A 144,179-nucleotide genomic window follows, 5' to 3' on the forward strand; every position below is an offset into this window, starting at 1 on the left:
GTTTATAATTACCATGTAAATTCATATTACTTTTTGCCTTAGACTTTAGAAAGAACTTACATTAAACAAGGTTTTTTCTCCCAGCCCTTTGATGTGTCTAATACCTTCCAATGCAATTCAAGTGGCTTCTTGTTTTTAGGTCTCCATAATTATCCCTTCAGAATTGTGTTCACCCCACACTTTTGATCTGACCAATGCTGCTTTACTGTTTAAACTTTTCTATGCTGAGACTCACATGAAGAATCACTCAAGCACCATCAGCTAGGCTACCCCACATTCCTCACATCTGTTTCCTTGATTTGTTCCTAAATAAAGATGTTTCTTTTTTTTTTTGTGAGGAAGACCAGCTCTGAGCTAACATCTATTGCCAATCCTCCTCCTTTTTTTCCCCGAAAGCCCCACTAGATAGTTTATGTCATAGTTGCACATCCTTCTAGGTGCTGTATGTGGGATGCAGCCTCAGCATGGCCAGAGAAGCGGTACATCAGTGCGCGCCCAAGATCCGAACTCAGGCTGCCAGTAGCGCAACGCACACACTTAACCGCTAAGCCACAAGGCCGGCCCAAGATGTTTCTGAAACTAATAATAAATTGTACCAAGTGGTCATTGTATAAAAAGCACTATCACAGATACCTTAAAGAGAACAAATGGAAAAGAATATTCAAATGCTCAGATAGCTTTGCCATCAAATCAGGCATTGAGGGGACCAGGGGGCACTGATCAGAGCAGAATCCTAAGAGAAGAGTTTTAAGTCAATTTCAAGTGAGGTTAAAACTGGGATGAGATAGTATTTTACCAGTTAGCTGAAATCATATGCATTTTCCTGACCTTTGAGAGTTTATTTGCATATAAACTCTACATGTGGGGTAAGAGAGGGCTGATATTGTTTAATTTCTTTTTATTATTCAGCACTTTGTAATAGATGTGGCTATTCACAATTAATAAATATCATAATGTGGAGAGACCCAACTTTCAACTGCCTGACATTATCAATTCTTAGACAAAGCTAGAGTTTTAAAGATCAAATTTCATTCTAGTTACCTGTCAACTATTCCATTTATACCAGAAAGATGCTGAGTTTTAGGAAAATACTTCAAAACACAAATTTTATATGTAATTTCAAAAGCAAAAAATTAGTCAAAAACTGGGTGATAACCCGTTTTGCTACCATATATTAATCTTTAACATGGGAGCAAACATTTTTTGAGAATATAATTCATATTTGCCTGTTTGTATATTGTAGAATGTTAAAGGATTTACAGTTTTAATAGTATTTCAAATACCAGAGAATAAAAAACAGAATTGTATCAGTTTTATGAAATAGTTTTTTAGACATAGCAGATTTTCACAGCATATTACTTGAAAATAAAATAATCAGTTAGTGAGTTTTATGCAATGTGGTTTTATTTTAAACTTGCTCATTCCATAGGAGCATCAATAAAAGCCCTCCACGGGTGGCTGACTCTCTTTCCCTCCACATGAGCACCAGCTGCGCTTGCTTTAAGCATCAGACTCTCAGGCAACACCATAGCCCTCAACTCCGTTTAGTTGAGAAAAGTCGTTATGAGTCGTGTGTTTTTTTCTAGGGGTATGGAGCTCCCAGACTTATTAACTACAGGGAGAGAGTAAGAGTCAGAACACATTCATTAAACTCCAGTGTGCTCAGGTGAGAGGGCAAGTACCTGAACTGACATCTGAAGAAGAACTTAGAGGATGCTTTCTGACTCTGCTTCGTGCCACTGACTAAGCAGTCCTGGACATCCCCCTTATGGCCACGGAATAACACAGCCAGCCTTGATGGACCAGAAATCCTCCTATGTCCATCATTTGTACAGAGCAAACTGGCTTAAGACCTCTTGTTTCCTGCTGCAGTGGTAATTTACAAAGATACAGAACTGCCATCTAGTGACTAAGAAGAAAACAGCAAGGTGCTTTACATGGAAAATGAAATTGTAAGTTTTTTAACAGAGAACAGTGAAGCACTAAAGTTGGTAAAGTTGACACGAAGTTGACACAATGTGGCACAACAAAGTTATAATAAAACTGAAAAACGTGTAGGTGAAGTAATCAGTTGTTCTCTATGCCTCTAAAATATGACGACATTTGACTCATAAATAGTATAATTTAAATATAATAGAATAACTTTGGAAATAAACTTCTCATCTCATCTCATCCAATGATGTTGGCAAGAGCTGGTATTAAATAGCCAGATGGTGAGTGCCCAGGTTGAAGTACCATTTTTATCACAGTGGAGAGAATAGGAGGCATAAAACCCAACAGACTGATGTTCAGATCTTCCCTCTACCCTTGATCAATTTTGTAAACATGGTCTTTTTTATTTTTGTTTTTGTGAGGAAGATCAGCCTTGTGCTAACTTCTGCCAATTCTCATCTTTTTTTGCTAAGGAAGACCGACCCTGGGCTAACATGCGTGCCCATCTTCCTCCTCTTTATACGGGACGCCACCACAGCTTGTCTTGCCAAGCAGTGCATTGGCGCGCGCCCAGGGACAGAACCGGCAAACCTCGGGCTGGCGCAGCGGAGAGCGCGTGCTTAACCGCTCGTGCCACTGGGCAGGCCCCTAAACGTGGTTTCCTTTATCAGTTAATATGAATTATAATAGTTACTTTAAAGGATTACTGTAAGAATTGCATGAGGTAATACAGTAAAGGAACCGGTGTAGAGTGATAGTTAATTCTCCTGCCCTGTCTCTCTTCTATGAAACATACACAAATCATTCAAGGAGAGAACTAGTCTATACAATAAACTTATGACAAAGAGTCAATGGCTCCAGAAGTAAGGGCCACCATTGTTGAGGGCTTAACCTCAACTGCTTCCAAATACTCTTAACTCTCAATTAATTTTATGTGCTTTCGGTCTTCCAGACACTTCACTGGCTACAAGGAAAGCAGAAGGTGTGAAATTTAAATTGATCTATTTCAACCTTGATTGGCCAAGCTGTAATATCAGGTGTTTTAAATCACCTAGTTCATCAGATTTTCTGCTTATTACTATATATTTTACCATCGTTCATGGCCTGAGAAAAATAGAAAATCATTATAATTTTACACACATGAATATATATCTTAACTAGTACAGCTGGAATCTTAATATATAGAGCAATGTTGTACATGTTTTGTCCTTGTTGATAGTACGGAATACTTTTGTCCAGGTTTTCTTTGGCATTATCATATTTAATGAAGAACTCAGTAATATATGCCCTGGAGATAAGGATTTAGAAAAATCTAACATACTATCCTAGTCATGCCTCAAAAAATAATGCTATAAAAATAATGAGAGGATATTTTGAAGGCACTATTTTTCTTAATTATTTCTAACTTTATGTCCCTTTACCTGTTTTTAATCATTCTGCATCTTATTTGCTATTGGCTAATCATCTCACAGTAATTAAATAACCCTCAGCTGAGTCCCCCATGCCTCTTCAAGTGCCCCAGGCTGATGTCGGCCTCATCTCTGACAAAAAGAAGCTGGGAAAACCTGTTTTGTGGCAATATTCTTAAGGATATCTTTACTCTTACAATAATAGCTGTATTTTTGAAAGGCACCAGTGGATTATAAAATCAAGTACTCGACCCATGTCGTATCCTCATTTTCCCTCCAGGGGGAGCACAACTTTCATGTGTAATGCAGGGCTGCTGCTTTATTGTTTTTTCCTTTCAAGATATTACTTGTAAAACATGTCGACGTAAATAATCTATAATCAATCTATAAATCAAAATTGGGGTGAGTTTATTATGAGCCAACTTATGAGGACCATGGCCCAGGGTCTTCCTTCCCTAAAGAAGGAAGGGCACCAAAGAAGTGGAGTGTACAGGGCGGTTATACCATCAAAGAGCATGTATCACATCAGATTGCAATGTCCCTTTCACAATAGCCACAAGATCGCCCTGCCAGATTGCCCTGCCAGAATAGCTATTGATGGACACAGTGGGGAGGGCGTGGCTGGTGTCGGGTCTGTTGTCTCCAGCTGGGTGGTCACAGGATCAGTGCAGCAGTCAAATCCCAGCCTAGGGAGAAATGCTTATCCTTAAGGAAATGCCAAGGAGGGGGAAGTTGCATCCTTGTCTTAAGGGCATTTATTCTTCTCTTTGGGACATGGCAAAGCAGATACACAATGCAGGTGACAGGCCCTTCTGGAAAAACAAACCCAGGCCGAATTAGTTTTACCCCAAATGGCTTCCTCATATGCTCCAATATATCCTATTGCTTGCCATTTATTTATCGTTTTCTCCCTTTTGATCTATAAGTTTTTGATAGAAAGCATTGAATGATCAAAATATTGTCCCTCGGCCCCAGAGTGGTTGCTGCCTGCCCTGGGTCCCTCATGTCCCTCGGTGCCAGGCTTTTATCTCATTTATTTGCCCAGTTGTCCACCTTGGGGGGAATTAATTGGATATAGTGGACAAGAAAAGAGGGGTATATATATTAATAGAGGAAACATTTCATGGGTTTTGGATTAATTTTAGGTTGTTGCACAAACATTGTATATGTGCTTTTTATGAATCCTTGTATTTATGCTATTCACAATTATAGAACAAGTACAGTAACGATGATAATCATTTAACATCTTTGAAAAGATTAGTGTAAAATGAGTTCTTAGGCATAGTCCCTATGAAAAAAGGAAGTTGGTCCAAGGTTATAAGATCAATCGACCACCTCAGCTTTCATTACTCCAGCTTACATGACAGTCTCACAGCACTGAGTATAGAAAACAGCAATTAGTTTAAATATTATGGCTAGTACAAGAATTCCAAGAAGTAATAGAAATAGGAATTGCTATCCAGATCGAAAAAGGGAACCAATACCAGAAGGGAGCCAACCAAACAACTCAAAACCGGGTGCAGGCTCGCTTAAGGCATTCACCTGCTTTTTCATGGGCTTTAGCAGAGCTGACACATTGGAAGACTCGTCAGGTATGGAAACACAGCATTCATTTTGAATGATTGTACATGTACCACCTTGGGATGTAGTTTAAATATCTAAGGCCATTCTATTTTGAAGGACAGTCTTTTTATTAAAGACATTTTAGTATTTAATAAGGCAATTCCTGCTTGACTGTCATTAAGGGCTTCTGTATGTGATGTGACATCATTTATCCCTAAAAAAGGAACAAATATAGCTAGCTGCTCGGTGGTCATACCAGGGGAACACTGAATGAGCTTGCCTGGCCTTAAGCAGAGGAAGGTTGGCAGCAGTTGTCACTGTGAATCCTTCCCTGCATTTAAGGGAAGATTGGGTGCAGTGTTTTAGCCATCAGGCCAGTAGTCAAGGCCAGAGATTTGTTCTATACAACCATGAAGTTATATTAGGAGCCACCCGATAAATGCCTGGACTTTAAGACAAGTCTGTTCCAAATCAAGCACCTTCCTTAAGTATGATAGTATTATGAAAATCTTAAATGTAACAATTATAAAATAGGTATACAGTTTAAGCATAACAAAGGTTTAAATGAGTGGATTTAAGGTTGGGAATACAGTCCTGGTCTGGAGTCTTGGGACAGCTGTCTACAACTGATGTTGTCTTCTTCTCGTCCTGGTTTGGAGATATTCGTATTGGCCAGTTGAAGTCAGCTTTCAGAAATAGGAACTGTAACACGCTTAGATGTAAAAGCCTCTTTTTAAAACAAGAAATGTGAATCCATGAGTCTATGTCTTTTGATTCTGCAGCTCACGAACTGGTTAAAAGTACCTGGTATGGTCTTTTACAATAGGGCTGTAGAGTCTTTTATTTGATGTCTCTTCTGATAAATAAATTTTCTAGGTTATCATCCTTAAGGTCTGGGAGGGCTCTGTAAAAAGAATCGGCTACCGACTTCTCATATATATATATTTTTAAGTGTCTCAATGAGACCTTGGAAGTAATTAAGATATTTTCTTTACGTGAAGTTGATCCATACATTTCTTTATCTAATTGCATAGGCTTTACAGTTATTATCTCAAAAGGAGACAGCCGATGTTTAGCAAAGGGCGTGGATCTAAGATTGAGGAGCGGTAGTGGAAGAGCTTTCAGCCATGAGATGAAATGTTCCTGAAAGCTTTGCCAATTGAGTTTTGAATGTGCCGTTAGTTCTTTCCACCAATCCTGAGGATTGGGAATGTTAAGCACAGTGGAAATGCTGTCTCATTGGCCCAATATTACAAATAGACTAATTATTTGTCCAGTAAAATGAGTTCCCTTGTCACTATGTAACTCAGCAGGAATTCCCCAAACAGGAATTATTCTCTCTAATAGTAATTTACCTACTATTAGAGCCATTGCTCTTCTGCAAGGAAAGGTCTCAACCCAATGTGAGAACATGCAGTCTTTACAAGATATATTTATCCTTGAGATGGTGGCATTTGGACAAAGTCCGATTGCTATACCTCAAAGGGTCCCTTAGTAAAGGGAAAGTGGCCTTGTGATTCATGTAGTAGTGTCCCTAGATGATATTTTGGGCATATAACACAATCAGTATAGCTTTATAAGCTGCTGTGGAGAAGGTTTTTAAAAGCATTGGTCTTCCCACAAAATTATCTTTTCAGGTGCCCAATGGGTTCATTGGTGTATATGCTGGAGCAGTGGCAATTGTGCTCCAATAGGTACTATGGGTTTTTTTACTGGGTGCAAACCACATCTGTGAGGAGGTGTCAAAAACTCCCCCTTTTGACTGCTATATCTGTTTCTCTTCTTCGGTGGCGATTTCTTTCAAGCCTATGGAAAGAAGTCTTTTACTGGGTTAGCAGAGTTAATAGGAATTAGCAGGTGTGGGAGATCAAGATTTGGCCACCCTGAAATATATCTCTTTACCTCGATTGTTTTCTCTGACGGACATTTGACCTCCCCCACTAACTGCCTAAAGAATTTGACATAGTAACTCTTTCCCGCAACAGATCTTCTATCTGATGGCTGTAATATAATGTAAAATAGATGTTACAATAGGAAAGACACCAACAAGCCCATCTTATCAGAAGTTCTGTCTCTCTGGCCACATTGTCTGGATGGCCCTGCCAAGGAGTTGTCAGACAAACATTTACATTTATAAGGGAAATCTCCATTTGTAAAGGTATCTCCCTCTCTGTATTGGGAAGAGGGGGTATGACCTCATTTCTAGAAACTTATCAATGTGGAAGGTGAGGCCTTAAATCTGCATAATAACCTTACTCTTGTTTACAGAGCTTTAGTGATGATCTCCTGTAACTGACACCCCCACCCCCAACATCCTCCTCTGTCTTTATGTAAAGATGGTATTTAAGATCAGAATTTCTGCTATTGTGTTGAGAAACGCATTGTCCCTGGTTTCTCCCATGTGTACATGTTATTATATTTGGTATTATTTTCTCCTGCTAACCTGTCTTGTTAATTATTTGGCCAGCCATAAGAACCTTAAGGGAAAAGGCAGAGGGGGATTCTCCCTCTTCCCCCACACAGGCATTCTCGAGGCTGGACAGCATATCCAGCTTGGTAATATCTTGCTTATCACTTAAGTAAGACCCATCTGTAAACCAAATTAAATAGAATGCAGTCGTGGTCCTTCGCCTTGTAATGTTGGAAGCAAGATGGTAGGGTTAAAATAGTGAGTAATATTTACCTACGCAGTATAACCTAAGAAGTTTTCTCATTTACTTGACAATGCTGCCGTGCAATTTAGCATACTTAACAAGTCTAATTAGTTTAGTATCTCCCTCTTTATAGGAAGAGATCAAATTTGCTTGAGAATTGCCAGGGCCCTTTGAAAATTCTCAAAGAAAAAAGTTATTAGACAGACTTTATTTAGGATATGAATTTTGGGGAGATTTTCAAAAATATAGAAGGGTTTTAAACACTTGGTCAGACAAGATCAAGGAGTTGCTGCTCTTGTCGCAGTGAAACCATGCTTAGTTAACAAACAGCAGTTAAACAGTCAAAAAGACCTTAATAGAGAAACCTCAGTCTTTTGAACATAGGAAATTACCTTAACAAAACAGATTTCTGTTCTTTAGATAAACTTAACTCAAAGGTGAAGAAAAATCTTTTTATGTAATAACCACTATCAAGAGTAGATTAAGAGTAGAATAGGGCCAGCCCTGTGGCTTAGCAGTTGAGTGCGCACGCTCCACTGCTGGCAGCCCTGGTTCGGATCCCAGACGCGCACCGATGCACTGCTTCTCCAGCCATGCTGAGGCCACGTCCCACATACAGCAACTAGAAGGATGTGCAACTATGACGTACAAGTATATACTGGGGCTTTGGGGGAAGAAAAAAAAGAGTAGAATAAAATTATCCTTTTAAAAGGAAGAAGACCAAATTTGAATTTTGTACCAGCTTACTTTTGATATTAAAAATCATTTACTTAATCGGATTTAGTTTAATCTTAGCCAACTTGACCGTGTATAAAACTCCTCAGGGTTTCTCTTCAACAAACCTTCTATAACTTTTTGTTTACATTCAGAATTTGTGCCATGTGCTCTTTTTTTTCCCTTCTAGTACTTTTCAGGGCAAATTTATCTTTCCTAACCCAACAAAAATATTTCCATTTTTCATATCTTCTTAATGAAAACACACATCTTACTCTCCTTGAATACAAACATATTTTTCCTAATTTTTTAGTAGCTTAATCACATATTAGAAATTTTTAACCCTTAGAAACATTAATTTTTAAGTAAAAACTAAGTAAGCAATTATAAAATTTCTTTTACTTTAGCATTTTGTGGCTTGACAAATTTATATGGACACTTTTTATAATTTTGCGAAACATGTTACCTTATAGTACAATCTTCTAAATAAAACACAAGACATGTTTACCAATAGACCCAAAACACCTTTTAGTTTTTCTGTAATAAGCCAAAAGTAGATAAACCTATATTTAGCAATCAATGTCCAATATTTTATCTTATTTGGAAATGACCTAGATACCTAATGAATTTTTTTTTTTCTGAGGAAGATCAGCCCTCAGCTAACTTCCATGCTAATCTTCCTGTTTTTGCTGATGAAGACTGGCCCTGGGCTAACATCTGTGCCTATCTTCCCCCACTTTATATGGGACGCCGCCACAGCATGGCCTGACAAGTGGTGCATCGGGGCGCACCCGGGATCTGAACCCGAGCCACCAGCAGCGGAGCGCGCGCACTTAACCACCAAGCCACGGGGCGGCCCCTCAATAATTATTTAGATTGCCTACAAGACTTTATGAGACATTAGATATTATTAGCCATCATTTACTATTTTTGAGACCAGTTTTGTAATAGAAATAACAGCAATTTATTTGACGAATAAAGGCTGCATATCTGCATCATATCCAGTGCTGAAAACTAACAGCCTTAAATAAGCTTTTATTTACCAAAGATTATTTCATATCACGTTAACTGGAAAAATATTTGGATTTAGAAACAACTTTTGTAAGTGCTTACTTCAAGTTAATTGAATAGACCTCTGGATTTTGACCATAACCTCCGGAGGTAAGATATCACGCACATATAACATACATGTAGAGACACACACATAAAGAAAAGACAAATGCAACAAAGATTTTATAGCCGTTGTTTTAGAAAATTTATTAGCTTCTATCTGCAGAAATCTTCTTAACCTTTTTTTTTTCTTTCAGTCTTAGTCCCCCTGCTGTCTTAGCACTTGGGCAAGTCTCCTGGGTTCAGAGGCCAGGCCGCCCAGCCGGGAACTGTCCAGCAAACTCAATTTCCCGCTTTTCTTTTCTTTTATTTTGCTACAAAGTCTGAACAATTTCTAGGGACTGTGTAGTGGGTCAAGAGTGTACTGCTTGTGAGTGTTTCTCGCTAAAGAAAGGCCGTAATCACTCTCTTACGTGCCTCAGTTTCTTCTGCCCGCAGTCTAGGTACTGCCATGGGGGTTTGGAGCCCGGGTGACCAACCTTCCTGTGTGCGTCCCTGGACGAACCTGTGATTAATTAACATGAATGATAGTGGAGCTCCCTATAGGAAGGACCGTTACAAGTCGTGGTGTTCGCCTCTGACACCCCTGTTGAGATTCTCAGTTGCCTGAGAATTCATGAAAGGTCGGGAGGAACAATGTCCCTTTTCTTCGGAGCTGAACAGATTCAGTCTCTCATTTCTCTATCAAGCAGTTTTGTTCATACTTTATAAACATAATTCTTCCCAATTTTAAGCCATATTAATAAGTCACCCTGCCCCATTCACTCCAAAATTTCCCCCTATGCTCCCCAGGCCTATGAAATTCCCTTTACATTTCTCTTTCCTAGGAATTCCTCCCTAGGTTCCTCTGACCTAGAGAATGTACAAAACACCCCCTTAAGACTGTGGGAGATCAAGATTTGGCCATCCTAAAATATATCTCTTTACCTTGATTGTTTTCTCTGAAGGACATTTGACCTCCCCCACTAACTGCCTAAAGAATTTGACATGGTAGCTCCTTCCTGGAACAGATCTATCATGACGGCTGTAAGGATAATGTAGGATAGAGGTTATAATAGGAAAGGCACCAAGCCTCTTTTATCAAAAACTTTGTCTCTCCTGGACCACATTATCTATAGATGACCCTGAAAAGAATTGTCCTCCTGCCCTCTGAAGTCCCAGGCCACTACCCACCCCCAACACGTTCCTCGCCTTTAGCTGCAATACTTAAGCAAGCAGCTTAGACAGAGGGGCGAGTTGCTCATTTCTGAGTTTCTCCCATGTATAAATGTTATTAAACTTGGTATTATTTTCTCCTGCTAACCTGTCTTGTTAATTATTTGGCCAGCCATAAGAACCTTAAGGAAAAGGGCAGAAGGAGATTCTCCCTTTTCCCCCGACAAGACATCTAGCCTTAAGGCTTGAAAACAGCTTGAATACACTCTGGACCGTCGACTTAAAATAAAGAGGTCTAAGTTTCAGGAGAACTCACTGGGGTCACCTGAAGAATGCAGTAATCTGGAGGACACAATGGGCCCCTATTGGTACCCAATGCCAGTTCAGTGTAGATTCCAGGTGGTCTCTGGTGGGTTTCTCTGAAATCCTGCCATGATTACACCAAGGAATGTCTACGTCGATAATCTGTAACCAATGTACAAATCAAAATTGGGGTGAATTTATTATGAGCCAAGTTTTGAGGACCATGGCCTTGGGCCTTCCTTCCATATGGAAGGAAGGGCACTGAAGAAGTGGGATGTATAGAGCAGTTATGTATCGTCAAAGAGCATGTATCACATAGGATTGTAATGTACCTTTTACAATAGCCACAAGATCACCATGCCAGGTTGCCCTGCCAGAATAGCTATTGATGGACACAACAGGGAACAGGTCTGCTGTCTCCATGGGCATGGCTGGTGTCAGGTCTGTTGTCTGGAGCTGGGTGGCCACAGGATGAGTGCAGCACTATAATCCCACCTTAGGGAGAAATGCTTATCCTTAAGACAATGCCAATGAGGGGGAAGCTGCATCCTTATCTTAAGGGAATTTACTCTTCTCTTTGAGACATGGCAAAGCAGATACACAATGCAGATGGCAGGCCCTTTTGGAAAAACAAACTCAGGCTGAATTAGATTTACCTCAAATGGCTTCCTCATATGCTCCAATATATCCTATTGCTTGCCATTTATTTATCAAGCTCAGGGCGTGTCTTTCAAACAGAAATCATGGAGAATAGCATGAAGTAGTCACTTACCAACAGATGTCACTGTGGCAACAGAATATTAACAAGTGGCCATCAAATATAACCATTTTCCCAAATATTGTATTTCACTGAGTTAATCAAAAAGGGATTCTTCTTTCTTATACTCACAAATCTCAACTCTGAACTTAACACTAGAGGTAGCCAATTTTGAATAAAGACCTTTAACATCAAAGCCAGCCAATAGATCTTGTTAAAGCAAATCCAAACTCGGGAACACTTTGTTTTCAGTCACATGCAAACCCTTTCAAACTCAAGATAAGGTCCCGGTTTTGTGCAGATGGAGAAAAGCTTCTCTTCCTCTTTTTCTATTCAGATAGTGCAGGGAAGAGCCCAAAATATCTCCTGGTGGAACACGAACAGTTCTTTACATTAGAAATGCAGGCAGTGTTTCCTAGCTTCTTTTCTATAGGCCGAGCGAGACCTACTGACCTGCCCAGAGGAGCAAACTTCTGGGCTCCAACAGTAAATAAGACTGTGTGCAGTTTACCACACCAATGAACTACAAAGATGTATCAAGAAATATTTTGAACACCCACCCCTAAGCTCTCAGTTTCCCTCTGTCTAATTCCATGGCTACCTGAACTGAATTCATTCTCCATCCCCATTCCTTTCATGATAGTTTTTATCTCCTTGAATCACCATGTTATAACATCTAAAAGAAATTTATCAAAACACTTTCTTCAAAATAGCTAGCTGAAGTATAAAAGTTGTAGAGGGTCAAGATTTTAAGATGAACGTGATGTACAGAGTAACTGTACTACAAAGTAAAAAGAAAATGAATGAGAACAATAAGAGAAGGAAGAAAAAATTGATAAGGAGAAGGAATATAATAGAGAGTAAAAGTAAGAAAGAGAGAAAAAATAAGAAAGAAGGTGTAGGAAAGAGAAAGAGTCAGGAGAAGCATGAGAAATGGCTAAAAGGGGCACGAGCAGAGGGAAGACACCATGTTCAGAGCAAATGACAAGTCAACTGGCTTCTGAGCCGGGCTCAGGTCTAGAGTCACTGGGCTGCATTTGAGCACTCCACTCAGTTCTAACATCCACAGAATGACCACGCCCCATCCAAACTCTGACGACACTGATTACCAGCGCTGTCCTCTCCCGGGACCTGCTGGAGCTTTGGGAACTGCCTCTGTCAGCAGCTCTGGGACTGACAGAGTCCCCATTAAATATTCATCAACTAGGATGGTGGTTTTGTTCTGAATTACTTTTTTTTTAAATTTTATTTATTTTTTCCCCCAAAGCCACAGTAGATAGTTGTATGTCATAGCTGCACATCCTTCTAGTTGCTGTATGTGGGATGCAGCCTCAGCATGGCCAGAGAAGCCATGCGTCAGTGCATGCCTGGGATCTGAACTGTGATATTTTAAAAAGAATAGGGCCGGCCCCATGGCTTGGCGGTTGGGTGCGTGCTCTCTGCTGCAGGTGGCCCAGGTTCGGATCCCAGGGGCACCCCTATGCACTGCTTTTCCGGCCATGCTGGGGCGGCGTCCCATGTGCAGCAACAGGAAGGATGTGCAGCTGTGACATACAACTATCTACTGGGGCTTTGGTGGAAAAATAAATAAATAAAAATTAAAAAATAAATAAAAAATAAAAAAAAATGAATAGACACGGAAGTAAATGAAAAAGCATGGAAAGTCCACACATAGACCTCTGCAAATACAGACAACTTGATCTTGGTCAAGACAATAAATGCACTCCAACATAAAAAATAATAGTCTTTTAGGTCTTTAGTCTTTTAGTCTCTAGTCATCATCAACCATGGTGATGATACAAAAGGATTACCCTATGGAAATAAATGAACAAAGACACCAACTTTGCACCTTAGACATAAATTTATTCAAAATCACTCATCACCTTAAATATAAAATGCAAAACTGTAAAAATCATACTGGGAAACAGGAGAAAACCTTCATGATTTATAGTTTGATGATTAGTTTTCATATACAAGACAAAAAGCACAATCCATGAAGAAACTAATTGATCAGGTGGACTTGGTTAAATTTAAACTGTCCAATCTGGGAAAGACAGCATTCACAAAGTGGAAATAGAAACTCCTGACTAGGATAATACATTTGTAAAACACATATCTGCAGAAAGACCTGCATGCAAAATATTCAAAGAACCAGTCAAATACTGCAACAAGAAAACAAACTCCCCAAATTAAAATAAATAGACCAAAATATGAATAGACAAGTTACCAAAAATATATATATACATGGAAAATAAGCAAATATAAATTTCTCAACAACAAGAAATTATTGGAAAATAAAATCCATTGTGCATTAAGAAAAAGCAAATTAAAACACCAATGAGATACTCTACTCTTCTAGTAGAATAGCTAAAAACCAAAAACTCACAATACCAATTACTGGTGAGGATGTAGGACAATAGGAAATCTCATTCACTGCTGATGGGAATACACGCAGTACAACCTCTTAAGAAGACATCTTGCTAATTCTTGTGAAGCTAAATATAGTATCACTATACGGTGCACCAATTGCGCCGCAATGTATTTCTCCAACTACTGCGAAAATATACATCCACACACAGACCCCTAAGAACATCTAAAAAGCAGCTTTATTCACAATGGCCAAAACCTAGAAGGAACCAATATGTCCTTTAACAAGTGAATGACAACCAAGCGTGGGACCTTGAGTGAAGACACTTGAGGCACACATGGGCTAAAGGAACAGGGTAAGGAAACACACGAGTTCAGACAGGGGCTAGAGGAACAGTAAATGAAAACACTGGTTATCTAGATAGGCTTCAGGCACAGAGAACGTAGTCAAACACGAGCTGGCATGGGCTGAAGCACAGCGGACAGGCACACTCAGGGATGGAAAGGGATGCAGACACATGGAGTGAGAGAGACATGTAAGGTCTGGTATAAAATGTGGGCACAGGAGATAGAGACACTCGAGGCAAGTATACGCGCTGCAGGTAAGTGAGAGAATGACATTAGTTGTCTGACATGGGTTTTAGAGAGAGGGGATGGAGACTCATATGGGTTGGCAAGGGCTACAGGAACAAGGAATGGAGACTTTTGAGAGGTGGTATGGACAGAGGGGAGAGAAAATCTTGACAAAACAAAAGGGCAGACATGGGCTGCAGTCATATGAGATGGTGACACTCGACACAAGATATGAGCTTCAGGTAGAGGGATGGAGACACACAAAGGCTGGCATGGTTGCAGATCACGGGCTGGAGACGCTATGGGGCAGACATGGCTTGCAGCACAGAATTTAGAAATACACTAGGGAAGACAAGAGATACCAGCTACATCTGTGTGTAGCCTTAAATGAATGTATGAGTATGGAAGAAAGACAGGAAATCCACAATCTCAGCTTCTGTCTCAAGAATTAAAAGAGAATAACACTGGAAAAAATACAGAATGGAAACAATAATAAAGATAAGAATCAATGAAATAGAAAAATACTAAAGAAACAAAGGCTAAAAGTTATTTTTAAAATATTAATAATGTTAATAAACCACTAGCAAAACCGATTAAGGAAAAGAAAAAGAAATGAAACACAGATGACCAGTATCAGAAATCAAATAAGAAGTATTCTCTACAGAGTGCTTAGATCTTAACGAGATACACCATTTTGTGAAATACTTAACACTATGAATTAAACAGCAAAGGTCAAAATTCACTTTATAAAAAATCCATATACTGAAACTGACACACACACAAAAACATAAAATAGGAAAACTTACATATCTACTAAATAAATTGAATTGTTAGATGGTCAAACCATCTAACCAACAAGAACAAGAAACACTTTCCACAAACAAAACTCTAGGTTTGGGATTATTAACTATTCCAGACAATAGAGGGAGGAAGGAAGGAAAGGTTCAGATTCCAGATTAGACTGAACACAAAACTAATATAGATTTTATTCACATTGAATACAGTACAAAGATGATTCTTTACCACACAGGACCTCTGAAGTCATCTTTCCACTATACTACCCAATAAATTGAACCTAGAGAAGAACTGGAGAAAAAAAGCACAAACATTAAATATTTATATATATTTTTTATAATTTTATTTATTTTTTTTTCCCCCAAAGCCCCAGTAGATAGTTGTATGTCATAGCTGCACATCCTTCTAGTTGCTGTATGTGGGACGAGGCCTCAGCATGGCCGGAGAAGCTGTGCGTCGGTGCGTGTCCGGGATCCGAACCCGGGCCACCAGCAGCCGAGCACACGCACTTAACCGCTAAGCCATGGGGCCGGCCTTATTAAATATTTTTAATACAGTAAAGAAACTGAGGTGATCTAAACAGAAGAGGAAAATGCTAATAGGTGACAATTACCATCTTCAATGTATGAGGAAGTCCAGAGAAGGCTAAATTTAAAAAGTGGATATAAAGTAAAAATTATTTAAATAACACACAAAAAAATTTTATTATATGGCAAAGTAATATAGCAGACAATCAACCAAGCAGTAAAAAACCAATTAATTAATGTATATCATTGATTAGAGATATCAGAACTGATTTCTGGAGGTTGTGGAGTGTTCGTCCCTGAAACTTCTCAGAAACCAACATTAAGCCATTTGTCCTGAATAGACTTTAGACCTTCTCCTGCTGGGGCTCAAGACCCCTTCAAGTTTCTTCTTTAATTTTAATCTACTGCTAAATTAAATGAGAGAAGGCATGGTGAAGTTAAATACGTGTGGTCTGGGGGGTTCATTAGAAGAGTGGTAGAGAAACAGTAAACACACCTGGGATGCCATAGGGTTCTGAGAAACAGAGCAATAAGTCTGTAAAGGGCTTGAGACATATTAGGTCCTCAATAAATAACCATTGTTATCACTAATAATTCGTTTCCAATAGTGTAGATAAAAGAAAGTTGGCTATTCTGTCAAAAAAATCTTCCTCAAAAATGTCTTAATTGACTGAAGATTAAATAATCAAAGGTGGCTTTGTTTTTAATATTCTTTCCTAGCCAGTTAGGGGTCGAGGGAAGCAAGCAAAGGATTTGGGCAACACTTAGGAGAGTCATAAACCTTGAACTCAGAGTAATCTTTGCTTTAGCCCCTGAAAATTCAGGAGCCTCTAGATCCAAATGCCAACTCATTGAAGTTGTTTGTGAATCTTGATTAAGATTTTGATAGTTTTGGCTGTCTGTTCAAGCAAAGCATCCTTTGAAACCTAAGGTTTCTAAGCCGGTGGTTCTCAATGTGTAGCTGGTCAGCAGTATCACCTGGGAAATGATCAGAGATGTAAATTCTTGTGTCCGCCATCCTACTGGATCACAAATTCTGGGATGGGCTCAGCATTCTGTGTTGTAGGGAACCTCCACACAGTTCTAATGCACACTGGAGTTCGAGAACCACTGTCTTAGGAGAAGCCAGTCCTAGGTACAACATAGGGTTAGCAAGGATTCCTCTCTCACAAGGGCTTCTCCTGAGGCCCCATGGACAAAATAAGGATTCTTTTTTATGGCCATAGGATGAACTATCGGCTCAACTCCAGGCAGCCTTCTTCAGGAATTTTTCCAACACAACCAGGAGCTCTGAAATTTGGATTCGAAAAAGAAAAAAATATAAAAAATTGGTTCAACGTCCAAGAAATTTTCCTGCTTTAGATTGAGGGTGGAGAAGTAGCTGAAATAGAGAAAATTTTCCCAGAACACTGATCTATCATTTCTTGATGGAAACCACTGAGTTCCTTCAGTGGAACTAAACAATGACCAGGAAGGTTATGGTTAGTCTGATGTGTTAGAGGAGAAAGAAACACAAAGATAAAGAAAAAAAAATAGGAGAAAGGAAGAGTAAGGAAGGGAGATAGAAACAGCGACCATCAGTCAGAGGTGGTGAGAGGAGGGGGAAGGAATAGAAGATGCAGAGGGAGAGAAGCAGGTGCCGCTCGGTAGGAAACACACCTGTTGACACTGTGCACGTGTGGCTTTCATAGAAAGGTGTACGGTTTCTAAAAAGCAAAGAAAATAAAAACAAATCCATCCAATATAGTAACTTGTCCTAAACATTAATTGATCAGCTCTGATCACGCTGATGTCTTCCTTCTCCTTTATTTCATTCCTGTCTCAAAGTCTATGTCCTGCCCTTGTCTAAGGCTTCAGAAACACACCACAATTCAAACTGTCACAAGGTGAACTTTTTAAATCATTTCAACTTCTTCTTCCTTGCCCTTCTGCACAAAATAGATGCCCTACAGTGTTAGCTCACCTTTCGGTGCCTTTCAAAAAATCTTTAAACACTTTATTCTTAACAATACTGTTTTAGATTCACAGAGAATTGAACAGATAGCATGTCGGGGGAGGGAGAGAGTCTCCCTCTGCCCTTTTCCTTAAGGTTCTTATGGCTGGCCCAATAATTAACAAGACAGGTTAGCAGGAGAAAATAATACCAAGTTTAATAACGTGTATACATGGGAGAAACTCAGAAATGAGCAACTCATCCCTCTGTCTAAGCTGCTTGCTTAAGTATCGCAGCTAAAGGCGAGGAGCATGTTGGGGGCGGGTAGTGGCTTGGGACTTCAGAGGGCAGGAAAACAATTCTTTTCAGGGTCATCTATAGATAATGTGGTCAGGGAGACACAGAGTTTTTGATAAAGGAGGCTTGGTACCTTTCCTATTGTAACCTCTATCCTACATTATCTTTACAGCCATCATGATAGAAGATCTGTTCCAGGAAGGAGCCATCATGTCAAATTCTTTAGGCAGTTAGTGGGGGAGGTCAAATGTCCCTCAGAGAAAACAATCAAGGTAAAGAGATATATTTCAGGGTGGCCAAATCTGGATCTCCCACAGTACATAGAGCTCCATACACCCACCGTACTGCCTCTCCCTTCTCTCCCAAGCGCCATCTCCCCTGTTATTAACACCTTGCATTAGTGTGATACGTTTGTTACAATGAATGAACAATATTGAAACATTGTTATTGTTGGGGAAGTGAGAGAGAATCTCCCTCTGCCCTTTTCCTTAAGGTTCTTATGGCTGCCCAAATAATTAACAAGACAGGTTAGCAGGAGAAAATAATACCAAGTTTAATAACATGTATACATGGGAGAAAGCAGGGACACTGCGTTTCTCAACACAATAGCAGAAATTCTCGTCTTAAATACCATGTTCAGCTAATGACAAAGGAGGATGTTGGGGGTGAGGGGAATCAGTTACAGGAGATTACCACTAAAGCACAGTAAACAAGAGGAAGGTTATTATGCAGATTTAAGGGCTCATTTTTCACACTGATAAGTTTCTAGGAATGAGGTCATCCCCCCTCTTCCCAAATACAGAGAGGGAGATACCTTTACAAATGGAGATTTCCCTTGTAAATGTAAATGTCTATCTGGCAACTCCTTACAGGACCATCCAAAGAATGTGGCCAGAGACAGAACTTCTGAGAAGATGGGCTTGTTGGTGCCTTTTCTATTGTAACATCTATTATACATTATATTACAACCATCAGACAGAAGATCTGTTCCAGGAAGGAGTTACTATGTCAAATTCTTTAGGCAGTTAGTGGGGGAGGTCAAATGTCCTCAGAGAAAACAACCAAGGTAAAGAGATAGATTTCAGGGTGGCCAAATCTTGATCTCCCACATTATGAACTACAGTCCCTGGATTAAGGGTCACTCTTTGTGTTGTACAGTTCCATGGGTTTTGACACACATATAGTGACACGTAGCCACCATTATATACAGAACAATCTCACCACCCTAATAATCCTCTGAGCATCAGGTTATCTCTTAGTGGCTTTTTAAAATATTAACAGTTGTCAGAATGACATAAATTTTTACGACGAAAAATGTTCCACAGGTGCTAAGTTTTGTTAGTCTCACTATTATGATCACTATGAGAAATAATGAAAAAAATGAACCCCTATGTAAATAGCAAAAATCACAGAATTTTAAAGATAAAAAAGATCTGGAAGATTAGGAAATCCTACATTCTTCAAGACCCTGCCCTCCAGTCTCTCAGCTTTCTGTGTCATTTATCTGCCGACTCCACTGAGGAGAAAGAAAGAAATCGATAAAGAAAAACAAAGCAAAAAACAAATTTTGGTTCTAAGTAGTCCTCTTGAGCCCGAGTTAATCAAGCATGGATTCTTTTTTACTGCCTATTTGCATCAGGAACATAATTACTAGCTAGAGCCTTATTTGAGAATATTCATTAGAAATGAAAGATGTCATATCTAAGAACAGAATGGAATTCACTGAGGCTTTATTCTTGGGATATTTGTAGGATTAAGTCAGGACATGCTGTGAGAGTGATAAATAAGTTCTATATATTTTTCTTCTCCAAGACCATGGATTTCAGCCACACTTTATACCCATATACTTTGCAACAATGAAAAACAATTAAACACTGACCTTGAATATTTTGCCCTCAGATACATTAGTCTTTAAAATATAAATTGAGCAATTTTATCTAGATGAGTGAAAGATTATGGACACTTCTAGAATGTCACGTTAGGTCCTTTAGAAGTGAAGAATTGACTTTATAAAGCATTTCTATTCCTTCTCGTACCTTGACAATAGTGCTACTGTGACTCTGTTTTAAAGAGGATAATGGCGGGCTTTACTTTGATTTGCACCTTTTTGTTTTTTAAGTACATTTACTTAATATTTCTCAGTCTCTTGAAAACTTTTATCATTAAGCTCAACCTTCATTTAAATCACCAGACCTATTTGATGAAGGCGACGTGAATATTTACTTGCAAACTCCTCAGAAAATTACTAATTTAACCTTACTTCAGATGATCCATTGTAGAACTCAAACTGGATTTCCCAGGCCCCTCAGAACGGCTCATAACTGTGTGTTTGTACATTTATGTGGGAAGATATTATCTAAGGGTAATTGTTCTTCCCAAATGCTTTCTTTACCTCAAACAGCAATACTTACAAAGTTTTAATGAAAATGTGGCCAATTTGGTGAAAACCAAGTGACTTGTTTGTTTTAGCATGCCAAAGAGATTAAGAAAATAAGTATTTTAACTACTGTTATTGATTATAAAAATCAGAAATTAAGAAAACAAACTTCTTTGTCCAAAGACATTTCTGCAAGTGAAATCGTCAGAAAAACTGACAGCTAGCCTCCCATTTAAACCACTCAACCATGAGAAATGTAATATGGTGGGCAAACATGTGAGCGTTGTCACCTGCACGAGTCCCCAACGCTGTGGCCCCATCACGGCCACAGATCAGGGGAAGGAGCCGGCAGAGGGGAGACAGCTGTGCCCTCAACGTCCTTCCTTCCTAGGTCAGAACTCAGTCCCAGCTGCTCGCTGTCTAGTCTTCTGGGGAAGCAGAGAATTCTTCTGGGGACACGACACATCAGGTGTTAAGGATGTCATTGTTCTTTTTTAAACAAATGTTAGATCATGTAACATGCTGCTCAGGACAGGAGGAGCCACCTCAAGGGAAGGCAGATTTTCTCCAGGAGCTGCTGGTCATCCAGGGAGAGCAGAGTCAAGGCCTGCAGAGTGCCAGCCAGCTCCCGCTCCCCTCTCAGGTACACCTTGGTCCCCGCACCCCCATTCCCCTCCGGGTGCTCCCCAGCGTCTCCCACTGTAGTCTTGGAGGCCCGCGCATGCGCAGGACTGGCTCTCAGAGCGGCAGATGGGTTGGCGAGCTGGAGAGCCCCGGGGAACGTGCACTGGAGGCGGGGCCCCAGGTGCGCAGGTGGCTGTCTCTGAGGTTTGTGTAGGGGGATTGGTGGTTTCTGGATCCTTCCTTCATGATTTTCAGCACAGGGGAGCTCTCCTTTCTGCAGTGTGGAGGAGCGCTGGGCAGGAGGCGGCGCTGAGGTAGGCGGTGGGCGGCGGTCTCGGCGTGGAGATCTCCACTGCAGATGGCGGGAGGGCGGTCGGGGGGTCGGCGGATGGGGTCAGGGGACTGGGCTGCTGGCGGGCTGCCCCAGGCGGGGGAGCCCAACTCTGTACCTTTGAGGAGCAGAGGAGCGCCGCCTGGCCGGCGGGTCCCTCTGCCTTGGCGGGGCCCCACCCCGGCGGGGCCTCCTGCCCACCCAGCGGAGGTGCAGGGGGCGGCAAGGAGTCGCCTGCCCTCTGCGCCAGCCCTTGAGTTCGTGCCCCCCGGGGCCCGTCTAGGCCAGGTCTCGACATCCCGGGGTGAACACTTTCCTTCAGAAGATGGACTGTGGTCAGCGCTCCTCTGCCTGACTCCGCTCAGGCTATTGGGCTCCTCATTGCGTTCTTGAAACAAATAAGCGTTCCTGCTTCCTTGGGACCACCTTCAGAGAAAAGCCTAATCCCATTAATGGTTTCTGATAATTGACTCTATATTTGCAAGGGGAACTTTGAAGCCTGTGAATTGTTGTAAACTGCATTTAATGAAAGGAGCTTTAAACAGTCTTTGGTGCAAATTATGTAGCTTCCTAATAATAACTCACCTTCTGTTAGCATAGACTGATGACTGATCAATTGATGATTGACATAATGTGTATGGAATTTTGGTTTCAGTGGAAAGGTTTTTCTTGGCAGTTGGTGCTAAAATTAAAATCGGATAAGGAGGAGGTTTTTAGAAGTAGTATGTAGTGTGTGTTTTGTCTCCATACTCATTTAGAATTGTAAGAATTTAGATTTGGAAAGCTCATAGAGCAAGAATTTTCGAATTTTGATTTGACTGTGTCGGGGGAACAGGTGGGATATCCCTCTGCCCTTTTCCTTAAGGTTCTTCTGGCTGGCCAAATAATTAACAAGACAGGTTAGCAGGAGAAAATAATACCAAGTTTAATAACATGTATACATGGGAGAAAGCAGGGACACTGTGTTTCTCAACACAATAGCAGAAATTCTCGTCTTAAATAGCATGTTCAGCCAATGACAAAGGAGGATGTTGGGGGTGGGGGAGTCAGTTACAGGAGATTACCACTAAAGCACAGTAAACAAGAGGAAGGTTATTATGCAGATTTAAGGCCTCACCTTTCACATTGATAAGCCTCTAGAAATGAGGCCATCCCCCCCTCTTCCCAAAACAGAGAGGGAGATACCTTTACAAATGGAGATTTCCCTTATAAATGTAAATGATTGTCTGGCAACTTCTTGCAGGGCCATCCAGAGAAGGTGGCCAGAGAGACAGAACTTCCGATAAGATGGGCTTGTTGGTGACTTTCCTATTGTAACATTTATCCTACATTATCTTTACAGCCATCATGATAGATCTGTGCCAGGAAGGAGTTAGCATGTCAAATACTTTAGGCAGTTAGTGGGGGAGGTCAAATGTCCCTAGAGAAAACAACCAAGGTAAAGAGATAGATTTCAGGGTGGCCAAATCTTGATCTCCCACAACTGAGAGGGTGAAAGGTTAAAAGGCCAAATACGGTAGGATTTCATTTATATGATATTCTAGAAAAGATAAACCATAGGGAAAGACAACAGATCGTTAGTTGCCATTAGTTCTAATATTTAGTTAATCATTTAGTTTAATAGTTTAATTATTAGTTTTAATATTTCTGATGAAAAAAATACATTTTATTGATAGCATCCTAATTATACTTTTGGATGATACCAGAATTTAACAACCTATGAAATTCTGCAGGAGGAACAAATGACATGTTGGTTATTGGTGTCTTTGAAGTGTAAGTATTGTTGGTAATGAATTTAAATAAGCATTTTTGGATTGTGAACTACTGATTTTTTTACTAGATCCTGTTGGACATGGCGTATTACAAGTTTCAAAATGCTCTTTAAATTACTGTAGCAGGCTGAAGCTATTAAATTGTAATGTAAGATCTTTATAGATGAAACAGGCAAAAATACAAAAAGCCATTTATCTTTTTATCTTTGTTAAAAAATGAAGTAAATCTTACCATATACATGAATGACTTCTGGCTAGACAGACCTGAACTTGACAAGACGGACTCACTAGTATGGTGAATTTGTTTTGGAATGTTAAAGTGGGAGAGGACATATGTTTTTCCTGAGGGTGACCCAAGTTAATATGGTAGGTTTTGCTGTTTATACGCTCTTTCTGAGTTACCATCTTGATTAAACAGCTTGTCATAGACGTACCAAGAAATTTGTGCCATTTTATGTATCAATTTTTTTTTAATAATTTTATTTATTTATTTTTCCCCCAAAGCCCCAGTAGATAGTTGTATGTCATAGTTGCACATCCTTCTATTTGCTGTATGTGGGACACGGCCTCAGTATGGCCAGAGAAGCGATGCGTCAGTGCGCGCCCGGGATCCGAACCCAGGCCGCCAGCAGCAGAGTGCGCGCACTTAACTGCTAAGCCACGGGGCCGGCCCTATGTATCAATATTTTAAGATATCCTATTTCCCTGATAGTTTCTAATTTCAGAGTGTCTGGGAAAAACAGTTTCTGAACATAGGTACTTTGGAATATAATTTTTGATAGTTGACTTATTGAAGCATAGAATTGTGGAGTTGGAAATAATTTTAGTGGTTGTAGAGCCTAACCTCTTCATTTTCCAGTAAATGAAAAGTGAGGTTTCTCAAGTTAAGTCATCCATAGTCTGACTGCTACTTAGTGGCAGAGTTGGAACTATATGCTCAGATGCTTGTCTCCAGATTCCTAGTACAGTGTTGTCTGTGCTACGTACTATTAAGTAGACAAACCAGTGAGTTACCTTCCCAGATCATATACGTAGCCAGCAGGGTTGATTCTTTCCCATATGCATTTTTTCCTTTCTTTTTTAAATAACTACTAACCACAATTAATTCATTCCCATACCATGTTTAATAACTATACTTGTGTGTGTCTCCTCGAGCACATGTGGATTCCCTAGAATGGACACCTGCCTGTGAGTGGATTGCTGGGCCAGAGGCTGATGTGCATCTGCAACTTGACGAGCTGCAGCCAAATCATCCTCTGAAGTTTTAACAATTTCCATTCTCGCCCACAGTGTCTGAGTCATCCTTTCCCTGAGAATTGTCAGGTCAGCATTGTCAGATTTTTAAAGTTTTGCCAATCTGATGACTGAGAAATGATGTATTTGTTTTCCTCTTTGTACAACTGTTTTGACAAATGCATAGAGCTGTGCCACTACCAAAATTGAGATACAGAAAAGTTCCAGCACCCAGAACTCCCTTCAGCTGCTCTTTTGTAGTCAACTCTTCCCCCACGCTTAACCCCTGGCAACTAATGATCTGTTGTCTTTCCCTATGGTTTGTCTTTTCTAGACTATCATATAAATGGAATCCTACAGTGTTTGGCCTTTTGAGTCTGGATTCTTTCATGCAGCACAATACATTCACTTTAGTGTTCATCCATGTTGTTGCCTGTATCAGCAGTTCCTTCTGTTTTATTGGTGAATGTAGTATCTATTGTGTGAATGTACCACAGTTTATCCATCCACCAGTTGAAGGACATTTGAGTTATTTTCAGTTTTGTCTTTTTTGACTATGAATAAAGCTGCTATAAATCTTTGCAAACAAGTTTTTGTGTGAACGTTAGTCTTCTTCTCTTGGGTAAGCACCTAGAAGTGGAATTGCTGGGTCACATGGTATGTGTATGTTTAACTTTATTTTAAAAACTGTTTGTGGTAGCAAAGTCATGGCCCACAAAGATGTCCTAATCCCTGGAACCTGGGAATACATTAGTTTACTTGGCAAAGGTGAATTAAGTTTGCAGATGGAATTTAGGTTGCTAATCAACTGACTTTAAAATAGGGAGATGATCCTGGATTATCCAGGTGGGCCCAGTGCATCACAAAGGCCCTTAAAAGGGAAAGAACAGCAGGCGAGTAGAAAAAAGATGCCACAAGGGAAGCAAGGCCAGAGGGATGCCTAGTTCTTGGTCTTGAGGGTGGAGGAGGGGGGCCATAGGCTAAGGAATGTGGTTGTCTCTAGAAGCTTGAAAAGGCTCGGAAATGGATTAACCTTTAGAGTCCCCCCAAGAGAACGTAGCTCTGCCAACACTTTGATTTTAGTCCAAGGAGACCCGTGTCAGACTGTTAACCTACAGAACTGTAAAACAAATCTGAGCTGTTTTAAGCCATGAAATTTGTGCTAATTTGTTACAGCAGCATAACAAACTCCACTTGAAAGCTGTTTTACAAAGAGGCTGAACCACTTTGTGTTCCTACCAGCAATGTAGGAGTGTTCCAGTGACTTTCCATCCTCATTAACACTTGGTATGGTCAACATTTTTAATTTTAGACATTCTAATATGTACATAGCAGTATCTTAATGTGGTTTTCATGTGCATTTTTCTCATGATTAATGACGTTGAACATCTTTTCATGTGCTTATTTGTCATCTGTTTATCTTCTTTGGTGAAGTGTCCAAATCTGTGCCCATTTTAAACTTGGATTTTTTTATTGCTGAGTTTTGAGAGTTCTTTATAGTCCTGTCAGATATGTGATTTGCAAAGGTCTTCTCCCAGTCTGTGGCGTGCCTTCTCCATCCTCTCACCAGTGTCTTTGGAAGGTCTGTGTAACGTAACTCGAGAGGCTCCACATGACCTTATTGTCCTTCGTTGGGAAACAGTGAGGTTGGATCACCTGAGTCCAATCAGATGTTGATCAGACTTGGGGCTGGGTCTCACTTTTAGTAAACCCAGCCCTTCCGCTTTCCCCCTGTTCCTGTTTGCTCTGCTCCCCTCCCCCGCACAGGCGTCTGGTTCTAAGTCTGGTAGATCTCTGTCTCCTCGGGTTTGGGAGCCCACAGAAAATACAGCTACGCCTTTCAGACATTTCAGTACAGCTCTGCAGCCTCCTACCTTACATCGCCTCACAATATGGCACATTCCCTGAAGGTCAGACTAGCAGTATGTTTGACTTAGGCCACTTCCACCACTTCTGGAGGTTTCACTTTGCTTTATGGAAACTTTTGGCCTAGTTCCCCAGATTCCTGTGTGGCACCAAAACTTAGCACAGGTGCTGTGAGGAAGAGCAGTTGTGTGTCTGAAAGCCCTCAGGTTTCCTCTGCCACACCAATCCTGCAGAATCACTACAAGTTTGTCTAGTTTCTCTTTTCCCTAGCCGAGGCTCTGACTGAGCAAGCCAGATCCTCAGCAGGCACCCAGAATCAGAAAATGCTTGTTTGGGAAAGAAAGGTAAAAATCCTTGCTCACATAAAAGAGTTTTTCTTCTTTCTGGAATTTTAGTTGGTTGGTTCTGAAGTTCTCTGATGCTCTAAAAATATATCTATAATTTATCTGTCTATGCCCAGTTTTGCAGCAAGAGTGCTTTCCTGTCCTAGTCTACTCTAAAACAGAAGTTCCCTTGTCATTAGTTTTTAACTCCATCTGTCATACATTGTCAATATTATTATTGTTTCATAAAGTCATGCTTTCAATGATTTATTCAGATGTTTACCCTTTTTTATCCTCATGATCCATTTTTACATCTTAGCATTTCTTCTATCAATTTTTTGTTAAAGTACATTCATTTTACTTTTTAATTTTTTTCCTTGAGTAATATTAGCTCTGTGCTAACCTCTGTGCCAGTCTTCCTCTATTTTTGTATGTGGGTCACCACCATGTCATGGCTGATGAGTGGTGTAGGTCCACCCCTAGGATCTGAACCCATGAACCCACGCCTTGGAAGCAGAGCGTGCTGAACTTAAACCACTACACCGGGTGGCTGGCCCCCTTAAAGTACATTCTTTAAAAGATCCTTAATGAGCATTTGTTGGTGGTAATACTCTTAGTAAATGTTTGCATAAAAATATCTTTAATTCACCCCAGTTCTTGAGATATGGTTTGATTGGGTACACACTGAAAGTTATTTTCTCTCTGTACCTTGAAGATTTAATCCAACTCTCTCTTGCCTTCCATTGTTAAGAAATGTATCATAGGTCTAAATGTAAGTCTCTGTAAGTGTTCTGTCCCTCTGTGGGGCTTTGAATATCTTCTTTTGTATTTGGTGTTCTTTGGTTTCCCTGGATGGATCTGACTCTAAATTTTTTTTTTAAGTTATGCTTGAGATGTGTTCACCTGCCTGAATCTAGAATAGAAGTCTTTTATTAATTCTGGAAATTTCTTTTTTGTGTGTGTGAGGAAGATTAGCCCTGAGCTAACATCCATGCTAGTCCTCCTCTTTTTGCTGAGGAAGACTGGCTCTGAGCTAACACCTATTGCCAATCCTCCTCCTTTTTTTGTTTGCCCCAGTAGATAGTTGTATGTCATAGTTGCACATCCTTCTAGTTGCTGTATGTGGGACGCCACCTCAGCATGGCCGGAGAAGCAGTGCGTTGGTGCTTACCTGAGATCCGAACCCGGGCCATCAGCAGTGGAGCGCGCGCACCTAACTGCTAAGCCCCGGAGCTGGCCCTGGAAATTTCTATTATGTCTGAATATTCCTTTAAATCATATATATATTTATATTATTTGTGAATAGCTTCTGTTGGACTATGAATGTCCTTTTTGTTGTGTCTTAGAGGAGGAGAGTTCAATAGGGGAAGCTCACTCCGCCATGATGTTGATGTTACTCTCTTCTATATATTTATATTATGTAATTCAAGTATATGTACATATACTTATTTATACACATTCAATATATATTCATTATATATATTATTTAATTCAATATATTATATTATTCAATATAATGATTTATATTATCCAAAAAATGTACATATCTTATTTCTATATATGATCCTGTACTTGACCAAGCTCAAGCCAGGCTCCATTGAGCCCTCTTCTTGACTAGGCCTCAATCTTGTCCTATAATAACTACAGCCTCTCAGCACAAACGGTTTCACACCCCTACACGCATTATAAGACTTAAACACTGACACAGTTTCTAACAGCTCAAATCCACATCCCTAGGATGACCCCTGCCCCCTTAAAGAGTGTCGGCCTGAGAAAGCTCAAGGCAGCCAAAAGATTTGACTGTTTGTTCTGGCCAACACTCAATCATTGGCCTCTGACATCCATTTCTTAGAGCATTTACCCAAAAGTGCTTACAATTGTGAATGTTTCCTCTGTCCTTTTGAGTTTTATGTGTCTCTAATAACCAAGGAATGCATTTCTCAAGGTCCTGAGAGCCATTACTTGAGATGAGGATAGGGTGTCTGTCTCCCAGACTCTGTGAGAGGAGAAAAGTGAAACTTTGATCATTTCCAACCAGCAGACACAACTGGCCAGATTACACTGCACTGACCAACACTCTGTAACTTTTCCCTCCCTGACTCTACTGAGCCCCTGCTCACCCCTCTGCCTGCTCCCTCATTCTCCCTTTCAAATGCCCAGTCACCTCTGTACAAATCAAACTGAGTTCAGTTCACCCTGTTCCCTCTTCCCTATTGCAGTGGTATATTACTGATTAAAATCTGTCCTGACCACTTTCACTAGAGCCTGGTTTTGCATATATTCTACATTTAACACACATATAGATAATCTCAGGCATATGCATATATATGCATATACCAACATAACCATGGGCCCTCCAGGACCAGTTCAACTGACCCCATCTTATCAACAGATTAGTTAAGAGTTTTCTTTCAGGAACTGAGACCCCTAGTCCAGTTCAGGCCAGTTGACACCACCAACCCATCAGCTACACCTGCGCAAATGCTCGATAAATGACATTTTTGACATCAAGGAGTTAAAAGCTCCATCTTCAGATCATCGTAACACTGCCAATTTCTGAACACACATCCGATGAAGAGCCACAAAGCTTGACTTTGCTTGTGCAGATCATCAATTACTTCACTTCTCCTTACTTCCAATCATGTACTGCCACATGTCAGACGGCCCTGCCCTTCATCCCATAAATTGTGCTCCAAGCCCTGGATCGGGGAGACAGATCTGAGACAGACACATGGCCCCTGTCTCCTTGCAGATAAATCTCACAAAAATAAAGCTACAATTCTTTTCCCAAAAGCTGATGCCAGAATAACTGGTTTTTTAAATGTGCATTGGGCAAGAGAACCCCAATATTGTGCAGTAACATCAATACATATATATATACACTTAATGGATGTTTTATCTTCTTTTTTTTTTTCCTTTGCTGAGGAGGATTCACCCTGAGCTAACATCTGTGCCAGTCTTCCTCTATTTTGTATGTGGGTTGCCACCACAGCCTGGCCACTGATGAGTGGTGTAGGTCCACACCCAGGAATGGAGCCTGGGCTGCTGAAGTAGAGTTCTCTGAGCTTAACCACTAGGCCATGGGACCGGCCCATGTCTAATTGTTTTGAAGATGTTACTATATATGCAATTGAAGTTTCACTATGATCTCTGGATTTCCTTGCTACTCCTTTAGTCCTTCACTTCAGTGTATGTGTTTCTTGCTCCATTTTTCATGCTAGAGGATTTTCTCAAATATCAAGTGGTCCTTGGCTACCTGTTCATATTTCTGTGATGGGAAGAAAACAGCTGAGTAGGATCTCTGTGGGCCTGATGGGGCCTGTGAATGTCTGGACTCAATGTTTCTTCAGGGGTGTTGAGTGTTGAACTAGTAACAGGCAAACAATGTTGGTGCCCATGCTGATCTGTAACAACATACTTATTCCACACATTCCCACAATGACAGACATCCTCTGAACACATGGAAATGCTGACAACACACCCACACACACATGCACACTATTTGTAAATGACCATCAGCATTCAGACTGTAAACTACACCTGATAATGCACACTGATACTCAGAACATACACACAAACTCACACACTTACAGACCACTCACTGTCTCAGAGCCCACAGTGACTTGAACTCTCTAAACACACACAGATATCAACAAAACACACCTTCACATAGATGCCATAATAGCTGTGCACCCTGTGACCACACAGAATTGCTGAACACACACACATCCATACAACAAGGAGCATGGCCGTGCATGTGTGGGCTTGATCAGGAAGTTTTTCACACCTCAGCATCAACATGGACACCCCAGGGCGAGAGGGAGAGGCAGAGGGCACAGGGACAAAATGTCAGGAGCAGTCAGGAGGCACTTGCATAAAGCAAATATGATACCTGAAAAGCTGGTTGCTAAATGACATATGACTCAAGGGTAGGAGGACCCAAGAGGATCTGAAATGGTACAAAAGAAGTGACTGATACAAACCCATCACAAGATATTTAAATGTAAGGAACAGTGATATTTTAAAAGGCACTGAGGAGAGTCCATCAAAGCTTAGATATAATTCCAAACAATGAATGACATGGAATTCTGGCCAAAGAACAGCCATTATTGCTGTTAAAATTCCTATTTAAATGTTTCTTATAAAATTATAGAAATACTCATTGAAAAATGACAAATGCTCATTGGTTTAAAACATTTCAGGGTAAAATTACTGCAGCTTCCACTTTTATTGAGTAGCTTTCCTGGGGCAGCTAGAAAAGCTGTACAATGCACACAGAACAGCTGTATGAAGGGTCTTAGAACATCCCGTGCAGACAGGACTTGGGGGTCTACAATCTCTGAGACGAGGGAAGCAGAAGATTGTGAGCACCAGCTCCACGTGGCTTCTCTCTTAAGGCATTTGCTATTTCAACAGTGAGAGAAGAGAGTCTGAGCAGAAAGAGGAGGAAAAATGAACTGAAATTTCATTCCAGCCAAGTCCAGTAACTTCTGCTTCCAGTCAGATGTGGTAAAGTCAGAGCAACAATTAAACGTTGATTTAATAAATACTGTAAGTTTGAAAACACCAAAGGGATGTGGAAGCAAACAGGACTAGATGAAATAAAATTTCAAAAAGGAAAGAGCATTTTTAGGTGAGACTGCCACACATGCCCTCATCCAGGGGAATTTGCTTAATCTGGACTCTGATAATCAGACCTGTCTTACCAGAAAACAATTGTAAATACAATCTGTCATAATTGATCTATGTTAGCTTTTTAATATCACAAGCTTTGTTTGGCTGTTAATTTTTATTGCCTCCACTAGAAGATTCTGTAAAGGGAAAGACATTGTATCATTTGCCACATGATCTCCAGAACATTCTTCAGTTGGGGCTGTATGACTTTTATAAATATGTGTTAATTGTTGGTTTCATGAATGCTATGGACTGAATGTCTACGTAATCCAATTTCATACGTTAAAATCTTAATCCCTGAAGTGATTGTATTTGGAAGTGGGGCCTTTGGGAGTTAATTAGCTTAGATGAGGCCATGAGTGTGAAGCCCCCATGATGGGATTAGTGCCCTTATAGGGAGATGGAAGGCCAGAGCTCTCTCTGCTAGATGAGAGTAGAGCAAGATGTTGTCCTTCTGCAAAACAGGAAGAGAGCTCTCACCAAAAACAAATCAGCTTGAACCTAGATCTTGAACATCCCAGTCTTCAGAACTGTGAGGAATGCACTTCTGTTGTTAAAAGTGCCCAGTCTACAGATGGCCCGGCGGTGCAGTGGCTAAGTGTGGGTGCTCCGCTATGGTGGCCCAAGGGTTTGCAGGTTCAGATCCTGGGCACACACTGATGCACAGCTTGTCAAGCCATGTTCTGGCTGCGTCCCATATAAAAAGTATAGGAAGATGGGCACAGATGTTAGCCCAGGGCCAATCTTCCTCAGCAAAAAAGAGGAGGATTGGCATCAGATGTTAGCTCAGGGCTGATGTTCCTCACACACACAAAAGGAACCCCAAAAGTGCCCAGTCTAGGGGCCTGCCCACAGCCTACTGGTTAAGTTCAGTGAGCTCCTCTTGGTAGCATGGGTTCAGTTCCTGGACACAGACCTATACCACTCATCAGCAGCCATGCTGTGGGGGTGACCCACACACAAAATAAAGGAAGACAGGCATGGATGTTAGCTCATGGTGAATCTTCCTCAGCAAAAAAAATAAATAAAGTACCCAGTCTATGGTATTATCGTTACGACATCCCATACAGACTAGGACACTAAGTGTGTGAATAAGTTCGTTTAGATTGACGATCCTTCTTCTACATGACACATTATTGCCAATGATCCCTAAATTGGTGTGAGTCAAATTCCCCTTAAGGATCATAAAGACGTTAGGGCCCTTCTCCCTAGTTGTGCACATATTGCTACACATGAAAACATGTTGCATCATGTGTTTTATCGACACCTTAGTCTTACACCTCATCCCATTGGCCTTCAGCGAACTTCAGTGTTACAGCCAGTGCTTTGGGCAATAAAAGAAAGTCCCTGGACTGAAGAGGGGTCGGTATCCATCGTGCAGCTCCTGTCCTCTGCCCAGTCAGCTCCAGCGCAGGGTAAATTTACAAGATGGGCTTTCCTCCAGGCAGCTCTGTGTTTCTCCCAGCCTGTTCTCATTTAGGATGATCTCACCAGGAGCAATGAGTGTAAATTTGGAGGGAAGAGCTACAGAAGGCATCTGCCAGGGGAAATTCTTTGTGGTTACATGGTCTAGAATATGGACACCTGGCTGCTCTAAGGTGTCTTGAAAATGGAAACCTTCTCACGTCTGTAATATCATTCCATGTCCTCTTTCCCCTCCATCTCTCTGTTCTTGGTGGAAAAATTCCCTTGGCAACGACAATAAAAAAATGAAAGTAGGGAATGGCCCATTTCCAGTCTCAGAATTCTGTGAAATTTTACTGCCTATCCCCAGTCTCCCAGGACTGACACCCTTTTTACTCTTTTAAGATTAGATTATATTTTAATCTCCTTTAATCAAAGTTTTCTCTCATCCTTGTTATGTATATACATGTTCTAATACATAATATTGAAAACATTATTTTTGGCCCTACAATTTCCAGATTCATTCATAGTTGTTTTCTGATGGATGCATGACTTTGTAATTATGTTTATAACTCCATTAACTATAGAAATTGACTAAATGATGAGTAGTAATGTACTAATACAGGAAAATGGCCCATTTTTATTCAACATAAAGTTTCATGTTTTCATCAAGACAAATACACGAATACTTAATTGTTCAGCAAAAACTCTTCCTGTGTACATGTAAGCAATTATAAATCTATTGAAGTTGGTTTACCTTGTCGATTATTCCTTATTTCTGAGTTGTGCATTCAGCATTTCCATGAACACTTTAGAGTCCTGCATCTTTATCCTACCATTTTAAATACTAGGTCATTGACAAAAGTCCACATTACTTGTTCTGTTGTGTGCTAATGGGTCCTTTGTAGGCAGTTTTCCTGGGTACGTGTTCCAGTGTGAACTCCAGCTGATGGCCTTGTGACACTGATGTAAATACTGTTGTCTCCACAGATCATGGGGCCAATGATGTGTGGTCCTTTACGGAGCCATATATAACCTAATACTTTTCATTCAATTAGTGTAAGGCATGCTATGGAAAGTAGATTGGGGACAATTAATAAAAGATGATTGATTATGAACATGCTGTTAGGGAGAAAAATTGAACCTCTGGCTATACAGGTTTACGTTTCATTCAATTAATCAGCCAGCCTAACAAACCCCGTTCATTGCCAGGGCTATATACATATATATATTAGATTAAGATTATATCATCTATTAGTTTGAAAGTGCTTTTGTAAAGTACGCCTTGTTTCTCTTGCCCTTTCTTACTGGGAGAAATACGGAATAGATAGAAACTGACTGGATTACTCTGGTCTGAACTCAGATCACATAGGACTTGAATCATTCAACAAATGAGACATTAACAGTGGCTACACCACTGGGATTTCCTGATCCAACATCGCAGTCATACACCTTATTGTGGATATGGACTCTAGAATAGGATTGTGCTGTTATCCCGAGGCTAATTTGTTCTGTTGATCAATATTTTGGATCAATAAGTGATGAAATATTTTGACTAGTTGGTCTAATCACTCAGAGGTTATTTTCTTCTCTGAGGTCACCCTAACCAAAATTGTTAGTCCATTTAAGATTTGTTATCCCTTGATTTGGCTTACCTTTTTTTTTTTTTGAATTAATTGAAGCTCCACAGGGTCTTCTCATCTTATTTTGTCATTCCCGCCTCTTCAGGGAAAGGTCAATTTCACTGATTAAAAGTAAAAGAGAGTAAAACCCTCGAGTGGCCGTTCATACAAGTCCTCATTTAGACAACAAATGATGATGCTGCCTTTGCAGGGTCCAGTCACTGCAGCCTTTACACCGTGTCACTGGGCAAGCAGTGCCTGTAACACCAGAAATGCCACAGGAGATGCTTTTGGTAAACAGGTGGGGGTTGTGTTTGCCGAGTTTCTTTTACTTTTTTAAATCTTTCCTTGAATGCCTACCTGTGTTGGGTTAACAATTAATGTAATAAATAATTATTGGGTTGAATTTATTTTATTGTTAACTTTTGGTGATTATCTGTTCTGATATAAGATTATGCAAGGAGAAATAATTCTTGTTGCTTATAGTAACAGTACTACTTCTATGAATTAATAGATTAATGGTAGTATTAGATTAGGAGTTAGTTTCTGTGATTGAAATTAAGATAAGTATATTGTTGAACCTGAAGGCTTTCTTAATTGGTGTCTGAATTTAGGCCAACTAGGGTATTGTTTGTACTCCCCCTCTAAGGAAGGTTGTAGCCTGTATCTAAAAGGCTGTACCTCTTTAGGGCTGGGTCTGGAGGAGGGAGGAGTCTGGACAAGTGTGGAGCTGGCTCTGGCCCAGAGGGATGAGCAAGAGACACAGGGCACCTGCTGCCACACACAGCCGCAGCAGACATCACCAATCAGTCACGCCATGCTTGGCTGCAGAGCCCAGAGAGCCCCCCAGTGCTCAACAATGTGCACACGGAAGCCACTCCTGGGCAGAGCAGGGGACTGTGATGAACCCATTTGCCGACCCAGCTCCCCTAAGACGTGCTCCAGGCCTCCTTTCCCCACTTACTCCGCCAGCTCCTCACTGTCCTCGGGACTCAGGCCTTCAAGGCCCGCCAGCAGGCTGCTCCAGCTCTTCTCCTTCCTTACCACCGCCTCCCCTCTCTGCTCCCACTCTAGTTCCAGGGCAAGTTACCTGTGGCTCCTGAGTGCTGCTCCTTGGCCTGGAAGGGCCTTCATTCACCCCATCCACCCTGTGCACTCCTACTTATCCTTCAAGACTCGACTCCAGTGATGCCTCCTCGGGAAGCCCTCCCTGACGCTCCATCTCCCCAGGCCTGCTCTGGGCCACCACTCTGCCTCCTGCCCACATCCATCACTGTTGAGAACCTTGCTGGGCCCCCTTGTCTGGTCTCCACATCCAGCCCAGCCCCTCAGGATGGGAGGAAATGCTTAGGTTCAGGACAATGGAGCAGATTCCTGGACTGTGGTGACACTGCCCACCCCAGGAGAGGTCATTCTTTGGGGCACTTCCAACTTGGACCCAATGCAGCTCAGGGGGAGCCAGGACACAGGGAGGCTGGCTCTGGGCCCAGCAGGTCACAGGCTCAGCCTAGGGAAAAGGCACAGGTGCCACACAGAGGGGCTCAGGACAAAACTCCAAGTCGACAATACCCTTGCTAAGGGCAGCAGGGTCCAAAGGCAGCTGCACAGGCCACAGGAGGTGCTGGCGAGCTTTTCCTCTGCTCAGAGAGTCCCAGGGCTGGATAGAAGGAACTCAGGAGGCCCATCTGAGGTGGAGGTCACCTCGGGGGCATGCAAGCAGAAGCTGAGGGTGCCAAACAAGTGGAATCTGAAGAGGTGACCCTCAAACCCCTTGCGGCTCTAACGTCTCTGAGTTGGAAGTCAGTCCCCTCAGTCACAGCCTCTAGCTGCCCCCTCACAGGGCTGTGTCTCTCAAACACCGCTCCCAAGGAGAGTGGAGGCTGAGGGTGAAGGCAAACTCCTACCCATGAGAACCGCTGTGATCACGGCCTCCCGCAAGGGGCCAAGGATGATGAGCAAGGGACAGAGGGACTGACTCACACGACTTCCCCTCAGATGCAGAACATGCTTGTGATTCACCAGGCCAATCAGTATCTGTCCTCATTCTCCAGTCCTCTCTCCCCAAATGGACCTGTCACTGTTTACTATGACATCCACAGACACAGCAAGGGCATCTGGGAAGAACCATGTGTACATCTGGAGAGAAGGGAACTGTGAAAACCAGTAATATCTGCATCTATTTGTGCAGGTACCAACATCTACATACAGCTGTCATGTTCCTCCAGCAGCCCTAGAATACTCCGCAATCACACGTGCCGGTTTTTGGCACAAGGTAGACAAACCAACTGGTGGTGTCCTCGAATGCCACCACTGCTGGGGCCTACCTTGAGGTTGGGGGGAGGCAGAGTGCCATGCCCCATCTCACAAAAGTCTGGCTGGTGTCCAGGTGGGTCTCATAGCCTTTGATGATCATCCACTCCATGGCTATGTTTTCCTGGATGCTCTCTGTCTCGTTTACTTTATTGTGCATTATCCTGTGGGGACAGAAAATAAGTCAGAGACAGGCTGCACCCACCTCTCAGGGAGAAGGGAATGCCAGGCCTCTGGCCAGACCTAGGAAGAAGGCCTGGCACCCAGGATGCTCAGGTGGAGACTGTGGTCACGGATGGGGAAAGAGCATGCCTATTGAATACCTGCTGTGCTGGGCACTCTATGGGCATGAGCTCACATCACCCTTCTGACAGCCCAAGGAGACAGGTGTTCTTATTTCAGAGAGAAGGAAATAGAGATTAATAGCTAGAAAGCAGGTCTGATCTAAAAGTCTGGACCACGTGGAACAGAGACGGCAAAACTGAGAGGAGGACGGGAGTACAGGAAAAAACTTTTCTTCATTACTCTGTCCCCCACACCACTACTGGTCTTATCTCCATCCATCGAACTCTACCCACCCATCCTGCCTCAGGGCCTTTGCAGTTACTCTTTCCACCCCTCCCCCAATGCACTTTATACAGTTGCTTCCTTAATGTTCGGGCCCTGGAATGTCTTAGTTTTGGAGCACCTGGCAATCGTGCTGGCTCATGGAAAGACTGACTCCCGTAGGCTCCAGCACGTCTGGGGGGGAGCAGAACACACCTTGCCCCTTAATCTGAGAATAAGGACAACTTTCCTATTTGTCCTGTTCTGGCTGCCGCAACACTCCTCCTCCAGGAGGTGGCGCCATTTAACTGCTTTTTAAAAATAGCATTGGTGGGAAAAGAGGCCTGTGAGTTGCCAACTTTGCTAAGAGCCTTGGTGGGTTTTCAGGAGTCTTAGGATGTTAGTAATTTTGTGGGGAGGAGCGTCTGGAAAAAGTACCTCACCTACTCCAAGAAAAGCACAAAACCTCTTATTTGTCTGCTGATGCCTCAAATTCTACAACCACGACCAGATCACCAAGAGGGCTGGTTAATGTGTGTGGTAGTAGACACTGTCCAATTTAACCCTCCCAGCAATGAGAGATGACACTGGTCGAGCTGGATCCGTGATTAATGAACTCAGCATGACGAGCAATTACTGGACCCCTCTGACCCTCAGTTTGCTCACCTGTAGAAGGTCATAGTGAGGATGGAAGAGAACACTGATGGTGCTCAGGGCAAGCTACCCCAGGAAGCACCACTCTGGTATGCGGATTATTTCGAGCTGAAGACAATAAGGACTCAGAGAACTCAGGAAGAATATTTGAGTTTCCCCTCCCAAACTGCCTAAAGAATTTAAAACAAAAGATCTGTTTCAGGAAGGAGTTATTATCATGACTGCTATAAAGATAATGTAGGATAGAGGTTACAATAGAAAAGTCACCAACAAGCCCATCTTATCGTAAGTTCTGTCTCTCTGGCCACATTCTCTGGATGGCCCTGCGAGGAGTTGCCAGACAATCATTTACAAGGGAAGTCTCCATTTGTAAAGGTATCTCCCTCTCTGTATTGGGAAGAGGGGGGATGACGTCATTTCTATAAACTTATCAATGTGGAAGGTGAGGCCTTAAAACTGCATAATAAACCTTACTCTTGTTTACAGTGCTTTAGTGATAATCTCCTGTAACTGACACCCCCACCCCCAACATCCTCCTTGTCTTTGGTTGAACATGGTATTTAAGACAAGAATTTCTGCTATTGTGTTGAGAAACGCAGTGTCCCTGCTTTCTCCCATGTATACATGTTATTAAACTTGGTATTATTTTCTCCTGCTAACCTGTCTTGTTAATTATTTGGCCAGCCTTAAGAACCTTAAGGAAAAGGGCAGAGGGAGATTCTCCCTCTTCCCCCGACAACACATTTCACGTGCTGACCTCAGGCCCAGCACACACGGCAGGTGCTTGAATAAATGGCAGTGATCACTGTTGCTATTATCACTGGTTTCAAAGTTGTTATTATAAAACTATTATCATCCGTTTTTTTCTGGTTATCAGATTGGGGCATGGAGATGGGGTCTCTTCCTTAGGAGCCTCAGGCCGTCGCTCCCAGCAATGCTCTCAGCAACCCAGGCCCTAGCCCTCTTCTCGAGTGGCACCTTTCAAAGATATGCTAGTTCCCTGGATATGGACTCATATTTGGAAGTTAGCAAAAGTAAGCAGAACCATTTCTTTTGAAGAGGGTGGGGATTTTGCTGAGGAGGGCTGTATTTGCTACAAACATGGGGGCGATCCCAGAGTAGCAACACTAGTTTCACTGTTAGACAAGTGCCAGCTGCAGCTGCTCAGGACTCCTGCCAGCCCCGGCTGGGGTTTGTGCTGAGAGCCACACCGTCCACGCAGCTAGGGAGGAGTTCCCTGGGCCGCAGGCTCCCAGGGGAACTGGAAGTGACAACCTGGGTTACATTGAGCCCAAGAGATGAGGTTCAGGAGAAAAAGCGGGACAAAGGCCAGAGGTAGGAGAGAGCCAGCCCCAGGGGAGGAGTGTTTCTGAGCACAGCCAGGGAGGGTTTGTTATCTGATGGCTTCCTGCTGGGCTGGGAGCTTTCCTCAGTCCCCGGAGGGAGAGAGGAGGATGAAAGGGCTGCTGTCAGGCCCATAGGAAAACTCTCTTCTGTGCCAGTAGGGCTGTGTTCAGGCCAGGTACAGGTGATCAGGTGGGACAAAGGACGAGTAGGCTGCGGGAAATGGGATCAGGATCTTAGAATAAATGCCTTGGCACCCATGTGCCTTCCTCACCCCTGCCCGCACCAGGACAGGGCATCCGGCAGGGATGAGGAGCCTCGCTGGTGTCCCAAGTCTTCTCCTTGGGGAAGTGTGCAGGATTTGGCTACTTGCGGCACGAGAGGACTGGGGTCCCCACCCCACAATGGTTTCTGTTAGTCTACAATCACGCTCTGATTACATCTGCTCCCTGAATGAACCTCCACTCCGGGGCCTGTGCCCTGCCCTGGTCCAACCTGGTCCTCCCTCTGCCCAGCTGGGATCCGTGGCCCTACTGGCTGCCTCTTGCTGGACTCGGGAAGCCATTTAGGGCACTGAGTGGTTGGCAGAGCTGGGGACAGCACCTCACACGCTGCAGACCGACCGTCCTTTGCAGCTTCTGGCAGCCCATCACTGAGTACAAGGCTGCTCATCATCTCTTGGCCTCCATAAGGTGCAGAGCCCAGGGCCTAGCTCCTGGTGCGCATCTCGTTCCTGCCTAAACTCACTCCTCTGGTTATCTCACCAGTCTTGTGACTATAATACCATCTCCGAGCTGATGGCTCCCGAATGGCTCGCTCCCTTACACTCCAGACTCAAATGCCCTCCTCCCTTCTTGTCCTCTCCACCACTGTTGTCCATCTCAAGTTCAACACGCCCCCAGTTAAGCTCCAATGAAACAAGAAAGATTCCCCCTCCACACCTGCCCCTCCTGCACCTTTCTCCATCCCGGTTAGCAGCAACTCTAACCTTCTGCTTGCTCAGCCAAAAACTCTGGAATCGCCCTTGACTCCCATCTTCTCTCTCCCCACATCTAATGCATCAAAAACTCCTGTTGGTTCCATCTTCAAAACACACCCCGAATCTGAACCTCCTCCTCACCTTCATACCACCGCCTGGTGCAGGCCACTGTCAGCTGCTGCCTGGGCTGTTGTAGGCACCTCCTCCCTGGTCCCCCTGCTTCTGCCCCCACAGAGGAAGGTTTCCCCCTGGGCTTTGGAGACTGGAAGAGGGGCAGCGGAGGTGTCTTGACCAGAGGGCTGGGGCCTCTGACACTGGACAAGTCACGGGCTTGTCCACTCGTGACACTGCCTGCTGTTGACTGCAGTCTTGGGCTCATGAAGGCCCATCACCCAGGCTCCCCTCTGGGGCTCCTATACCACAGGTTGTGAGACACTGGCACTGGAGAACAGAGGAAGTTGGCAGAGTGCCTGTGAGTCCCTGGGCCGATCCCCATCCTGGCAGATGGGCCCACGTGAGTGCCCAGGGCCCTTCCTCGAACCACAACTGTGCCAGGGACAGCACACCACCCACACCATCCCACCAACTGCCCCCTGGGCTTCAGCTGTGAACTCAGATTGCTCCTGGGACCCTGCTTCCAGGTGGGGCAGGCTGGGGGTCCCCCAAACACCACCTCCTGGGATCCTAAAATGAACATGAGATTTACCATCTGGGGCTCAGCAAACTCCCGCTGGGGAGCATCCTCAGCCCTGGCCTGTCCACTGGCGGGGGCACCCGGGAGGCGAGCTCACCCAGACAACCCCCCAGTTTAGCCCTGGCGTCGTCCAGGCTGTTGGCTGGATGTGCATGTGAAAAGTGGGCCAGGAGCTCGTGCAGTGTCAGAATGTGCCTGGGAATCTGCAGGAGGGAGAGGCAGGGGGAGAGGGACAGAGGTAAGGATGAGGAAGGAGAGAGACTGTGATGACGCAAGTCAGAGAAAGCAGCAAGGTAGAGAGGGAGAGAGAAAGCAGATGGAGGATGGTTCTCTGAACTCCCAGCACTCCCATGAGCAGGGCTGAGGACGGACACCCATAGCACTTCTGATCTCAGACTCTAATGTGGAGACTTTTCCAGGGTCTTGTCTAGGGCAAGAGCCCAGAGCTTGAGGCTCTAAGCCAGCAAGAGGAAGGGCCTGGAGGTGGGCTCAGGACCAGGAGCTCCCCCTCGCCTTCCCACACTGCCTGCTCTGTGGAGCTGGACAGGCCTGCGGTCCTCTAGGTCAGGGGCTGGCTTTAACCCCATTCTCCAGGCAGCCCAGAGCTGGGGCCTGTTAGGGCTTGGGCTCTCCCAGCCATGGCCCCCTGGTGCCCCCAGGTGTGGCTTACTCCCAGATGTGGCCCTCACTGTCATGGCCCCCAGTGGGCTCCCCATGCATTTGTCCTCAAGGACAGGGCTAAATGCCAGCTGGAACATGGGGTCAGTGAGGAAGGCCTCCAAAACTCTCTCCTTGCAGTCAGTTTGGCCTCATAGTGCTTCAGCAGCTTGTCAGTCACTGTTCTGCTTGCAGTTGGCCAGGGTCTGCAGGCTGTACTGGTGGCTGGATACTAGCTCCTGATAGAAATTGAACACGGGCAGCAGGATGGCCAACAGGTCTGCTCGGTGAGATGCCCCACAAACCCTCGGTCACCCAGCCCCACCCACGGAGGTCAAGGCCAGGCTCAGACCTCCCACGCAGAGACCCCCTTGCCTTTGGGGATGACTCTGGCACCACTGCCCTATCCAGGGCCAGATAGGTGGCCCTAGGCATTGGGACCACATCAGAGTCACAGATCTTTATAGAGATGGGGCTCCGTCTACTCTGACACCTGTGTATTGGAAGGCCGGAGAGGGCTGTTGTGGGTGCTGTGGTGTGCCCCACTGCCTGAAGGGTCTGAAGGGCCACCCAGCTCCGGAGTTTTGGGGGTTCAGCTGAGGCCTCTGTGGTAACTGAATTGCAGCTCCACATCCCCCTCAGCACTGGCTCCCCCAAGAGGCCTCCCAGAGTGCCCCACCAGTGACAGAAGTGACCCATCCGTGGTCATAAGGTGAATCAGTAGCTGGCCTGGAACCAGCTCTCTTGAGTCCCCCATTCCAGGGCTTCTCCCCACATGACATGCCCTCTCGGGTCATGTCCCCTCAGCTCTCTGTCCCTTTATCTGTGTGTCCCTGTCCTTCCATGCCTCCCCAGGTTCAGCAAGGTGGGTCTGTTGCTGGCCCGCTCTGTCCCAACCTTCTGGATACACAATACCCTGCCTTCCAGCCCCTGAAAGCCCAGCCAATCTCCCCAAACCTGCCCTTCAATACTTGATTGGCAGGGATGAACCCACTGAAACCTCTGCTTATAAACTCCATTAAAAAAGAAATACGTGCTTCCTTTGCAATAAACTCTTAAGTGGGAGCTCTTACACTACCCAAGGGACAGCACCTTCAATGACGCAACTACAGGAAGTGCAGACCTTTTCCTTCTAGGGAGTCTTCTCATTGTGACCTTGGGGAAAAGCGGGGCTCTCTGACTTAGGAAAGTGAACAATAAAAGGGTCACACTCAGTGTGGGAGAGGAGCGATGCAGGGGTCCTGCTGTGCAGCCCTCGGGGCCATCAGGACGGTGCAGCCAGCTCGGAGAGCAGTGACGCAGGGTGGACGGAGTGGGAGCCTTGACCGTGCTTCTACCTTTTCTTTGTCATTCTACTTTTGGAAACCTGTCCCAAGGAGACGCTCTCTCATATGAACATTTCAGATGCAGAGATGAGTGTTTCTAGTGGTTGCGACAACTGTAAGAGCCAATGATGGGAGATGGCTGCATGGATGAGGGCATGCTCACAGGTACTGGAGCATCATACAGCCATCAAAAAGCATGTGCTAATCTTAAGTAAAAAAAAAAAACACATCAATATTCAAATTCAATATTCATATGTGTGACATTATGTAAATCAAATGGGGGGGAAATCCCAAGATCTGTGTATAGAAAAAAGTTTGAGGAAAACACATCAATGTGTTTACAGTGGTTATCTTTGAGAAGGAGAGCTATGGTTGATATAGCTTTTAACATTTTCTGCTTTTCTAGATAGTCGAATTTTCTCAAATGTGTTCATATATATTATTTTTAAAAGGGAAAATAGATAAGAAATTAAAAATATCTCTTCCTAGAAAAACAGCTTTTGCCAACTTGTCTTTCCTCTTCTGCTCCCTCTGAGGGATTATGTGAGTTTTTAAGGGGCTACTGTTACAGTCGGGGAGGATGGAAGTGCCGCCAGCCTGCAGGAGTGGGCCTTGGAGAGGGACTTCTCAGGTGGTGGCTGGGGAACTCTGCCAGGGCTGGCTGCTCACCCAGGCCCCAGTGGGCCAGCTGGAGATGCAGGTCTTCAGGCCTTGGTAAAGATGTGGTGCAAACGCACGATGGCCTCACTGACAGAGGAAGCACAGTGTAAGCTCCGGCCATGGAGTTCCTGCCCCTCAAAGGGCCTCTGCCCCCAAGTCCCAGCAGAGCTGAGGGGCCCAGGGAGAGGGCAGGGGCTGCCACCGTCCGTGGGACTCTAGCAGCAAACACCTTTCTCAAGTGACACCTTATGTGAAAACCTCATCAGAGGGATAGACTATGTAACTTGTGGGGCCCAGTGCAGAGCAAATATGCAGGATCCCTTCTTTAAAAAATGACAAAATTTCAAGATGGTGACAGCAGAGCTCTACACCAAACACAGGCTTTTCTAAACATGGGTCACACTCCCCAGAAGCCGGCAGAGGATGGGAGCTGCTCTCGCTGCCAGCCTTCCTGGAACCCTCAGTGCCCACCTGCTGGGGTGACCCTAAAGGATCTTAGAGGAACTCAGGGCTCTAGAGAATTCAGAGGAAATGCCACTGATGATGTGAAAAAGAGCTAAGGCTTGAGACCCACTCAGAGCAGGCTCAAATCCGCCTTATGCTGCTTCTCAGCTGTGTGACCTCCAGCAAGATGCCTAACATCTCTTAACCTCAGGTCTTTCCTGGAGAATCTGAAGGTGAAATGAGGTCACTCCTGCAAGTAATGGGACAATTTGAGGGCCTGATGCAGAGAAGGTGCTCAGTAAATGCTAGCTCTCCACAACCCCATTTTGAGGGAAAACAGAAAAGCAAAAACACCCAGATTCTCCCATGCAAGTGCCCTGTCACCACCTAAAGAGCACTGGGGAACATGCCTTCTCACTAGCAGCTTAGCACCAGGCTGAGTAGTGGCCCTCTGAGCACCCCTGGCAGCCACATTTGCCGTGGCTCCCCTCCCAGCATCCTCCTCCCCACCCATGCTCCCCAGCCAGCCAGCTCCAGAACACAGCCTGAGTCTCCTCTCCAGGGTGAGCTGTAAGGATGCCAGAGAGACTTCTGCTACTTCCTGCAGCCCCCTCCCCTCCCAACTGTTCCTCCTCTGCCTCTGCTCATCACCCCCATCTCCTACCACCCTGGAGAACTGGGAACTTCCCCAGTGTGTCTGGGGTTTGAGCTGAACAGCAGAGGGGATGCCATAGGGACTCTGTCATACACCCCATTTGTGGACAGGAAAACAGGCCCAGAGAGAAAGTGTGAACCCCCCTGGGAGTCAGGGCAGCCCCAGCCTAGGAGCCTGTCCTCATCTCCCTGCAGTGGTTTCTGTCTTTCTCTGCCACATCAGATGCCCCTCCCTGGTCCCATTGTCCACGTGTGCTCTCTGCTCCCTCCTCTGTGATGACCCAGCACTTTGGCTGTTGGAGGCCCCTGGTGTTGTCCTCCTCGGGGAGCTGTCACAGGGGGCTGTCCCCTCTCCCAGCAGTGTGTTGCCTGAGGGCAAACCCCCACCCTGGGGTCTCACTCCCTCAGTACAACAAGAGCAGGAGTGGAAGGTGCTGAATGGGTGCAGAGACATCCCTGAGCTGTGTGGCAGACGTTCAAAGATAGTAGCTTAGGAAATCACAAACACGCCACAGAGCCAGCTCTGCTCCCTTTTCAGGGCACGTGGCTTTGTCCCCTCAAGGCCACTTGCTGAACCGCTGGATGAATGGGCTCTGACAACTGAGTGAATGGAGCACTTTGAAAGCAAAATGGGACAGTTATCCGCTCTCCACTTCTGGGTTGCTAAAACTGCCCCGGCCTGTGCTTGAAGAGCTGCTGAAAATATCTAATGGAGAAATATGCATTGCTGATGCAGGCTTTTCTATTTTTTCCATTCTCTGAGACCCTTGGCACATGAAAAAATGGCGGTTCTTGGATCTGAACTCTAAAGAGCTAAGGGACTCACACACAGGCTCGTGGAGAGCTCAGAGACACGTGAATACCCAGTCAGCACCCTTACTGTCCTGATGTCATCACCCTAATGCCAGTCTGCTGTCTTTGCCAGTTCTGGTATCTGCACGTGGTATCCTTTTCTCTTTAGGCTGGAGGGATGTGTGTGTGTGTGTGTGTGTGTGTAAGACTAGTCTGTATGTAAAACTGATGGCGCCCTTCTCAGATACGTCTACAAGACATCTACTCCCCAGGGACAAGAGCAAAAACCAGATGCCGTCAGGTCAGGCACTCTGCTCCCTGCATAGGCAACACTGGCAGTCTGGGAATCTGATTTAAGGATCGGGCCAGGTTGGCAAAGCTCTGGAAAGCTGTGAGCCTGGGGACCCTGCAGAAGCCTTGGACCACGGCCCAACTCTGCTACAAACCAGTGTCAGGATGGTGGCAGGAGCCCCAGCCCCACTGAGATCGCAGAGGCCTCCTTTCCCTTATCCTGCAGGTCCCTTCAGGGGATGCATTTGCTTTGGATCTGGGTTTGCTTGGCTGACATCAGGGCCTGCTCAGCTGACCCTTGTCAACGATGTCCATGGAGAGTTTGGAATTTGGCTTACACCCCAACTCGCCAGCTAGAGTCCAGCTCTGTCTGCCCAACTGGGTCAATGCCTGGTGTCTCAGCTGAGCCCTGCCCACTTTCCATCCCACAGTCTGACCTTCTTGGCCCATCAGAGGCAAACCCTCATTTGTCACACTCCTTAGCAGCACTGCTCATCGGCTCCTGCCACACCCCAGTCCCCTCTCTGGAGACAGTGTCTTTAATCCAGAATGCATTTAGTCAGTGCAGTCATTGGTGGAGGAATTAGTCCTGGGTTTTTCTCTTTTGTTAGCAAAGTTTTGCTAAAGATCTCTGTACTTCTTGCTTTTCAAACAGCTGCCACACAACTCAGTTCTCTCTCCTTCCTCCATTCCCTCTGGCCTCTTCCAAGCCTAAGAGATACCCATCTCTGTCTCCCTTTGTGCCAATCCTGTCAGCATGTCCTGATGGAGTCTCTGTGGTAGGCACCATGCTGGGCACGGGTGAGACACAGCCAGAGGTGGATAAGTCAGATCCCTTCCCTGGAGGAGCTTCCAGCCTAAGAAGAGGGTCAGATACCCACAGAGGTAACTTATACTCCAACAAGGTGCACACCTCCTGCAGTGGGAGGGTCTCACCATGGAAGCCACAAGCGCTACCCAGAGGCGTTGCAGGACAAAACAGGAGCCCAACTCCGCTGGTCCCGTGGTGTAGCAGTTAAGTGCACGAGCTCCGCTGCTGGCGGCCCGGGTTCGGATCCCGGGCCTGCACCGATGCACCTCATGTCAGGCCATGTTGTGGTGTCATCCCATATAAAAGTGGAGGAACACGGGCACAGATGTTAACCCAGGGCCAGTCTTCCTCAGCAAAAGGAGGAGGATTGGCATGGATTTTAGCTCAGGGCTTATCTTCCTCACAAAGAAAAAAAGGAGCCCAGCAAGTGTGTTATAGAATGGAAGGAATTGGAGCAGAGGGGATGGTGTGAACAAAGATGCAGAGTATGACAGGGTGTTGAGTGCAGGACAGCAGGGTTGGGGATGGCAGGAGGAACATGGGAAATAGGACTCAAGGCACAGAGTGGGCCCTGCAGAGGGGCTGACTGGGGAGGGGTCAGGGCGGCCCTCTCCATGTCAAAGTTGGTTTGCAAACCTGATTCCATGGCTACAGTTTTACCTTAAACCCTGAACTAAAGATCTCTGCAGTTTCTTGCAGAGTCAGGCTTGCAGGATTCTGAGTGCTACCAAGTCAGTAAAATATCACCACCATCTCTAAACTCCTACCCTGCCCTTTAGAGCTGCCTGAGCCATCCCAACTTACTTCCAATCATAAATGGGAGAAAAATAGCTATTAAATCAATGAAATGGTGCCAAACTGAAGATTCTAGAAGAGGGGAGGATTCTTCTCAGAGGAGGATGCTCCCTTTGTTTTAGATGGTCCTTGGAGCTTTTTGGTTACAAAAGATAAGGCCCAAGAGGGCTGTTTAGATGGAAAAGAAGAGACTAAGCAGAGCTGGATAGTTTTGCTTAATAAATTTTGTGCAGACTTTTGTTTGAGTATGCTCTCCCGTTACCTCTAGGGAGACATGGCTGTGGGTGGGGGCTCCAGGGATGGAGAGTATACATGGAGTAGAGACAGGGCCAATGTCCTTGATGTGTGACCTGTCCACAGCCCGCTTAGAAGGGCCTAATGCCTGGTTTCAGGCTCTGTTGTTGTTGCCTTGAAATTCTTAAGAGCCTTGCATTTTCATTTTGCACTGGACCCAGCAAAGTATTTAGCTGGTCCTGAAGAAAGTGTATACAAGGGTATATTGGTAAAGGATTAATGACCAGCTCTCTAAAAAAAAAATCTGATTGGTAGCACTGGCTGATTTCCATGGTGTAAACATTCCAACCTTGGCCCATTTTAAGCTACCAAAGGGTGAATAACAAGCTTGAAAGAGTCTTGAAAATTTCACAACAAACTTGCAAATTGGTATAAGCCAGCTCCAACACATCACTGGACGGGGGCGAGAGTCTTGGCAGATAAAGAGAATATGAACACCCCCACCACCAACAAAATGGCGTTGGAAGCATGTGGAGAGAGGCCAGTGTGAGGAGAGGAGGTCAGCAAGAAATCCGTGTAACAGGAAAGGCTGAGTGACCGAAGGGCAAGGATGTCTTCTATTCACCTTTAAGCCATTTTCTGTTTCAGTACTGCAAACTGTACAGTACAGTACTTCTACTGTATCTAAGCCTTTCAGAAAGTCTGGTCTATACTTGGCTGGTGTCAGGGGCTTGGGGACTGAAAGAGGAGCCAGTTGGGTGTCATTAGGTCTTTCCTGGATACTCTGGTTGTCCTCCTGGGACAGGGCAGGACTGTACTTCCCAAGCCCCTGAAGTTGAGTGTGTTCAAGTGACTCACTTTGTCCAATGAAATGTGAGCAGTGCTGTCAGGCACCATTTGCCACGTTGCTTCCCCTGCCATGGGACTGGTGAATTTCCTGATTGTGGGAGACCCATCAGCCTGTGACCCTGACTCTGAGTGAGAATGTTGTGGAGTGGAACCCACAATGGACACACAGTGTGAGAGAAAAAGCAATCTTTGTTGTTTTAAGCCACTGAGACTTGGGGGCTGTTTGTAATTGCAGCAGAATCTAGCTCCACCTGATGGACACAAGGAGTGCCCATACGGGGGTAAGGAGCAGTCAAGACCGAGTGAAGACAGCCACTGTGAGAAGTGATACAAGAAGCCAAGAGAGCAGAATTAGAAGCCAGACGTGGCCATGAAAATGGGAGACCCTGAAAATCCTCAGGAATAAGTGGGATGGGGCTTGAGGAATTTTTCTGGCTATCAGGTGGACCATGAGAGCTTGAGGTCATCCAGGTGACACAGTGGTTCCCGAACATGCACCTTTTATCTGGCTCGTCTCCCCAGCAAGGAAGGAATAAGTTGTGGGGCAGGCACAGGCCAAGCAGCTACAGCCAGGAGACCCAAGGTTAAGCCTGGATTCCAGCGCTGGAAGTGACCTTGGAGTGACCTTGGATAAGTCCTCCCTCTTCTGTGGACCTCTGAGTTCTCAGATCCCTCCCAGCTCTGACTTTCTAAGACACTCTATCTTTGTCACGGGCGTCACTCATCACTTACTTGGCTTCTCAGTGCCTCCTGCCTACCTGATGGCCTACTTCCTGGGAAATGGGCTCTGTTTCACCCCCCTAAAGCCCCTCCAGAGCACACAGGTGTCCTCTGCCCTGCAGGATGTGGATGTGTGTGTGTGAGTGAGAGTGAGTGAGAGTGAGAGACAGTGAGAGACAGTGAGAGAGAGAGACTACAGCCAGAATGCTTTACCAAGCTGATCTTTCAGTCTTCTTAAAGAAATCCTTTGCCCTGGAGAGTAATGCACTCAGTTGAAAACGTTGCTCCAAATTCCCACCAAACAGGCCTCTGCTGCCACACTGACAAACACACACACACACACACTTTCACTCAAAACTGACCAGTTTTGTGCTCCCCAGCACCAGAGAGGGCCCTGCCTTTTGCACCCACCCCTTCTCTGGCCTACCAACCCCTGAAACCTTTCAAGGCCATATGCGACATGAACCCACACCTTCTTTGGCCATAAAATGACTCATTTTCTAGCTGGGTTCACACCGCAAACTCTGTTATGGCACCAATCACACTCTACCCCAATCAGACCTTAAGGGTAGAATCTTCCATCTCTTTACTGCCTGCCACAGAGCCTGATGCCCATTCATTCATCAAGCCCCTACAGAGTACCTACTATGTGTGAGGCAGAAGGGACAGAGTGATAAAGGACACCCCTGCTTTCAAGGAGGTCTCACCAGGCCGGGTTGGGAACAGACACCCAAGGACCTGGCTCTGACATGGCATGCTGAGGGTGGGAAAGCCGTGGGAGCAGGGGGCAAGGAGAACATTCTGGGATGAGAGTCCCCAGGAGGAGGCATTCGAGCTTGGTAGGATCCCACCAGGCAGGGAAGCGTGGGGGTGGCAGGGGCACTCCAAACAGAAGCCCCAGCATGTGCAAAGGCCAAGATGTGCACAGCTCATGACCAGGGAGCACTGGCTGGATCCCCAAGTGATGAGGGAAGAGGAGCCTGGGGAAGAGGATGAGGCAGTGGTCAGCTGATCTTAGGCAGTTAGTGAATGAGTGAGTGAGTGAATGAATGACACCCGACACCCTTGATCATGAAGCCACTAACCTGGTGCTGGTCCCTAGACCTATTCCCTGGTCCCTAACAAGGACTCAGCTTGGTTTCAGGGATATGTGTAGGGCTAGGATAGATCTCAGAGTGAACCAGATGGTTTAGACTCGGGACAAGCCCCCATCCCAGGAGTGACATGGGAAGAGGCTATGAGTAGAGTGGCAAGACTAGCAAGTAGACAAGGAGACGTGGGTTCTAGTCCTGGCTCTGCCACCTCCCAGCTGTGTGAGCTTGGGCAGATGACTTGAGTTCTCTTAGCCCCCTTCCTCATTCAATCCTATGATTATAGCTATGGGGACTGACTAAGGAAGCATGTCTGACAGTGCCTGGTGCAGGATAGAGGAGGTATGTGGAATCTGAAACTTTTGTTCAACCTCAAGTTCCGAGCTGACGTGACCATCAGTTCAGAGCTTGGCAGCGGCACCATAAGGTGGAATTGGCAACTTCAGATCTTTGAACATTCCAGGCAGAGCTGGCTTCAAAGTCATGTGATGGGGTCCTATGCTCAGAAGGCCCCATGCTTGGGGCTTCAAGTTCCGCAGTTGCAACCTTGTAGTTCTTAACCATTTCTCTTTTAATTTGTTTTCATGAGTAACATCTGATGGAACAATGGAGCATACCCCAGGGGCTTGGAGCCTCAGCACCCATGTGTTCCTGCCTCCTGCTGCCTCACTGGGATGGTCTCTCAGCTGCTTGCTCCACACACGTTGGCACCCCAGAACCCATGACCTCCTCTACCCTCTCTCTGGGAGCAAATGGGTCTAGTCAGCAAGGAAAACTCACATCCCTCCGTGAGTCACCCTCAACCCTCTTCAGGAGCCTCGGTGTAGGTGCAGTAAGAGTGGGTGCAGTGCAATCCCGATGGTGTCTCAGGGCAGGGTGAGGGACAATGCCTGGGCACTAGGTGGGTGACTCAGCAGGGACATCTTGCCCACCCCTCATCTAGGTACCAAGTGTATCATGGCACAGAGGTTAGAGGAGGTTGGAGGTTGAAATTGGGGGGTCGCCTGTCTGCCATGGGTGGGTTGGTGGGCTGTGAGAAGGGGAGGTCGACTTCCCCGACTCCACCCAGGGCCTTGCATTTTTCCCTTGCCTCAGGCCCTACAAATCATGCAGCCGACCCTCGTTAGAATCTATGTTTCCATTTTCCCGTCCTCAGCTCAGAGTCCACGGTCCTCGTGTGATGTGGCCAAATGGCTCTGAACATCTGGTGAACATGCTTGGATCTCTGGGGGACAAGAAGGCAGTGTCCTTCTTGAGGGGGGAGAGGCAATCCCATCATTCGGTGCTGGGGTAGACAGCTGGTGAGGGGCGTCTAAGGGACAGAGAGCCAGCGCCTCCCAAGCTTTAATGTAAATGGCAATCGACTGGGCTGTTGTGAAAGTGCAGATTCTGATTCCAGAGGTCTGGGCAGGGCCTGAGATTCTGCATTTCTAACATGCTCTTGCTTCATGGACCACATTTTGAGTAGTGAAGTTCTAGAAGGCTTAACTTAGCAACAGCATGGCCTCCAGACCAATGAGCCTGGAGCCGGTGAGCCCCTGTAGGAGCTCTTATGACAGGCAGAGGGAACGACTGCTTGGAACTGAGCCACGAGCCCACACTATGATGACATACCAGGGACTCTGTGTCCCCGGACTCTTCAGCTGATAATGTGGGGATGCTTACTCAATGTGGTCATCAGCAGAGTAAATAAAAACTCGCCCATAAATAACCTCACTCAATCCTCACACCCTTGTCAGGCAAGTATAAAAAGGCTGTTTTATAGATGAAGGAATGGACGCATAGAGGATGGGGGGGGCGCACTCCAAGTTGCAACTGTCAAGTTGCAACTGTCAAGTGGCAGATCTGAACTCAGATCTGACTAAGGCCCTTCCCACTCTGCCAGCATCACTAAATTTACTTTTGGAGACTGGCTTAGTTGTGGCTGGAAGCTGGTCCCCGCTGCCGGTCATGTGCCCCCCCCGATCCTGCTGAAGCCTGGAGTGTGGGGTGTTGGGCCTGTGCCCTGGGCACCCCGGCCACCCTCTTCTGCACCCCTCGTCAGCAGTCACTTCTGCCTTCAGCCACTCGATATTGATCTCCCCATTCTCGATCTGCTGCCGTAGCTGCTTGGCCACTGTCTTCTCGTCTCCACGATCTGCAGCAGGTGCAGGTACTTCTGCATCAGTGCTTCCTGCTCCCTGACCAGGGTCTGGGAGCTGTGGACAGACAGACGTGGTAAGACACTGCCTTCTTGTCCCCCAGAGATCCAAGAAGAAGTGGGGCTCCCCCACTGACTGCAATTAGAAGATCCTGACTCCCAGACATGGTGCACAGGGACTTGACCTGGCTGCTGTGCTGTTACTGACTGCTCTGGCCCCTTCTCCAACTCCTGTCTCACACTCTGACCTCTGGTTCCTCTAACTGATCCTGTTCTCTCCCCTCCCCCTCCAATCCACCCCCCGGGCCTTTGTACAGGCTCGCTCTCTCGTTAGGGGTAATGTATCCGGTGACTTTAACTTAGAGTCAATGCTCAAATGGAACAACAAAGCCTGGATGACAGCACATCTGTTTAGTACATCGTTCACTGAATATTTTGAACTCACTGTTGAGACCTACCGCCCAGAGAAAGAGATTCCTTTCAAAATATGACTGCTCACTGGCAAGTGCTGTGCTTGCCATGGAGAGACTGATGCTGGTGTGTGTGCCCCTCCACACACACACAGAAGTTAGCAAAAGTCTTATGACTCACATAATAGACGTCTCTGAGGAGAGCAGGGCCAAAATCACAAGCAGCTCTGAAATGGCTTGAGGGAGCAAGGAAAGAAGCCAGGCCTGGGTTTTTATCGTGGTTGGAGGTTTTAAAGAAAAAATACTCAATGACACTTGTCGAAAATGGTAAGGCATATTTTATTCAGAACCACTGCAATATGTAGAGACCATTGTGATGGGATTCACAGCTGGGGAGAAATGAGATTGGGCTCGACTTTGAATGCAGCATGGGCAAGTGAGCATTCACGGCCAGGCAGCATGGTGGGGGTCAGGAGATGGAAAATTACTAAGAGAAAAAACAAGTGTTGGGGTTTCTAGCTAACCTGACCTAATAGGATTATTACCGAAGCCAGGCCAGAGTTATCAGACACCACCTGAGGGATGGTGGGGGACGTGGAGGAGCCCAAGCAGATCTCGAGGGTGATCAGATCTACGGGTGTGGGTTCTGCTTAAACTGACTTAGCAAGGTTCTTACTAAAACTTGATTTTACAAGGAAGTGCACAGACAAACCTAGGAAAAGGTTCAGAATCCTGACTAAAGTTTGGTCAAAGCAAGAAATCTTTGCCAGGGTTGAGACCAGGGCGAGAGTTCTGCACACATACAGGGGCTTGTGTGGTTGGATCCGAAGCCAATGCCAGAGAAAGGAGACTCTGGACTTGCTCTTCAGCTTGTCCAGGTGTGGACATGAGGGGAAGAGGGAGAGGAGAGGTGTAAGCTGTCAGCACACATCAAAAAGTGCGGAGTCTGACTGCTCATTACAAGGACAAACATGCAAAGAAAAGCATGCATTCGCAATGGCTTGTTTTTATATAAAGAAACACTAACAGAAGCTCAAGAACGATCAGAACTGTGCACTGGGGGTGGCTGGAGTAAGTGCTGCCAGTTTGCTGTCCTGTAGGCCACGGGGACCAGTTCCACATCCCATAGAGTGTTGCCCAGAGCTCTACCCTCGTGGTGGTCCCACTCAGGGGTGGTGAGGAGGGGGACGGAGCCTGGCGGTGCAACAGCCTGAGGCCTGAGATGGTGTTCGCTGTGCGGCCACGATCTGCTCCCATTGGCCAGGCAACGAGGAGAAACCACCGTCTCCTTCCACAGGTAACTGGCCGCCACTGCCCAGTCAGCCCCCCATGAGGTCCAGCCCGAGGTGGGCAGCACTTTGTGCTCGGGGCCTGTCCAGCAGGTGAGTCAGCGCTGGGTGCTGTGTAGCTGTGGTCTGCGCCACCGTCTCTGCTCGGGGCACCTCGGGCCACCATGGCCACCCCACAGCCACCAGCGTCCACCTTATGGCCTCCACCACCCTCTCACCCCCACCCTGCAGCCACCCTGCTCTCCACTGATTTGGGCTAGTGCCAACAATGTCAAGTAACAGGATAGTCTGGAAACGCTCTTCCTTAGGTCACTATCTTCTTGGATTAGCTGTGACTTTTCTGCTCTTTTGATGGCAGGGAGCCTGCCTTGATCTCTGCAATCAGGAATGTGGCTGAGCAAATGCAGCTTGTAACTGCTGGATGGATACACCTCCCAGATGCTCTGTTGCTAGAAGGTTCCTGGCAGTGCAGGGAAAGGTGGCTCTGCAGGTGGAGGTGAGTGCTGGAGAGGTGTCTGACAGCATCCTGGGCAGAGCAGGTCAAGGCCCACTCCTCATGGGAAGGCTGACCCTGTGGACTTGGACTCAGACAGTATCCTGGGAGAAGCAGGATTCAGCCCACTCCTCAAGGGGAGACTTACACTTGGGACTCTGCATCTGACAGCATCCTAGGTGGAGCAGGGCGAGGCCCACTCCTCACGGGGAGGCTGACCCTGCAGACTGGGCATCTGACAGCATCCTGGGGGAGCAGGGCACAGTCCACTCCTCATAGGGAGGCTGACCATGTGGACTTGGATTCTGCATCTGACAGCATCCTGGGTGGAGGAGGGCAAGGCCCACTCCTCACCGGGAGGCTTACCTCGGGGACTCGGTGAAGGGGCTCCTCTCTACACATCGTCATTGGGCTCCTACAGCAGGGTGAGGGGTTTGCTTTCCCCCTGGCCTGGCTCCCTTCATGAGGGCTTCTGGAATTCAGCTAGTTCAATGAGTCCTTACCTGCGGACTCCACACTAGAGGTCCCAGAACAGTGCGCTGAAGACATTCTACTTTGAAAACCTCCTGGCAGATCATTTTGTTTCATGTTGCAGGTTGTTATTGAATTTTGAAAGACCTGAATGCCACTTGTTGTCTGTAGTCTTATTGAAGGTTTACAGTGGTTTGTTCTAATTCGGAAGTTGTTACAATCTATCCAAAGAACTAGTAACATGAGCTTGTTTCAGAGGTCAGCCACCCTGCTTTCTTGACGGTTTCCTGCAGAGCCTGTGTCCCAAAAGTTTTGTTACTGTTTTTGAGAATGAGGCAAAGCCCTGCAGAGAAGGTGGCTCTTGGCATGTGTCATGGTCTAATGTGGTCTGGGGGCAAATGAGGTAGGGGTCCTTTGGTAAATAGTCACAAAGCATTGAGAAAGGTTAGAAAGTCATGTGGCTTGGAACTCCCTGAGGACCTAGTATCCACCTGGTCTGGTCCACAGTGGCCTCAGGGGGGTTAGATGACCTCAAGTGGAACAGAAAGCCCTCGGGACAGACCCTCCCCCAACCCCCCACGTGCAGTTTGGTCTAAATAGATATTTTACCTTAATGAGGAGAAGAGATTATGAAGTGTCTTGGTCAGTACCTTGCAGGGGCGGGTTGATTTGTACAGGAAGCAGCTTTCCTCCTTGTAGTGGGAGGACAGGAGTAATACAGATCCACAGCTCTTGGGGCTGACCTCCCCTTGGCGGTGGTCTCGCATCCTCAGCTGCTTGAGCAGAGCTGGGGCCAGGCGCCCTGCTGGGTGCCTGGGAGGCTCTGCTGGCCAACACCTGGCCTGGCTTTGAAATAGGGGGAGCAACCCTCCCCGTTTTAGCACCCAAAGTCTTGTATCCTAGGGACAGCAGGAGGATTGGGCAGCCATGAGCTTCTAAGAACTATTTCTGAGGCTTCTTGAAGCCTTTCCTGTTGTCTTGATGCCATCCTGTGTTATCTGCCAGAACGTCTGTGTCCCTACAGGGCACTTACCACAGCCTGGGAGGAGGTCCTCACCTTCCTTCCTTCTCTGCCCTACAGACGGTCACCTCCTTAAGTTAGACAGTGGGTCTTTCATGTTTCTATTCCAGTAATAAGTTGCAAGCAGGTGTTCCTTAAATCTTTACTAAAGGTTTAAATGGGCAAAGTGGCTACAGGTGTGGGTGTTCCCAAAAACACTTGTTTTGCTTTTATAGCTGATTATTTTAGGGGGAAACATTTAATTCTTTCTTTCTAATTATTTTTTCATTTATCCTTGCAGGCTCCACAAAATGGGCTCAAAACATCTGGTCCAGTGGTTAAAAGCTGTTCACAGGGGTGACTGGACCCCACTATGCATTCTTTCGTCTGTAGTGAATATTTCACCAAAAACAGCTCTAGGAAAGGCTGGAGGATCAGTACTATGTGCTCAAGCCATGGCCATGCCCTCCATCTTCCACCTGACCGAGAAGTGGGGGCTGAAGGCCACGGCCGCCCCAGGAGAAATGACACTAGGAAGGCCACCGGGGGCCTGAGGAACATGCGCGTGAAGCAGATGGGAAAGGAGTTTCAGGTTCATTGTGGTCCTTGAGGGAAAAGCTGAGGGCCCAGCCGTGGTCCCACAAGTGGAAGTAACCCGCTCTGCAGGGTGAACACGCACCCAGTGCCGCCCAGGAAGCTGCCAGTCAGGATTGGGCGCAGTCTCTGGAAGGAACTCCAGGAGACAGTGTGGCCTCCACGGCATTAGGCAGCCAAGGAGATGCAAACACGTCTGCTGTAGATGCTGGTGATGAGACCCCCTCTTCTCAGCCAGGGCCTGCTGGGTAAGAGTGGCATTTCCGTGGATGACTTTATCCCTCAGGATCGGGGCGTGCAGATTTATTGGCTGGCTTCCTTCTTACAGTTTCTTCTCAGAGCACACTCAAGAGAGGCCATCTGTCCCTTGAGAGGCTGTTGACCAAAAGAGGCTGAAGAAGGATGTGGAGCCCAGTTGCAGCGGGACCAGCCTGGGGCCTGATGAGAGCTTGGCCCAGAGCCCCCAAGTTCATCATTCACAATGATGCCTCAGAAACCCTCCCAGAGCCCCTCCACCCTCCGACGGATGTCACCCTGAAGCCAGCCGCAGAAGCTGTGCGGGGCGAGCACAGCAACACCAGCCCCACGTCCCTCAGCTGAGTCATCCTGTCAGCATTGGGGGCCCAAGATCTCCTCGACTGCTGCACTCCTACTGCTTCTGCTCCTGGGGGAACAGGAGCACGGGTGCTGCCTGCGGGAGCAGGTGGAGAAGGACAGCGAGCTGAAGAGGGGCAGCTGCCGACAGCCAGGTGCACACGCTGCAGGAGGAACTGGACGAGCTGAAGGGAGGGGCTCCCTGCCTTAGCAGACTGCTGCCCCCCGCCGAGGTCAGTCCCGGTGCTCAGGGCTCCCCCACTGCCTGCTCACCATGAGGGGTTTCCTGCTCCGCAGCAGACGGCCCCTGAGCACTTCTGTGTGCAGCATGCCTGCTGCTGTCTTGGGAGAAGGCTCTGCTGGTAGCCGCCCCTCGCAGACAGGGAGCCCAGGTTGCAGAGCTCACCCCGCTCGCTCTAGGGCGCTCGAGAGGCAGCGGTAGTTGTCAGGGTTTAGCAGGTGAGGAAGGAGGCATTGCAGGTCTGCTGGGAAAGCCAGACCTACGCAATGAATGGTTCCTGGATGGTTGGTTTTCCACTTGAACAGGAGAAAATCAGCTTCTGTTGCATCCCTCAAACAAATGTAAATTCCAATGAGTTAGGATCTAAATGTGAAATAAAATCGACATAGTAACTATTAGAATAGTTACAGGAGACTCTTAAAGTCATGGGGGGTTCTTTCCCTTCATGTTTTAATGAATATCCTTGAACTGAAGTCATTTTGAACATTTTAATAATTTCTTTAAAATTTGAAACATCTTTTTGAGTAGAATACATTCTCTTTTGTAAAAATTAAAACACTCCAGAAATATACAAGCTAACAAGTGGTAAAAACTCCTATTTCTCACATACCTCCCAACTTTTATTCCTTGTTGGTAGTAAAATTTGGTGTGTAATCTCCTAGACTATTTCCTGTGCTTTACATACATATTTCTCTACCTGTACAAATAGGTTGGAATATTGTTGGTGTGTTTATTGGCTACATTTCTGATTTTCCTGCTCTTTTACAGTTTAGTCCTTGTAAACATTGGTTTCTCGATATTCCTTATGTATTGAGGGTACCATCTTTTGCCTGTTATACACCCATGGAGAACATTTCCCTACCACATTGTTCATTTAATCTGGATCAGTGCTTGTCTTCCCAGATGTCAGTAACACTTCAGGAGGGAAACGGCTCTATATGACAGGCTGTTCAGGACCTCCCGGACCCCCAGGGCAACAACCATTAAGAAAACACAAAGCAAGAAACAAACCCATTCTGCGTGTTTCCAGATGCATCCCGAGGGAAGGACAGCTCCAGTTGAGGACCGCTGATGTCCTGGTCAGAGTTATCCCCTATGTTCTCCTATCACGTTAAAGCTGTTTCTGTAGTTTCTTGTACCTGATGGTACAGTTTGGTGCCTTTGTCTGTTCTTCTTGGTCAGATTGCGCAAGGTTTCTCACTGGTACAGGTCTTTCCAGACAGTTAGCCCTTGACTCCATTGCTCAGGTCTACATCGTTGTTCCTGTCTTGTGAATCCTCACTTCATTCTGCTGATGTTGGTTTTATTGTGATGTTGTTCTGGCTCCTGGAGGGAAGTGCTCAGCTTCTTCGTGTACAGTTGATATTCCCTGATACCTGCAGTGGAGGCTGTGTCCCTTCTTCTGTTCCTTTGTCCCCACGCCATAGATTTGTCTCATGCTCCTCTCATTGCTATTCATTTCTAAAGAGGTTGTCCTGTCTGTCTGGATTCCCTCTTTAACCTGAGAGATTTAGAAGGGTTTGGATAGATTTTCAAGTGGATAGGTTGGGGGAGGGGAGCCAATATTTTGTGATTATTTTTTACTTTTATTGTTTTAAGGTCCGGTAATATGGTCACATAGATTTCTGCTTTTTGGACTCTTTAGAGATTTCACTGTGACTTAGCACACAGTCCATTGTGGTGACTGTTTCATTGTGGTTTGAGAAGAATGTTTCCTCTCCACTAGTTGCTTATGTTGTTGTCCCTTGGGCTGAGTCTAGATCTAGCTTTTTTGTGTTCATCATCAGATCTGTTTCCTAACTTACTGTATCACTTGACTTGTGGATTTCTAAGAGAGGTAAGGTAGGTTTCCCTGTGATTCTTGAGGTGCCTGTGTCTTCTTGTTTGTCCAGTTTTGCTTTATGTTTCAAGACCATATTGTTAGGTGTATAAGTGTTCCTGACAGTTATCAACACAGAGAACCCCTTTTTGTCCCATTTAAAGTCTTATTTCTTTATCTCCTTATTTTCAACCATATTATATACCTTTATTTTATAACGATATTTTAACTCAACTTGAGAGCCTTCATCTTTTTATAGAGCAATTTGATCCATTTACAATTGTGATTATCAATAAATTGGAATTTGAGTCTACCATTTAATTTAATTTTTAATTTGTTAGGCTTTCTCATGATTTTTCTATTCTTCTAGTGGGTGTCTTTCAGCTTTTAGGAACAACGATTTCTGCCTCTCTTTCTGTAAATGCTTAGAATCGATCAGTTCCTGTGTTCTACACTCCCAACTCATCACCTTCCACTCCCCAGCTCGAGACTGTCTGATCTTACTTAGTTCTATGTTCTTATTTTCCCCATCAAGCAACGATGGTTATATGCAAGTAGACGTTTTATTGGTTACTTTGTTCACTACTATTTATTGTTGCCAAATTTTTCCTCCTTTTGGAAATATTTGATGCTATTTTGGAACTCATATGACAGTAAAATTTTGAAAGGAATCGAGTCTGAAATACTTCTTAGGTGCTGACACTGGGGAGCCAGCGCCTAACCTCTTAAAGTTGCATCAGTGTGTCTGCAGAGTCAGGATGAGGTCAGAGATGTTTAAAACCATGGAATTGAATGAGGTCTCCTGGAGACACTGCAGCTGTAGAAGGGATGAGGGCCCAGCCTAGGAGCAGGCAGTGTTTACAGAGGTGCAGCTGAAGAGGGTCCAGGAAAGGAGACTGAAAGGTTGGAGCATGGAGTCGCAGGAGCCACGAGGGGAAAAGGGTATTGCAGAAAGGAGGGGTGCTCTGCTGGGTGGGATACAGCTCTGATCAGAATGGAGAAAAGATGGCTGGACTTGGCCACATGGGATCACTGGTGACCTTAGTCTCCTTGAGAGGGTGGGAATGAAGCTGGGTCTAGAGTGGGTGAAGGGGGGCCATGGGAGGGCAGTAGGGATGAGACACTTTACTTAAGAGGTTTAGCCATGAAGGGGAGTCAGGAAAGTGGACGGTAGCCAAAAAGGAGCATGCGTCCAAGGGAGAGTTTTGTTTGTAAGGTGGAGATGAGCTAACAGTTGCTGCAGGTAGGACCGGATGGAGAGGAGGAGCCTGAGGGTCAGGGAGGAGCGTGCTGGGCCCTGAGGAGATGCAGGGCTGGGCTTCACCGCCTGGGGAGGTGCAGAGAACAAGAGGACAGATGTGCTGGTGGAAAGAGCACCCTGTGCCTCTCTTCCTGTGTTCCTGGAGTGTGATGTGGGCAGTGGCTGGGAGTGGAGGGGCAATGCAGGAGGTGTTAGGTGAGCGGCAGGGGGAGGAGGGGGAGAGGGAGAGGGCGCTCTGGCTTGGTTTCCATGGCCCACCAGGAGCTCCCCACTGGGGTCCCCGGTCACCAGCTGCTGTCTCTCTTTGATGTCTTCCTCAAAATGTCAGCTCTCTTGATGGTTCTCAGGGCTATTATGAATTTGTTCAACAATCAAAGAATCTTTGGGTCATTTTTTAGGGATTTTATGTCAAGGGGGCTCTACATGTGTTTATTCAGTCTATCATCTTTACCCAATACCTTTGTTTTTGGACCGATTCTGTACAACAGAACAGCTGGGCCAGGGGCCTGCAAGTTCCAGGGTTTGAGAGGTTTGCCCTCTCAAGCCGGTGATGATTGACCTTCTCACAGGACGTGGTACACTGTCCCTGAGCCCGCTCTAACTGTGAGTGTCACAACGTTGTAAATCCTCTGGCAGTTCTGTCAGGGCCCATCGTTGGCATTTCTGTGACCAGCGAGGGCGAACATTTTTCCGTGTTCATTATCTGTCATTTCCCTGACTGTGCTGTCCCCTGCCTTGCTCACTGAGCTCTGAACCTTCCTGGTGGAACCAGGACGTTCACTCTCTATCCAGTGTGATTGCACATTCCCTCAGTGTACCCCTTGAGTACTTGCTTCAAAAATATGTTTTCTTCACAGTCTTTGATTCTTTGTACATATAATCTAGATTTAACCTGGAGCTTTAAAAATGTTTTATTGTGGAAAAACTTTAACATACACAAATTAAACCGAAAAGTGTGATAGCCCCCCATGTCTCTATTATCCAGCTTCAACACATTAATATTCTGATATTCTTGTTTCCTCCATATTTCTACCCACTCCCTACCTTCCATTGATTAATTTTTAATTAATAGATTGTTTTTAGGAAAGTTTTAGATGGACAGAGAAATTCAGCAGACAGTGCAAAGCGTTTCTCCCTCCTCCCCTACAGTTTCCCCTACTGTTAACATCTTGCATGACCACCTGTGTTAGTGCGGTTCATTCCTTACAAGTGAGGAGCTGATGCTGCTACAGTGTTCGTAACCAAGTCAGTGGTTTACATTAGGGTTCACTGTCTCACTGTCACGTACTTGGATTTTGACAAATGCATAATCTCATGTATCCACCATGACAGAGCCTACAGAAGAATTGGATTGCCCTAAATTCCCTGTGCTCTGCCTCTTCATCCCTTGCCTTCCAACTCCTGGCAACACTGATCTTTATACTGTTTCTATGGTTTTGCCTTGTCTAGAATTTCGTGTGATTGGAATATATGAAAACTATGGAACAGAGTATATAACCTTCTCCAGTTGGGTTCTTTCACTTAACAATATGTATTTAAAAGTCCACTATGTCTTTTTGTGCCTTGATAGCTAATTTCTTTTTTTTTTCTTTTTGTATATTGAGTTAAAATATACATAACAAAAAGCGTGACATCTTAACCATTTGTAAGTGTATACTTCAGTGGCGTGAAATACATTTACGCTGTTGCACAGTCATCGCCACCATTCATCCCCATTACTCTTATAAATCTGAAACTCTATACCTATTAAAGAGTAAGTCTCCCTTCTCCCCTCCCCCAGCCCTTGGCAGCCACCATTCCACTTTCCGTCTCTGTTATTTTGACTAATCTCAGTTCCTCGTGTTAGTGGAATCATACAGTATTTTTCTTTTTGTGACTGGCTTATTTCTGTTAGCATAATGTCCCCAAGGTTAATACACATGTAGCATATTGCAGAATTTGCTTCCTTTGTAATGCTGAATAATATTCTGTTGTATGGATATACTACATTTTGTGTATCCATTCATGTGTCAGTGGACACTGGGGTTGTTTCCACGTTTTAGCTATTGTGAATAATACTGCTATAAACATGGGTGTACAAATATCTCTTCAAGGCTCTGCTTTCAGATCTTTTGGGTGTATATCCAGAAGTGGAATTGCTGGATCATGTGATAATTCTATGTTCAATTTTTTGAGGAACATTCATACTGTTTTCCATAGCGGCTGCACCATTTTACATTCCTATCAACAGTGTACACGGATTCCCATTTCACCGCATCCTGTCCAACACATGTTGTTTTCTGTCTTTCCTGTAGCACTCATCTTAGTGGGTGTGAGGTGGTGTCTCATTGTGGTTTTGATTTGCATTTCCCTAATGATTAGTGGTGTTGAGCGTCTTTTCATGTGCTTATATGCCATTCATAAGTCTTTGGAGAACTGTCTCTTCAAGTCCTTTGCCCATATTTGAATTGGCTTGTTTTTTAGTTGTTCAGTTTTAAGACATCTCTGTATATTCCGGATACCAGTCTCTTGTCAGAAATATGATTTGCAAATATTTTCTCCCACTCTGTGTGTTGCCTTTTTACTCTATGCACAGTGCCTCTTGATGTACCAACTTATAAAATTTTCGTGGAGTCCAATTTGTCCGTTGTTTTTCTTTCGTTACCTGTGCCTTTGGTGTCATATCCAAGAAATCATTTGCAAGTCCGGTGTCATAAAGATTTTGTCCTGTTTTCTTCTAAGAGTTTTCTTATTTTAGGTCTTACATTTATATCCTTGAGTTAATTTTTGTATATGGTGTTGGATGAGGGTACAAGTTCATTCTTTTGCATGCAGATATCCAGTTTTCCCAGTACCATTTGTTGACAAGAAACCTTTCTCCATTGCACTATCTTGGCACCCTTGTCAAAAATCACTTGACCATATATGTGAGGGTTTGTTTCTGGGCTAGCTATTCTATGCCATTGGTCTCTATGTCTGCCTTTATGCCAATACCATACTGTTGATTACTGTGGCTTTGTAGTAAGTTTTGAAATCAGGAAGTGTGAGTCCTCCAGTTTTGTTCTTCTTTTTCAGGATTGTTTTGGCTATTCTGAGTCCCTTGAGATTCCATGTGAAATTTAGGACGGGTTTTTCTATTTCTGCAAAAAACATCATTAGGATTTGGATAGGGATTACATTGAATCGGTAGACTGCTTTGGGTAATATTGACACTTTAACAATACTAAACCTTCCAATCCATGAATATGGGATATCTGTCCATTTATGTATGTCTTCTTTAATTTCTTTCTGAAATGTTTCGTAGTTTTTATGGTGCAAGCCTTTCACCTCCTTGGTTAAGTTAATTCCTAAGCACGTTATTCTTTCTGATATAAATCAATTGTTTTTGTAATTTCCTTTTCAGAGAGCTCCTGGTTCATGTATAGAAATGCAACTGATTTTTGTGTATTGACTTTGTATCCTGCTACTTTCGTGAATTCTCTGTTAGATCAAATGGCTTTTTGTGGAGTCTTTCCGATTTTCTACATATGAGATGATATCATCGTCAAACAGAGATCGTTTTACTTCTTTCTTTCCAATTTGGATGACTTTTATTTATTTATTTTTATTGCCTCGTGGTTCTGGCTTGAACTTCAGTACTGTGTTGAATAGAAGTGGTGAAAGTGGGCATCCTTGCCTTGTTCCTGATCTTAGCGCTTTCAGGAAAAGCTTTCAGTCTTCCATCACTGAGTTTTGTGTTTGCTGTGTGTTTTTCCTCCTATTCCTTGTTTCTCGAGTGTTTTATCATGAAAGGGTGTTGAATTTTGTCAACAGGTTTTTGTCCATCAATCGTGATGGTCCTGTTTTTTCCCCTTCATTTTCTTGATGTTGCATATTACATTGATCGATTTTTGTGTGTTAATCTACCCTTGTATATCAGGAATAAATTTCACTTGGTGGTAGTGTATAATTCTTTTAATACGCTGTTGAATTCAATTTGTTAGTATTTTGTTGAGGATTTTTGTATCTATGTTCATCAGGGGTAATGGGCTGTAATTTTATTTTCTTTTAGTGTCCTTGTCTAGTGTTGGTATCAGGGTAATTCTGGCGTCGTAAAATGAGTTTGGAAGTATTCTCTCTTTTTCAATATTTGACAGAGTGTAAGAAGGCTTCTTTTTAAAACTTCTTTATATGTATGGTAGAATTCACCACTGCAGTCATATGGTCCTGGGTTTTAATTTGTTGAGAGATTTTTTTTTTTTATATTTCTTGAAATATTAGTGACATATAACACATGTAAGTTTTAGGTATTCAAGATGATGATTTGTGAAAGAATTACCACAATACAGTGAGTTAGCACCTCCATTCCCTCACATAATTAACTTGTTTTTTCTAGTGATCACTTTTAAGATCTACTCTCTTAACAACTTTCAAGTCTATAATATATTATTGTTAATTATGGTCACCATGTTGTACATTAGATCCCCAAAGCTTATTCATTTTACAGCTAGAAATTTGTGCACTTTGACTTACCTCTCCCCGTTTCCCCCAAGCCCAAGGTCCTGGCAAACACCATTCTAGCCTCTATTCCTTTGAGTTGGGCTTTTTTAGATTTCACATATGGGTGAGAATATATAGTATTTGTCTTTGTCTGTCTGACTTATATCACTTAGCGTAATGCCTCAAGTTCCATCTGTGTTGTTACAAAATGCAGGATTTCATTCTCTTGCATGGCTAAATAATATTCCATTATATATTTCATGTATATATACATATGTCTGACATTTTCTTTATCTATTTATCCATTGATGGACACATGGATTGTGTCCACGTCCTCAGTTTGTGAATAATGCTGAAATGAACATAGGGGTGCAGATATCTCTTCAGAATAGTGACTTCATTTCCTTTGCATATACAAGCAGAAGGGGAATTGCTCATTTATATAGTATTTCTATTTTTATTTTTTTGAGAAAATTCCAAATTTTTTCCATAGTGACTGTAGGAATTTACATTCATACCAACAGTGCACAGTGTTCTCTTTTCTACACAGCCTCGTTAACACTTGTTGTCTGTTGTCTCTTTGAAAATAACCATTCTAGCAGATGTGAGGTGATATCTCATTGTAGTTTTGATTTTATTTCCCTGATGATGAGTGATTACGAGCATCTTCTCATGTACCTGTTAACCATTTTTATGTCTTCTTTGGAAAAATATCTATTCAGGTCTTTTGACAATTTTCATATTGTTTTGTTGGTTTCTTTGCTGTTGAGTTGTAAGAGTTTCTTATATACTGTGGATATTAACCCCTTAATTTGCCAATTATTTTATTTGCTGTGCAGAAGATTTTTAGATTGATGTCATCCCACTTGTTAAGTTTTACATTTGTTGTTTGCACTTTTGATGTTATATCCAAGAAAATCATTGTCAAGATGAGGTTCTTGGGGCTGTTTTCTCTATATTTTCTTCTAGTTGTTTTATATTTAGTGTCTTGCATTTAAGTCTTTAATTCAATTTGGGATTACTTTTATTTATTTATTTTTTATTTATTTATTTATTTATTTATTTTTCCCCCAAAGCCCCAGTAGATAGTTGTGTCATAGCTGCACAGAGAAATCCTTCTAGTTTCTGTATGTGGGACACAGCCTCAGCATGGCCAGAGAAGCGGTGCGTCAGTGCGGGCCAGGGATCCGAACCCGGGACGCCAGCAGCGGAGCTCATGCACTTAACCGCTAAGCCACGGGGCCGGCCCTGGGATTACTTTTAGAGTGTTGTAAAATAGGGGTGCAATTTCAGTTTTCTGCATGTGGTTATCCAGTTTTCCCAACACCAGTTATTGTAGAAACTATCTGTTCCCCATGGAGTCTTCTTAGCTGACTCATCAACTTTTAGCAAAGTGTATGTGTGTGGTTTTATTTCTGGGCCTTTGATTCTGTTCTAATGGTCTATGTGTCTCTTTTTACACCTGTATCATTACCGTTTTTATTACTATAGATTTGTAATAAAATTTGAAATCAGGAATGTGATGCCTTCAACTTTCTTTCTCAGGGTTGTTTTGGTTATTGGAGGTCTTTTGTGGATCCATATGAATATTAGGATTGTTTGTCCCATTTCTGTGAAAAATGTCATGGGAATTTTACCAGGAATTGCATTGAATCTTGAGATGGCATTGGGTAGCATGGACATTTTAACAATATTAATTCTTCTGATCCATGAACATAAGATATCTTTTCATTTCTCTGTGTCTTTGATTTCTTTCATCAATGTCTTATAGTTGTCAGTGTCTAGATCTTTCACCTTCTTGGTTAAATTTATTTATGAGTATTTTACTGTTTTTGATGCTATTGTAAATAGGATTTTTTTCTTTATATCTTTTTTAGATAGTTCATTGTGAGTGTACAGAAAGGCGACAGATTTCTACATGTTGATTTTGTCTCCTGCAGCTTGAGTGAATTCGTTTATTAGTCCTAAAAGTTTGGGGGGGAGTCCTTACGTATTTCTCTATATAAAATCATATCATCTGCAAACAGAGACCACTTTGATTCTTCATTTCCAATTTAGATGTATTTTATTTCTTTTCGTTGCCAAATGTCTCTGGGTGAGACTTGCAGCAGTATGTTGAAGAGTGGTGTTGAGACTGGCCACCCTTGTCTTGTTCTTTGTCTTAGCAAGAAAGCTTTCAACCTTTCACTGTTCAATATGATGTTAGCTGTGGGTTTTGTCATGTAAACCTTTTATTATGTTCAGGTATGTTCTTTCTGTAACCCTTTATTAAGAATTTTTATCATGAATGGCTGTTGAATTTTGTCAAACTGCTTTTTCTGCATCGATTGAGATTATTTTGTGATTTTTATCTTTCATTCTATTAATGTGGTGTATCACATTCATTGATTTGCATCATGTTGAACTTGATCATGTTGTTTGATCCTTTTTTTGAGTTCAGATAGTTTTGTTATAATGTGTCTTGGAGAAGAAAGTTTTAGTTTGAAATTTTAGGTTGACAGATTGGCTTCAGGACCTTGGATGTGTAAATCTCTCTCCAGATTTGGGAAGGTGTCAGCTGCTATTTTGTTTAAGTAAACACTCTTTTCCTTTATCCCTGTCTTCTCCTCTGGTACTTTAATAATGCTTATCTATTTCTTTTCATGGTATCCCATAATTCACACTGCCTTTCCCCATTCCTATCCATTCCCATTTTTCTTTTTGCTTCTTTGACTGGATGATTACAAATGACACATCTCCTTGTTCACTAATTATTTCTTGTTATAGTTGAATCTGATCTAGAAGCTCTCTATTGAATTCTTCAGTTCAGTCATTGTGTTCTTCAACTCTAGGATTTCTGTTTGTTTTTCCTTAATGATTTCTGTTTCTATAGTGAATTTCTCACTTGTTCATGCACTGTTTCCTTATTTCATTTAGTAGTCTATCTATGTTTCCTTAGAGTTTTATGAATTTCTCAAAGAGGGTTGTTCTGAAGTCTTTGTCACATAGTTCCTATATCTCCATTGCTTGGTCAGTCATTGGAGTTTTATTCTTTTTCTTTGGGGGTGTGATGGGTTTTTGATTATTCATGATCCTTGTGGCCTTCCATTGGTGTCTGCAAATTTGAGGAAGTAGGCACCTCTTCCACTCTTTACAGACTGGCTTTAGCAAACCAAAGCCTTCACAGTCATCCCATCTAGGGGTCCTGTGTAGGCCATCTGGTAGTGTCCAGGTGCAGGCTTGCTGCTGGAGTCCTTGGGCAGCCTGGTACTGGGGTGAGTGGAAAGCTTGGGTCTATGGTATTGTGTCTGGCCCTGGGCACAGCTGGGACCCTGAGTTCATGAGTAGCCCCACTGGAGCCTGGTTTGGCAGGTCCTCAATGAGAGCCTGCAGCCACAGGAGTCATCCAGGGCCATGAGAGTTCGCCAGTGCTGGGATGAGCTGAGAGCCTTGGTTCATGGGAGACTGCAAGAAGCCTGGCACCACGAGAGACAGCTTGTGCTGTGGTAGGCCAGATGTCTGGATTCCTGGGAGCCTGCTGGGATCCTGGGGCCACAGGAGCTGCCTGAGGCTGCAGAAGCCAGCAGGCACTGGGTCAAGATGGAAGCCTGGGTTCATGGGAACCTGCCGGTGCCTGGTGCCATGGGAGCTGCCTGGGGCCGCCTGAGTCAGCAAGCACCTGGGTAAACTGGGGGCCTGATTTTGTGGGAGCCTGCCAGGGGCCTGGTTCCATGAGAGCTGTCTATGGATCCTGGAACTGGCAGGTGGTGTGGTGAGCCATGGGCCTGAGTTCCCCAGCAGCTCTTGGGGAGCCTAGTGCCATGGAGTCTACCTGGGGTTGCTGGAGCCAGCAAGTGCTGGAGTGACTTGGGGTCTTGGGGGTGTGGGAGCCTACTGGGTGCCCTGGTACAAAAGCTGCCTGTGGCTGAGTGTTGCCTGTGGCTGCCTGGAGTACGCAGGAACTTGGGTGAGCCAGCATCTGGATTCACCAGAGCCCACCAGGAGCCTGGTGCCAAGGACACCACTTGTGGTCACAAGAGCCACCTTGGGCTGTTTAAGATGGCAGCCCCTAGGCTGAGATGGGGCCCTGGGTTCCCAGGAGCCTGGTGGGAGCCTGGTGTCAAGGATGCTGCTTGAGGCCACCAGAGCTGGCATGCTGCAGGGTGAGCCAGGGGCCTGGATTTGCAGAAACTTACAGGGAGCCAGCTAGGTCCACGGGAGTCAGCCTGGCATTGGGGCAGGCTGGCTAAGGTCAGGCAGAGTGGAGAAGTCCCTTCTCGTTGGGAGGTATTTGATTACTGATTCAGTCTGCTTATTTGTTACTGATCTGTTCAAGATTTCTATTTCTTCATGATTCAGCTTTCATAGGTTGTTTCTAGGAATTTATCTATTTTGTCTAGGTTACCCAATTTATGAGTGTACACTAGTTCAGAATAGTCTCTTCTGATCTTTTTCTTTCTGAAGCATCAGTTGTAATGCTTCCTTTTTCATTTCTGATTTAGTTTGAGTCATCTATCTTTGTTTTCCTAGATATTTTATCTAAAGGTTTCTCAATTTTATTTTTTCCAAAACTCTACTTTTACTTTTATTGATCTTCCATACTGTCTTTCAATTTTTTTCCACTCGCCTCTTGGTGACTTCCGTCCTTCTGCTAACTTTGGGTTTCATTTTTTTCTTTTGTTAATGCTGTGTGTTGTAAGTCAGGTTGTTTCTTTGACATCTTTCTTCTCTTATAATGTACAAGTTTATCACTATAAACTGTCCTCTTACTACTACTTTTTCTGCATCCTAGAAGTTTTGGTGTGTTTATTGTTTCTTTCTTTCTTTCTTTCTTTCTTTTTTTTTTTTTTGCTGAGGAAGATTGGCCCTGTGCTCACATCTGCCAATCCTCTTTTATTTTATTTTATTTTTTTTTGCTGAGGAAGACTGGCCCTGGGCTAACATCCGTGCCCATCTTCCTGCACTTTATATGGGACGCTGCCACAGCATAGCTTGCCAAGCGGTGCGTCGGTGCACACCCGGGATCTGAGCTGACGAACCACGGGCCGCCACAGTGGAGCACACACACTTAACCACTTGCGCCACCGGACCGGCCCCTATTGTTTCTTTTTGTATGTTTTGAGCTATTTTCTAATTTCCCTTTTGATTTTTTCTTTGATCTACCTTTTTTGTGTGTGAGGAAGATCAGCCCTGAGCTAACATCCATGCCAATCCTCCTCTTTTTGCTGAGGAAGACCGGCCCAGAGCTATCATCCTTGCCCATCTTCCTCCACTTTATGTGAGATGCCACGACAACATGTCCTGACAAGCATGCATCGGTGCGTGCCCAGGATCCGAACCCGGGCCACCAGCAGCGAAGCACATGCACTTAACCACTACAGCACCTGTCAGCCCCCGATCTACTTTTAAGTTTAAGAGTTTTTGTTGAACTTCCACGTATTATGAATGTTCCAGTTTTCCTTCTGTTATTGACTTCTGGTTTCATGCCACTGTGTTTAGAAAAGTTACCTGGTATTATTTCAGTCTTCTTAATCTTGTTAAGACTTGTTTTGTGACCTAACACGTGATCTGTTCTGGAAAATAGTCTGTGTGCCCATGAGAAGAGTGTGCATTTTGTTGCTGTCCAGTAAAATGTTCTGTGTGTGTCTGATAGCTCCATTTAGTATTTAATGTTTTCATGTCTGCTATTTCCTGTTTTCTGTCTGGATATTCTATCCATTGTTAAAAGTGGGTCTTTGATGTCTCCTACTATTTGCAACTTATATAAGTGAGAATGCTCTTATTTTGAGAATATATAAAGATCTCTTAGAACTCAATTATAAAAGACAAGTCAATGAAACGGGGTAAGCAACTGGAATAGGAAATACATAGATGGCCAATAAGCACAAGATAGTTGCTCAGTATCATTAATTATTAGGAAAATGCAAATTCAAAGCATAATGTGATACTATTTCATGCTCAAAATGAAGGCTATATTCAACATAATGGAAAATAACAAGTGTTGGTAAAGATGTGGAGAAAGGGAAACCCACATACATTACTGGTGGGAAAGTAAAATGATGCAGCCACTGCAGAAAACAACTTGGCATTTTCTAAAATCTTAAACCTAGAATTACCATTGACCTGGAGAGGCCCATGGTAGATATGTCCAAAAGAGCAAACTTGCCCATAGACATTCAAAGCAACAGTGTTCACAATGGTCCAAAAGTGGAACAAACCCAAATTTCTATCCAGTTATCACTGCATAAACCAAATGTGGCCTATTCATAATATAGGATATTATAAGCCATAAAAAGGAATTAAGTACTGCTACATACTAGGCCATGGGTGAACCTTGAAACATGTGTGCTCACTGAAGCCATCCACAAAGGCAATAGATAACATGATGCCATTTGAATGAACTGTCCAGAATAGGGAAATCCATAGGGGGAGAAAACAGATGAGTTGTTTCCATGGGTTTGGGTTAGCAGAAAATAGAGTGTGAATGAGTATGGGTTTGTTTGGGGGTGTTGAAAATGTTCTGGAATTAAATAGTGGTGATAGCCACACGACATAATCATTGTGCTAAAAGCCGCACAAATGTATACTTTGAAATGCTTAAAACGGTGTATTCTACGTTAAGCAGATTTTCCTCATAAAAATTTTGAATTTTTTAAGTTAATCAGGGTATTGGTTAATTTTAAGTTGGTTAGTATATTTAATAAGTGTAATTAATGGAGTTATTAGGAGTATGGCAGGTTGTAGCCAAGAGAGTGAACATCCGACGAGGGCTATAGTAAGAAATCCTATGATTATACAAGCAACAATCTAAAATCCAGTCCATTTCCATTGTCCACAACATGGAGAGACCAGCCATGAAAATAGGTCAGTGATCTCGGGGGCCTTTGGTATCTATTCAAAGATTTGGGTAATATTATGCAATATTTTAACCTCTTGGGCCATTTGGTGGAGGTAGGTTTGAACTTCTCTGTTGATGTACACTCAGCAAGTGGTTCTAGGAAAGGCACCAACCCCTCCTCCCTTGGCCAGTATAGACAGTCTAGGGCCAGGCCATTTTCTAAAACCATTTAGGCGAGAGACTCATGAGACTGTTGTTCAAGGGCTAGGATATGTTCTTATGGAGTTGTTGTCCATGTTGTGTTAAGGTTGTTGATACCTCTTAGTTGCCTCAGTTTCCTGATTTTGTGTGGGTAGGGCCACCACACCTGTGCCCAGTCCAGTCAGTCAATCCTAGTAGAACTGAACACCCAGTGCTATAGGACTGACATTGTTTCTATGGGTTGATGGTAGCTAGTCAGAGCAGGAAACTCAAAGGACCTGCGACCTGAGAGAAGCAGGCTGAGAGAGAGACAATAATGCATTGCACAATATAGTCTGGAGAAAGCTGTTCACGGGGTTGGGGAAGAGAGAAGCTCACTGGATGAGAGCCTTGTGATATCAGCCCACAGTAAAACCCAAAAGTGGATGCTCCTGGTGTGAAATATTCCTTAGGTGTCTTGAGGTAAAACCAGTAATTTGCATTCACTGGTTACCTGTGCTATATGATTTCAGAGGTTATGGTTAAAGTGTTTGTGGGCCAAGAGCTGTCTGGGCCTGGGCACAAAATCACCAAGGTGGCCTCAAAGGCTGCCCCAAAATGACCCCTCAAGGAGCAGTTGGGGCAGAAAGTGCGGGGATAATTTTGAAGGAAGCCTGGGGCAAAGATGTTGTTGTTCGATGGAGTTGGCTACTAGTGAGTGTCTCCGCAGGGTAAGCCCTTCATCTGGGGTACAGTAGGTGATTGGAGGCCAAGTGACAGACCCTGTGACTCCTGATTCCCAGTGCACGGGCAGCCCTCTCAGCCCACTGGACATAAATGGTGATGGTGTTTGTGAAGCATCTTGATGGCTGTATGGAAGGTATAGGGGACGTGTGGTGGGAGATGCCATGATAGTGTCGGGAGGAGCTGTGTGTGAGATTACGGTGTTGAAGGGGAAGGATTGGAGGCAGGTGCAGTGGGTGTGTGACCAACAATGGTCAGTGAAAGGACAGCTGGGGTGTAACTGGGGAAATCAAGGACCAACAGAAGTCATGTGTTTAAAACAAGACACCAGGGCCTGCCCAGTGGCTTAGCGGTTAAGTGCGCATGCTCCGCTACTGGGGGCCCAGGGTCGGATCCTGGGTGCGCACTGACTGGCACACCCAGTCCTTGCAAATTTCCCACATGCATTTTACATGCATTTTCTCTTCTGTTGATGGTCGATGAGTTCTAAGGAAATGGTGAAGGCACAGTGAGGAGGAATTGTGGGTTTCTGCACGACTACCTCTAGGAGTGCCGCCCCCTCAACCTGAACAACCACCCGGCACTACTAGAAATGAAAGACATCCCATCACCATGGATTGGAAGACTCCTTATTGTGACGATGTCAACATTATCCAAAGAGATCAACAAATCCAGTGCAGTCCTTACCAAAATCCCAAGGACGTTTTGTGTTGAAATAGAAAAAAACCCATCCTAAAATTCTTATGGAATCTCAAGTAAGCCCAGATACCAAAAATAATCTTGAAAGAAGGTACTAAGTTGGAGGACTGATTCTTCCTGATTGAAAACTTACTACAAATCTACAGTACCAAAACTGCATTGTCATAGCATAAAGACAGCCATATTGAGCAATGGAAACAGAATTGAGAGCCCAGAAATTAACCCTCACTCATGTGATCAAACGATGTTTGACAAGGGTGCCAAGATTATTCAAAGGGGAAAAGCCCTTTCAACAAGTTGTGCTGGAAAATGTGGATATTTACATGCAAAAGAATCAACTTGGACCCTTACCTAACACCATATACAAAGCTTAATTCCCAATAGATCAAAGACCTAAATGTAAGAGCTAAAACTATAATACTCTTAGAAGAAAACATAAGACAAAACTTTACAAGATAGGATTTGGTAATGATTTCGAGGATATGACCCCCAAGGAGCAGCCAATAAAATAAGAAAATACACACGCTGGACTTCATGGATATTAAAAAGTTTTGTATCTCAAAAGACATTATCAGCAGTAAAAGCACAACTCACAGGATGGGCGACCATATTTGCAAACCATGTGTCTGACAAGGGCTTAATATCCAGAATAGATAGAGAACTCCTAAACTCAACAACAAAAATCAAACAACCCAAATCAAATTTGAACAAAGTACATGAGTAGACGTTTCCTCAAAGAAGATCTGCAAATAACCAATAAGCATATGAAAAGACGCTCATCATCACTAATCATTAGGGAAATGCAAATCAGAAACACAGTGAGAGACCACCTCACATTCATCGATCAAAAAAAAAAAAAAAAAAGATGGCATCCAAAAAAAGAAGAAGAAGAAAAAGAATAGAACCAGTGTTGGTCAAGATGTGGAGAAGTTGGAACCCTTGTGCACTGTCTTGGGAAGATAAAATATATAGTTGCTGTAGAAATCAGTATAGCAATTCCTAAAAAAAAATTAAAAATATAATTATATAGGACCCAGCAATTTCAATTCTGGGTATATACGCCCCCAAAGAGTTGAAAGCATATTCTTCAAAACGTATTTCAACACCCATATTCATAGCATCAGTATTCATAATAGGTAGAACATAGAAGCCACCCAAGTATCATAACCGAGGAAGGGCTCGCTGCCCAATGCACCCCTTAAGCCAACCATGAGATACCGCTCTTGTAGAAGGGAAAAAGCTTTATTACGAGGTTGGCCAGCAGGGAGACAGGAACCAAAGGTTAAATCCTTCTCCCCAATGGGCAGTTGAAAGGGCTTTTTAAGGACAAAGGAGTGGGTGCGGGAGGTTGGAGGCAGTCCTACGCATTTTGCGCAAGTAGATTTTCATGTTCTGTCATACATCCCACGTTCAAAAGGCGGTGTCCTTAACATGATTGGCAGCTGAGTTCTTGGTCCCCTACGTCATCCTCCAGTCACTTGACTCAAACAGCAGTGATGGTTTGAGTCTTGCCAGCCGTCTTGTGGTCTCACTGGTTCAAACCAGTTGAAACTTGCTCAAGGAGGAAAAAAGGAGTTTCTGAAAAAGAACTCATGGCCCAAGACTAGATCCTTAGTAAATATGTGGAACGTGGCTTAAGAAAGTAGTCTCCAGGGGACCGTTGATAAAAATCTGGTTGGGGCCCCATTTTATTTTGGGCTTGGTTTTGGGCCCGGCTAGGCTATCTGTCCAGGGATGTATGGATATGCAAAATGTGGAATATACATAAAATGGCATATTATTCATCCTTAACAAAGGAAGGAAAGTCTAAGATATGGCACACCATGGGTGAACCTTCAGGATATTACTCTAAATGAAATAAGCCAGTCACAAAAATACAACCTTGTGTGATTTCCCTTCTATGAGGTTGCTGAAATCGCTAGATTCAGAGAGACTGAAAGTAGAATGGTGTTTGCCAGGGGCTGGGAGGAGGAGGAATGAGGGGTTATTCATGAATGGGTATAGAGTTTCAGTTTTGTAGGATGAAAAGACTTCTAAAGATGGATCGTGGTGATGATTGCACAGCAATATTAATGTCTTCAATACACTTAAAACATACTTAATGTATCTATGGGGCCTGATGACTTGTCCTGGCTGAGCACACGCTTGTGCTGTTGCACATCTTACCCCTCACTGTGCAGTTGGGAAACTAGCCCAGAAAGAGGCAAGTACTGGCCCAGACCACGGGAGGTAGTCCGGGTCCCAAAGACTAGACAGAGCTCCAGCTTCCTTGGCCAAGGCTCCGCCCCTTCCCTCAGGTCTCCTTTGGCAATGAGAGGCATTAAGATCTTAGAGGATTGCTGCCCACCCCTCTCCATATGAGATCATTTTCCTCTCCTCATCATAGCATGTGCATAGGCACCCCCACTCACACTGAATTCTCATGTGGGGGCCATGGAGGTGCAGTCAAGAAAGAGCTGACCCGGAGGAAGTGACAAGAGGCAGGAGGGAGAGAGATGGGAGGCAGCTCTCCCAGGGGACCATGGCATTCGTTCTCCTAGATACATGCCCAGGGACCCAGAGATGGGCAGAGGAATCCCTAAGGTTCCTAGGTTTCTGCCTATCTGTCTGTTCCAGACCCATCCTTGGCCCAGCCTGGGGAGCACAGGACTGGGATCCTGCAGTCCACCTCTGTGGGCACCCAGAACTGTGATGAGTCCATCCTCCCCTTGTGTAGGCATTGGGAACAGGAGAGAATACCTCAGTGAGGGTCCTTCTGTATAAAACGGAGTGCATCCAGCAGGTGACTCCAAGTGTTCCATGCACTCGCAATGTGTCTGTTGGACTAGGTTCTCTGTTGATGACCTACTGTGCTCTGAAATGTTGAGAAGATGCTTTCCACCCACTTGAGATCATTTAGAACTGAGGAGACATGGGGGCATAGGTGGATGAGAACTGGGGATAAGGAAGAAGATGCCAGAGCACTGGACACCAAGTCTAGAGATGAGGGAGAAGACCAGTTCTTGTTGGATCCTCGGGGTCCTCATCTGGAGGCAGGGGGAGTCATTGTCCTGGTTGAGGTTGGATGCCTCAGGAACGAAGAAGACGCCTGGTGGGGGGCAGCAAGATGGGGAGAAAGGTAGGCTCCCAAGATTCACCCCACTCTCTCGAAGCCGACAGGTCCTGCTCCTTTACCTCTGGGACCCTGGAGAGCCTCTGCCTTGAGGACATCTGAAGAATGGTTCCTTTCTGTTTGGTGGAGTTTTGGTGAGGGCTGCAGTGCTAGTGCTGGCTACCAGGGGGCGGGCAGCCTCTTGTGTCAGTGGTGGCAAGTTAGATTTTCTTTTTATTTTTTTCAGTTGTATTGAGATATACTTGATATACAGCACTATGCAAGTTAACATTGCTGTGTGGTACATTTGAAAGTTGCTAAGAAAGTAGATCCTAAAACTTCTCATCACCAGGAAAAAATCGTTTATGTTTCCTTGGTGATTGATGTTAACTAAACTTATTTTGGTAACCATTACATAATATACATATACATCAAGTCCTTTCCTTCTCCTGTAAACCCGGAATTTACACGGTGTCCACTGAACTTTTCTTGACCTCCTGGAGCAGAGAAGAGTCAAGCAGAGGTCTTTCTGGCTGTCCCTCTGCCTCAGAAACAACTTGTACCTCCTATTTCTAGTGTTCATCTCCACAATCACACTTGGTCAGAAGCAGGGAGAGGGGTGCAAGATCTTCCCATGTACTCATTCAGCAGCTGTGCACTGAGCACTCACCCTGTGCCAGGTGCCCTGGTGGGCCAAAGTGCAGGATGAAAATGACCAAGTGGTCCCTGCCTGCCAGGAGCTCACAGCCTAGAGGGGAAATGGACAAAAGCAAAAACAGGAGCAAGAAAAGAGCAAGTGCTGTAGAGAAACACATCAAGGGGCCGTGAGGGAGGGCTGGGCATCACTGCGTAGGAGGGTCTGAAAGGCCTCACTGGGGTGACGTTTTCTGGGACCAGAATGACAACAGGGAGCCAGCCCTTCAGGGGTCTGAGAGCAGTGTGTCAGGGAGATGGCACCACTGGTCCTGAGTCTCACAGGCAGAAGTGAGTTTGGCCAGAGGAGGTTAGAAATGTGGCCAGTGCAGCTGGAGGGAGGCTGGGAGGAGAGAACAGGAGCTGGGGTGGAAGGTAGGGCCAGGGCCTGGTAGGCTGTGTCAGTTACCTTTCCCTCTCTGACTTTATTGCCCCTAACCTTGCATTTCAAAACTACAAATGTTGACTATCTCACAATTTGTGTGGATCAGCAATCAGGCACGTTTCAGCTTGGTGCCTCTGCCTCAGTGAGTTGAACAGGTTGGTGCTGTGGCCTCAACTGAGGCTCAACTGGGGGAGGACTAGCCCCAAAGTTCACTCTCAGACTTCAAGGTTCAGTTTGGACTGAGAGTTTAAGTTTCTTTCTGTCTGTTGGCCTGGGCACACCCGTGCTTTTCTCCTCTATAGGCCTCCACATTGGGCAGTCCCAAAACACTGGTATTTGATTCCTCAGTTACAAGGATTTGACAGAGAGAGAGAGAGAGATGAAACATGAAAGACGGAGTAAGAGGAAGTGAGAGACTTGTGTAGTTAAAATTTAGACAAGACATCCCATCACTTTGGCTGTTATTATGTTCAGAAACCAGTTACTAACTACTTAGTGGTTCCACGGGGATGGCTATACCATGGGTGGGGCTTACTGGGTACCACTGTGGAGGCTGCCCACCTCATAGGCCAAGATGAGGCACTTGGGTCTCATTCTCCATAAAACAGTAAACAATTGAATGGTTTAATGCCACAGGATGGCAGTATCTAAATTTCCATTAGTTTCAACCCCCTCATGATGCTGACCTGAAAGTGAGGCCAAATTGGGAGTGACTGTTCCAATATCACATTGCTAGAACCCAAGCCTGTTTTGAGTGGTGTTCTGTGCTACCTGTCACCCCTTCTTGTTATTCTTCCATCTCTAATTTTCTGCCTTATGTACATGTGACACCAGCCCACAGGGGTAATAGATATTATCTCATATACACCAGGTGAGGTCCCTAGGAAATAGATTCTAGCCTGATCCCCCTGGTGTAGGTTTGGAGACTGGGGAGGACCTGAGAGGCACAGGGATTATCCCAGGATGAAGAACTGGTAAGTTAAAGGATGTCTGCATTCATCTCTGTCTCCTCAAAGCAAGGACCTGAGTTAGGTTTCTAGGGAGCTGGGGCTAGGGCTGTGTAGGCTCCTTGTGTACAGTTCAGGAAGTGACATGAGAGAGGAGGGTGAGCAGCCCGGGCTCAGGGGGCAGCTCTGGAGAAATCTGATTGAGGTAAGGGGTCCAGGTATAGGAATCTTGAAAAATGACCCCATCTCCTTGGCCCTAGGCCTCAACAGATCTTTGAACTCTGGTAACCAGGCACCCACAGTCCCACATCCAGCTCACTTGACGGGAGACAGTCAAGAGGCAAAAATGTTTTGTTGTTGTATCCCAACTTTTGCAGGATCTGGGCTCAAAAAAGCCCAGAAAAAGAATCTTTGATTGTTGCCTACATTGGCTCAGCCCTCATCCCTGACGCCTCTGGGTGTCTGACAGGAGGCAGTGAAGGGTAACATGGGGCAGCCCAGGAAAGGTTAGTGCAGACCAGGACACAACGGTGATCCCACCTGATCAACCCCAAAATCCAGGCCCCTCATCGTGTGTTTGTGTGTGTTTGTGTGTCTGTGTGGTGTGGGGAAGGCAGGGTATGTGGGGCAGGCCATTCCTGGGCAGGAGCTGGTTGTTAGGTGTCGGAAGTCTGGTGGGTCTGTCATGCTCATACCCAGTCATGGCTGGCAGCATGAGAAGGTGAGCTGCTCAACTCGTATGTTATTGAGCCCTAGAGGTTTCATCTCCTTCCCTTCCTGACCAGAGTTCTTTGCCAGGATGCCCTCTGTGCCTGAACTGAGGAGCAGAATTTCTCTTGGGGGTTGACCACAGTGGCAGTGTGCAGGCAGCCCCTGATTCCCTCTGGCCCAGCTCCCAGGCAGTCTTTGCAGAACTCCACTCAGGAGGTCATCGAGTAGCTGCCCAATGGTTTCAAGTCCACCAACTCACTAGACAAGGGGCAGGTGCATGAGGCCACCCACACCATCCAGTGCTGCTCTAAGATGAGAACAGGAGCAGAGGGCCTCCACACTCAGGACCTTGAGATGATGGGGTTGGACCAGAACTAGGGTGGGACCAGTCAGGGGCTGTCTCTTTTTCAAGCTAAAGGGGATGTACATGCAGGAAACCTTGCCTGATTCAGAGCTGAGCTGCTGTGACCCTCTTTCCTTTGACTGGTGTGAGCTTCTGGAGGCCACTGAGGCAGAGCCAGAGGGTAAGGGGGACTGCAGGCTGGCTATTCCTGGAAAGGAAGTGGGATCTTTCCTGTATTTAGAAGGACACATGGAAAGTCAGCTATGTGAGTGAACCTTTCTCTTTATCCCGCTCCAGCGCCAGGTGCAGAGCTTCAGCCAGCAGCAGAAGCAGAGCAGTGGGCAGTGGTGGAGGTAGAGCTGGCTCCAGCTCCGTTGACACCACCCTCTCTAGCACTGGAGCCAGTGTCCCCTCCATCAGCAGTGTTGGAGCTGGAGCAAGGGCCGACATCGGCTGCAGCAGGAGTGGGAGCTGCTGAGCTGGAGTCACCTGGACCATCATTTCTAGTGGGAAGTCCATCTCCACCTGTGGCTAAGAAGCATGAGAAGAAGCCCAACCTACGGCCTTCCCTCCTAAGCTGGTGGTGGAGCAGTTGACCGTGATGGATGCGGTGAGCAGCTGGGCTCTCAGGGTGGGTGGGGTAGGCCTTCACTCTGCCATCATTGCCCCAGACCTCATCCAGTCTCCTATGATCTGGGCCCGAATCCTGGCTCCACCCCTTACCAACCATACGACCTGGGCAACTTTCTGAACCCCCAAACATTTGCTGTCCACCTGCAGAGGGTAGAGGTGGACACTAACAGGACCTGCTGCACAGAGTGGTTGTGCCGGCTCCATGAGGTAGAAGAGACGGAAGGGTGAGCAGGGCCTGGCACGTCAGTGGGGGAGGGGAACTCACTGTGTGCAGCCAGGTCCCTGATGGCCCAACCGTCTGCTCAGGAGGCTCAACAGCCTCAGGATTTATTAGATACCTGATGTGTACTTCACTATGAGGGAGACAGACAAGGCCCGTGGTTGTAGCTGCCACAGGGGAATGTGCATCAGAATGGGGAGTGGGACCAGAGGGGGGATCATGTTGTTGGAAGATGCCCCCTTGGGATGAGCCAAGCTGAGCCACCATCTGGAGCTTGGAGTTAGCCAGGACGGGATGGATGCAAATGCCCCTCTCCCTTCCCTGCCAGTATTGGGTCCTGGGTCATCTTCTGCTGGGTGCCTGCAGTGACAGAGAAGAAAAGCCAGGGACTCGAACGAGGCTCAGGCCACATCATGAGCTTCCTGAGCTCCAGCTCTAAATTGTGACCCCTGTGTGGGACTTTGTGGGCTGTGGACACAGAGCTAGGGTGTGGCAATGCTGGGTGACACTCCCCCTGTTCCCCAGGAGCCCTTCCAGAAGGTGGTGCCCTCTCAGTGTCTGGGCTCCACCTGGGGCAAGAGGAACAAGCCCGGCAATGAGCACCTGGCACACACCGTCCGGGCCAATATCGACCACTTCAGAAGGATGGCCAACCTCGTCATCACCACCTGCCTCGGGGTCCCGAGCATGATGTCCCAGGACAGGGCGAGGGTGGTGTAGCGCTGGATCCAGGTGGCCCAGGTGTGCTGTGGCAGGCCCAGTGGAGCCCCTCTCTGGAGCCTTAGGAACTGCCTCCACCTTTATCAGCTCCCAGGATTGCAGTTGTGGTCTAAGCCCCTGCAAGTCCCTAGGTCCTTCCTGCCAGGAGCACGCTGATCTTGACTCCAGGTCCCAGTGCGGGGATGGTCACTTCCTACGTGGCTCCCTCCTTGGGTTGAGCTAAAATCCTCCTCCTTGTGAGTGTTACACTTTGGGTCCTAAATGTGCCCTTCTGGGGCTCCCTGAACATCTGTCTAATCCAGGAGGGGAGATTTAAATAGAAGGGGACTGAAGCTAGAGCAGGCAGGGCTCCTGCGCCCCACCTCACAGCTCATTCTCTTCCCTTCCCCAGGAGTTCGAGATCCTGAAGAACTTCTCCTCGCCCCGCACTGTCATCTCTGCTCTGCAGAAAACATCCATATGCCACTTGAAGAACACATGGGGGAAGTTTCCTGGTGGGTAGTGCCCCTCTCCATAGGAGGACCAGGGTGGATGGGGGATCTCCTGAATATCTGCCATTGACCCCTCAGTCAGGTGGGAACTCCTGGGAGGCAGCAAATGATGGGGACAGGGCCTGGGCCTCAGCGGTGGGTCTCTAAGTCTCCCGGTGTCCTTAGTGCACCAGTTCTGCTTCAGGACTCGGTTTCCCTAAATGCCAGGTACTGGAGTGAGCCACATTGGAGATTTTCAAGTGTTTATAGCAACAGAACTCTATGCCCAGTTGAAACTCAAAGTGATCAAAAGAGAGCTGCTCTGTATAGCTGGGGAATGGAGACCCCAGTGACCAACAGGAGAGCCCCCTCCCAGTCCCACGAGACCTTAGCGCTCAGAGGAGCCCAGTGAGAGCACTCCTCCAGGCAGTTTGAATCTCTCAGGTTGTCAAAGAAAAGGATATGCACTTAGACCCCTCACATTATCCCTAAATTTATCCTTCCCTCTTTCCCTTCCCCTCAGGGAGAGCTCTGAAAAATTTAAGGAGAGCTATAACCAAGACGTGTCCTTGAACAGAGAACTGATGACCAAGGTAGAGTGGAGGCTGGGGGTCTGGAAAGAGAGGAGGGGCCAGGGGGGGAGGGGGACTGAGCAAGCTGTGGTTTTGATAATTTCTCACTTGAACTTTCTCTGAAACGTTCCCGTCTATCTTGTCCAGATTAACAAGCAGAGGGATCTGTTCTGCCCATGGGCAGGTGGGGTGCCATTTTTGGGCAGGAGGCCTTGGTCATGGGACACAGTGGTGTTGGCTGGGCTGTTCCAGGACGAGTTGCCGAGCTGGCGCCATCAGCAGGTCTCTGGCTTCCACTCATGTCCATCCTGCTGGATATAGCTTCTTCCAGGCTGTTGGGTGGTTGGGTGGGTTTATCCCTCAGCCTAAACCTGTCCTCAAGAAGCCAGGCCCCTGCTGCTCCTTCTATCTTCACCATGTCTCCAAGGGGAGGGCACACTGCCTGCCCCAGGGACGGGCACAGCTAGGGATTCCCCTGGCCCAGGTGGACAAACAGGCTGCTCATCCTTGGATCTGAACAGCTGGACCAGAGACAGATGTGTGTGCATTGTGGGACTCCCCCCTGGACCCCTAGAGCAGTCACTCGAGTCAACCACAGGAGTCTCACCTGAGTGCCTGGTTGGCAATGATATAGGCCCCAGGTGGCTTATGAGTAGCGTCTAGGCAACTGGTGGACTCTTAGTGGATCCTGCTGAAAGGACATTAGGAGCTTCATGTAAATGGGGAAGCAAAGCATCCTGTCACCCCCTTCCCTGTTGATCAGAGGTGGCACCTTGTGGGTCCAGTTCCTGAGTGGATAAAGAAAGAGTTCAGTGCAGGCGAATATCCTGAGTGGTTCTTTGGAGAGGAGAAGGGTTTGGCATTGCCTCTGTCCGGCATGGGGGCCAGACACTCCATGGGACTGGGGCAGGCAGGAGCCACTCAACAACCAGACTCCCAAGACACCCCATCCTCTCCATCCACGGCTCGGCCCAGGGCCAAGCTTTGAGAGCTCAGGGGACAGGACTGTTGTCAGCGGTGGGGCTGGAGGTTAGGGAAGGATGTTGGAACAGGGCCTCTGGCTGAGAGGGGCAAGCGGCCTCTCCTCTGTTGGCCCTTCAGCAACTCAATGCCCCTGTTTGGGCCTCTGTCTCCCCATCAGGGAAATGGAGGTATGGTGATTGTGTGGTGATTGTGTGGTGCAGGCCTCACATGGGGGTGATGATGTAAGAGGGAGGAAAAGAATGTGGGAGCTTTCTGCCTGCTCCACCTGGAGGGGTGAGGGCCAGAACAATGATGACAGTCATGCGACAGTGAGTCATCAGGAGAACCTGTGGGGTAGCTGGAGTTCTCACGCTTCCTAGATGAGGAAACAGGCTCGGGGAGGCCAGGCCAAAAGCCCGAGCTCACACCCAGAGTGAGAGTTGGAGCTGGGCTTGTTCTGGAATCACAAGACCTTGCAGGGTGGAGTGGCATTGATTCCAGTTCACTCGAGTCAGATGTTCAGGGTCAGAGGCCAGTGGTGCTCGAGAGAAATGGGGTGAGGGGAGTATGGTCTCGCTGACACTGTCCTCGACTCTGGCAGGACTGGCCCTCCACGTTTGCCCCCCGGAGAGCAACCCCCAGAGAGTGCAGGAGAAGCAGCAGCAGCAGCAGGTGAGTGTGCCTGTGGGGGAGGGGCTCTGCCTTCCCAGCCGGAGGCCTCAAATCAAGAGAGGAGGCCCCTTCCTCCTGGTGCCACAGTGTCTGAATCCCCCAGTAGAAGTGACCAGGAGGGGGGCCTGGAAGAGCTGGTGCAGGATGGGTTGTTGTGGGGAGGGCCAGGGACCGCATACCCTGTGATTTGCCTGAAGCGGCCCTGGGAGGTGAGGAGGAGGAGTGTGGTGTTCTTGGGGTGTGAAGGGAGGAAGAATTGAGGGGAGGCTGCTAAGGGTCCTAGGCTGCTCCCGGTGGGAACCCTGGGGTGGGCCAGGAGGCTGAGGGTGAGGACTTTTCAGGGGAGGGTCTGCAGGGGGCCGACTTGAGAGCAAGGGCTCATCCCACCCGCACCCCGATGTCACAGGGTGTTGTCCCCTATCTTGGCACTTTCCTCGGTGACCTGCAGATGCTGCACCTGGAGATGGGTGATTATCTCGAAGTGGATGAATCTGAGGACCAGGCAGGAAGGACCAGGATCCTGAGCCTGGGGATGCGTGAGCCCCCGAACTGAGCTCTGAGCTCTCAGCACTTGGCACATCTCCTCTCATGAGAGCCTCACAGCCGCCCCTGGGAGCTGGGGCATCAGGCCCATCTTAGGGATGAGTGAACAGAGGCTCCGCCTGAAACATCCATTCTCGTTCCTCAGGCTGGGAAAGCTCAGAGCTGCCTGATGGCACAGCTGCGTGAGGTTTTATCTGAGCTGGACTCTGCCTGTCCCTCCCATGCTGCCCGTGGAGGGAGAGAGAAGTTGGGACCCCCAAGTCAGGCAGCACATAAGTGGCTGAGCAGTCCCCTCTGCCTGAGGCCTCAGCCTCCAAGTCTGTCATCAGAGAGGGTTGTGCTGCCAGGTCCCTCAGCCTCCCCCCATGTCCTACTACTCTGGAGCCCAGAGCCCATCCTAGGTCCAAGTCCTGTTTTCTCTGCATGCCCCGCCCCCTCTGGGAACCTGGCAGTAGTGCCACATGAGAAGGGCAGGGCATAGGGGGCTAGTCAGCCTAGGGGGCTTTGTCTGATGGACTCTGGCTGTCTGCCTTCCAGGGGAATGAGATCAACCTTGAGAAGAGGACTGAGAAGCAGCTGTGGCACTCCCTGCAGGGGAGGGGAAGGAGGTGGAAATCAGAAACCCTCTGGGGAGAACAGTTTCTGGCTCCACCCCTTGTATCTTACATTGAGTGGAAGATTTTGGTAGAAGTCGAGACCCATCCAGTTGGTGCGTGGGTTGAGGGGAGGATGGCATCAAGGATATCTTCCTGGAGGAGGGGCTGATTATTCCCATTCTGAGAACAGGTAGATCCTGGATGGAACAGGAGGGAAGGAGCGTTCCCAGGACTGGTCCTCTGCCCCAGTCCTCACCCACCACAAGGCCCCTGCAGCATCCCCCACCCAGGCCCTGTCTGCATCCTCTCCTTCCCTCTGGTCCCAGGAATACCGAGTCATGAGGGAGATCCTGCTGCTCCAGGTTACTGCAAAGAATTATAACAAGACCCCAAGGAGTGATTTGGGGCCTGGTTCCAGGACATGGAGCTGCTCAACTAGAATGAGTGAGGCCGGGCAGGAGTTGGGTGAGGGCAGGGGTGGATTCTCCCTGTTGGCCAGTCCAGAGAGCCTGTCTCAGTGGCCCCCTGGTCAGCCCCAGGCCTTATGGCATGGCGACCTCTGGGACACCCAGACCCCAACTGCTGAGGTTTCTTTTGACCAAATTTTAGGAACTTTTAGTTTTCTAGTTGAATCTCTGGAATTGCATCAGCTCTAAGTGGGGAAACCAATGTAAAAAGATCAAAACATGCATGTGGAGAGGACAAGGCCCGAGGAAGATCATTTGAAAATGGACTAAAGGCAGACAGGACTTTCCCTCCTGAGACCCCTCTAGGGGCTCCGTGTTCACCCCTAACCTAGATTTGAATCCTGCTGGGATCCCTGTACAGGACTCTGAATTCCTTTTCCTGCTTGATTTGTATCCAGGAGGAACGATTTCTGATGCAGCTTTTAAGGCTACTGCTGGGCCTCGTTCCATAAACATGACTGCTCCCTGTGAACTAGGATTCTCAGCACCCCTGCCTTCCTTATGCAATTCCCTTTAGGGCAGAAATTCCCTAGAAGGCCCCCAGCCTCCTCCCTGGCTTGGCCTGATGGATCCCGAGTGAGCTCTGCTTTGCCAGGATAAGGGACCATAATCCTGGCCAGTCAGTGACCCCACATTGTCCCTTGCTGTCCAAGGTGAATTCTGAGCTCGTGTCCTTCTGAGGTCCAAGGTCTTGGGCAATCCTCCAGTTTACACACTCAGTGTTGGTGTTCTGAACTCGTCCAAATGGGGTAATTGGGCCCAAGTCATTAAAGTGTGTCACCCCTGGGTGGCTGTGTTTTTTTCCCCAGTCTTGTGCTGTGGTTACATTACAAGCAGCTGCTGGGGTGTGAACCCTGTTTGGAGCTTTGAAAGATGAGGCATGACAGGGGTGTTGGGAGGTCCAGCAAGGAATGCCACGGAACTGATGATCCATGGTGGTGCATGAACACAGCCTTACCAATTAAAATACTGAAATGTTCCCCATCTGGTGGTGAATAGACACTGCTCTGATCTCACACCAAGAACCCGACCCATGACTAGCAGCTTTCAAAGGGTTACCAAGTGGCATTTTGAACCTCTTCCCTTGGGAACACCCTGTAAGACAAGGGACAGATGAATCGCTTGGCACTTGTGTGTTATTGCCTCCTTTCTGATGGCTGCAAGTGTCACTGAGACACACAGGCTGGACTCTGCCAGGGAAGCCTTCTCAGGACAGCCAGAAGCTGAGGATGAATTCTGGTTCCCGGCATCCCAGGCCCTTCCTGACATGGCACAGCCACCCAGGAAAGTGATTTGGTAATGGAAAGACTGGGAAGGCCGTACTTTCCCTCCAAAGAGAAAGAGAAGTGCCAGCAGTGAAAGCTTGATCCCTCAAATAGACAATGAAATCCCAACAAGCAGTGGGTTCTTGTCAGATTACTGATGCTGAAAAGGCCTCTTTTGATAATAGCACGATCCCCCAGCTGCCATGTCCATCTTCATGAATCAAATTTCCAACACATATGGATCTAAAAAACTGAGGGAAATCTGGTATTTCCTTAGATGCAACAGTGAATTAGCATGCAACAAAGAACATAAAAATGGAGACCTAGAAGTAAATACCTAATTTGAGTACATAGGCATCAAAGTGCTTTTGAAACAATATTTTGGAATCTATTGGAATATTACACAAAAAGAATAATCCACTTTTAGTACGTTTTACTGTGACTGTGAGGGGAAAAACTGAATCATCCCGTGACGTTGGTAACTCGCTGCTGACTTGAAAGTAAAAATAAATGATGTACATAGTAAAAGAAAATGAGAGAACAGCATGAAAAAAGAAGATCTTTCTCTCCTCACCTGAAACTCAACCTCTCACCTCAGAAAGAAACCGCTGTCTATATTTTCTATGTCACACAGCAGAGTTTAATAAAAGAAACGTATTGGTATGTTTTAAAGTTTCAAGAGCTCAAAGCAAGGAAGCATTAGGGACGCACCCATGAGACCTCACTGAGGTGCCTGCTCCATTTCATCTGCTGTCAGGACGTCCTTCTTGGCCCTTCATTTTCTCTGCCTCGCTAGCAAGTCTGTCCGCCATCAGTGCTACCACCAGTCTCTCTCTTGTGCTCCTCACTGCCCTTTCCTCCTTCCTGATACCTTCCACAGTCACCAGAAATTGTTGGCAGTGAAGCTGTGGAATGCCCAGATCAGCTCCTGGAATCATCTCTGTCAAATCTGAAGACCGGCAGGAGTGGGCATGGGACCTGGAGTGCAGACCGCCTGCGAGCACACCTGGCAGGGATTCACCTGTGTGACTAGGTGCAAGTTTTTGCAATGCTTTGGCAAGATTGAAAGGACTTACAAGTTGTCCTGCACTGCTGCAGGCCTGGAGTCCTTGCGGTCTCTCGGGCCAGCAGACCTTGTGGGGCCGGTCCAAGGTGTCCTCCCAGAGACCCGTCACTGCTAGGATGGGATGGGATTCTAGTAACCCATCCCTTGACTATGTCACTGGACATCCTAAAAGGGATGGAGGTGCTTAAACCAGGCTTTGGTTTGGACTGGTTCCCACAGTCACGCTGCTTCCTCTGTGAAGACATGACTATCATCCTTCTTTTCCTCTTACCCTACAAAAATAAATCATGAAACTGGGTCAAATGACAAAGGAAGCCTGCCATTTTAGGACAATTATCATGGCTGTTTTGTACTTCCACCCTCCCTCTATCCTCTGGGGATCTGACCCGTGTCCTGGGATGTCATCAGGCAGATTTGCATCAAGAACAGAAAGCTCCAGGTCAAAACTCAAGGCTACTCCAGATCATTTCTCTCCCTCCATCCTGTTAACACCCTCTCCTTGTTTGAGTGTGTTTCTATTCCTTTCTTGTCCTTGTCACTCTCAACTGTACAAGTCCTGGCACTCCCTCTCAGGACAGTCGGTCCCCAATCTTTTACTAAATCCCAAATCCCACCATTTCTGTGTTTTCTGACTACTCATTTGCTTAATCCATTGACCACTCGGTGTTCATAGAAGTCAAATCAATAGTGACATTGTCAACCAGCCTTTGTTAGCGACTTACTCCCACATCCCAGATGTTCACATAATCCAAATGGTTATGTTCAAAGTAAATAATTCAGAAAACATATTCACTCACCACAAATTCCTGATATCTAATACTTTTATTCAAACACTCTACAGTGGATACCTGTCCCTCAAGATCAGAAGTAATGCCAGATCACCGATCCTCACCTTAATTTCCTCCTACCCCTATCAATCCTGGATTCCATGGACTATGAACTCAATAATTTCCTTGGAATAATAAAAAATTCCTTACCACTTAGTTATGTTGTAAACCTCCAAACCCAGAAGATCCCGATTATCTGCCATGCCGCAGCTACTGCTGGTCTTATAACAAGCTGAAGAAAAAGCAGGAAACATGATCTTTTGGTACCACTGTAATTACAAAACCATCTGCATCAACTGGGAAGCACTCATAATGCCTGAAAATTTTGTTCTCTTTTTTTTGTGTTGGGTCAATAACAAAAAGAAAATTCAATTAAAAAATGGACAAGGGACCAGAATAGACTTTTTCCAGTGAAGACATACAAGTGGCCAATAGGTGTATGAAAAGGTGTTTGGCATCACTAATCAGGGAATGCAAATCAAAACCACAATGAGCTATCACTTCACACCTGTTAAGATGGCGATTATCAAAAAAACTAAAGGTGGCAAATGTTGGTGAGGATGTGGAGAAAAGAAACCCTTGTGGGAATGTAAACTAGTACAGCCATTATGGAAAACAGTATGGAGCTTCCTCCAAAAATGAAAACTAACATATGATCCAGCAATCCCACTTCTAGTATATACCCACAGCAATTGAAATCAGGGTCTCAGCGAGATACCTGCTCTCTAATGTTCATTGCAGCTAATTTACAATAGCCAAGACACTGAAGTAACCTAAATGTCACTGACGGATGAAAGGATAAAGAAATGGAATATTAGTCAACCTTGAAAAAAAGCAATTCCTGCCATTTTTGACAACATGGATGGACCTGGTAGACATTATGCTAAGTGAAATAAGGCAGACAGAGAAAGGCAAATACTTATATGTGGAATCTAAAATAGTTAAACGCATACAAGCAGAGATTAGAATGGTGGTTGCCAGGGGATGGGAGGATGGAGAATTTGGGATTTGACGGTCAAAGGATACAAAGTTTCAGTTATCAAGATAAATAAGTTCTGGAGGTGTAGGCTACGGCATAGTGCCTACAGGTAACAAGACTGTACTGCATACATCACATTTGCTAATACAGTAGATATTAAGAGTTCTTACCACAGAATAATAGTAATAAAGGAGGTGAGAGAAAACTTTGGGAATTGCTGGATATGTTTGTGGCCTTGATGGTGGTGACAGTCTCAAGGGTGTATAATTATGTCCAAATTCATCAAGCTGTATATGAAAAAGTATGACATCATCGTTGATTCTTCTGCATCTTGAAATATGCCAAGTTCTCATCACATGAGAATATTTTGTAACTATATATGGGGACAGATGTTAACTGGACTTATTGTGCTGATCATTTCAACATATATTCAAACATTGAATCATTAAGTTGTACCTCTGAAACTAATATAATGTTGTATGTCAACTTTACCTCAATTAAAAAAACACAACAGACAAAATGATTTGAATATTGTAAATGAGTTCAGTGAATCCCTGAAACTGCCCCATTCCCATATGGGAGTTACAGGAAGCAGAGAGGATGAAATAAGATGGAAGAAAGTTGTACAAAACACTATTCAAATTAAAATCATTTGAGTTGCTATCAGCTCCTTGTGGCAGAGTTCTGTGAGCCCTGATCTTCTTTCACATTTATCTTGGAAAAGTATACTTTCAGACCCAACCCATGATAGTTCATCATTTGCTCTAATACGAAAATCTCAACTTAATAAATAAAACCAAAAGCATCCCTTATGTATGAATAAAGTTAGTGAACTTTACAGAGAAAAGAGCATATTTGCACAATCTCAATAAAGGAAACAGAAGAACTGAATGATGATCGAGTCTCAGTCAAGCTTATCTTTGAAAGCCAGTGAAACCAGGATATCTTTTCAAGGATGTGTGTAGAGCTGTCAGCCTTGGAAGATAGAAATAGTGGCCTCCTCTGGAACAAAGGGCAGGCTTGCTTACTGCCCAATATAATAGAAATAACACCCCTCCCTGGGGCAAAGGTCAGCAGACTTCCTGTCCATTATCAAAGATTTGAGTTCCTTAAGCTCTGAGCTCTTGCAACCCTCTGCATGTCAGCTGGCTCACTGTGTATCACCCTGTAGGAAGTGGGATTTAGTGAACCAGTGCAAATGCTGATACTCAGGCCACTGGTATTGCTGTGTCGTTAAGTCCTTTGTCTCTGACCCGTGGGTCTAGTTTCTTTTGCCAGCATCTATAAGACTATGGTAGGCTGACTTATTAGCTTGCAGGTAAGGTAAAATATCATACCTTTCACGGTTCCTGACAAGCCCTTAATGTAACCAATACTCTTAGGAACAGAGAGCTATCCAGAACAATATGTATGGATATTCTTCATTGAAGACTTCATACAACCAAAACTTTAATAAGTCTCTCTGATCTCTTATTTCTACCCCAAGTAGAAGGAGAGGCACCAAACTATTACAGACCTAGGGCTTGTGCAAGCCACCTGGAGACCTAGTGACCAGAAACTTCCCATGGGGAGCAAAGACAGATGGGCATATTTCCAAAATGGACCCATATGCCTCCTTATCATCCAAAAGACAGTACATTATCTTAATTTATGATGATTTCATTCATTAAAATCTTGTGATGGGCCAAAGATACATATCTAAGAGGAGTGAGACACATGGCAGTTGTAAGCAGATTAACACATTTGGTGAATATCAAACTCTGAACTAAACTTAGTGTTCTAATCAATTATAAGGTACGACAAATTTAATTAGGTCAATTAAATGATATTTAATGGTATGCCTGATTATTACTCTGCAATAATGAACAAGAAACTCATGTAAATAACTATAATTGGTCTTACTTTAAAATATGATAGTCAAGACTGTTTGAGATAAGCTGGAGAGAAGGAAGGGGGGAAATAGATAAAAGTTAGCTGCTCTGAAACCACTCTCAAGACCCCTGGATCTACATGTAACCCAGGAGATCGAGGCAGATGGCTGTGTGCCTAGATCCTCCTGCACTGTGGTTCTCAGGGATGTCACGGGGGTGAAGCAGCTTCCTGAATCGTGTTTACACATCCATGTGTACAATACCCCTGACCATGGGGATGAAACACCATTCAATCATCCCTTACACCCCTCTAATTAACAATTAGATTTCAGAATCGTTGTATCATTACATGATAATTTATTCTTCAAACCTGTAGGATGCCGAGCTAAAAGAAAATCAAATTTCAATGGCTTCTTTTCTTTGAAGGACCAAGATGTTCTTTCACACTTGGAATCCGGATTAGAGGATAAATCCATCAAATCAATGGAAACAAGTTAAGAAATGGACAGAGGGATATTTCATTCATATATACACAGTTTGCACTGTGGCAAAAATAGAGTTATATTTTAAAAAATTAGAATTTTTTGAAATTTTAGAGATTTTAAAGACTTTGTTCTGCTTATACTCCCTTTGGTTTACCAAATCAAACTCACTCTTTAATGGGCATCTAGCATTGAGTGCTAATAACAGCAGCTTTTTTAAATTCTTATTTTTCCCAGGTCAAACACCAAGGGTAGAGGTCTTCAAGAGATCAAGTCTAATCTACCTACGGGTGTGGCAGGCTTACCTATGGATGTTCAAGCCAGACATTGCCAGAAGAACTACATCTCTTCACCCATAGGTGAGTTTTTACTAGTAATCACAGAAACTTAAGGATATCAAAGGAAATTTTTTATTAAGAACCCAAGTTATAGATTCCTCTCTTAGGTTCATTACTTTGAATTTTTGACTCAAATCATATATATCAATTGGACCATGTTCAATTCTATGATCTTTAGAAGATGCAGCCTACGGCTGAAGAGAAACAGATACAACACCAATATCTTATCCTGTCTAGCCAAACTGAGAGCCCCTGGAGTCAGAAGTTTTCAAGAAAAGAAAAAGTCATCCGTCTTTGGAAGAGAGACAGTAGAGGCTACTCAAACATTCAACTTTAAATTGTTAACATGACTTGTTAGAATGTGATGGAGCACACCTTCTAAGTTTCATGATTTTTCTCCACAATATTGAGATGGATGACCTTGAAGTCCAGTTTCCCCATAAATGTATTTATTCAATGATAAAATTAATTTCCCTATAATTACCATGAAAATCTTATGTCATAGTCTCTGACTAAAAGGAAACAAAGCAAATTGAGCAGTTGAATAGCAGTGTAATTAATTCCACACAAGGATCTTACGGCAGCATTATGTATAATAGTGAAACTGGATGTAATCCCATTTCTATCAAAGAAGAAGTAAACAGATTATGGTATTCCTGTTCTTTGGAATACCTCTAAAACATCTAACATGGTAAGTTAGAATGATGTGCACTGATAAGGGGAGATGTCTTTGATATATGATTTGGGAAACAGCAAATAGCAAAACGATGTAGTTATGTAATTTATGTTAAAAAACTTTATGTGTATTTATAAATTCATAGGAAATTTCCAGAAGAATAAACCCCACCCTGTTAACAGTAGTGGCTTCTGAGTAGGGGAGTGAGTTTTCAGGGAAGGGGATGAAAGGGGTGGGTTTCACTTTATACAGATCTGTGTACTGTGACTTTTTTTACAATATGTATTTCTTTCATAATTAGAAAAATGAATGATGTGACCATTTGGTGCAGGACAGCAGCATTATGTTCACCAGTCTCTGTACTGTATGTTACTGCACAGCACGGACTGTAGGAAAAAGCCCAGAGGAGCAATGAAGACAAAGAAGACGCGACACCTGCAAAAAGTCAGTGAAGTATTTCTACACAACAAACCTTCCAGGTGAGTGACGGTCAGTATCTTCCACTGCTCCAGCTCTCGCAAGAAACCTAGTACCTTCCCAGGGTAAGCTGGAGGACCACGGCCCACTAGTCCACTCCCCGCCCAGGGCCTGTTTGTGCAGGGTGACTGCCATCAAGCAGACAATGGACTCAGGATGGGGCCTGTGTCTTTGGGGAGGCTGGTAGAGAGGCACAAAGTCGAACACCAGCTAAGGGCACACACCTGAGAGGTGGAGTTCCAGGTGGAGACTCAAAATGTACCAAGACACTGCATGAAGGAAGCTACTCCACCTCCCTGAGCCTCAGTGTCACCCCCTGTAAAATGGGAATCACAGGCTTACTTCACAGAGCTGTTGGGGAAGATACATAAAAGTGCCTGTTACAGTCAGTGTCCACATTATTAACAAAGTCGTCTCCAACTTCAGAATAATCGATGAAAAGAGTAATGTTGATGAGACCAAAGACGAGATACCCAGCTTCATAACAGCCCCAGCAGCATGAGAATGAGAGGAGCTCCGAGTAAGCAGGGTTCTTCACAGCTCCACTGGAGAGGATGAACATGGGCTACACCAGGATAAGTCGCTGTTGTACAGTGACTCGTGTAGTGAGGGTGGGTCCCTAAAGACACTGTGAAATACAGTTACACACAGTGGCTCCTAGGAAACAACTAAAAGCAATCAACGCAGCAGATAGGAATAGGAAGGCGGCGAGCAGAGGAGGGTCAGAGCCACAAAATCTGAAGGAAGACACTGAACCACAAGAGCCCAGCTCTGTCAACAGCTGCTGTGGTTGCACCAGGAGATCAAACGTCTGAGACAGCCATTGTGGGGACTGCTGGGAGCACAGTGGTCACTGCGGCCACACCCCAACAGCAGTGCATCGGAGCACACACACCCTGAGATTTTCCTCTCCATTAATCCTAGTTTTAAGATGATGAGGGCCGGCCCCGTGGCTTAGCAGTTAAGTGCTCACGCTCCTCTGCTGGTGGCCCAGGTTCGGATCCTGGGCGCGCACCAACACACTGCTTCTCCAGCCATGCTGAGGCCGCGTCCCACATACAGCAACTAGAAGGATGTGCAGCTATGACATACAACTATCCACTGGGGCTTTGGGGGGAAAATAAATAAATAAATAAAATCTTTAAAAAAAAAAAGGGCCAGCCCCATGGCTTAGCGGTTGGGTGCGCGCACTCTGCTGCTGGCAGCCCGGGTTCGGATCCCGGGCACGCACCGCTTCTCCAGCCATGCTGAGGCCGCGTCCCACATACAGCAGCTAGAAGGATGTGCAGCTATGACAGACAACTATCTACTGGGGCTTTGGGGGGAAAAAAATAAATAAATAAAATCTAAAAAAAAAAATAAGATGATGAATATCCTCATGTTACAATGTCTCTTTCCAACCCTTGTGGACGAGTGTAATCAGAACCCCCTGAAGAAGGCACAGGCCAGAATAGGATGGAACACTGGGGGCTGAGGGAGTGGCGCTGCACCTGACCACACAGACTATCACCCGGGCCTATTGAACACGAGAGAAGAACCCAAGGATGTGGTCTAATGAGAATTCCCCGTCTTGCCACATTCAGAGACACTACAGAGTTTCTCTTCCGTTCTTTACAAAAATGTCAAAGAATTCATGCGTCATTAATTCATAAAGAGGCAAATTCTTGACAAAGTGACAGAGTCCAGATTCCATGACCAGGTTTTTCAGTTGTTTTGATAATATCCCACATTCAGGAATCAGAAATGTAACCTATTGGGATGTGTAATATAAACAAGGACTTTTTTTGATGTAGATCAACGCCCAGATTTTTAGAGATGACATAAATCATGAAAGCTGCTAACCATTCCTCCACAGGTTTCAATAAGACTTTTAAGTTAATTTACCAATCTCAGGAAAAAAGAATTTGGCAATTCAAGTTTTTTGTTTCTGCATTCAAGCGTACAGTACAGACAAGAGAATGAGCAGAAAAAAATTAACAAGAAGGTCTTGTGCCTGCCCGGTGGCTTAGCGGTTAAGTGTGCACGCTCTGCTATTGGTGGCCCGGGTTCGGATCCGGGCACACACCGATGCACCGCTTGTCCGGCCATGCTGAGGCCACGTCCCACATACAGCAACTAGAAGGATGTGCAACTATGACATACAACTATCTACTGGGGCTTTGGGGAAAAAAAAGGAGGAGGATTGGCAATAGATGTTAGCCCAGAGCCGGTCTTCCTCAGCAAAAAGAGGAAGATTAGCATGGATGTTAACTCAGGGCTGATCTTCCTCAAAAAACAAAGAAAAAAACAAGGTCTTGGTTGCATTTCATCTTTTGCAAATAAGCAGGATATTTTATGCTCTGTTCCTTTCACTACTCTAAACAATTTTTAAAGAATATGGTACATCTGACAATCCCTGGGTGTGTTTATCCTGGAACCTTGCCAGAATCCAAAGCAGAGATGTTAAAGCTGATGGGTTTCAAATGCTGCCCAAGTGCTGTCTACCTTGAACATCCCTCTCCCAAAGCTGGACCACCAGTCTCTTCCTGAGGGATCAGAGTCGTCACCCGTGTCCCTGAGAGACTGGCCACTCAGGCCTGAGCTGAGATTAGGCTATCAATCTAAATGGCAAAATGCTTAAGCTATTTTCATCTTAAGGATGCTGTTTCAGAGGCCCCTGCACTGGAAGGTGTTGGTGAAAATGTTCTATTAGATACTTGCCTGGGAATTGGGTTGTTCTCCGATGCTCTTGGCGGATCCTGGGGAAACCAATGATTAACCTCATGGATGCCTCAACTTCCAAATCTGCGAAAAAGTCAAGCAACAGCCACTGTTACCACCCTGCAAAGCTCTTAAGTTGTGCTTGCAAGAGGGGCCACAAGGGCGAATTTCTCCCAAAAGCTGATGAAATGATGGCACTTTGGCTGCAGAAGGCAGAGGGCAGCAGGCAGAGGAAAGTTTCTGGGATGTCAAACTAGTTCCCATAAGCACTTTAGAGAAGCACCTGGCCCTGGACTATGTAGGAGGCTGTGGCAAGACCCACAGACATGCAGGTGGGAGGAGGAATCAAGCAACGGAGGGAGGCGGTGTGGAATAGACGTGAGTCCGGCTTCAATTTTGGACAAAAGCAGTTGCACGATGCAGGCCCGTGGTTGCCCATGCAGCCGCCACACCCTCCTAACTCCTTGGTTCCTCTCATCCTGTCACATCCCTCTGAGACTGAGTCCACATGGAGCATGTGCAAGACCACAGTGCAGAGCACACCTCCTTACTCCTCCCCTCAGGACTAGGCACTGCCCCGTGCCCAGAGCATCCCGGGAGTTGTAGTCCTGTAGTCCTGCAAGCTCCCAGCCGGGAGCGGTTGAGAAACAAAAGCTCCCAGCATGCACTGCTAGGGGCCCCAATTCCCTCCTTGTCCCTCCACCCCTGGGCCCCACTCCTCTCCTTGTCCACCCCACCCTCTGTCATGCCTCTTCTCTCTACCATGCCCACCCTCCATGCCCTGCCCACCGCCTGGAGTATGCGCAGTGTGGTTGGGCTGCATCCCTTGAGGCCGGTACTCAGGTAGGGGTGGGGCTCACCAGCCTGGCTGTTGTTGAGGATGCTTGCAGCCCTCCTTGAAGCTCCCTGGCCAGTATTTGAAATGTAAATTCAATATCTAAAATGGAAATACCAGGTGACTGGGATCCTGGAATTTGCCTTTTCAAGGCCACTTGTCCTACTATCCCCTCCATCCCTCCAGGCTGCCATGATCCTCCCTCTGGACCCTGTGGTCAGGGTCGCTGCAGAGATCCTCCCTTTGGACCCCGCCTGCCTGAAGGGCCCATACCTTGGTCAGGCATCTTAGAAGGACTGCCGTGAGCCATGTCATAAAAAGGAGAAAACATCACATTGGACAGCCCCAATTCCTGCATATACAGACGGGAAACTTAGGTGCACTGGTAAGTGACTCCTAAGCCACTTCAGGGGACCACACGCACGCCCCTTCTCCAACGCTGCACACAGGCTTGTTCACTGGACTTCCTTATCCCAGTGTGGACCTCGTGGCCTCATTAACACAGGCAACAGCACTGAAACTTCCCGTTGGTCCTTCCCACAATGTCAGGGAAGTTTTTGTAGGAAGGTAATATTCAATTTCTGCTCTACTATAGGGCTGGGTCCTTGACAACCAGTTTTAATATCCCTTTTTAAATATAACCTCAGAATCACAAAATAATTAAGCAAAATAATTTGTTGCTGTTGGGGGTTATGGTGATAACTCTCTGAAGTTATTTTTCCATTTAGCTACTCTGACTCCAAATACTACAGCACCACATGCTTCTCAGACTGGTGGATGCACAGCTCCTCTTCTTTGCAGAGAGGATGCACAACAGCAGAATATCCGTGGCCCGACTTTCTGGAGCATCAGTATTACTACAAGATTTAGAAAAAGCAAAGTTAGGTCATTTCCAAGGTAAGGAATTAAAAACTTAAAACTAAGATGAGGTGGGAAAGTCATATACCATTAATAGTTGTCAGTAATCTGTGCCTGAAATGTCAGACTGTCTCTGAGAAAGAACTCTGAGACCCTATTTCCCATTGTTTTAAATAGAAAAAATTAGAAGGCATAGCAAATCTATCGAAAAATCCTACCAATTACCTAAGTCACGATATGACACTTAGACATAAGTTATGAACATCATTGCTCCTTGTTTTCTTCCTCATTCAACCCAGTCCCACAGGTCTTGAGTGATTGCTGTGAACACTGCACTGTGCTAGATGTCAAGGCCTTGGTGAGCATCATTATGGGGGTGGACGTTGATGGAAAAAGATTGCATCATAAAAACTCAAAGCCATGCCACTTGCCAAATTGAGGCAAAAATGGAAAGACCTAGGGCACCAAGGAAGGGTGAGGGCATTAATAGATACTTGGGAGTATTAAAATCCATCTAATGGTGTCATGAGTGAATGTGTTCCACTTTAAAACAAAACTCAGCTGTTGTTCTCAGATATTGAGTTTATCTTTGTGCAAATATGCAGGATTTAAAGTGTTTATTGATGTATAACATGCATACAGAAATATATGCAGAGGTCATCCGTGTAAACCTCAAAAAATTATTACAAAGTCAACACACTTGTGTGACCAAGAACTAGCACCAGCTTCATTCAGGCCCCGACAATCCCTTTCTCCCTCCTTCCTCCCCAAAGGTAACCAATATCTTACCAGCAAACACTGTATATCGAGTTTGTCTTCTTATACAAGTGTTTTATTACAGGAAAATTTAAACAATATACAAAATAAACAAAATAGCATAGTAGGCCCATCACCCAACTTCAACAACTATTAATCATCTGCCATTTTTGTGTTATCCAGACTCCATCCCATTCTCACCTCAGTTTATTATTCTTTTAGTCCTTTTTGTGTGTGGGGGGAGGTAAGATGTACACACACTGAAAGGCACAAATCTCAATCGTACAGTTTTAGCAAATAAACATGCCCATATAACCTTCACCCCTTTAAGAATAATGTATTTCCTTCACCCCCAGAAAACTCCTTCCTGTTCCTTCCCAGGCAATTTTTTCCTTCCCCTGAGGCAACCACTGTTCTGTTTTTTTCACCATAGGTTCATCTTGGCAGAAATCAGCCCACATGTATTGTTTTCTGTCTAGCTTGCATCCCTCGGCACGAGGTAGATGAGACTCACCCAGCACGTGTGTGTCAGCGTTTGCTCCTCAGCACGGCTGAGGGCATTCTGCTCTGTGGGTGCCCCGAAGTGGGCTCGTCTTCCTCCTGGGGACGTGCAGATCATCTCCTGTGAACATTCTTGTACAAACCCTTTTTGTATGCTGTTTAATTCCTTTATTAGCATTTAAGTGACACATCTTTGCAGTTTTTAGTGGTTGATCCAGATTACAATATGCATCTTTAACATATCACAGCCTACCTAGACTTAATAGTGCACCAGTTTAATCAATGTAAAATATGGAAGCCTTGCTACAGAACAGTTCCATTTACCTCTGTCTGTCCTTTGTGCTATTGTTGTCATAAATTTTACATCTACCCATGTTATAAATCCCACAATACAGTGTTATGATTTTTCTTTAAATAGTCATAGGTCTTTTAAAGAAATTAAGAGAAAAATGTTAAGTATTGGGAGGGAAATGCTTCGAGGATCTGCAAATGTACTGTTTCTTCTCTAAGTTTCACTCACAGTTTTTGCATTCATCAGTCAGTCTTGCCCACAGTAATTATTACTGTGGTGTTCTAGTGGCGATTTTCTATTTCATGCTATCCAGCCGCGTTTATTATTTGGAATTCTGTGAGGAAGATTCCCCCCTCCCTCTCCCTGCCTTCTTCCTGTCTTTCTCTCTTTCTTCCCACCCCCTTTTTTTCTTTCTTCCTTTCTTATTTAATCTTCTTTATATCAGTATAGACTCATGGATATTTATTTTATTCTCTGGGTAATAATCCAATGCTACCATTATTTATTTTGTTGCTCCCAGTTTTCCAGCTTGAGCCGTTGGGAAGTCTTTAAGAGTGATTCCTTTTGGTTTTTTTTTTAAAGATTTTATTTATTTATTTTTTCCCCACAAAGCCCCAGTAGATAGTTGTATGTCATAGCTGCACATCTTTCTAGTTGCTGTATGTGGGACGTGGCCTCAGCATGGTCAGAGAAGTGGTGCGCGCTGGGGACCAAACCCAGGCTGCCAGCAGCGGAGCACGCTCACTTAACCGCTAAGCCACAGGGCCAGCCCAGATTGATTCCTTTTGACACATCTCATCATTTTCTGTGGTTTTTTTTGAAAGCACTTTCCTACTTTCTGGCACTATAAGAAGCTCCAGGCTCATATTGTATTTCCCATCCCCAGATTTGAATTAGCCATTTCTCCAAGAAAACCTGGTTCTTTTTATTGAAGAATGATATTTAGAAACCAAAATGTGGGAGCTAGGTGTGACCATTGATACGAGGGTGTCACTGCTTCTAGACCCTCTCAGCAGAGCTTGGAAATGTATGTATGAATGTAAACTCAGGTATACACATCTACCTATCGATATATCAATCTATCAATCTATCTATCTATCTGGATAGATATATTAAAAGAGACATGGATTCATACTGATACTTCCAACTCCAATCCAGCACCGCAGAGTTTATTCCAGCATTCTCCTTTTGTTTATTTGTAACTTCTTTCACCAACAGTGAGAAACTTAACTCCAGTTATCTACAATATATTTACTAATGTGTCAACTAGTTTCAGAATCGCTAATCCATACCCTTATGAAAAACAAATTTACCACCTAGAGTACAGTGTTTTTGTACAGTACTTTAGTTTTACAGTATCCCATCAAAACACTGTCTTCCAAAGTTACTTCGGTCAGGACCTTTCATCCCCACCCCTTCTGTGTGGTTATGTCACATGCTTGTAATACAGTGAGGTACATTTGTCACTGCATTCCATCTGAGTTCCCCAGCATCCTGATTGATTTTTAAAATTTGCAGAGTAAAATTCACTCTATGCGGTGTACAGTTGTATGGGTTTTGACAACTTTACGGTCATGTATCCATGTCCACGGTACCATACAGAGCTGTTTCTTTCACTCCCAACATTCTCTCATACTGTCTCTTTGTAGTCAACCCCTTCCCCCACTCCATTCCTTGGCAACCACTGATCATTTTCCATCCCTGTAATGCTGTCTTTTCTAGAAAGTCATGTAAATGGAATCATATACTATATAGCCTTTTGAATCTGGCTTCCTTCACTTAGAGATATGCATCCAAGATTAATCCTTGTTGTTGTGTGAATCAAGAGTTTATCCTTTTTATTGCCAAGTAGTATTCTAATGTACTGATGCACCACAGTTTCTTTCTCCATTCACCTGATGAAGGACATTTAGTTTGTTGCCGGCTTTTCACAATTATGAATAAAATGGCTATGAAGATTCATGCAAAGAGTTTTGTTTAAACATTAGTTTTCAATTTGCTTCAGTAAATCTCTAGGAGTGGGATATCTGAGTCATATAATAAGTGTATGTTTAACTTTATAAGAACCTGTTAACTGTTTTCCGAATGCAACTATCATGTAGCATTCCCAGTTCTAGTTGCTCCTAGTCCTCACCAGCACTCTGTAGTTGCAAATTTATTTTTTATTTTAGCCACCTAATAGGTGTGTGGTATCTTATTGTGGCTTCTGCTTCCTTTTTGAAAGTGAGTTCTGCTAAATATAAAATCCTGTGTTGACTTTTGGGTTTTCTTTCTGCACTTGAGAGATGTCATTTTGTTGTTGATTTGTCTCTTTTGTTTTTGATAATATATCATCCATCATTCACATTATTTCTCCCTGTATGTAATGTCTTCCCCTGTACATATGTATTTCCCTGACTGCTTTCAAGATTTTCTTTTTATCTTTAGATTTTAGCAGCTTGACTAACATGTGCCTAGGTATGGTTTTATTTTGTATTTTATTTTGTGTGTTTCCTGACTTTCTTGGATCTAAAATTTTAGATTTTTCACCAAATTTTGGAAGTTTTATGCTATTACTCATTGATTTGCCTTTCTGCTTCATTTAATTTTTTGTCTCTCCCCTGTCTGATGGGGACTCACTCATCTCACAGGTCTTAAGGCTGTCTTCATTTTTCTCAAAACTTTTATGTTCTTGTCTTCAGACTGGAGAATTTCTATTGCTCTGTATTCATGTTTCTTCTACTGTTTCTAATCTACCAGTAAACTCAAAAATATTTTCTGTATTTCATCTTCCTATTTGGTTCTTTTTTGTAATTTCCATTTCTCTGCTGAGTTTCTACATCTGTTCATTCATTATGAGAATATTTTTCTTTACCACCATGATCATCTTTATAAAAGCTGTTTTCTCATCCTTGTCTGCTAATTGCAACACCTTGGGAATAGTTTCTACTGCCCACTTTGGTCGTATGTGGATTATATTTTCCTATTTCTTCAAATCTCATGATTTTTAAAATTATGTACTAGAAACCATGGATGATAGTTATAGAGACTCTGGATTCTATTGTGTCCCTGTGAAGAGTGTTGTTATTTTTCTAGCAGAGAGTTAACTTGGCTGGACTGAAACTCCAATCCTATCTCCTTTACAATGGGCATAGCTGAAATCCTCATTCAGTTCTTTCATCTTTCAACTGCTGTTTTTACACTACGCCCTCTGGGGCGTACCCTGTAGGTGTGTTGTTCAAAGATCTGCCAATTTGCTGTGTGTGTCGGGGGCAGACTTTCATACATATTTTAAGATTTTCCTCTTTGTGGTTCCCTCCCTTCCAGAATTTCTCCCCTAACTTTCCGGCTACTCTGCCAGCCCCAAAATACATCCTCTAACATTACAAGTAATACTATAGTTTTTCCCGTCTGGGCCATGTACAGATTTTGGAATGCTTTGAGGCAAAAGACTCAAGCTTGCAAATATCTCCTGGTAAAATTCCCATGATTCAAGGGAAGACTGCTTGCCTTTGGAAGAGATTTTTGCATACATACATATACACATTTATTATATGTGTATTACATATAGATAGATGATTCTATATAAATATATATAATATTTCATGCAGATTTTATCATTGTTATCTGTGAGAGTGTTAGTTCAACAAGCTACTCCACTAGTACTGGAAGCTAGACCTCGGTTTTGTTTCTTTTTTGCATTTTATATAAATGGAATTATAAAATATATAGCCTTTTGAATATAATTTCTTTTATTCAGCATTATGGTTGTGATATTCATCCATGCTATTGCATGTAGCTAGTGTTAGTTCATTTGTTGAAAATAATTAATGTTGTTAGATGGTCATAAAATATGCATAACATGAAATTGACCACTTTATCCATTTTTAAGTGTACAGTTCAGTGACATTCAGTACATTCACATAACTGTGTAGTGATAACCTCTAACCATCCACAGATCTATTTCCACCTTGCACTGAAACTCTGTGCCCATTAAGCAACAACTCCCTGTTGTCCCTCCCTCTTGACCCTGGGAACCACCATTCTCCTTTCTATTCCTATGAATTTGACTACTCTAAGTACCTTATATGAGTGGAATCATGCAGTATTTTTCCTTTTGTGTCTGGCTTTACTTCACTTAGCATAAAGTCCTCACGGTTCATCCATGTCATAACATGTGTCAGAATTCCATCCTTTTTAAGGGTGAATGGTATTCCACTGTGTTTTACACAACAATTTTTGTCAACTCATCCATTTATGGACACCTGGCCTGCTTCCAGCTTCTGCTTATTTTGAATAATGCTGTTAAGAACACGGGTGTACGTATATGTCTTTATATATGCGTTCAGTTCTTTTGGGTTTATACCCATATATGGTGTTCTGAGATTCATTTTTTCACATGTGGGAGGGTTCCCCACACCTCCAACAAGCAATTCTGGGAATGCCAGATGGTTGTAAGATAATTCAACTCAATTTGATGCTGTCAACCCAGAGATACATCAGATTCCACAGTTTAAGGGCTCAGTCCTATAAGACTGCACACCCACCCAACCTCACCTCTACTTCAGATGCCAGTTACAAGCCCAGGCTTTTACCTGTACTTCTGACTGAGTGACTGTAAACCAGAGATTCCCACAACATCCTCCTTGGGTTTGATTAATTTGCTAGAGTGGCTCACAAAACTCAGAGAAACATTTACTAGATCACCAGTTTATTATAAAAGGATATAACTCAAGAACAGCCTGATGGAAGTGGTGCATAGGGAAAGGTATGTGAGAAGGGGCACAGAGCTTTCATGCCATCTCCAGGTGCACCACTCTCCAAGCACTCCTTGTCATTGCCAATCTGGAAGCTCTCTGAAACTCATTCTATTGGGATTTTTATGGAGGCTCCCTCACGTAGGCATGATCAATTATTAACTCAGTTTCTAGCCTCTCTCCCCTCTCTGGAGGATAAGGGATAGGACTAAAAATTCCAAGCTTCTAATCGGGGCTTGGTCTTTCTGGTGACCAGCCCCCATCCAGGAGCCATCCAGGAGCCCACCCAGAGTTGCCTCAATAGAAGAAATGATTCTCCTAGTGTTCTTATCACTTAGGAAATTACAAGGGTTTTAGGAGCTCTGTGTCAGGGATGGGGTCAAAGACAAATATTAGAACAAGAGATGCTCCTAGTGTTCTTATCATTTAGGAAATTACAAGGATTTTAGGAGCTCTGTGCCAGGAACTGGAGACAGAGATCCATAAATATATTTTCTGTTATTTCAGAACCCATAGGTAGAATTTCTAGATCATATGGTAATTCTATTTTTCATTTTTGAAGGAACTGCCATACTGTTTTCCACAGTTTTATATTCTCACCATCCAAGCACAAGGGTTCCAATTTTTCAAAATCCTTGCCAACACTTGTTATTTTCTGATTTTGTGATAATAAAACTATTCTAATGTGTGTGAAGAGGTATCTCAATGTGGTTTTATTTTGCATTATCCTGATACTTAGTGATGTTGAGCATCTTTTCACGTGTTTACTGGCCATTTTATGTCTTTGGAGAAATGTCTATTCAAGTCCTTTGTGCATTTTTAAATTGGGTTGTTTTTTTATTGTTGAGTTGTGGGAGTTCTTTATATATTCTAGATATTAATCCCTTATCAGATATGTGATTTGCAAATATTTTCAACCATTCTGTGGGTTGCCTTTTTACTTTGTTAATAGTATCTTGTGATACAGAAAACTTTTGCATTTTGATGAAGTCCAATTTGTTGTTTTTTTTTTGTTGCTTATGTCTTTGGTGTCAGATGAAAGAAATCATTGTTGGCAATGGCATTTGGACCCAATGACATGCAGCTTTTACTCTGTGTTTTCTTCTAAGGATTTTATAGCTTCAGCTCTAATATTAGATCTTTGATCCATTTTGAGTTAATTTTTGTATACGGTGTAAGGTAAGGGTCCAATCTCATTCTTTTGCATGTGGTCATCTAGTTTTCCCATCACTATTTGTTGAAAAACTTATCCTTTCTCCAATGAATGGTCTTTGCACCCTTGTCAAAAATCATTTGACCATATATGCAAAGGTTTATTTCTGGGCTCTCTATACTATTTCATTAGTATATTGTGTGTATTTATGCCAGTACCACACTGTTTTGATTACTTTGTAGTAAGTTTTGAAATCAGGAAGTGTGACTTCTCTAAATTGTTCTTCTTTTTCTACATTCTTTTTGCTATTTAGGGTCCCTTGAGAGTCCATATGAATTTTAGGATAGATTTTTCTATTTGTGCAAAAAACATCATTGGAATTTTTACCTCCTTGAGTAAGTTGATTCTTAAGTATTTTTCTCTTTTTGATGATATTGTAAATAAAAATGTAAAGTTTTTAAATTTCTTTTTCAGATTACTTATTATTAATGTATAGAAGAACAACTAATTTTTTCATGTTGATTTTGTGTTCCACTACTCTGCAGAATTTATCAGTTCTAAAAATTTTTTTGTGGAATTTTTAGGGGTTTCAACATATAAGATATTATTTGTAAACAAATATAATATTACTTCTTCCTTTCCAATTTGGATGCTATTGCTTTCTTTTTCTTGCCTAATTGCTTTGGCTAGAACATCTAATACCATGTTGAATAGAAATGGTGACAGTGGGCATTCTTGCCTTTTTCCTGATCTTAGAAGAAAAGCTTTCAGTCTTTCTCCCTTGAATACGATGTTCTCCGTGTATTTCTATATCTGGCTTTTATTATGTTGAAGTAGCTTCCTTTTACTCTAAGACTTTTCTAGTGTTTTTAACATGAAAACATGTTTAGTTTTGTCAAGTCTTTTTCTGCATCCATTGAGATGATCCTGTGTTTTTTTCCCTCATTCTGTTAATGTGCTTTATTACATTGATTCATTTTCATATATTGAAACATCCTTGTATTCCAGAAATAAATCCCACTTAAAATGATGTATAATCCTTTTAATATGCTGCTGAATCTGGTTAGTTATTATTTTATTGAGGATTTTTGTATCAATATTCATCAAAGATACTGACTTGTAGTTTTCTTTTCTCTTAGTGTCTTTGGCTTTCATATCAGGGTAGTGCTAACTCCATAGGATGACTTTAGAAGTATTCTCTCCTCTTCAACTTTTTGAAAGAGTTTGAAAAGAATTGGTGGTAGTTAATTAAAAAAAGGCTTTGGGCACACAAATAAATTCAGCATAAAATAAATACAAATAAATATTTTTTTAAAATGTGAAAAAGACTTTTTCTTAAAAAAAATAAAAATTAAGCAAGTACATCCCTTATCACTTTATTTCTAAAAGGGTTTTTTAACCTAATAGTAAGCAGAAACAAATAGTTAAAATTAAAATGACTCAAGTCTTAATTTCCTTCATTGCAAATTTTCTGACAGAAGTATATGGTGCCATCATGTATGACATCTTTTATGAAAAAGTGGTCATTTTTTGTGGTATTTGAGAATATTATGAATTTCCCCAGTGGCCTTTGACAATACTATGATATGCAAAGTTATCGTTTCAACATTTATGTCTTATTATTGTCTTTACCAAATTAACAAATTCTGTCAGGTGCTAATTAATCAACTACTTTTCATATGATTCAGGTTCTCCGCCACCAACTTCCATAACCATCAGGATATTCTACAACTTCTGCAAGAGTAACAATTTTACCTTACACTGTATTTGTCTCATGTGGTTTAAAACATCCAGAAATCATTGATAAACTGACCCTGCCCAAACTAAAGCATGGTGAGTTATAAAAGATGGTCGCTGTTAAGTGGGGAGGGATTGCAGGTTGAACTTAATTTTATAAGTGGTCAATTTATTACAATATATTGTTCTATTATCTATTTCACTTCTTTTTTAAAAAAAGTGATATTTGAGGGCACTTAGATAATAAAAAGTTGAGAAGATAACGAACTGATGTACTCTGTAAGCTTGAAATGTTTTCAAGCATAAGATACAATAAGAACTAAAACTAAGAAGTGGCAGAGGAAATAGAGATAAGAGGATGAAATTGCAAAACAGAATCTATAATAATATCTCAATGGCTAGCGCTGTGGTGCCAAGAAGGTGGTGAAGTCAAAGAATTCGTAAAGATGATAATAGACTGCAAAGAAAAAAGACTGAAATTTTTGTAGAGAGAATTTTTACAGCGATATTACAGATAGAGAACAGGGAAGAGAAGTTGGAGTGAGAGACTATCTTCTTAAATTACTTCCACTGTAGAGAACAAAAAACCAATTTGCTGAAATCTGTATTCCCTTCTATGACCCGGTGGAAGATGAAGATTTGGCCACCCTGAAAGCTATCTCTTTACCTTGGCTGTTTTCTCTGAGGGCATTTGACCTCCCCCACTAACTGCCTAAAGAATTTAAAACAAAACATCTGTTTCAGGAAGGAGTTATTATCATGATGGCTGTAAATATAATGTACAATAGATGTTACAATAGAAAAGACACCAACAAGCCCATCTTATCAGAAGTTCTGTCTCTGACCATATTCTTTGGATGGCCCTGCAAGGAGTTGCCAGAGAGACATTTACATTTATAAGGGAAATCTCCATTTGTAAAGGTATCTGCCTCTCTGAATTGGGAAGAGGGGGAATGACCTCATTTCTAGAAACTTATCAATGTAAAAGGTGAGGCCTTAAATCTGCATAATAACCTCACTCTTGTTTACTGTGCTTTAGTGGTAATCTCCTGTAACTGACTCCCCCCACCCCCAACATCTTCCTTTGTCATTGGCTGAACATGATATTTAAGATGAGAATTCTGCTATTGTGTTGAGAAACGCAGTGTCCTTGCTTTCTCCCATGCATACATGTTATTAAACTTGGTATTATTTTCTCCTTCTAACCTGTCTTGTTAATTATTTGGCCAGCCATAAGAACCTTAAGGAAAAGGGCAGAGGGAGATTCTCCCTCTATCCCGACAACACTATCTTTACGTGCAAAATCTCAGCCCTGAATGAATGTCACATTCCTCCTTTTGCATCCCCGGGGAACAGGGCAAATAAGCTCATCTGAAACCTCAGCTGCCCAGCCTGTGAAATAAGGCTGGCCATCCATTCTCACAGAGGAGCCAACTGGAGGTAGGATTTTTGCTTCTGAATTCAGCTAAACATCTTCAAAGAATTTTATCTGCCCTTCCTTATCCAGGGCTATCCGTGAAGGGCTGGCTGGCTTTTAGAGAAGACCAATTCACAGTCAGCTGAGACATTTTCTGTTGGGCTCTCTAGAGAAGGCTGTGGGGTTTGTCAGTAAGAGTCTATATCTATATGGGTTATATATTTTTATTTTATTCAGAGATTTATGAAGAAATTTACATGGTAAGTATTACTTATTATCAAGAAAAATGGTTGTGTATTCTCTGGTCATTTAAGCAAAATCCTCCTTTCAGGGTCCACCCATAGACAAAGCCCAGATTTAATCTCTGTGGGAGATCAAGATTTGGCCACCCTGAAATCTGTCTCTTTACCTTGGTTGTTTTCTCTAGGGACATTTGACCTCCCCCACTAACTGCCTAAAGAATTTGACATGGTGGCTCCTTCCTAGAACAGATCTATCATGACTGCTATAAAGATAATGTAGGATAGAGGTTACAATAGAAAAGGCACCAACAAGCCCATCTTATCGGGAGTTCTGTCTCTCTGGCCACATTCTTTGGATGTCCCTGCAAGGAGTTGCCAGACAATCATTTACAAGGGAAGTCTCCATTTGTAAAGGTATCTCCCTCTCTGTATTGGGAAGAGAGGGGGATGAGCTCATTTCTAGTGACTTATCAATGTGGAAGGTGAGGCCTTGAGCTACGTTACAAACCTTACTCTTGTTTACTGTGCTTTAGTGTTCATTTCCTGTAACTGACTCCCCCCACCCCCAAAATCCTCCTTTGTCATTGGCTGAAAATGGTATTTAAGACGAGAATTTCTGCTATTGTGTTGAGAAACGCAGTGTCCCTGCTTTCTCCCATGTATACATGTTATTAAACTTGGTATTATTTTCTCCTGCTAACCTGTCTTGTTGATTATTTGGCCAGCCAGAAGAACCTTAAGGGAAAGGGCAGAGGGAGATTCTCCCTCTTCCCCCGACAGTTTTGGCGTAGTCGCCAGGAGCCACACTGGCTGGCAAGTTGCCTTCTCTGGCTAGAAGACCTGCCTTCTCCCTGGACTACTGCAGATGGTGAGATACGGGAACGCCTGACAAAAGCCAGCAAAAGGTAAGACTTCTTACCACGTCAGCCTCCCGGAATCTCTATCTGCGGAGTCCGGCGGAAGGAAATGGTGAGAATTTTTTCTCTCTAAATTTAGATTGGCAGGAGAAAATATTTGGGAAACTAGTTTCTTGGGCTTTTAGTGACTCTTGGTTTAAATTTGGTAGAGTACTCTTGGTTTTGATCTTGATCACTTTTCCTCCCAGAGTAATCTCTGTCTTGTTCTGTGTCCTGAGAAAACTTGGCTTTGTGACCAGTGAGAATCTTCTCCTTGGTCTCCACCATACGGAAGGTGCATTTACCGGGGTGCACCTCGGTGGCCAGTAAAGTAGACTGGGGTTCCGAACTGTCTCTTTGTCTGGCTGTGCCAAGCTCTCAGGGGAATTTGTTATAAAGGGCCCAGTCCATAAGGGCTTTTGTCGTCTTTACCTTCGTTGCTTGTTAGTGCTGGAAAAATCCCATTCCAGTATCGCCTGCCCGGTGTCACAGATTAGCGGGTCTGTGACTGGAGGCGTCCCACACTATTGTGGGAGATTGGAGACACCATCCTTACCGCCTGTGCAACGAAGGTCTTTACTTTCTCTGAATATCTTTGGGAGTGAATTCTGTGGATCACGGGGGCTACATCATCTGCGCCCTCACCAGGGACTCCTCTTTGCGTCCATGGTAGATTTATTCTAAGCGTGGAAAGTTACCTCCGGGTCTTTCCTTAAAAAGGCTTATTGGTTCGAGTCACTATTGGAATAAATATACAAATGAAGATCCTACTCGTCAATGGCCAGACGATGGATCCTTTGAATTGGAAAAACTTCTAAATTGGGGGAAAAAAAATGTTTTGAGAGCTCTCACATAATTAGTTATTTGGTACCTAAGAAAAGGCCAAAAAAAAAGGAAGGGAAATATTTGACTGGCCTTAAGACATTGACTCAGGTTACAATTGAATTGAGAACATGTAAAAGTGTAAGTGTTGATAAGATTATAAAGGTTGGAATGTTTGAGCTAATTTTACATAAAGGTTACATCAACTTTGCCTGAGTATGTTTTAAAATGTCTGACTGGGAATGCTTCCATTGTCCAAAATTAGAAGACCAAGACCTATTGATAAAAATCTTAATGATAACTATGTTTAAAGGTATAAGAGGTGATAAAATTTACATGAAATTTTGTAGGAAAAAACTGATGTTATTTCTATTACAGAACTGGTTAACAAAAATAGTAATTTAAATGATGGCTAATTTTATCTGAAGTCTTATGAAGTCTTATAGGCAATCTAAATAATTATTGGGAACAAGAAAATAGTTGTGAAAAAGATAAATGTTGGATGAACTATAACAATAATTATGTGTTATGGTGGTTAGAGCTTCCAAACTCTTTTTGGTGACTTTTAGAGTTTTGCTAAAATTTATGATAAAAAATTCTCTGAGTATCATCATTTCCAAATAAGATAAGATATTAGACATTGATTGCTAAATGTACGTTTGTCTACTTTTGGCTTTTCATTACAGGAAAACTAAAAGGTGTTTTGGGTCTATTGGTAAACATGTGTTTTATTAAAAGATTGTACTATAAAGTAACATGTTTCTAGAAGTTATGAAGTGTTTATAAATTTTCCAAGCCACAAGATACTAATGTAAAAAAAAGTTTATAATTGTTTAGTTTTTACTTACAAATTAAGGTTTCTAAAGGTTAAAATTTCTAATTAATATATGTGATTGAAGCTACTAAATATTAAGAAAAATATGTCTGTGTACAAGGAAAGTAAGATGTATAAAGAAGGTGCAAAGAATGGAAATATTTTGTTTGGTTAAGAAAGATAAATTTGTCCTCAAGTACTAGAAGGGAAAAGAAAGACATGGGACAAATTCTAGATGTAAAAAGAAAGTTATAGAAGGTTTGTGGAAGAGGAATTCTGGAAAAGGAGTTTTTGTATGGTCAAGTTGGCTAAGATTGAAATGAATTTAATTAAGTAAATGAGTTTTAATAGCAGAAGTAAGCTGGTGCAAAATTGAAATTTCTCGTAAAAAGATAATTTGCTTAAACTTGATAAAGAGGTTATAAAAGATTTGTCTTTACCTTTGAGTAAGTCTACCTAAAAAAAAAAAAAAAAAAACCTGTTAAAATAATTTCCTACGTTCAAAAGACTGAGGTCTCGCTATTAAGGCTTTTTGGACTGTTAATGTTCTGTTTGCTTTGATTGTTTATATTTTTGACAAGCTCCACCAAAATTCATATCTTAAAATGTCTTTTTTTCTTTGAGAATTTTCAAAGGGCCCTGAAACTTTTCAAAGAAATTTGCTCTCTTCCTATAAGGAGGAAGATACTAAACTTATTAGGCTTATTCAGTGTGTTAAATTACATAGAAAACATTGTCAGACAAGTGAAGATAAAATCTTCTTAGGTGGTATTATGTGGGCAAATGTTATTGATATAGGTGTTTTAAAATTGTATAACAGGAGTGACGTCAGCATCATGGCGGAGTGAGCTTTCCCGTGAATTCTTCCCCCACAAAATACAACAAAAGTAACAGCCACAGACCAACAACGGAATCCCAGACAGTCAAAAGCTGGAGCGGAGGGATCCACACTGCCGCACATCTGAGAGCGGAACGTGCTGGGCCCCCGGAGGAAGTGGGGAGAGGTAAGGAGAACTCCGCTCCCTCCCCATCAGATCAGCGATCCGGTCCGCGCGGCTCCCAGAGAGGGGGGAGGGGCGGCCCTCGGCGGGAAACTGTAGCTCTTCGGGCGCTCTCAGCCAGTGGGAAACTCCCGCACAGAGGGCTCAGAGGAGCCACAGGGCTACCATCAACATCTGAGCAACCCAGAGAGCGGATAAAGAGGGGCAAACGAGAAGCCTCCCACGTCAGGGACCCAGAGGGCAAAAGAGAGAGCTCCCCCCTCCCCGCAACCCGGAGTCTGCAGCTCGACCAGATCTAGCGGTCCGAGGCAGACCTGAATAAACTGGACTGGACCCGTGGATCGCAGTGGGGAAAAGAAACAAAACAAAACAAAACAAAACTGCGGATCGCAGCAGAAAAACTGGGGCAGAGCGCAGGGGGCTTAGACTACACAGCCCTTTACCACCACACAGTGGCGGCAGGTGGAAATTGCAACCAGAGACTTCCAGGATGAGGAAAATCAAAACCAACACAGGAACCACAATGCAAAAATATATGAAATCACCAGACCAGAAACAAAATGACAAGCACCCAGAAATCAACCCCGAAGACACAGAAATCCATAAACTAAATGACAGAGATTTCAAAATAGCTATCATAAAAACACTCAACGAAATACGAGACAACACAGACAAACAATTAAATGAGATTAGGAGTTTCTTCACAAAAGAGATTGAAATCATAAAGAAAAACCTATCAGGGCTGATGGAGATGAAGAACACAATGGAGGAGATAAAGGAGAATCTGGAATCTTTAAAGAACAGAGCTGACAATATGGAGGAAAGAATTAGTACTTTAGAGGATAGGAATACAGATATACTCCAGATGGAAGAAGAGAGAGAACTAAGACTAAAAAGAAATGAAGAAAGACTCCGAGAAATATCGGACTCTATTAGAAAATGTAACATAAGAATTATAGGTATTCCTGAGGGAGAGGAGAGGGAAAGAGGAACAGAGAGCCTATTCAAGGAAATAATAGCTGAAAATTTCCCAAATCTGGGGAAGGAGCAGGAAATACCAGTAAGCGAAGCCAACAGGACGCCTATATATATTAACAGACAAAGGCCTTCACCACGACACCTAGTGGTAAGGCTAACCAGGGTCAACGACAAAGAAACAATATTAAGGGCAGCTAGACAAAAACAAAAAATAACGTACAAAGGAACTCCCATCAGGCTCTCAGCGGATTTCTCAACAGAAACTTTTCAGGCTAGAAGAGACTGGAATGACATATTCAAAATACTAAAAGACAAAAACTTTCAGCCAAGAATACTCTATCCAGCAAAAATATCCTTCAAATATGATGGAGAAATAGTAACTCTCCCAGATAAACAAAAGCTAAGGGAGTTCATGGCCACGAGACCGCCACTACAAGAAATACTCAAGAAGGCCCTCAGGCCTGAAAACAAGAAGAGAAAGGGAACACAAAGCTTGGAGTAAGGAGAAAAGTAGGTAGACAAAATCAGAGAAATAGTAGATCTTTACCGGAATAGGTTAGCAACCACTTAAATACTAAACTCAAAGATCAAAGGAAGAAATTCACCAAAAATAAATTTAACCTCATCACTGTAAACACACAGCCACAACACAAGATAGAATAAGGTATAACAAGAGCAACTTAGAAGGGGAAGAGGAAAGTGACTGAATTGACTTAGTATAAGGAAATAGGAGGCTATCAGATAATGGACTATCTCATACAGAAGATTTTTCGCCCAAACCTCAAGGTAACCACTAAACAAATAATCAAATTAAAACCACATATGATAAACAAAGAGAAAACTAGAAGAATCATAAGACAGAACAACCAAACTGAATTGGCAGTCCAAAACAAATGGGACAAGAAACAAAGGAAATGCAAAAGAACCAGAAAATAAGTGACAAAACAGCAACATTCAACCCTCATATTTCAATAATTACCCTAAATGTAAATGGATTGAACTCTCCAATCAAAAGATACAGAGTGGCAGGATGGATTAAAAAGCAAGACCCAACAATATGCTGCCTTCAGGAAACACATCTTAGCACTAAAGACAAGCACAGGCTCAGAGTGAAAGGATGGAAGACAATACTCCAAGCTAATGGCAAACAAAAGAAAGCAGGTGTTGCCATACTCATATCAGACAAAGTAGACTTCAAGATAAAACAGGTTAAGAAAGACAAAGAAGGGAAATATATAATGATAAAAGGGACACTCCATCAAGAAGACATATCACTTATAAATATATATGCACCCAACATAGGAGCACCAATGTACATAAAACAACTATTAACAAACCTAAAAGGAGAAATCAACAACAACACAATAATAGTAGGGGATCTTAACACCCCACTTACAGCAATGGATAGATCATCCAGACAAAAAGTTAATAAAGAAATATTAGACTTAAATGAGAAACTGGACGAGATGGACCTAGTAGACATATACAGAGCACTCCACCCAAAAACAGCTGACTACACATTCTTCTCAAGCGCGCATGGAACATTCTCTAGGATAGACCATATGTTGGGAAACAAAGCAAGCCTCAATAAATTTAAGAAGATTGAAATCATAACAAGCATCTTTTCAGACCATAAGGCTATGAAACTGGAAATGAACCATGAAAAAAAAACTGGGAAAGTGACAAAAATGTGGAGATTAAACAACATGCTACTGAACAACCAATGGATCATTGATGAAATTAAAGGAGAAATCAAAAACTATCTGGAAACAAACGAAAATGATAACATGCCATATCAAACCATATGGGACGCAGCAAAAGCGGTCCTGAGAGGGAAACTCATAGCGATACAAGCCCACTTTAACAAACAAGAAAAAGCCCTAATAGGCAACCTTAAATTACACCTAACAGAACTAGAAAAAGAAGAACAAACAAAGCCCAAAGCCAGCAGAAGGAGAGAAATAATAAAAATCAGAGCAGAAATAAATGATATTGAGACCAAAAAAAACAGTAGAAAGGATTAATGAAACAAAGAGTTGGTTCTTTGAGAAGATAAACAAAATAGACAAACCCTTAGCCAGGCTAACTAAGAAAAAAAGAGAAAAGGCTCAAGTAAATAAAATTAGAAATGAAAGAGGAGAAATTACAACGGATACCATGGAAATACAGAGGATTATAAGAGAATACTATGAGAAATTATATGCCAACAAATTGGACAATCTAGAAGAAATGGATAAATTCTTAGACTTATACAACCTCCCAAAATTGAACCAAGAAGAAATGGAGAATCTGAATAGACCAATCACAAGTAAAGAGATTGAAATAGTAATCAAAAACCTCCCAAAAAATAAAAGTCCAGGACCAGATGGCTTCTCCAGTGAATTTTACCAAACATTCAAAGAAGATTTAATACCCATCCTCCTCAAACTATTCCAAAAAATAGAGGAAGATGGAACACTTCCTGAATCATTCTATGAGGCCAACATCACCCTGATACCAAAACCAGACAAAGACAATACAAAGAAAGAAAATTACAGGCCAATATCGCTGATGAACATTGATGCAAAAATCCTCAACAAAATATTGGCAAACCGAATACAACAATATATTAAAAAGATCATACACCATGATCAAGTGGGATTTATACCAGAGATGCAGGGATGGTTCAACATCCACAAATCAATCAACGTGATACATCACATTAACAAAACAAAGAATAAAAACCACATGATCGTCTCAATAGACGCAGAGAAGGCATTTGACAAGATACAACATCCATTTATGATAAAAACTCTCAATAAAATGGGAATAGAAGGAAAGTACCTCAACATAATAAAGGCCATATATGACAAACCCACAGCTAACATCATACTCAACGGGGAAAGACTGAAAGCCATTCCTCTGAGAACAGGAACGAGGCAGGGCTGCCCACTCTCACCACTCCTGTTCAACATAGTACTGGAGGTTTTGGCCAGAGCAATTAGGCAAGAAAAAGGAATAAAAGGAATCCAAATAGGTAACGAAGAAGTGAAACTCTCACTATTTGCAGATGACATGATTGTATATATAGAAAACCCTAAAGAATCTGTTGGAAAACTGTTAGAAACAATCAACAACTACAGCAAAGTTGCAGGGTACAAAATCAATCTACAAAAATCAGTTGCATTTCTATATGCTAATAATGAACTAACAGAAAGAGAGCTCAAAAAGATAATACCATTTACAATTGCATCAAAAAGAATAAAATACCTAGGAATAAATCTTACCAAGGAGGTGAAGGACCTATACAATGAGAACTACAAGACATTATTGAGGGAAATCTATGATGACAGAAAGAAATGGAAAGATATCCCATGCACGTGGATTGGAAGAATAAACATAGTTAAAATGTCTGTATTACCTAAAGCAATCTACAGATTCAATGCAATACCAATCAGAATCCCAATGACATTCTTCACAGAAATAGAAAAAAGAATACTAAAATTTATATGGGGCAACAAAAGACCCCGAATAGCTAAAGAAATCCTAAAGAAAAAGAACAAAGCAGGAGGCATCACAATTCCTGACTTCAAAACATACCACAAAGCAATAGTAATCAAAACAGCATGGTACTGGTACAAAAACAGACACACAGATCAATGGAACAGAATTGAAAGCACAGAAATAAAACCACACATATACGGACAGCTAATTTTCGACAAAGGTGCTAAGGACATGCAATGGAGAAAGGAAAGTCTCTTCAATAAATGGTGTTGGGAAAACTGGACAGCCACGTGCAAAAGAATGAAAGTGGACCATGTGCTATCGCCATTCACAAAAATTAACTCAAAATGGATCAAAGACCTGAAGGTGAGACCTGAAACTATAAAACTCATAGAAGAAAATATAGGCAACACACTATTTCACATTGGGTTTAAAGGAATCTTTTCGGATGACATGCCTACCCAGACTAGGGAAACTAAAGAAAAAATAAACAAGTGGGACTTTATCAGACTAAAGAGCTTTTATAAGACAAATGAAACCAGAATCAAGATGAACAAACAACCAACCAGCTGGGAGAGAATATTTGCAAAACATACATCTGACAAGGGGTTGATCTCCATAATATATAAAGAACTCACACAGTTGAACAACAAAAAAACAAACAACCCGATCAAAAAATGGGCAGAGGAAATGAACAGACACTTCTCCAAGGAAGATATACAGATGGCCAATAGGCACATGAAAAGATGCTCAACATCACTAATCATCAGGGAAATGCAAATCAAAACAACACTAAGATACCACCTCACGCCCGTTAGAATGGCTATAATCACCAAGACAAAAAACAACAAATGTTGGAGAGGATGTGGAGAAACAGGAACCCTCATACACAGCTGGTGGGAATGCAAATTGGTGCAGCCTCTATGGAAAACGGTATGGAGATTCCTCAAAGAATTAAAAATAGAGATGCCCTATGATCCAGCCATCCCACTACTGGGAATCTATCCAACACACCTGAAATCAACAATCCAAAGAGGCTTATGCACCCCTATGTTCATTGCAGCATTATTCACCATAGCCAAGAAGTGGAAGCAACCTAAGTGTCCCTCGACTGACGATTGGATTAAGAAAATGTGGTATATATATACAATGGAATACTACTCAGCCATAAAAAAAGACAAAATCGTCCCATTTGCAACAACATGGATGGGCCTGGAGCGTATTATGTTAAGTGAAATAAGCCAGAAAGAGAAAGACAAACACTGTATGATCTCACTCATATGCGGAATATAAACCAACACATGGACAGAGAAAACTGGACTGTGGTTACCCGGGAAGTGGGGGTGGGGGGTGGGCACAAGGGGTGAAGGGAGTCATATATGGGGTGATGGACAAACAAAAATGTACAACCCAAAATTTCACAATGTTAGAAACCATTAAAATATCAATAAAAATCAAAAAAAAAATTGTATAACATTACTGAAATTCTGATCTGTCCTGATTATCAGTCATAATTCTGGTTATTATTATTTTAAAGTGTTGTATGTCACAAAATTAACCAAATTTCTTTGTCAGTTGCCATTTTGAGGTCTTGTTGTTTACAGACTCATTTCTTTGCTCTAATGTTTTTGCAAAATATGTTTCAACTTCAGAAAAATTCTTGGAAAGGACTCTGACATTTACACTGAAGTCCAGGCTTCTGATAAACTTTCTGATCATAAAACTAAACTTGGTAAGAAATTACAGAAATCTGATGGAGAGACTGATAACTTCATGAAGCTGCTAACAAAAAGATTGAGATCAAGAATGGATTACACAGGACTGAATAAACTGATAAGGATGCTTATAATTTTTATGATTTTTCATTTGAAGTATTGCTGAATTTTTAATGTTTTGTTTTTTCAGATTTAAGGAAAACTTTTTCTTGTTTCTCCTGAGCTAGCTATGACTTATAACAATTTGGTAAATGATATTTTTGTAAGTAAAATGGAAATATTTATCTTTTTCTCTCTACCTGATCCCTCCAGGATTTGGAAACTCTTAGTAAGTGAGTATTGTTGTTTTCATGGCAATATGGTTATTTGCATAAGTTCAATAAGAATCTGTTCTCCTTATAACAGGACACAATTGGAAACACTTGTTATATTACCAAGGTTGTGACTGGAACATCATATTTGCGATATAACCATATAGCTTTTGAGGAATGAAGATTGGACTTTATGGAATAAAGACACGTGGAAATATTGGCCTGGTACCTTATGTTCCAAGCAGCACTTACCAGGATAAGTAAAGAATGTTACTTGTCTGGCAGGTTCAAGGAACTTTGAAATATTTGGGGGGAACCTTGGAAGAGAGGAATTCACCCAAATCTGTAGGTATTGCAGGCAAAGTCTGATGACAAAATCCTTGGCTTGGCTTTCCTGGCCTCGAGAGGCTTTTGAAGTTCAATGTGAGATTCCTTACAAAAAGTTCCAGCAAAGCAGATTTAAAAGAGCCTATGTGATCAATTGCTATTCTTGCTGTACTTATGTAAATAATTGGTCCAACTCTATTGAAACTAGACTTATTTTGCAAACTAGTTAGTTTTAATTTGGCTATCTTTGATAAAAATGAGGGTGATTTTAGAGAAAAAAAATTATGTTTCAGTAAAAACTATAGTATACATTTGCAGATATTAGATCCTAGTTTTGTTAATTGTCTTTTGAGGTTTTTGTTTTATATCTGTTGACGGGACTAGATCCTGATTTCTTCTAGTCTCCTGAAATATCTGGCTACAGATGTCCAAACTAACATTTTTGATTTTTTCCATCATTTTCATTTGAAATCACTAAAAACTGAACCTGCCCTTTTTCCTGAAGCCTTACAAACTGAAGCTGATGGACTTGATACAAACTTAAGAGATTACTTGATGACATCATCAGAGACATTTTAAACTGCAAAAGATGCTGTGACGCTGACATCTGAAATTCTTCTTCACTGGCTGTCCTCTGAACTCAGAAACTGTTTTACGACTTGCTCCAACCATTAACCTTGTTTTTCTTTTGTTTACATAGAAATACTTCTATTAAATACTTGATTGTTTGCTTCCACAATATAGGCGTAACCTTGAGAGCCCACCTGCATCACCACCTTCCAAAATGAACTTAATTGAACTGATCTATTATCAGGACTAAGAAATGTGTTCAGTGAGATGAAACAATCTACCAACTCAGCTTCTGGACTATGAAACTTCTTTAAGTTTCAAAAGGACTGTGAAACTTTTAGTTTCAAAGGCGGGACTGTGGGAGATCAAGATTTGGCCACCCTGAAATCTATCTCTTTACCTTGGTTGTTTTCTCTAGGGACATTTGACCTCCCCCACTAACTGCCTAAAGAATTTGACATGGTGGCTCCTTCCTAGAACAGATCTATCATGACTGCTATAAAGATAATGTAGGATAGAGGTTACAATAGAAAAGGCACCAACAAGCCCATCTTATCGGGAGTTCTGTCTCTCTGGCCACATTCTTTGGATGGCCTTGCGAGGAGTTGCCAGACAATCATTTACAAGGGAAGTCTCCATTCGTAAAAGTATCTCCCTCTCTGTATTGGGAAGAGAGGGGGATGAGCTCATTTCTAGTGACTTATCAATGTGGAAGGTGAGGCCTTGAGCTACATAATAAACCTTACTCTTGTTTATTGTGCTTTAGTGGTAATCTCCTGTAACTGACTCCCTCCACCCCCAAAATCCTCCTTTGTCATTGGCTGAAAATGGTATTTAAGACGAGAATTTCTGCTATTGTGTTGAGAAACGCAGTGTCCCTGCTTTCTCCCATGTATACATGTTATTAAACTTGGTATTATTTTCTCCTGCTAACCTGTCTTGTTGATTATTTGGCCAGCCAGAAGAACCTTAAGGGAAAGGGCAGAGAGAGATTCTCCCTCTTCCCCCGACATCTCCAAGCGTCTGCCAGGCATTCTGTGGTCAGTGGGAAGCTCTCAAGTTGGCAGCCTGTTCTCTTGTGTCCTTTGCTGGTACTTAATCTTCCATATCTTCAAGGTACAACTAGACAGAGGCTCAAAGCACTTGACATTGGAGAAATGTACTTTACATTCTCTTTCGACTTCTGCACTTTTCCAAAAGACTCTCAGCATTTCCAGTAATTGTGCAGCGGTTTACCCAACACTAAGATTCTCACTATAAAAATTAAAATAAATAAATTTTGAAAAGGAAAAAAGTGATCTTTGCAATTTGTACAGAATCTGTATAATGGGTGCATCCTTATAAATGGAGGAAAAATAACAAATTTAACTATTTTGATTAGTTAACACAGTAAGTAATATACTTTATATATTACTGATTTTGAGATTATTTGTATTTAAAAATACTGCTTCAAATCCCTAAATTATTGTAAGTGGTAGAGTCTGCCATTATATACAACAAGTCAGCCAAAACTCCTCCATTCCTGTATAATCCTATATGTGGGTAGTAATGGTTAGTTCTTATAGATTGTTTGAACACCTGCATATCACGAAATACAAGTGGCCATTAAAAATTAAAATGTTCATCAAATACAAGATTATCTGATTCCCAGAAAAAGAAAACAATATTGTAACATTAAGGCTAAAACTATCAAAAAGGAAGCCAAGATACACTCAAGTAAAGCTTTTGCTGAAAAGTTAATTGGCTCATCTTTGAAACTTTATCATGTTTATTATGTAAGCAAGATACTTTCAGAGCCTAAAATATAGAGAGTGCTTATTGGTAAGTTAACATTGTGATCATTTATTTTGTAAATGTTAATATGAGAGACGTAATTCATTTTCTACTATATTCAGATTTTCAAGTTCTGCTAAATCTAAGGCCACATTACTGGCAAGTTGGGATACTTCTAGACATCTGAAAAATATGAGTCCTACACAGAAGCTTATACATTCTCTATTCATCAGGTTCTAAATTCTAAAACATTCTAAGGTTTTGGATCAAACCAATGGCATTCCGAATTTACAGTAAGGTTGCACGTGCAATACATGATCCTATAGGAAGAGACATCCAGATTTTAAATAAAGGAGATTGTGCACAAAAATAAAATATATTTTCACGTCTGAAACGGGATTACAAGAAAGAAGGGACTCTCAGAATATGTGCTAAGTGGTAAATAAGTTACCAAAGGGTCTCTAAAAGAGAACATATTGTGGAAAAAAGAGCTTAAACGCAGAGAGCTAAAATGGCATCTCTGGAATCCTTACGGTGAAACAGACACTGAACTACTTTTGCCTAAAATTTAAAATGCATCTTATCCTCTAAACAAATACCACGTCCCTGCCATGCAGCTTACCTGGGCACGGTGACGTGTTTGAATCATTTTCTAATTCATTGGCTCTTAAACTTGATGGGCACCAGAAGCACCTGGAGGCCTTGTTGAAACCCAGATTGCCAGGCCCCACCCCAGAGTTTCCAGTTCTGCGGATCTGCAGCAGCACCTGAGAATTTGCATTTATACCCAGTTCCCAGGTGATGCTGATGCTGCTGGTCCACGGACCCCACTTTGAGAACCACAGCCTAACTTACACCCTATATATTGTTACCAAATCCATTATTTCATCCTTTGGCTGCTACTTTTCCTTTATCACATCAGCACCTTAGCTCCGAATCTCCTCACCTAACAATGGGAATACTTGGAGACTTTAACAGCTGGTCCTCCTTTCCGGCTCAGTTCTCCCTCTTCCTCTCAAAACTACATTCTCTTGCCAGGTAACTGTTCCTTAAACATCAGTTCATCATAGATCTTCCTTGCTCAAAATCTCATGGCTCTTATGCTGAGCACAAGACATTTTAAATTCTCTACTTTGCTCATAAGGTCTGTAATAGCCTGTAGAATGTGGACACCCTGATACTTACCCTGCCTACTATAAAGGAGTATGTGAGGATTACATAAGATACAGTCAGTTCTCGTTATGCACAGTGTGACATTCTATAAAGTCACCGTGAACACTGAATTGGTGAATATGAACCACTGCTACTACAGGAAATGCAGGGTTAGGTTGCTGCAAGCCTTAGTTACATTTTCTTCGACTGATCAATACATAACCTTATTTTCTGTGTGTTTCTCTTTAAAGTCACCTTATTTAAGATATATTGGTGATATATTAACATTCAACTCACACCGACAGCACTGTACCTCGTGTCTGAAAGAAGCTTGTTGAACACACATACTTTCTCTGTAAAGGCTAAGCCTCTTGCCCTGAGGAACACCAGGCAACATTGCAGCACTACACATGGGGGATACATTAAATAGCAAAGTCACCAACACAAAGCACAAAAGATAAGAAACGAGGCACTAAATAGACCGCAAGAAGGACACTTGTTTACAGTATGAGCTGAAACGAGGGCAGAGCGTCACCTGGTTCCCCTCGGCTGGGAACGTGCTCATCCAGTGAATAAATTTTTCACCACTTTGTGCATATCTGCAAATGGATATGAAAGCCCTGTGAGTGTTTATTCGGAGGCTGCCAGTACATTGTAGCTAGTGGGCAAGTGTGCAAACACGGAATCCACAAATAATGAGGATCAACTATATTATGAAAGCATCTTTTCAAAACCAGAGTATTGCTCAGATATAAGAGCAATAATGATAACATAACAGCTAACATTTTAGTGCCTACTATGTGCCAGCAGCTCTTCTAAGCACTTTACATTAGTTAATGCATTTCAATCTCACTAAAACCCTATGAGACAGGAGTAATCATTAGCCGCATTTTATAGATGAGGAAACTAAGGCTCAGAGAGTAAATACTTTGCACAGGTTCCCCAGTTAAAAGTGGAATAACTGGGATTGGTACCCAGACAAACTGGTCCAAAGCCCACAGCCTCAACCACTATGGTAGGAATGTGAACGTATTTTCTACCACTCCCTGAAAAGCCCCTTCTGCTCCAGCCAGTGTTGTCTCCCACATGTTCACTCATCAAACATTTTCTGAGTGACCCAAGGGTGTCAGGTACTGTGTTTAGATACTGGAAGGACAAATAGAATGTCAATGCATATAATCCATAACCAATCTATAAATCAAAATTGGGTTGAGTTTATGATTAGCCAAACTTTGAGGGTCATATAGCCCAGGAGAGTCCTTTCACAAAGAAATGGAGCACTCCAAAGAAGTGGGGTGTACAGAGTGGTTATATACCATCAAAGAGCACGTATCACATGTGATTGCAATGTCCCTTTTACAGTAGTCATGACGTTGACCTCTCGGCATGTCGATTGATGGACACAGTGGGTATCAAGTCTGCTGTCTCTATGGGCGTGGCTGTTGTCTCGAGTTGGGTCATCACAGGATGAGCACAGCAATCAAATCCTAGCCTAGGGAGAAATGCTTATCCTTAAGGAAATACCAATGTGGGGAAAGTTGCATTTACATCTTAAGGGCTTTGCTTTTGTCTTTGGGACATGTTAATTGTTTAAAGCAGATATACAATGGATGAACAGAGGCTACAGGCCCCTTTTGGGGAAAAAAAAAAAAAACAAGGTCAGGCCCAATTAGTTTTACACTAAGTGGCTTCCTCATGTGCTCCAATATATCCTATTGCTCGCCATTTATTCATCAAGAAGTAGGATAGTCTCCGCTTGAAGAAGCTCACTGTCTATGAGACATGAATAAAACAACCGTTATGGAAAAGTAGATAAGTACAGGGGCCCAGAGTGGGGACATCAAAAGGGGTCTCCAGATGAAGACCTCTCAGGAAAAGTGTCCAAGAGGAAGGAACATTTGACATGAGTTTAGGTTAAGAAATAGGAATTAAGTTGATCAAAAAAGTGGGTAGGAGGACAGAAGAAACACATATAAAAATACAGATATAAAGGATGCTAAAGCTTTCACAAAATTGGGGTATTTTTAAGGCTGGAACAAAGCAAACATGTAGGAAACAGTGGGTGATGAAGCTAAAGATGAGGACAGCAAGAGAAAGCCTGCGTGTCCAGCTCAGGAATCTGAATGATCTCTCAGATGATCTGAGCAGTCATTGAAAGAGTCTAAGCAGATGTCACATTTAAACAAATTTGGACTCTTGAAGGTAACTCTGGAGGCATTGTGGAGGAAAGATTAGAAGAAATTAAGACTGGAAGTAAAGGGTCCTGTTGGGAGACTGGGCAGCGATCCAGATAAGATAGGCCTTGGCTAAGGCGGGGGGTCTGCAGGTGGAGGAGGCCAGGAGGTGGGAAGCAGTGCTGGGCTCCTGGAGGAGGAAACTGAGCTACCTCTCAGTCACAGGAAGACTGTGCCTGTCATGGCCTCCCCACCCCCATGCCCAAATGCCATGTTCCTTTCTATGCCTGTACCTTTCTCCTCTTCCCCCATCTGAAATCCTCACTCTTTCTTCCCTCCACCTGCCCAACAGTGGTCCCTTTGAGGACTTGATCTAGTTCACCTCTCCTAAGAAGCTGTCCTTAATCACAATTTCTGGATAACAGTCCCATTGTTTTAAGTTCCATAATACAACATACACTAGTACCTTGGTAGAATCTAATTACATCTTGCAAACCATTTCATGTACGTGGAGGAGCTTGGAACCTTATAATTCTTTGTATTTCCCTCAATACCTACCACAAATACTTTGCATATATAGGTCAATAGATGTCCAGTAAAGTTCAATAAAGAAGCACACTTTATTAGCTAAAAACTTTTATGAGCTCAGTTATTCCTTTAGATCAGCTGCTTGAACCATCTGTCTTTCTCCACAGGTCAACAGTGTTGCCCAGAACAAATGAATTTTACACCTTCTCAAACTCAATAGAGCAAAGATGGAACTTCATTCCCCCTGCAAGCCTTACTGCCCTAGAGAAAAGCAAAAACAACGTGTGACATCTAATTTTTTCTCCACATTCTCATCTCAAATTGCAACTGTTTTCCAAATGCTAACTGGTTTTCATTCTTAAAACTGACAGAAAAGTTTCTCATTATTTCCGTTTCTTTTTTTTTTTTTTTGTGAGGAAGATCAGCCCTGAGCTAACTTTCGATGCCAATCTTCCTCTTTTTGCTGAGGAAGATTGGCCCTGGGTTAACATCTGTGCCCATCTTCCTCTACTTTATATTGGATGTTACCACAGCATGGCTTGACAAGCGGTGCATCAATGCGCGCCAGGATCTGATCATGTGAACCTGGGGCCGCCGCAGCGGAGCGCGTGCACTTACCTGCTGTGCCACAGGGCTGGCCCTTCTCTTTATTTCTAAAGCTGAAATGTTTAAATCATTCTCCGGGCTAGTTGGAGTTTCCATAAAATGAAAATATACATTCCAGAAAAATCCTTAACTTTCCAGAATAATCCTTAATATATTATGGTAAACACCTTGGCAGAATGTCACTGATTTTCAATGTCAGTGCCTCCACAAGGGTATCCTTGCATTGTCTCCCTTCCCAACCACCTCTCACTTTGCCCCTCCCCAGGCTCATGGGCTCAAAGTGTTTACTGAGCACTAAGAATGATCAGAGTCTGAGGGAGACTTCAAGGATGACTCAGCCATGTTTTCTGACCCCAACCATCTCTCTCCATCTCTCCTTTAACCTCTATTTTTCTTATTCTGGTTTCTAATTTAGTTGTTTACTTGTCTTGTGAATTGATGTTTTGTGGTTTATAATTACCATGTAAATTCATATTACTTTTTGCCTTAGAGTTTAGAAAGAACTTACATTAAACAAGGTTTTTTCCCAGCCCTTTGATGTGTCTAATATCTTCCAATGCAATTCAAGTGGCTTCTTGTTTTTATGTCTCCATCATTATTCCTTCAGAATTATGTTCATCCCACACTTTTGATCTGACCAATGCTGCTTTACTCTTTAAACTTTTCTATGCCGAGACTCACGTGAGGAATCCCTCAAGCACCATCAACTAGGCGACCCCACATTCCCACATCTGTTTCCTTGATTTGTTCCTAAATAAAGAGTTTCTTTTTTGTGTGTGTGAGCAAGATCAGCTCTCAGCTAACATCCATGCTAATCCTCCTCTTTTTCTTTTTCTGAGGAATACCATCTCTGAGCTAACATCTATTGCCAATCCTCCTCCTTTTTTTTCTCCCCAAAGCTCCAGTAGATAGTTGTATGTCATAGTTGCACATCCTTCTAGGTGCTGTATGTGGGATGCAGCCTCAGCATGGCCAGAGAAGCGGCACGTCAGTGCACGCCCGGGATCCGAATCCGGGCTGCCAGTAGCTGAGCTTGCGCACTTTAGCGCTAAGCCACGAGGCTGGCCCAAGATGTTTCTGAAAATAATAATAAATTGTATAAAAAGCACTATCACAGATACCTTCAAGAGAACAAATGGAAAAGAATATTCAATTCCTCAGATAGGTTTGCAATCAAATGAGACATTGAGGGGACCAGGGGGCACTGATCAGAGCAGGATCCTAAGAGAAGAGTTTTTTAAATCAATTTCAAATGAGGTTAAAACTGGAATGAGATAGTATTTTACCAGTTAGCTGAAATCATACACATTTTTCTGACCTTTGAGAGTTTATTTGCATATAAACTGTACATGTGGGGTAAGAGAAGGCTGATATTGTTTAATTTCTTTTTATTATTCAGCACTTTGTAATAGATGCGGCTATTCACAATTAATAAATATCATAAAGTGGAGAGACCCAACTTTCAACTGCCTGATATTATCAATTCTTACACAAAGCTAGAGTTTTAAAGATCAAATTTCATTCTAGTTACCTGTCAACTAGTCCATTTATATCAGAAAGATGCTGAGTTTTAGGAAAATACTTCAAAACACAAATTTTATATGTAATTTCAAAAGCAAAAACTTAGTTAAAAACTGGGTGGTAACCCGTTTTGCTACCATATATTAATGTTTAGCATGGGAGCAAACATTTTTTGAGAATATAATTCATATTTGCCTGTTTGTATATTGTAGAATGTTAAAGGATTTACAGTTTTAATCGTATTTCAAATACCAGAGAATAAAAAACAGAATTGTTTCAGTTTTATGAAATAGTTTTTTAGACATAGCAGATTTTCATAGCATATTACTTGAAAATAAAATAATCAGTTAGTGAGGTTTAAGCAATGTGGTTTTATTTTAAACTTGTTCCTTCCATAGGAGCATCAATAAAAGCCCTCCAGGAGTAGTTGTCTCTCTTTCCCTCCACATGAGCACCAGGTGCGTTTGCTTTAAGCATCAGACTCTCAGGCAACACCATAGCCCTCAACTCCGTTTAGTTGAGAAAAGGCTTTATGAGTCGTGTGTTTTTTCTAGGGGTATGGAGCTCCCAGACTTATTAACTACAGAGAGAGAGTAAGAGTCAGAACACATTCAATAAACTCCAGTGTGCTCAGGTGAGAGGATAGGTGCCTGAACTCACATCTGAAGAAGAACTTAGAGGATGCTTTCTCACTCTGCTTCGTGCCCCTGACTAAGCAGTCCTGGACATCCCCGTTACGGCCACGGAATAACACAGGAAGCCTTGATGGACCAGAAATCCTCCTATGTCCATCATTTGTACAAAGCAAACTGGCTTAAGACCTCTCGTTTCCTGCTGTAGTGGTAATTTACAGACATACAGAACTGCCATCTAGTGACTAAGAAGAAAACAGCAAGGTGCTTTACATGGAAAATTAAATTGTGAGTTTTTTAAAAAAGAACAGTGAAGCACTAAAGTTGGTAAAGTTGACACAACGTGACACACGAAAGTTATAATAAAACTGAAAAATGTGTAGGTGAAGTAATCAGTTGTTCTCTCTGCCTCTAAAACATGTCTTGACATCTGACTCATAAATAGTATAAATATAATAGAATAACTTTGGAAATAAACTTCTCATCTCATCTCATCCAGTGATGCTGGCAAGAACTGGTATTAAATAGCCAGATGGTGAGTACCCATGTTGAAGTACCATTTTTATCACAGTGGAGAGAATAGAGGCATAAAACCCAACAGACTGATGTTCAGATCTTCCCTCTCACCCTTGATCAATTTTGTGAACATGGTCTTATTTTGTTTGTGAGGAAGATCAGCCCTGTGCTAACATCTGCAAATCCTCATCTTTTTTTGCTGAGGAAGACTGGCCCTGGGCTAACATCCATACCCATCTTCCTCCACTTTATACGGGATGCCACCACAGCATGCCTTGCCAAGCGTTGCGTTGGCGCACGCCCAGGATCCGAACCGGCGAACTCCAGGCCGGTGCATCGGAGCGAGCACACTTAACCGCTTGCGCCACCGGGCAGGCCGCTATACATGGTTTTCTTTATCAGTTAAATATGAATTGTAATAGTTACTTTAAAGGATTACTGTAAGAATTGCATGAGGTAATACAGTAAAGGAACCGGTGTAGAGTAATAGTTAATTCTCCTGCCCTGTCTCTCTTCTATGAAACATGCACAAATCATCTAAGAAGAGAACTTGTCTATACAATAAACTTATGACAAAGATTCAATGGTTCCAGAAGTAAGGGCCACCATTGTTGAGGGCTTAACCTCAACTGCTTCCAAATACTGTTAACTCTCAATTAATTTTATGTATTTTGTGTCTTCCAGACACTTCACTGGCTAGAAGAAAATGAGAAGGTGTGAAATTTAAATTGATGTATTTCACCCTTGAATGTCCAAGCTGTAAAATCAGGTGTTTTAAATCACCTAGTTCATCAGGTTTTCTGCTTATTATTATATATTTTACCATGGTTCACAGCCCGAGAAAAATAGAAAATCATTATAATTTTACACACCTGAATATATATCTTGACTATTACAGCTGGAATCTTAATATATAGAGCAATGTTGTACATGCTTTGTCCTTGTTGATAGTACAGAATACTTTTGTCCAGGTTTTCTTTGGCATTATCATATACAATGAAGAACTCAGTAATATATGCCCTGGAGATAAGGATTTAGAAAACTCTAACATACTATCCTAGTCATGCCACAAAATGTGCTATAAAAATAATAAGAGGATATTTTGAAGGCATTATTTTTCTTAATTATTTCCAACTTTATGTCCCTTTACCTGTTTTTAATCATTCTGCATCTTATTCACTATTGGCTAATCATCTCACAGTAATTAAGTAACCCTCAGTTGAGTCCACCATGCCTCTTCAAGTGCCCCAGCCTGATGTCGGTCTCAGCTCTGACAAAAGAAGCTGGGAAAACCTGTTTTGTGGCACTATTCTTAAGGATATCTTTACTCTTACAATAATAGCTATATTTTTGAAAGGCACCAGTGGATTATAAAATCAAGTACTCGACCCATGTTGTATCCTCATTTTCCCTCCAGGGGGAGCACAACTTTCATGTGTAACGCAGGGCTGCTGCTTTATTGTTTCCTTTCAAGATATTTTATTACTTGTAAAACATGTCGATGTAAATAATCCATAATCAATCTATAAATCAAAATTAGGGTGAGTTTATTATGAACTAACTTTTGAGGACCATGGCCCTGGGCCTTCCTTCCCTAAAGAAGGAAGGGCACCAAAGAAATGGAGAGTACAGAGTGGTTATATACCATCAAAGAGCATGTATCACATAGGATTGTAATGTACCTTTTACAATAACCACAAGATAGCCCTGCCAGTTTGCCCTGCTAGAATAGCTATTGATGGACACAGCAGGGAGCAGGTCTGCTGTCTCGATGGATGTGGCTGGTGTCAGGTCTGTTGTCTGGAGCTGGGCGGTCACAGGATGAATGCAGCAGTAAAATCACAGCCTAGGGAGAAATGCTTATCCTTAAGGCAATGCCAATGAGGGGGAAGCTGCATTGTTATCTTAAGGGCATTTATTCTTCTCTTGGAGACATGGCAAAGCAGATTCAGAATGCAGGCGACAAGACCTTTTGGAAAAACAAACTCAGGCCGAGTTAGATTTACTCCAAATCGCTTCCTCATATGCTCCAATATATCTTATTGCTTGCCATTTATTTATCAAGCTCAGGGCGTGTCTTTCAAACAGAAATCATCGAGAATAGCATGAAGTAGTCACTTACCTACAGATGTCACTGTGGTAACAGAATATTAACAAGTAGCTTTCAAATATAACCATTTTCCCAAATATTGTATTTCACTGAGTTAATCAAAAAGGCATTCTTCTGTCTTATACTCAGAAATCTCAACTCTGAACTTAACACTAGATGTAGCCAATTTTGAATAAAGACCTTTAACATCAAAGCCGGCCAATAGATCTTGTTAAAGCAAATCCAAACTTGGGAACACTTTTGTTTTCAGTCACATGTAAATCCTCTCAAACTCAAAATAGGGTCCCGGCTTTGTGCAGATGGAGAAAAGCTTCTGTTCCTCTTTTTCTATTCAGATAGTGCAGGGAAGAGCCCAAAAGATCTCCTGGTGGAACACGAACAGTTCTTTACATTAGAAACGCAGGCAGTGTTTCCTAGCTTCTTTTCTATAGGCCGAGACATGCTGACCTGCCCAGAGGAGCAAACTTCTGGGCTCCAACAGTAAATAAGACCATGTGCAGTTTACCACAACAATGAACTACAAAGATGTATCAGGAAATATTTTGAACATCAACACCTAAGCTTTCAGTTTCCCTCTGTCTAATTCCATGGCTACCTGAACTGAATTCATTCTCCATCCCCATCCCTTTCATGATAGTTTTTATCTCCTTGAATCAGCATGTTATAACATCTAAGAGAAATTTATCAAAACACTTTCTTCAAAATAGCTAACTGAAATATAAGAGTTGTAGAGGGTCAAGATTTTAAGATGAATGTGATGTACAGAGTAACTGTGCTACAAAATAAAAAGAAAATAAATGAGAACAATAAGAAAAGGAAGAAAAAAATGATAAAGAGAAGGAATATAACAGAGAGTAAAAGTAAGAAAGAGAGAAAAAAGAAGAAAGAAGGTGTAGGAAAGAGAAAGAGTCAGGAGAAGCATGAGAAATGGCAAAAAGGGGCACGAGCAGAGGGAAGACACCATGTTCAGAGGGAATGACAAGTGAACTGGCTTCTGACCAGGGCTCATGTCTAGAGTCACTGGCCTGCATTTGAGAACTCCACTCGGTTCTAACATCCACAGAATGACCACTCCTCATGCAAACTCTGATGACACTGATTACCAGCGCTGTCTTCTCCCGGGACCTGCTGGAGCTTTGGGAACTGCCTCTGTCAGCAGCTCTGGGACTGACAGAATCCCCATTAAATACTCATAAACTAGGATGGTGGTGTTTTTTTTAATTACTTTTTTAAAAAATTTTATTTATTTATTTTTTCCCCCAAAGCCCCAGTAGATAGTTGTATGTGATAGCTGCACATCCTTCTAGTTGCTGTATGTGGGACGTGGCCTCAGCATGGCTGGAGAAGCGGTGTGTCGGTTCGCGCCTGGGATCTGAACCAGGGCCGCCAGCAGCGGAGCACGTGCACCTAACTGTTAAGCCACGGGGTCGGCCCACAATGGTTGTTTTGAAAGAGTAACCCAGTAAGAGCTCTCTCAAGGGTACATTTAATCCTGCCAACTCCTTCACTCACCCATCTGAAGAATTAAGAAACTAAACTTTTTTTTTTTTAATTACTGTGAAGAAAAGTAAGACAAAACTTTTCTGGCAAAATTTTAAATGTTCCATCTGCTTTGAAGTTACCTCACAAAATTCTGAGCATAATCTAAAATTCTGGGCTCCCTACAGTTCCAAACATGTTTCAGAAATGATCTCTTTATCATCACAACGTAAGCCTATGCCTTATAAAACAAAATAAACTTGGATGAGTTTTATCTTGTAGAGAGTAGGCAGCAAGAAAAAGTAGGATGTGCCTTTCTACTATGAAGGAAAATAAATAAAATCATCAAAATATACAAAATATGCCTCTAAAACTGAATGAAACGGTCTCTAAAGAGTTTTACATTTTAAGTAAAAATGCACCTATATGAAATTATACATCAGTTTGTCTAAAATCTATTCCACTTAATAGAAGAATTCATTCAGTTTCATTTAAATAGCATGACTTATGATTAGCTGCATAATAAGTGGTAGATATTTTAATTCTGATATACCATGTACTTCCACCAATGAAGGTGGACTTAAACTTGTAATTTTCCTAAAAGGGGCCAACCAGATGTTTTGCTTATTTGATTATTTAATAGTATGGATCTGCTCCTCATTGCCAACGAAGGATGTCTACACACAGGCTTTAGCTTGCATATGTAATGGGAAATGCAGACTGAGTTTACAAAAAGAAAAATTGAAAATGCAGCATTGTCTTTAGGAGATGTGGTCGATCTGTTCAAGAACATTTTCTCCCTTGGTCAAGTGAGAAGCTGAGAGAGAATGCTGTCGGCCTCTTCCTTGGCCCCTTATAGAATTCTGCGTTACCTCAATTGAACGTGTCCTAAAGTGTTTGAACTAAACTCGGATATGAGTCGATGATACTGTATTTGCATTACATCACACAGAATCTCTTTCATTAGGCACCATTCAAACACTTTTGGGGACATTAGAGGCCAGAAAAGTATTGCTTCTCTGAGAGACTGTTGCTTTTAATCTCATGGACATGAGATGATACAGAATTGTTCCCATTTCCCTTTCTACTTGAAACCTGAGGGATACATTTCCAACTACCTTTAAAAACTGCAGGTCCTTCTGAAACACATTTCAGTGCACTGGCTTACTTCAGCTTCATTTCATTGTTCCATCCTAAATTCCTTTCAGTTTGATCTATTTTCCTTTCTAACCCTTTTGTATACCTAGATATTTAAAAGCTGCTCAAATCTATATTGGAGAAATGTTGGGTTACAGTTCTTTCAGACAGCATGTAAACCCAATTTTTAGGGTTTCTACACAAAAAGTTTCTGCCGTGTTTCTACCAGCTCTCCTTCTATATTTTTTCCTCCAGGATTTCCTCTGACAAAATTGCCTTTCTAAAAGCCAGTCCTCTGTTCATTCTCTTGGCCAGTCACATTTTCATAGAAAGATAAAGGACTGGATTTTCCAAAGATGCAACAAGAATGATCAAGTCCTGATCCACACCTAGATATGCTGTTCCTGTTCTCCAAGAATTTTAAAACTAAAGTTAATTATCTCTTTCATTTTATCTAAATCTATTAAGTAACCTTGGCACTGAGCCCCTAAACTGGTCCACAGGCTACTTCAGGAGACACAAAACTCTCTCTCAAATGCTTGCATTCATGTGCTTAGTAGATATTTTATTTATTTAGATCTTATGCCACAAAAGAGATTCATTTATTCACTCAAATACTTAAGTATACACTATGTGCCCAAAGGTCTTGAAATGTTGGCAGTCTGCAAGGAAAACAGATATATATGACCAGATAATTACACTACAGAAATAATTTGAATGAAAGAGATATGAATAAACTGCCGTGGGACTCCAGGAAAAGAACCACGATGGGGGGTGGACAGGGTTTGTACCATCTAAGTAAAGGAAAATGAAGATAGAGAACATAAAAAGAAAACAAGATAAACGAAAAGATTTTCTTCTTCTTAATGTTTCTGCCACCAACTTTTGGAGCACACTGCTTGCTGATGTCCTTTCTAGCCAATCTTATCCTTCAGCAGGCTTCTATAGACTTCAAAAATTCGATTGTACCAAGCTGGGTTTCTCCGTGGAGTCAATGCCAACTATGTAGGGAGTCAGGATGGGAGCAAAAGATTCACAGGACTCTGCAGGCCTTCTGCAGCTCACTGGTGGGGAGGGGCACCGAGGCTTCACCTTGGCCTCTGTCTCCAAGTTCACAGAAAGGAGGGTCCGTTCCTTCCTTGATATATGAAGGTGGAGATAAGCATCTTTCTCAGACGGGATTATAGAAAAATTAAAGTGAGAACCATGAAAAAGGCAGAAGAGGTAGCACCATGAATCTGAAGAAACTGGACATGTGATTTAGTAACCAATAGGAAGAAGAGCTGAAGACAAAAAAAAGGCAAAAAGCAAGTTCTCAGTTTTCTAAGATGGAAATGCAAGTCTTTCTTCTTCAAAAAGAAAAAAGTCATTGAACCTTTTCCTTTAAAATAAAATTGAAAGGGGTCACATGTTGCAAATAATGGTTTTAACCATGATGTCACTACACAATAATGTGTAGCAATCAGTTGTTAAGTGCACTGCAAATAGTTCATTACTTAATAATTATGTTATCAAAGTTTGCAATTGATATATATATTTTAGTAAATAGTAGACTGTGTGCAAAGTTGTCACTATATTACTGATAGTGTCACTCTTACAACTGAAAACATGACTAGGAGAGAGAAGGTGGTGTGACCTCAGATTGCTAGAGTCACAGCAAGAAAAGTCAAGAAAGTGCCATCAAGTCATTTGGACAAAATGATGTTATACAGCTGTTGGGTTTATAACAGATCTACTTGAGAAAAACAAGTCACTACATTAAATTATTTTCTAGTTACCTCCATCACCCTCTCCAAGAACACATATTTTAAAATGAGACAATATATTACATGAAAAATTACTTGCTCTGTCATTTTGAAAACTACATCAAATAAAATGAAGAAAAAACTAGGTTACAAACATCCTGTTATCAATTCCAACTACCATCCTTTACCAAACTAAAACTCTAATTATCACTAATTAACTTTCAATCTAGATCTCCTCCAGTATACAAAATCAATAACTTAAAATGTTTGATAACTTTTTTTAAATTGCCCTAAAATTTTAGAGGATAATATAAATATATCTCTTGGAAAAGTTGAGAAAGATAAAGACACTAGGAAAGGAAATGATGAAAATATTACCCTAATCAATGATGTAAAACACAAGATATGAACAACTGTTAAAAAAAATTCTCTGTGAAATTGATCAATTCTACTATCTCTACATCTGGCTATTTCCTATCAGTAATTTGATGCATAAACAAATAGAATAGTGTATTTAATGGGATCAATTCTTCTAGTTGTGTGCTTTTCCTTTTAAAACTTCATATGCTTTTATGTGCTTGCTTTATTTTCAGGTGGTGTCACATTAGAACACCCTCATCTCTGAATATCTTTGCATTAAGGGACTCTACCTTTGCCCTTGATCAACTGTACTCAGAGTTATGATAAACTCAGAGACCTACATGGAACAATGTTTCCTACGTCTTATCTCCCATGAGTTGTTCATGTCAGGGAGTATAGTCCACCAAGTAAACACTAAGCAGTGTCTGAAAAGCATCGGATACTAAAAGGAGGACATGCAGGGCTGGGTGTGGGCCCCCATTCAGTGCCTAAGTGCAAAGAAGAAAGAGATAAATGCATCCCTCCAGAGACTGGGATAAAAACAGGAGATTATGAGCACGAGGCTCCCTCTGAAGGCCTTTAAGCAGGGACCTGGAATAAAACTGTTTACACTGTGGAATATTGTTGGTTTTACAGGGAACTCATGAGGAAGATAGGACATGAAATAATGATAATTAAAATAACAGCAGCAAACACTTCTACTGAAGCAGGCACTGCACTCTGAATGTTAATTCTGTGCTTGAACATACATGAACTCCCATAACCCTCAAAATATCCCGACGTAGTAGATGTTGTTCTTCTCTTCATTTTATAGATGAAGAGACTGGGTACAGTGGCTAGAAAACTCAACCAGGTTACAAAGCTGATACATGGCCGAGCCCAAGCTCAGTGCTCTTATGTTATGCTCTTGGACTACAACTCCAAGTGAAGTCTCTAACGACTATCTTTCTCTCTATAATCCAATGGGGGAAAAATCAAAATTCTTAACTCTAACACCCATGCTACCATTTAGGAAATGTTAGTGAGGAAGAGATTTATGAATAGTAATAATGTCCTTCTATTTACTCTTCACTTATAGATCAGACATCAATATTCCTGATCAGTCCACCAAGAAGAAACTGGGACATTATTATGCCAAAAAGAAGAAAAAACAAGGAATAAAACAACCAAATTCCTTTAAACATCATTACACAAATGTGATTCTTAATTCCATATGACAAATATAAAGTGCTTTCCTGGTTTGGGGCTCAATATAAAGCTGATGTTAATATCATGTTATCTTCCCAGCCAATAACACAAAATATTTTAAGACAACAAAAGGGAGAAAGACAAAAAACAACCCAACAGAAAAATAAATATTACATCTGAACGCTGTACAATTTTTTAAAGATTACCTAAAAGTTAGATTTAGTAAAAGTTGTATCTCTATCTTGCCTCTCCCAGTTATCTCTGAAGGTAAAGAAAAGGACTAAGAAAAGCACAACGAAGCCAGTTAGGGAAGCGAGTCAGCGGGAAGAGGTGAGGTGGCCGCCCCTCTGCAGACGACAGACAGAAATCTCCCCTGGGAGCCGTCTCAGGACTCACAAGATGTGGAGCTTTGACCTCGGGCAGTGGCTACAGCTAGACACCAGCAGCAGTGCTTCTCAGACTTCAGTCTACACGATAATAACTGGACAAGTCCAGTGTCCCTTCCCCGGAATTCTAACTCAGCAGCTTTGAAGTTGGGACACGAGAATTTTCCATTTAAGAAGCCTAAGAGTGATTTTCCTTGAGTTATTTGCAGATTATGACCAAAGGCATACCTTGAAGAGAAGCACAAACTCACTACCCAGTATGCACTGCACAGATACTTTGTGTCACACACTCTCAGAGCATTCCCTGCCCCAGGGGTCCCACCTGCTTCAGCATCCTAGGGCCTGTGTTCTTCATCAGGAGGTTCCGAGGGTGGCAAAGCCGACAGGACTCACCTGGGAAACTGCCCTTCTGTGTAATTCAGTGAGTGCGTGGGCTGCCTGCAGCCCAGGTGTAAAGTGGGTCTTGCTATATTTAAAAATAAATTTCTTTTTAATTTTATTGAGGTCATATGGCTTATAACTGTGTAAATTTCAGGCGTACATTACTATATTTCAGTTCTGTATAGACTGGATCATGTTCACCACCAATAGTCTTGTTTTCATCTGTCACCATACATATGTGCCCCTTTACACCTTTCCCTCTTTCCCTCTGGTAACTACAATCTGTACTCCTTATCTATGTGTTTGTTTATTTTCCAAATATGAGTGAACTCAATCAGTATTTTTCTTTGTCTATCTGACTCTTTTCACTTAGTATAATACCGTCAATGTCCATCCATACTTTCACAAATGGCATGAGGTTGTCTTCTTTATGGCTGAGTAGTATTCCATGGTATATATGTATATATATCACATCTTTATTCATTCATCCATTGATAAGTACTTGAGTTGCTTCCCAGTGTTGGCTATTGTGAATAATGCTGTGAAGAACATAGGGGCGCATACATTTTTTGAATTACTGACTTCATATTCTTCAGATAAATATCCAGAGGTAGAATAGCTGGATCTTATGGTATTTTTATTTTTAATTTTTTGAGTAATCTCCATCCTTTTTTCCATTGTGGCTGCAGCAGTTTGTATTCCCACCAGCAATGTATGAGGGTTCCCTTTTCTCCACATCCTTTTCAACACTTATTATTTCTTGCCTTTTTAATTATAGCCATTCTGATGGGTGTGACGTGATATCTCATTGTAGTTTTGATTTGCATTGCCCTAATAATTAGTGATGTTGAACATCTTTCATGTGCCTGTTGGCCATCTGTATAACTTCTTTGGAAAAATGTCTTTTCATATCTTCTGCTCATGTTTTGATCAGGTCGTTCATTTTTATGTTGTGGAGTTGTTTGTGTTCATTATATATTTTGGAAATTAACCCCTTGTCAGATATATGATTTGCAAATATTTTCTCCCAGTTGTTAGGTTGTCTTTTCATTTTGTTGACAGTTTCCTTTGCTGTGCAGAAACTTTTTAGTCTGATGTAGTCCCACTTCTTTATTTTTCCTTTTGTTTCCCTTGCCTGACAAGAGACAAAGACAGACATTACATAAGGATAAAAGGGACATTTCACCAAGAAGACATAATACATTAATATACATGCACCTAACACAGGAGCAACAAACTATATAAAGCAACTATTATCAGACTTAAAGGGAAAAATTGACAGCAACACAATAATTGTAGGGGACTTCAACACCCCACCCACATCAATGGATTGATCATCCACACAGAAAGTCAACAAGGAAACAGTGGCCTTATATGAAACATCAGACCAGATGGTCTTAATAGATATATATAGAACATTTCATCCTAAAACAGCAGAATACACATTCTTCTCAAGTTCACATGGAACATTATCAAAGATAGAAATACGTTGGGAAACAAAGCAAGCCTCAATATTTCTAAGAAGACTGAAATCATATCACGCATTTTTCTGACCACAAGTGTATGAAACTAGAAATCAACTAGAAGAAAAAATTGGAAAAGTCGCAAATATTTGGACAGTAAACCACATGCTACTGAACAACTATTGGACCAATGAATAAGTCAAAGGAGAATTCAAAATATACCTAGAGACAAATGAAAATGAAAAACAACATATGAAAACATATGGGATGCAACAAAAGTAGTACTAAGAGTGAAATTTATAGCAATACAAGCCTACCTCAAGGAATGAGAAAAAGCCCAAATAAACAATCTAACACAGTATCTAAAAGAACTAGAAAAAGAAGAATAAACAAAGCCTAGAGTCAGTAGAAGGACAGAAATAAAAATCAGAGCAGAAATAGATGAAAGAGAGGCTAGAAAAAGAACAGAAAAGTTCAATGAAACTAAGAGCTGATTCTTTGAGACGATAAGTCTCTTTCTTTAGAGGTAGAGATGGCATGTGGGCCGAGATTATAAGATCAGAAAATCCAGACACTCAATCGGAGATCTCCCTGAACTTTAAGCATCTTTTAAGCAATTTCTTAGCATCTTTACTACATTCAAATATGCTGTCCCTTTAACATCTGTTTGAATACGTGTGGCAAAGTCAAAGGACAGCGTATACTAGGCACCACAGGATGATAATAGCTTCCCTGCCTTCAACAACAAAAGGTCCAGGAAACCGAGTTATCGTGGGTCCAAGTTGGGAAGTGTTTTGGAGAAATATAGTGAAAAAGTAAATAAACCAGACAAGAATAAAAGAATTGGACAGGGATCTGCTGGCAAAGAAAACTTTTCCCAGCTACAGGCCAATAGAATCTGGACAGAATGAGACGGCTCACAACTACACCTGGCACCAGGGAATAAAGTGGAAATCTCACAAAGGAGGCCACTTTGAGGCCTATAAACACCTTGCAAAGCTACTCATTAGGGTTTCAGAACAACAACATGTTTAGGATGTGTGTGCTCAATATCCGCATGTCCCGGGTTCTCCTCATGATATCTGCCTTACCTATATGTAGATTCCGCTAAACCTTTGTTGATTATAAAGCAAAGTGAAGAGAGTAAGAGTGTGGCAGAGGTAAAGAGCAAATTAAAAGCAAAAAACATACTGTAGTCATCACGTTGAGACTATAAAGTAAACTGAATTAACTGATGGACAGGAGATGCTCTTTCTGTAATTTTTTTTAATAAATTAAGAAATTCATAAAATATTCTTCAACATTGACGGTAATATACAACGCATAGATGAGTTAGTTCAAGCTTTACCTTCAGGGACAGTCATTGACCCTAATAGAGAATTCAGATTCCAGGGGTCAGCTAGTCTTGTATCAGAAAGTGTCACATTTCAGACCTGGCTGTGCGTTTCAGCTATTCACGTCTCTTTAAGCTGTTTAGTCATATCTAGGGCCGGCCCCATGGTTTAGCGGTTGGGTGCACGCGCTCCGCTGCTGGCGGCCCGGGTTCGGATCCCGGGCGCGCACCGACGCGCCACTTCTCTGGCCATGCTGAGGCCGTGTCCCACATGCAGCAGCTGGAAGGATGTGCAACTGTGACATACAGTTATCTACTGGGGTTTTGGAGGGGAAAAAATAAATAAATAAAATCTTTAAGCTAGTCATATCTTGATAAGCACCACAGGCTTTGCTACTTAGCTTACTGAATATCAGAAATAGCTTTTCATTGGTGAAATGAGTGGTTCGTTTAATTAGCATGAATTTAGAAATGAGCTCTCATTGGTGAAACTGAAGGGATTCTGTATATGTGGATTGGCCAAAACATCAGAGAATATCCTCATACTTAGAGGAAGAAGGTAAGAGTCGGGCAAGCGAGGATGTCAGGTGTGATGTCCTGACAGTGCTGCGCCAGCTGCTGGTTTAGGAAAATGTCTCCCTGCCTGTTGCCAGCCATTAGGCACAAGATCTTGCCTCCTTCATATCTGTATCATGTGAACCTTTCATGGAAGGTGTAGCCGGGCATCTATCCGGGTAGCAAGCTGCACATCACCTGATGAATGGACTCTTGCCTAGAGCGCTTCATCATCCTAATACAATGCCACTCAGTCTTGGACATCTCTGCCTCCATGTAAAACAGGCGGCACCAACAGCCAAAGAGATAAATGGTTTCACTTAGGATTCCATGTTCACCCCAATACAATGTATGCTATAAGCACTCTATACAACCCCATGTAAACTATATATATATGGAAAGTTCAGTTGGTCCTCCAGGCTTTCAGACACGTCCCAGGGCTCTCACACATTACAGTGCCGTGATGTAATCTCAAAACCTCTCCTTCACCTCATGGCTCCAGTAGCAGAAAATAAGGAAAACACAATTTCTTTCATGGCTTTTTAGTGTCTACAGATGCCATCTCTTCAACCAGACTATCACTTATATTTTTCTACATGCCTCCCGTCCACCTCCCAAATTCGTCTCTCCCTGTTTCCTGAGTCAAGCTCCACTCCACTAGAAGGCCCTCCCTGGTCCTCCCCTCACAGAGTCTCATCAATCAGTAAAGTCACGTTGAAGCCCCAGCTCACCTGGACCCCTCTGGAATCAACACACAGACACGGCACACCTGCATCCCTCGTTTTGACAATAATGTTGTGCTGTCTGGAAGGGTAGGGGCTTAACACTTTCCTGAGTGTATCTTATCTTCCCTCAAATGCACTGAAAGTCTCTTCAGCATGAGAAGTGTGCACACTTGTCCTGTCAATCCCCCCACTCTTGACAATTTCATGATGACTGCATAACAGCCACTTAATGTCTATTGCATGAACACGCTTGTCAGGTAGAAAAAAAAATGAAATGGTTTGTCAATATGAGCAGCAGCTGTAGCTGGTAATCTAATTTTCCTCATTTGCTTAATAAGGTACCAAAAGATACCCACAAACTTTGTGGGTTTTATTTGAAAAACCAAGGTAGCAAGTTACCAATTATATCGAAATCTAATGGCAATTACAGAAGATAAAGAAAAATACATAGTAGATAAAAATCCTAGGATATCATCAATACCGGCGCCCGGACAGATCTCCTAACTTTACAAGGCCTCAGCGTTCTCATCAGGAAATCATGAATGATACCCGCCCTGGCCCTGTTCATAGGGCTGGTGTGAGGCAGGAGCAAACACTATACGGAAAGAGCTAAGACAATGACAGCTGTTATTCAGAAACAACACACCAGGAGTACCACTCATTTTGACATTTTAAAAATCTATGTTTAGGGCCAGCCCCGTGGCTTAGCGGTTAGGTGTGCGAGCTCCACTGTTGGTGGCCTGGGTTCGGATCCCGGGCGCAAACCGACGCACCGCTTCTCTGGCCATGCTGAGGCCGTGTCCCACATACAGCAACTAGAAGGATGTGCAACTATGATATACAACTATCTGTTGGGGTTTTGGGGGGGGGAAGGAGGAGGATTGGCAATAGATGTTAGCTCAGAGCCAGTGTTCCTCAGCAAAAAGAGGAGGATTACCATGGATGTTAGCTCAGGGCTGATCTTCCTCACAAAAAAACAGAAAGAAATGTAGTTATTTTCCAAGTAGGGTAATAAGCTTCTTGTCTACAGACACTATATCCTATAACCCCCGTTTTCCCCAGGATATTACATATTCTGTATACATAACAGACACACAATGAGTACTAAGGAACTGATAAATAAATGGCAAGCAATAGGATATATTGGAGTACATGAGGAAGCCATTTGAGGTAAAACTAATTTGGCCAGAGTTTGTTTTTACAAAGGGGCCTGTCGCCTGCATTGTGTATCTGCTTTCCCATGTCCCAAAGAGAAGAGAATATGCCCTTAAGATAAGGATGCCCTCATTGGCAGAACCTTAAGGATGAGCATTTCTCCCTAAGCTAGGACTTGGTTGCTGCAGTCATCCTGTGACCACCCAGTTTGAGACAACAGACCTGACACCAGCCAAGCCCATCGAGACAGCAGACCTGCTCCCTGCTGTGTCCATCAATAGCTATTCTGGCAGGGCAGTCTGACAGGGTGATCTTGTCACTATAGTAAAAGGGACATTACAATCCTATGTGATACATGCTCTTTGACAGCATATAACCGCTCTGTACACCCCACTTCGTTGATGCCCTTCCTTCCTTAGGGAAGGAAGGCCCTGGCCATGGTCCTCAAAAGGCGGCTCATAATAAACTCACTCCAATTTTGATTTATACATTGATTATGGATTATTTACGTAGACATTTGTTGGTGTAGTCATGGCAGGATTTCAGAGAAACCCACCAGAGACCACCTGGAATCTACACTGAACTGGCATTGGGTACCAATAGGGGCCCATTGTGCCCTCCAGATCACTGCATTCTTCAGGTGACCCCAATGAGTTCTCCTGAAACCTGGACCTCCTTATTGTAAGTCAACAGTTCAGAGTTTATTTGAGCTGTTTTCAAGGCTTAAGGCTAGGTGTCTTAAGGGGGTACTGGTACATTCCCTAGGTCAGAGGAACCTAGGGCGGAATTCCTAGGAACGAGAAACCCAGGGGGAATTTCCTTGACCAGGGGAGCCTAGGGGGCACTTTTGGAGTGAATGGGGGAGGCTGACCTTTTTAATTTGGCTTAAAATTGGGAAGAATTGTGTTTATAAGGTCTGAACAAAATTGCTTGATAGAGAAATGAGAGACTGAATCTGTTCAGCTCCGAAAAAAAGGGACATTGCTCCTCCCGGCCTTTTGGGCATTCTCAGACCTGAAGCTGTAAAACTGCTAGAAGAAAACATAGGGAAGAGGCTCCTCCACATTGGTCTTGGCAATGATTTTGTGGCTATCCCACCAAAACTGCAAACAGCAAAAGAAAAAATCAACAAATGGGACTACATCAAACTTAAAAGCTTCTGCCCAGCAAAAGAAACAACCAACAAAATCAAAAGGCTGGGAGAAAAGTTTTACAAACCATGTATCAGATAAAGAGTTAAATATCTAAATTTTATAAAAAATTTATACAACCCATAAAAAAATTTATAAAGAACTCATACAACCCAATAACAAAAAAGCAATCCAATTGAAAAATGGGCAAAGGACTAAGTAGACATTTGTCCCAAGAAGACATCTAAATGGCCAACACGTACATTATAAGGAGCTCAATGTCACTAATCATCAGGGAAATGCAAACCCAAAGCACAAAGAGCTATCACCTCACACCTGTAAGGGTGGTGATCATCAAAGTGACAAGAGATAATAAGTGTTGGCAAGGATGTGAAGAAAAGGAAACCCTTGTGTGCTGTTCATGGGGATTTAAACTGGTGCAGCCACTATGGAAAAGACAGTGGAGGTTCCTGAAAAAATTAAAAATAGATACACTTCACTGTATTTATCCGAAGAAAATGAAAACACTAACTTGAAAAGATATATGCACCCCTGTGATTATTACAGAATTATTTATAATAGCTAAGATATGGAAACAACCTAA

General features: G+C 43.1%; 3 long non-coding RNA genes and 1 pseudogene across 6 annotated transcripts; all 4 read left to right on the top strand.

Moving 5' to 3' along the window:
• The first annotated feature begins 21,321 nt into the window (after nucleotides 1-21,321).
• LOC131418755 (uncharacterized) lies at nucleotides 21,322-54,591 on the top strand. Of its 2 annotated transcripts, none has more exons than XR_009223022.1 (3): nucleotides 21,322-21,404; nucleotides 53,816-54,097; nucleotides 54,363-54,591. It is a non-coding gene; the product is annotated as an uncharacterized LOC131418755 (long non-coding RNA). The 2 variants fall into 2 exon arrangements; XR_009223023.1 differs by lacking the exon at nucleotides 21,322-21,404 and adding an exon at nucleotides 48,774-48,796.
• Nucleotides 54,592-56,279: 1,688 nt separating this feature from the next.
• Nucleotides 56,280-58,401, top strand: LOC131418223 (peroxynitrite isomerase THAP4-like; annotated as a pseudogene).
• Nucleotides 58,402-61,018: 2,617 nt separating this feature from the next.
• LOC131418757 (uncharacterized) lies at nucleotides 61,019-80,387 on the top strand. The gene is made up of 3 exons (XR_009223028.1): nucleotides 61,019-61,080; nucleotides 79,843-80,155; nucleotides 80,326-80,387. It is a non-coding gene; the product is annotated as an uncharacterized LOC131418757 (long non-coding RNA).
• Nucleotides 80,388-93,364: 12,977 nt separating this feature from the next.
• LOC131418756 (uncharacterized) lies at nucleotides 93,365-107,527 on the top strand. 3 transcript variants are annotated; one of them, XR_009223027.1, is made up of 4 exons: nucleotides 93,365-93,384; nucleotides 97,104-97,302; nucleotides 105,527-105,608; nucleotides 106,902-107,527. It is a non-coding gene; the product is annotated as an uncharacterized LOC131418756 (long non-coding RNA). The 3 variants fall into 3 exon arrangements; XR_009223024.1 differs by lacking the exon at nucleotides 93,365-93,384 and having other exon boundaries at nucleotides 96,946-97,302; XR_009223026.1 differs by lacking the exons at nucleotides 93,365-93,384; nucleotides 97,104-97,302 and adding an exon at nucleotides 97,791-97,814.
• Nucleotides 107,528-144,179: the final 36,652 nt, after the last annotated feature.

Source organism: Diceros bicornis, chromosome 19 (assembly GCF_020826845.1).
Source record: "Diceros bicornis minor isolate mBicDic1 chromosome 19, mDicBic1.mat.cur, whole genome shotgun sequence".
In the NCBI taxonomy this organism is placed as follows: Eukaryota; Metazoa; Chordata; class Mammalia; order Perissodactyla; family Rhinocerotidae; genus Diceros; species Diceros bicornis.